General features: G+C 38.4%; 1 protein-coding gene across 1 annotated transcript; it reads left to right on the top strand.

Moving 5' to 3' along the window:
- The first annotated feature begins 57,961 nt into the window (after positions 1-57,961).
- LOC125269676 (NLR family CARD domain-containing protein 3-like) lies at positions 57,962-113,068 on the top strand. The gene is made up of 9 exons (XM_048192612.1): positions 57,962-58,112; positions 58,334-58,418; positions 58,633-58,746; positions 58,949-59,050; positions 59,153-60,958; positions 61,543-61,716; positions 66,011-66,184; positions 81,244-81,290; positions 111,933-113,068. The coding sequence occupies exons 2-9, from the start codon at positions 58,369-58,371 to the stop codon at positions 112,454-112,456; spliced, it is 2,991 nt and encodes a 996-aa protein (XP_048048569.1). The 5' UTR covers positions 57,962-58,112; positions 58,334-58,368; the 3' UTR covers positions 112,457-113,068.
- The last annotated feature ends 15,553 nt before the right edge of the window (positions 113,069-128,621 follow it).

The raw sequence follows: 128,621 nt of genomic DNA, 5'->3' as shown, positions 1-128,621 counted from the left end.
TCTGAATTGTCAAAACGTCTCTCAAAATGCGTGCCACGGATGCGGAAAACGCAGAAAATCGAACCTGATGCGAATATTTTTTTTGACGGACAAAAGTTTCGGAGGCAGTGTGCAAACGCGATTGACATAACGTGAGGTCGAATTTATTTTTTAACGTGCGAAAGTTTCGCATGCGAATTTCGGACTCAGTGTGCAATGACCATGTTTGATTGGAAGTGGATGTCTTGGATTAAACGACTTGAACGTTACAGCAGAATATTACATCTGCATAACTAATGCGCTTGAAAAAACAGAAAGGAAAAAAGCATCAAATCGAACGAATTTCATGATTAAAAGCCGGAAGAATTGTTAAAACAAACAAATAATGAAAAACCTACGTGTTTAAACTTTATTTAAACTGTTTTTCAGGGCTAACGTTAGATGGCTTTAATGACTTACCCTGCATCTCAGCTCCCTAGGTCGTGAATCAGTATATAATGAAAGTGAATGTGGCTGATACCCTGATCAGTGCCTGGCACAATCCACTTGTTAAGTCGTTACGTAAGGAACGCCGTTTCCGGGTCCAAGCCTGGACTCATTTCACTTGAGAATGCCGTGTGACGTCAGACTTAACAACCAAATAGCGCGGCATCACCGCGTTTACGTGATGGCTTGGGCATGGGGTCATGGGGGTTTGCAATTTATAAAAAAAAAAAAAAAAAAAACTATATATATGAGATGATAACAATTCATTAAATTCAATTTGAATATGTGGCTATCCACAAAATCCATACACTGCAAAGTTGAACCATCATCATTGATGGATAAGATCGATATTAAATGATTTCTAGTTTTACATTTATATATATATATATATATATATATATATATATATATATATATATATATAGATATAGATATATAGATAGATATATAGATATATATAAATTCCAAGTAAAAAGCAGCAATCAATCTGATTAGCTATTTTATTTAAAAAAAAATAATAATAATATTGTGACGAGCAGGGCGGGCGAGAGCCGTGAGGGAACGGCGCGAGGCCGGTGACGCAAGTGATAATGAGGATCACCTGCGAGGCGCGCCGGCCTCGAGTCTCTCACGGAGGAGCTCCGGGAGCATAAAAGGAGGAGCGACGATCGTGGAGGACGAGAGAGGACCAGGCCTGGACTTTATGTTATGTTTTATTATGTTTGTGTGGCCGGCAGACGTCTGCGAGGGTCTGTCGGCATTACTTTCGTTTTGTTCTTTGTTTATTTTGAATTAAACTTTTGTTGAACGTTCGCCGGTTCCCGCCTCCTTCTTCCCACATCTACTGACCACGTTACAAATATAAAGAACAGACCAAATTAAAAAGCAAAGGAATTAGTTATACATTGAATAAAACATTAATTACAAGACTGTACAATAAACAGTAGTAATGTTTGCATTGTCTTCATGCACTTACTGTACTTTCCAACACATATATCAACAAGTTTATGTTGTTATAAGCAATGTTTCCAGCCCAGAATCGACTAATCAATAATAACTGTTTTGATCATTGTCTTAACGGGTTTGGGCTAAGTGTTTGAATTGCATTATATTGTAAACAAGATTGGATATTAATTAATAATAAACATTATGGGTCAAAATAAAGTCATAACACACGATTACAAGCACATTGTAGGGTATAGTGTCAGACAAAAAAAAAAAAAAACCTTCTGTTTACTGTCAAAACTGCCAAGTGCCAATCCATTGACAACAACACAGTTGGAAATTCATGTATATATTTCATTCCTGATAGCTGTTGTCAGCTATGACCATTGAAAATGACCATTGAAAATGACAAATGAATAATGTAATATTCACTTATCACTAAAACTCTGTTTTGTTTTAGATGACATAACCTTTATGCCCAATCAGAATTCGGTCTGCAATCCTTTTTGTGAATTTCCTTTGTGCATAAATGCTGCCTCCAGAATCATTACCTGAAAGGTGAGGCTGTCCACAATTACAAATGTGATATTTATTTTATACAACAACCTCACTATAAATCTGAGCGGTCTTTATTTGATTTGATTTGATTTGATGAACAAACACTTTTTATCAACAAACAAAAACTTCCATATAATCTTATGAACAAAAGTACACTGTAAATTGACATTGGTTAGAGACATATGTTACGTCCACACAATTGTAAGTTAATGTTGGCTTGAGACATTGACTTGAAGTTGATTTTTTGTTACTTTACTTGATGACTAAATGTCAGTGTTTGACATTAATTTGATGTTGGCTTCAGATGTTGGCTTAAGTTTGAATTTCAGTTAGTTAATACTACAACCTAAAACCAACACGATGTCTAATGTCAAATGATTTTGGAATTTGAAATTGTTCGGGAATTACCATTATGATGGTAAGGAGACGTTGGGTTTTGGTTGCCATACCTGATGATTAAATATCAGTATTCGATGTCAAAATTGACGTTGACTTGAGACGTTGGATTTTGGATTTCACCATACCGACTAACTACTTGCCAGCATTTGATGTCAGTTTCACATTAATTTTAAATGTTGGCTATATGTTGGATTTTGGTTACTTTACAATCTAACCTTAAATCAACAAAATATCAGTGTCTAATGACGTAAGTATTGTACATCAAATTAACATTTTAGTATTAGACGTTGAACTGATATTGAATTTTGGTCACCTTGCGTCTCAACCAAGATGCAACCGAATATTGAAGTCTTATGACGTTGTGTGCTAGCTGGGTCTCTTTAAAAAACAGACTATGCATTATTTGATGTAAAAGTCAGCTATATTTGTGTTCTGAATACACAAGAGTTTTTTAAATGTAAAAATACACCTAAATATAAAACTAAGATGATTTACTTTAAAATTACAAAGAAGAATGCTAAACAGCTAGTATGGACATAAATATTTAATATAATGAGCTACATTTGAGCTACAACCAAATTTAAAATGACAGGAAAAAATATGTACAGTTATTTTCAGCAAAATTATTTTTTTACAGTGTACCTCATGACTAAATCTCAGATTAGTCTCATCAAGATGATATTGTTTCCATACATTTGTTAGATTTTAGTTAGTTATTACAACAACCTAGAACTAACAAAAGTATGTCTAATGATGTTAGAATTTCATGTTATGTGGATGTTACCATTGTGACGTTTAGAAGACATTGCGTTTCGGTCACCATACCTCATGACTAAATGTCAGTGTTTGACATGAATATGGCGTTTACTTGACGTTGGATTTTGGTTAGTGCAACCTAAAACCAACTAAAGACGTCTACTGATGTTAGTATTTGTTGTTGTGTGGACGTTATCATTATGATGTCTAAGAGTCGTTGGGATTTGGTAGCCATACCTCATGACTAAATGTCAGTATTTGACGTCAATATGACAGTGGCTTAAGACGCTGGATTTTAGTTAGTTAATTCCACAACTGAAAACTAACAAAAGATATGTTTAATGAAGGTAGGGTTTGACGTTGAATAGACGTTACCACTTTGACGTATAGAAGACGTTGGGTTTTGGTTGCCATACCTGACGACTAAATGTCAGTATTTGACGTCAGATTGACGTTGGTTTAAGACGTTGATTCGATGTTAGATTTTAGTTAGTAAATTCCACAACCTAAAATAACAAAAGATCAACGTCTAATGATGTTAGAGTTTGACGTTGAATAGACGTTACCACTTTGACGTATAGAAGACGTTGGGTTTTGGTTGCCATAACTGACGACTAAATGTCAGTATTTGACGTCAGATTGACGTTGGTTTAAGACGTTGATTCGATGTTAGATTTTGGTTAGTAAATGCCACAACCTAAAATAACAAAAGATCAACGTCTAATGATGTTAGAGTTTGACGTTGAATAGACATTACCACTTTGACGTATAGAAGACGTTGGGTTTTGGTTGCCATACCTGACGACTAAATGTCAGTATTTGACGTCATTTTGACGTTGGTTTAAGACGTTGATTTGATGTTGGATTTTAGTTAGTAAATGCCACAACCTAAAATAACAAAAGATCAACGTCTAATGATGTTAGAGTTTGACGTTGAATAGACGTTACCACTATGACGTATAGAAGACGTTGGGTTTTGGTTGCCATACCTGACGACTAAATGTCAGTATTTGACGTCATTTTGACGTTGGTTTAAGACGTTGATTCGATGTTGGATTTTGGTTAGTTAAAACCACAACCTAAAACCAACAAAATATCAATGTCAAATGACGTCGGTATTGGACGTCAAATTATTGTTGTTATTAGACGTTGGTTTGACATTGAATTTTGGTTACCAGACGTCGCGACCTAAATGTAACCAAATATTAACGTCTTATGACGTTCTGTGCCTGCTGGGTTCAGTTGACAATAGCAAACATTAGATCTTCATGAAGGTCCAGTGTTGTTCCACGCAGAAAGAGAAGGCAGTTTTTGAGCCATTTAACGTTAGTTACCCAACTGTCAGAACAAAATCAGGAGATATATTACATACTTGAGTGTTTTGTATGAATAAAGAGATCCCTGTGGATCACCACTGAGCCTGAACCACAGAATCAACAGGAGAAAGATTAAAGGTCAAAGATCGTGAATCTCGTTGAATTTCCACACAGAGGTAACGTTACACAATAATATAACAAGGATTTCTTTCATCTCTGATAGAACACCATCTTCTCTTTATTATATCTAGCCAAGTTTCATATTTAAGTTTCTTCCAGCACCAAATGCAAGCGTCGCTAAGACCAGAAGGGCACGAGCGGAAGTAACCATGCGCACAGTCGCATCGCCGCAGCTCACCAGCGCCATCTTGTGCACCTAGTCCATAGGTTGTTTGCAATCACATGGTTCTGGTGAAGTGCGAAATGAATGTGGAGGGCAAGCAGTGAAAATTAGAATATGTGTTACGTCCCAGGCTTAAGGTTTGTCTAGGGTAAGGGAGTAACAGTGAAAAGAAAATGTTATGTTGGGGTGAGTGAGTGTGTCCGTCCCCTGCCCTGCACAACAGACACATTATACTGAAGCTCAAAAGGTTTATTAACAAAAGATATTATAAAGTAAATCAAAAGGAAGCAAAACAGACTTCAGGAGGGGCTAAAGCCAAAATAACAAACAAAGGCTGCGTCCGAAATCGCATACTTCCCTACTATATAGTATGCGAATAACAGTATGCGAGGCGAGTAGTATGTTCGAATTCATAGTATTCGAAAAACAGTAGGCGAGAAGTACCCGGATGACCTACTGCTTCCGCCCGAATTCTGTAGTAGGCATATGATGGACGCTGTGCTATCCCGTGATGTCACAGGAGAGGATTCTTCATATTCGAAAATGGCGGAAAGCGGCGATATGCAGCTCATTCAAGTCCTTAAGTACCTCAGGGAAAAACGGTGTTTATTGTGGTTAAATTGCACTTTTTTAACATTATGTAAGTAAACGGCTGACTTATTGAAAGTTTAAACAATGTAATGAGAAGATTAAGAGTTGGCTGTAAAAGATGTTTAATCATTATTACTAACAGCACATCAAGCTAACGAACAGGTCGAGATAACGTTACATCAGCTTGTTAACAATGTTTTATTTAACGGAGACGTTCGTTGTTAAGCAGTTTAATAAGACAAGAAAACTTAACGGACAGCAACATTCAGGCAGCAGTAGTTTATAGGGCTCACAGTTTGTAGTTTTTTTTTTAGAATATGTATATTATTATCATTGTATATATTGTATATAATATTTAGGCCATGTTGTGTATTTCTCTCGCCCTCTCTGTCTATCTACACATTATTTATTTATATATAATGTATTCAAGTTTGTTTATTGATTCATGTCTTTTGTTTCTCGTGTATTTTTATATGCATTCATTTTTAACAATAAATTACTTAATTTCGTTGCTTCAAATCAGCCTCTGTCGTGATATTCACAGATGTATTTTTATTCTGAGGTAAAATTTCCTAGCTAAATAGGTGGATTATACTTTGACATATTTAAATTTTTGCGCTGTTGTGACGACGCATGACAAGTGACAACATTAACATGGCGGATGTAGTACGTCCGAATTCCATTCATACTACCCATATTCATACTATATAGAACGTACTGTTTTAACGGTCGGGAAGTACATTCAAATTCAAATGTAGTACCTACTCGTGTAGTATGCGATTTCGGACGCAGCCATCAAGTACCTAAAAAACTGCTTTAACTACCAAAGGAAAACAAATAAGCAACAGAAATGTACGCTAACTCCCTAACTAGCCAAAAACAGGAGAAAATTTAATACAAAAATTAAATAGGCACCCCCCTCTCTACAGCTTCCAGCACATTTGAGCATGAAGATAACAACAACGAGTAGATAGTAAAACACATTAGGCTACAATAAGCCTATTAACTTTGTAGAAAAGTACACCGTCTCACACAATTTACACACAATTCAGAGCAACAAACAGAGCAGGTGAGGGACACAACACTTTTTCTTCTTCTTGCTTTACGGCGGATCGCAGACATTTAAGTGCATTACCGTCACCTATCACACAAAATGACCATTGACACTCTCCCTATGATTTCTTACTCAAATTACCAATACAATCACTCTTTATTCCTATACCCACATAGATGCTTCATAGAGTTTCATCCAGCGCTGCGTTCAGCTCCTCCATCCACACTCAGCCTCATGTCAGGAAAAAATAAATAAATAAATAAAAACTACTTATATACGCTTGTGTAAACCGGTACTTCCCAAAAATTTTAACATTATTGACATTATATCTCTACCTGGATTTAATAAATCCATTATCGTAAACTGCTCACTCTTATTCATTAGTTCATTCTTTAATTCATTCCTTTCAACAATGTATCTCCTACAATGCATTATTACATGTTCAACTGTTTCATTAACATTCCTCACATAGACCTGTTGGATGTTTGCTTATTAAGTGCACAGTACTGTTCAATCTTGAGGTGCGTTCACGTGGCCTCGTAATTCCTGTAGTTACGAGATTCTAGCTTGTAAAAAGCGTTCACGTCCTCGTAGAGCTCGTAATTACAGCTTGTAACCTGGGAGTTTTCTGAAAGCTCCCAGATATACCACGTGGCCGCGCTGTACCACCTGACCGCGGTAGATTCATTTAGGCGTCGACAGTGCTGCCATGGAAACGCATAATTCCCAGTTCAAGGACCAAAAGGACGTGAACAGCTCCGAATATAACGTCACGTGTTGTCATTTCAAGATTCCGGTAAATACGAGGTGACGTGAACGCAGCATTGCCCCAATCTTAATCTAGTAATTATGGTCTCTTCAGATCTACTCCTACCTGACTCTCTTCCTTTACCCACTGTTGGCTGAATTTGAAACAAATGTCTACCTTTTATATCTGAATCCCATTGATGTTGCCATATTTTCAGAATATTATTTTTGATTATTGATTTAATTTCTGACCTACTAAAAGGAATCTGTATATCAACCACTTCTCGTTCTATTGCCTTTTTAGCTAAACATGTGCCTTTTCATTTCCTCTTAAGCCAATATGAGCCGGAACCCGCAAAAACTCTTTTATATTATTTTGCTTAAGTGAATATAATTCTTGAATAATCTCTGTTACCAAGTCCAAGACTTCTGCTCATTCAGACTTATTAGAGCTGAGCTAGAATCTGTACATATAATTGGACACAACACTCTGGAAGACATGTTTCAGTTTGAATGACTCTGGGAGCTTCTTCTGAGCGTGAATCCACAACGAGCATCAGGTGTGAGCAATCATCTCTCTCTCTCCAGCACCTGGTAGAGCAGCAGAGAGACACACAGAGAAAAGGAAAAAACCCAGTACACAGAACAGAAAACACACTACCAGATGACACAATCAAGGAACGAACATATGTTGGACGTGATCCTTATGTTATGAAGAGGAGAAATTTTTCCACTGAATTGAAAGACTTTCCTGCCATCGAGGAGGAAGATATAGAGGATGTGTTCTAGTCTGGTTTGTTTATATCGCTGGTATGTTTATATCTGCCTTCCTGCTAGTGAAGTTAGAGCAGTATTTTGATTTTCTGTCATGATTGTGAAAAATGTCGCCATTGTAGGTCATTTAGGCTGAATCGAGAATTACAACAGGAGCTCACATCATCGTTCAGGGAAAAACTTGACGGTGTAATACAATTGATGCCTTTTCTACGTGTAAATACACACTAAAGCAGGCTGAGGAGGTGACGGGGAGACGCTGTATAGTAAATCTAATAATGTCACTGATTGAACCCACTGCCTATCACTCAATGAAATAATCACAGCTGAGTGTTTTTGAAAGATTTGTATTTTGTCTTGGTGTAATAATTAAATTTGTGAGTATGACTCTCATCGGCTTGTGAATGAGTCTAACCTGCACACATCCACTTCAGACCTGTTCACGAGCTTCTATGGGTTTGATTTTGGTTGTCTTTTTTTGAAATGAATACAAAAAAATCGTCTCAGGTTACATATGTAACCATAGTTCCCTGAGAACAGGGAACGAGACTCTGCGCTGACTGCGCTAGGGGAACGTCCTCCGTGACCCGTGCTCGAAATGCCAAAAATCACCACACTCCAATCCTATTGGCCGGCGACAGCCTATCACGTCAAACGGCGCGAACCGTGACGTATAAAGGGAGCGCCTGGGGAAACAGCCGACATTTTCTTGTCTTTGAGCGACTGTAGCAGGCATCCTGCAGCATGGCATGAAAGCGCAGAGTCTCGTTCCCTGTTCTCAGGGAACTATGGTTACATACGTAACCTGAGACGTTCCCTTTCGAAAGGGAACTTCTACTCTGCGCTGACTGCGCTAGGGGAACGATATACCCACGCCGCCATGCTAGAGGAGAATGCCAGTCCAAATGTCTGGACACATATCCGGCAGTTCCAGGGAAAAACCGGGGGCAGAACTCCAAGGCTGTCAGTGACAGCATTCCCTACGGCCAACAGCCCAAGCTGAGCCTAAAAGAGGCCTTCCAAAAAAAAAAAAACCTACCAAGGCTGCTGGAGCATCTGGAACCAACACCCCGAGAGGGGGTGGTCCCTTTAAGGGAATGTGGCCAAGGAACCAAAGGAACCTCAGCCAGTCACTCGGGGGGAAAATCCATCCCGCTGCCACCAAGGAGGCCTAGCCAGATCCAGCGAAGCTAAATCTGGCCTAGCCAACCTTGTCTGATATACAGAATCTCCAAGCGCAAACTCCAACGAGGAGAGCAGGAAAGAGCGACTGCGAAAGGCAGTAAGCAACTCAAACCCACACGCAGAGATGGGCATCCTGGAGAGCGGAACTCAGCTAAACGCTATGGACCCTCGTATGACGGGAGACTTCATAGAAGTCTACAACCAAACCAGCTTAGGGAGCTAAGCACAATTACGCAGTTAACCCCGAAGGGAAGTACAAAGCTCAACCTAACAGACAGACCGTAAAGCGGGCACATAGTCATGGAGGCCGGGAGAAAGGGCCTGCAACATAACCAGAGTTCACCAGAGAACTGAATGCAGACGGCGGAAGCCCAGGATGGCCTGTAGGGCCACACCCTATTGCATATCAAGGTGGAGCAAACACCAAGACATAACAGCTGCAAGTGCCCACGAGACAGCCCGTCCAACACAAACCAACGAGCAGTGCACTCGGTGAAGTACCTTTCTACTCTTTAAGCAAGAGGAGTACAACATACGCCATCATGCGCTAAGGAAAGGCCCCGTGGGCCTATAATCCCAGCAGGCACGTGGCATCAGCTCGTGGCAGTGTTATTTGCTGTCAAAGGTCAGCACGCTCCACAGGAGGCCTTAACGGCCTACCCGTCACATGCGACATCAGCCAGCGGCCACTAGAGTTCTAGGAGCAAAAATAGAACCTGTTAAATAGACAGAGAAACTATTTTAGCTCGACCAGAGCTAAAGGGAATAAACGCACAAAATACTCAGTAAAAACATCTTTTACTCTCAGCGAGAGGAGTACCAAGCTAAACTCCGACATGCTAGCAAAGGAAGGCCTGAAACGGCCTGTAACCTTAAAAATGCGCGGCGATAGCTAGTGCGTTAATACAACACCCAAGGGGTATGAGACATACAGAAACCCATACAAGCAGTGCCAACATGCTAGATAAAACATGAAAGGAGGCCCCAACGGGGGTCAACAACTTCCATAAACACCTGGCAGCAACAGAGTGACGTATGACTCATCATGGAATGATGCCCGTACATGACCAGCGTAGCTGGGCCAACAGGAAGCTATAAAAGAGGCCTGGAGAGGCTTGCTAATTAGAGAACCATGTGGCACTAGCCCGTGGTCATGACAGGGCCCTAGCTACCAGGAAGGGCCAGTATAACCTAAAATGACAAATTTAAGGGAACTAGCTTTACACAACCTGAGTCTAGGCATACACATTCCAGCAGGCAATGTTAAACATGTTAAACCGCGTGAGCGTAATGAGCATCGTAAACCAACAGCGCTGTATCCAAACAAGCTGCATACAGAGAGGCTAAAAACAAATAGCCAACAATAAAACAGCAACGAATCCCAGATGCTGTGGTGCGAACGACCGTGAGAAGTCAGGTAAACAAAACTCCCGACACTCATACTGAGTGTGCGATCCAACAGGTGATGCACTCAGTGGAACACAAACCCGAACCGGGGAGCACAACAACAACACCGTATTCATAAATAGAGGCCAGAAAAGCCTGCTATCATAGAGAACAGGTGTAACCTGTGGCAGCACAAACACGTTCACATAACACGCCTGCATAAACATATGAAGGGGAAATATGGGCAAAAATACGGCCAGCCACTTCCTCAGAAGGAGGCCAGAACTAGGAACTATACAACGACAGGGGAATAGTCATGACAGTGGGATGTAAACAAACATACACCTAACCTAGTTCTAGCCTAGCCGCTAGCTAAGGACTGTATGTAGACTGTGCTACACTCGGGCTACAAATTCCTAAACACACGGAGAAAGCAGCGCGAGCGACAGCATTAGGCGGCCGAAAAACTGGCCAACACATAACTGACAATAGCGAAAGCTAGTTCTAGCTATACACAGTATCAGCCGAGAAACTACATAAACGCTAAAACAACAAAGCGGCCATAAAGAGCCTGCCTGTCACAGTCAGCCTAACATACAGTTATTTGCCCAAATAACCCCATAAAACATGAACAGATGACAACTATATGCACGGGAAGCTATACAGGCAAAGCAAGGTCTACATAAAGAATGAAAAATGGACCTGGCTTACCTCCTGCGGCTCGTAGAACGCAGATTCCTCCCCGATACGTCACACAGAGGGGAAAATCCAAAGTTACAAAGCCCAAAAGCACTTTCACTATCAAGCCAGACGGCGGGCCGTCAGAAAAACATTCATCATAGGCCCACAACATCAGCCCGACTGTAAAGCCTGCAGCATATAGATGTCACAAAACGCTACCGGGAGGCGAAGGAAGAGCGAGGGCGAGAGAAAGCCCTCGCGAGAGAGGGGATCGATTACCGGTGCTGCTGGCGCCGCTCCTCGATCTCCTCCCTCAGATCTTGCTACTTCCTTCTAGCGTCTCGCCGTCTCTGCGACTTACTCCGAGGAGGAGGAGGCGCACGAGCGGCAACACTTTCCCTCTGAGCCTGTCTCTGAGCCTCGGCTCGAGACGGCCCGGGAACTCCCGGCTGCCTGGGCCCAGAGCTGGATCTGAGCGGGATGCAAGATCTATACGCCGCGGAGCACGTCTTCGCCTCCCTGAACTTCTCAACCACCGCCTGCACGGAGGTGCCAAAAAGTTCAGTGGGCGAAACTGGGGCATCGAGGAGAAATTGTTTCTCTTTCTCCCCGATGTCCGCACAGTTGAGCCACAGATGCCGCTCAGTGGCCACCATGCCCGCCATAGATCGACCAATCGAAGCGGCAGTTTGTTTGGTGGCCCTCAGAGCGAGATCCGTGGTCCGACGCAACTCCACGACTGCCTCAGCGTAAAGACCCTGACCCTGATCAAAATCCATAAGCAGATCAGCCTGAAACGCCAGAAGCACTGACATAGTGTGCAACGCCGCACCAGCCTGACCTGCAGCGGCGTAAGCCCTGCCATTCAAACGTGACGTCACTTTCAACGCTTTGGATGGCAGGGCCGGAGCTTTCAGTGTCGGTGCGCTCCCTGTAGCGAGATAGTTCGCAAACGTCTCTTCCACAGGAGGCATCGCCACGTACCCATGCTGGCCCAATCCCTCAACATCAGCGAAGTCAGCTCGCTGATACTGATGCTGATGGATTCGGGTCGAGTACAGGTTCTTCCATGCCCTCTCGATCTCAGCATGAAGATCGGGAAGGAATGGAAGGCTCGCTGGAGTTGCCGGGTTATGAGTAGAGAGAAAACGATCGTCTAACCTGCCGCGAGCGGGTTCCCTCCTCACGCGCTCCCAGGGCAGCTGCAGTCTGCTCGAGGCGCGTTCCATAACCTCCAGTAACTCCGAAAACGCCGCGCAGGGAGGCCTAGCAGGAGCCGCGGGCTCGCCCACTTCTCCCACCTCGGCCATCTCCTGCTCTCCGGGGCCTTGGGCCAAGAGAGCACTCGCTTCTGGGTCTGAAGATGTTAAGGATAAAACATCGTCGTCATCCGCCAGAAGCGCATCCTCGTCAGTCGCTTCAGCTTGAGAAAGATTGACACCCCTCTCAAATTCCTCAGCGAGCTCCACCTGCGAGCCCCATGATTTCAATCGCCGCTGAGCCTCAGCACGAGCGGGGCCGGAACCACCAGGCAGCGGTGATGGCACCTCTCCCCTCGAGAAGAGGGCCTAACGAGAACGGAGCGTTCTCATAGGAAAACGCTCACAGTTAGCACAGGCAGCACCCTCGAGTACTGTCCGTGCATGCTCCTCGCCCAGACAGAAAACGCACAAGTTGTGTGTGTCCTCCGGTGTCAGAAACCTGGGACAAGGATCAGCACACTTCCTGAACGATTTAGCAGACATAATAACTTTTGAGTGAAAAAGGCACTAGCAAAAGCAGTCGCGAAAAGACAAGAGGATGTCGGCTGTTTCCCCAGGCGCTCCCTTTATACGTCACGGTTCGCGCCGTTTGACGTGATAGGCTGTCGCCGGCCAATAGGATTGGAGTGTGGTGATTTTTGGCATTTCGAGCACGGGTCATGGAAGAGAGGGTTATAGGGTACTATGTGTCAAAAATGATTGATTTATGACCCCCCATAAAAATATTTAGACGTCATCCGCCCCTAACAGGCCCACCTCAGCACCGAAAGATAGAATATGTATATTTAAAAACCCCAGTTAAATAATTAAACACAAGATTTTAACAAAAAGTATCAAACAAATGCATTAGCATTAAGTATATTAAACAATAAGTGTTAAAAGACAATTTTTTTTTTTAAAAAGCAAAATCATTTCTAACACTGCAATTTACTGTTAACGTTTTAGCAATAAATAATTATTACACTGCACCATGAAAGACATCCTATCTCTTCGTTGTCAAATACAGAATGAAATCAGAACGTCCTGTGAAATCGGTCCCAAGTCTCCGCCCCTAACACACCTCCAAACATCGACATCATCCGCCCTTAACATGCCCCCCAACACCGGAGGGATAGATGAGAGCAGAGATGCACATTTAAATGGTAATAAAATAAAATAACGCTTATAAATAATGTTTTAACATTCTTTAGTTCATTAACTGTTTATTAATTTGAGTTCATTAATTGATTTATTCACTCTTTGATAGGATTATCCACCTCTCCCACTGGGGGAATTTATATATGGGGTTAAGTATATCAAAACTGTTTAAAACTATGTGCTTTAAAATTTAAAAACATGAAACGTGACAGTTTTTTCACACACATGTAGCACTTTCACATCATGCAACTTTAAAGTGATACGGTTTGTTAAAAACAAAAAACGTAGGCTAGCATTCAGGCATAGTAAAATGTTATCAGAAAAGGTAAAATGTATTTATATATATATATATATATATATATATATATATATATATATATATATATATATATATGTAAAACATTATGTTTTAAAATTTTAAATGTGAAAGAATGTATTGGGTAAAATGACAAACATTAGGGTGTCAAGGGATGTTTTTATTAAAGAAAGTTTTGTTTCCACATACATTTGTACAGTTTTTCTTTTGAAGACATAAAAATAAAGTGTACCGTTTAAAACACAAAGGCTTAAAAGATATTTTAAAGAGGTTACCAGAAAAAGTAAAAACAAGTTAGAGAAAGCATTTCAATTACATTAAAAACCAAAAAGTCAATGTTCAAACATTTAAAACATTTTCAGAAAAAAAGTAAAACAAGTCAGAAAAAGCCTTTTCATCACATGAAAAACATTAAAGTCAATGTCCAATCATTTAAAAATGTAAAACAAGTTTTCCAAACACAGTTTTAAAAACGGTAAAAGCAAGTCAGACATTTTAAAATGTTATCAGAAAAAGTGCTTTGAACTTTTAAAACAAGTTAGAGAACGTTTTTCACATACATTTGAAGAAAGCTTCTTTCACAATAACAAACATTTCACATAGGGTCTACAACTTTAATAACTTTTAAAATGATGTATACTGTTAAAACCCAAAGGCCTATCCAGACCTTTTTAAGCATTATCAGAAAAATGTAAAACAAGTTAGAGAATGTCTTTCACACAAGATAACAGAAAAATAACGGGGTAAAATATCAAAACACGTGCATTAGCATTAAAACTATCAAGCAACAGTTGTTAAAAAGATGAATAGTTTCAAGCAAAACATTTTAATACTGCAATTTGCTGCAAAGGATTTGTTTAGTTTTTAACAAAAATAACTCTTACACTGCTCCATGCAATACATCTTCACTCACCAGCGATAAAAGTAGAGTGAGAATAGATCGGCATGTGAAGCCGCTCCCAAGTATCCGCCCCCTAACACGCCCCCCCAACACCGGAGGATAGACATGTGCAGAGGTGTATATTTAAATGGTAGTAAAATAATTCAACAAAATAATGTTTGTGAATAAAGTTAACAATTTTTTTATCCATTAACTTATTGATTTATTCTTTCTTTGATAGCATCCTCTCCCACTGGGGGGGAATTTATATGTGTTTCACCGTTTGAGAATGTATTTTTGGAGTAAAAACTATGTGCTTTAAACTTTAGAAACACTTTTTCACACACACATGTAACACGTTCACATACAACTTTAAAGTGATACAGATCGCTGAAAACTAAAACGTAGTATTCAGGCACAGTAAAATGTTATCAGAAAAGGTTTCTGAAAACCATGTAAAACATTATGCTTTAAAATGTAAAAATATGAAACATGAAGGTTTTGAGGTTAAACAATGCAATCAAGTGTTGTTTTATTAAAACTCTTTTCATATATACATTTGAAGGGTGTTTTCCCCCCACAAACAACATTACAAATGTTAAAAACAACAACAACAAAAGCCAAAACAAAAAGTTTTTTCACATGATGTTCAACAATCTCAAAAGAGGTCAAAAGTGCTTCTAAAACAACGTCTCCAACATGCTGTAACGTAAAGTTAAAATGTTGCGTAGTCCAAAGAGTAAAACAGTGTTGTACCGGATGAAAAGACGCACGAGAGAGAGAGAGCTGTCATAATTTCCCCACGCCCCAGGGTTTAATAGGCTAATATAGCTAAACTTAAACGTCCGCATACATGAAGTGAGAAAAAATATACAAATAAACATTCAAGTCGGGTCACAAATAAAAGAGGAAAATTAAACAAAGAGATGCGGGTATCTCTTCTGCTGCTCACCTGAGCTATGTCCCTCTATGCACATGCGCAGTTGTCATTCTAACTCAAATTATGAATGAAAGTGACCGTTACAATGCGTAAAGCATTAAACATAACACGCAACAGTAGTTAAAATATGTTCAACATGAAGTTTTCCCATTGTTAACATTTAACAGTGGCTTAATCTGTCCCGTTTCAGATGTCATCACTCGCAAATGCCAAACATTTGAAAGAGGATTTTGTGTAAAGCTGCACGTACATCCAAAGGAAAGACATAGCCCCCAACAAACAAAATAGCCTAATGAAATATACAAAATAACATTTAAAAATATGATTTTTGTTCGTTTTAGTTAATTTAGTTATATTTACTCTTAGATCTTTTCAAGCCTAATACTTTCAAGGCTCTCCCCCTCTACAACAACAACAACACACACACACACACACACACACACACACACACACAAACACAGTTGAACATCTAAACTTTTACGACATCACGAGTGATTGTATCATGCTGTTAGATAACGAGAAAGGATATCTGGTCGGGACGTAGAATCAGTAACGCGTGGATATTAGCTCTTCAAAGACTGTAAAACATCTAAGGATGTTTCGGGGTGTTTTACAACAGCTCTGGTGAATCTGGAAGAGTCTGGCATTGTGAACTTTGTTTGGCTTTGTAAACCTAGGATTAATACAGGTCGATTAGGACATTTTTTCCAAGTCATCTCAATGGCAAAATGTGCCCCAATCACCCCAAATTCATATTGCGTAGGTTTTCTCTACAAGAAATTGATGAAAACAGTAACATTACTGCGACTTTTAGTTTATCAAGTACTGTTATTTTACTGAAACAAGACAAAAAGGAATGTTTCATTTACCCCCAACAGTTATTTTTCCCAGTTAGCTATAGGCCTATAGTTATTCCTTTTATTTTTCAGACCTAAAATGTTGATCACTACAGGCATAGTTCAAACATGCAGTGCTCAAGAAAGCTCATTTTGGTGTAATCTTTGTGAGCTCTCACCCAGAACACAAAACTTTGTATTAGGTGTTCTAGACAAAAGCTTCATACTAACAGAAAATATTGTGTAAGTTAAACTGTGAGTGTACTTTAACGTTATACAATATTTTCAATACGAATATTATGGTTTCATGTTGCTTTAAAGATTTTTGCTTGTTATTTGCTAATACTTTTCAACTAACACTTTCAACATCCAGCCCCAAGATGTATGAGCTAAGGATCTTAAAAGGCTAAGGCTGTTAAAAGGCATTCCACACTCTGGTAAAACCATTAGTTCAAATGTAAAAAATTGTGTTTGCACAAAACTAAATTCAAGAGATGAGTTTACTACAAAAGTGTGTATAAGGCATATAGGACAGCACAAATTAAAGAGATGTATGAGCTAAGGGTCTTATTTGGCCCCAAATAAACAGGTAATGGGATGTTCAAAGTGACACAATATATAGTTAGATATTCTCCTACTTCATATGTGTGCAAATAGTTGTGCCAAAATCTTTGAAAAGAGCCATTTAGCTATAAATAATACAGAAATCCTCTCTCCTGGTCTATTGCGAAAGTTTGGTGATTTGTAAATGACATTTTCCCCCCACTAATCGCTGATGTTGTTTACATTTTGTTTCTTTTTTTTTTTTTTTGTACATTTGTACAGTTTCTAAAGACTGCTCTCTAAGCATGGTCAAACATGTTCATAGGAGTTCATGAAAACATAAATACAGCATAAAGAGAATTAAATGACAGCCTTTCTAAATGACACTGCTTAAGACTAAACAGATGATATTTCTTTTAGGTCATCTTTCTGGTATGTCTACGATGTGTTACCTAATACAACTATTACACTTCAGGTTTTTCTACTATTACACTTAAAGCTGAGCATTTCACTGTTCTTTTGTCTATGTCTCTAAACAAGCGTTAAGTAAATTAATTACAGAAGATAAGTAGCCATTTTAAGTAAAAGGGGGGGATGATTCATGACTTTTAGGTGCCTGTCTATTAGGACTGATCCACAAAACAGAGGGAGTGCTTTATGTCTTAATAATTTGTTCTTTTTATGAAAGCATGCTTTAAGCTGTTTTTCCCCTCATCAGCGGAATACCAAAATGTTTTAACATAACGTAAATTCCAATAGTTAGCTAGCAAATGCAACTGTTTTTTACTGAGATAACTTATACGTGAAACATGCTGTCACATTCAGTCAGCCTGAATTCTAGTTTACATTAATTGAACGTTGTTATTCCCCAACATGTTCAAAGCTCATCAAAGTTCACACAAGTCAAAGTTCTAGTAGTATACTGAATCTGGAACCATACCAAATATTAGCATGTAACAGTTTGGAGACATTTGTGTTTTTATGATTCTTTGATTTTTGTTTGAAACTTACTGTTTTAGAAATTGTTTACCAACTTTTAACATCAACATTCTCAACATATTGCGTGTGATTGTAAGGTTTTGTGTGTCTGTTTTCCTTACACTTTTGGCTGGAAAAACAACAACTATGTTTATTTGCTGTAACGTTAGTGAGCTCAATGTGTTCATAAATAGATTTTTGGGGCAGTACGTGTATATAAAATGTAAGGATCTTTGAAATATTTTATTTTGTAAAAAACATTGTTTTATTATTAATATCATTAAGTTCTTTGTCATGATTATTATTATTTTATTTACATTTATTTTTACCTCCTAAGGAATCAGGTTTGCAAGTTGTGTAATACCGTTTTTTATGAAATCATGACCACAAAAGAATGAGTTAAGTGATTAAACCTTTTATTTCAACAATATATTGATGGATAGATACATACATTGAAATAATAAAGAAAATGATAAAAATAGAGACAGACAGTAAAACAATAATAATGACAATACAGTTTGTTTAACCAGAAAAGAAAATCTCTGCAGGCTATCATGTTTTGTTCTAGCTGACTAGAGTTTCAACTATTTCATCAATGTCAGTTTTCTCGTTTGTTGAAAACATACGTCAGTTACACATGTACACATACAGAGTACCTCAGTAACTTTGAACAATATGTACGTCATGTTTTAATTTTACTCAATATATTTTTAATTAGCTAAAGGTCTATAACGAAACTTTACTGTGTTAATATTTGGGGAAAAAATTTCTTAAAGCCTACACAAAATAAAATATATCCTATCTTCTTTCTAAATGCATGTTATGTATCTTAATGTAAACAATTCACCCATGCATATGTTTTTTTTTTTTTTTTTTTTGTCCTTGTAATCTTTAATCAAATTATGCTACCTGAATCTTTTGGTGTAATTAATAGACATCCCTGTTTCATTGTGGCCTGCCTTAATCCTATAAAGTTGTTTATGGCTTGATGACAAACCCCTATACACCAGCCTCCATTGAAAAACAGATAAATTTCCTTCAACCTTTAATCAACGATATGTAGCAGTAGCACAGGAGTCCACTCCGTCAACCTGGTATTGCATTGAATGGTTAAGTCAACTCGGTAAAGAGAGCAACTGAGCTCTGTGTATCTTTGTGGGTTGGACACCTGATTGGGGTAAACCCTCCCTCAATGGAGGCTGGTGTATAGGGGTTTGTCATCAAGCCATAAACAACTTTATAGGATTAAGGCAGGCCACAATGAAACAGGGATGTCTATTAATTACACCAAAAGATTCAGGTAGCATAATTTGATTAAAGATTACAAGGACAAAAAAAAAAAAAAAAAAAACATATGCATGGGTGAATTGTTTACATTAAGATACATAACATGCATTTAGAAAGAAGATAGGATATATTTTATTTTGTGTAGGCTTTAAGAAATTTTTTCCCCAAATATTAACACAGTAAAGTTTCGTTATAGACCTTTAGCTAATTAAAAATATATTGAGTAAAATTAAAACATGACGTACATATTGTTCAAAGTTACTGAGGTACTCTGTATGTGTACATGTGTAACTGACGTATGTTTTCAACAAACGAGAAAACTGACATTGATGAAATAGTTGAAACTCTAGTCAGCTAGAACAAAACATGATAGCCTGCAGAGATTTTCTTTTCTGGTTAAACAAACTGTATTGTCATTATTATTGTTTTACTGTCTGTCTCTATTTTTATCATTTTCTTTATTATTTCAATGTATGTATCTATCCATCAATATATTGTTGAAATAAAAGGTTTAATCACTTAACTCATTCTTTTGTGGTCATGATTTCATAAAAAACGGTATTACACAACTTGCAAACCTGATTCCTTAGGAGGTAAAAATAAATGTAAATAAAATAATAATAATCATGACAAAGAACTTAATGATATTAATAATAAAACAATGTTTTTTACAAAATAAAATATTTCAAAGATCCTTACATTTTATATACACGTACTGCCCCAAAAATCTATTTATGAACACATTGAGCTCACTAACGTTACAGCAAATAAACATAGTTGTTGTTTTTCCAGCCAAAAGTGTAAGGAAAACAGACACACAAAACCTTACAATCACACGCAATATGTTGAGAATGTTGATGTTAAAAGTTGGTAAACAATTTCTAAAACAGTAAGTTTCAAACAAAAATCAAAGAATCATAAAAACACAAATGTCTCCAAACTGTTACATGCTAATATTTGGTATGGTTCCAGATTCAGTATACTACTAGAACTTTGACTTGTGTGAACTTTGATGAGCTTTGAACATGTTGGGGAATAACAACGTTCAATTAATGTAAACTAGAATTCAGGCTGACTGAATGTGACAGCATGTTTCACGTATAAGTTATCTCAGTAAAAAACAGTTGCATTTGCTAGCTAACTATTGGAATTTACGTTATGTTAAAACATTTTGGTATTCCGCTGATGAGGGGAAAAACAGCTTAAAGCATGCTTTCATAAAAAGAACAAATTATTAAGACATAAAGCACTCCCTCTGTTTTGTGGATCAGTCCTAATAGACAGGCACCTAAAAGTCATGAATCATCCCCCCCTTTTACTTAAAATGGCTACTTATCTTCTGTAATTAATTTACTTAACGCTTGTTTAGAGACATAGACAAAAGAACAGTGAAATGCTCAGCTTTAAGTGTAATAGTAGAAAAACCTGAAGTGTAATAGTTGTATTAGGTAACACATCGTAGACATACCAGAAAGATGACCTAAAAGAAATATCATCTGTTTAGTCTTAAGCAGTGTCATTTAGAAAGGCTGTCATTTAATTCTCTTTATGCTGTATTTATGTTTTCATGAACTCCTATGAACATGTTTGACCATGCTTAGAGAGCAGTCTTTAGAAACTGTACAAATGTACAAAAAAAAAAAAAAAGAAACAAAATGTAAACAACATCAGCGATTAGTGGGGGAAAATGTCATTTACAAATCACCAAACTTTCGCAATAGACCAGGAGAGAGGATTTCTGTATTATTTATAGCTAAATGGCTCTTTTCAAAGATTTTGGCACAACTATTTGCACACATATGAAGTAGGAGAATATCTAACTATATATTGTGTCACTTTGAACATCCCATTACCTGTTTATTTGGGGCCAAATAAGACCCTTAGCTCATACATCTCTTTAATTTGTGCTGTCCTATATGCCTTATACACACTTTTGTAGTAAACTCATCTCTTGAATTTAGTTTTGTGCAAACACAATTTTTTACATTTGAACTAATGGTTTTACCAGAGTGTGGAATGCCTTTTAACAGCCTTAGCCTTTTAAGATCCTTAGCTCATACATCTTGGGGCTGGATGTTGAAAGTGTTAGTTGAAAAGTATTAGCAAATAACAAGCAAAAATCTTTAAAGCAACATGAAACCATAATATTCGTATTGAAAATATTGTATAACGTTAAAGTACACTCACAGTTTAACTTACACAATATTTTCTGTTAGTATGAAGCTTTTGTCTAGAACACCTAATACAAAGTTTTGTGTTCTGGGTGAGAGCTCACAAAGATTACACCAAAATGAGCTTTCTTGAGCACTGCATGTTTGAACTATGCCTGTAGTGATCAACATTTTAGGTCTGAAAAATAAAAGGAATAACTATAGGCCTATAGCTAACTGGGAAAAATAACTGTTGGGGGTAAATGAAACATTCCTTTTTGTCTTGTTTCAGTAAAATAACAGTACTTGATAAACTAAAAGTCGCAGTAATGTTACTGTTTTCATCAATTTCTTGTAGAGAAAACCTACGCAATATGAATTTGGGGTGATTGGGGCACATTTTGCCATTGAGATGACTTGGAAAAAATGTCCTAATCGACCTGTATTAATCCTAGGTTTACAAAGCCAAACAAAGTTCACAATGCCAGACTCTTCCAGATTCACCAGAGCTGTTGTAAAACACCCCGAAACATCCTTAGATGTTTTACAGTCTTTGAAGAGCTAATATCCACGCGTTACTGATTCTACGTCCCGACCAGATATCCTTTCTCGTTATCTAACAGCATGATACAATCACTCGTGATGTCGTAAAAGTTTAGATGTTCAACTGTGTTTGTGTGTGTGTGTGTGTGTGTGTGTGTGTGTGTGTTGTTGTTGTTGTAGAGGGGGAGAGCCTTGAAAGTATTAGGCTTGAAAAGATCTAAGAGTAAATATAACTAAATTAACTAAAACGAACAAAAATCATATTTTTAAATGTTATTTTGTATATTTCATTAGGCTATTTTGTTTGTTGGGGGCTATGTCTTTCCTTTGGATGTACGTGCAGCTTTACACAAAATCCTCTTTCAAATGTTTGGCATTTGCGAGTGATGACATCTGAAACGGGACAGATTAAGCCACTGTTAAATGTTAACAATGGGAAAACTTCATGTTGAACATATTTTAACTACTGTTGCGTGTTATGTTTAATGCTTTACGCATTGTAACGGTCACTTTCATTCATAATTTGAGTTAGAATGACAACTGCGCATGTGCATAGAGGGACATAGCTCAGGTGAGCAGCAGAAGAGATACCCGCATCTCTTTGTTTAATTTTCCTCTTTTATTTGTGACCCGACTTGAATGTTTATTTGTATATTTTTTCTCACTTCATGTATGCGGACGTTTAAGTTTAGCTATATTAGCCTATTAAACCCTGGGGCGTGGGGAAATTATGACAGCTCTCTCTCTCTCGTGCGTCTTTTCATCCGGTACAACACTGTTTTACTCTTTGGACTACGCAACATTTTAACTTTACGTTACAGCATGTTGGAGACGTTGTTTTAGAAGCACTTTTGACCTCTTTTGAGATTGTTGAACATCATGTGAAAAAACTTTTTGTTTTGGCTTTTGTTGTTGTTGTTTTTAACATTTGTAATGTTGTTTGTGGGGGGAAAACACCCTTCAAATGTATATATGAAAAGAGTTTTAATAAAACAACACTTGATTGCATTGTTTAACCTCAAAACCTTCATGTTTCATATTTTTACATTTTAAAGCATAATGTTTTACATGGTTTTCAGAAACCTTTTCTGATAACATTTTACTGTGCCTGAATACTACGTTTTAGTTTTCAGCGATCTGTATCACTTTAAAGTTGTATGTGAACGTGTTACATGTGTGTGTGAAAAAGTGTTTCTAAAGTTTAAAGCACATAGTTTTTACTCCAAAAATACATTCTCAAACGGTGAAACACATATAAATTCCCCCCCAGTGGGAGAGGATGCTATCAAAGAAAGAATAAATCAATAAGTTAATGGATAAAAAAATTGTTAACTTTATTCACAAACATTATTTTGTTGAATTATTTTACTACCATTTAAATATACACCTCTGCACATGTCTATCCTCCGGTGTTGGGGGGCGTGTTAGGGGGCGGATACTTGGGAGCGGCTTCACATGCCGATCTATTCTCACTCTACTTTTATCGCTGGTGAGTGAAGATGTATTGCATGGAGCAGTGTAAGAGTTATTTTTGTTAAAAACTAAACAAATCCTTTGCAGCAAATTGCAGTATTAAAATGTTTTGCTTGAAACTATTCATCTTTTTAACAACTGTTGCTTGATAGTTTTAATGCTAATGCACGTGTTTTGATATTTTACCCCGTTATTTTTCTGTTATCTTGTGTGAAAGACATTCTCTAACTTGTTTTACATTTTTCTGATAATGCTTAAAAAGGTCTGGATAGGCCTTTGGGTTTTAACAGTATACATCATTTTAAAAGTTATTAAAGTTGTAGACCCTATGTGAAATGTTTGTTATTGTGAAAGAAGCTTTCTTCAAATGTATGTGAAAAACGTTCTCTAACTTGTTTTAAAAGTTCAAAGCACTTTTTCTGATAACATTTTAAAATGTCTGACTTGCTTTTACCGTTTTTAAAACTGTGTTTGGAAAACTTGTTTTACATTTTTAAATGATTGGACATTGACTTTAATGTTTTTCATGTGATGAAAAGGCTTTTTCTGACTTGTTTTACTTTTTTTCTGAAAATGTTTTAAATGTTTGAACATTGACTTTTTGGTTTTTAATGTAATTGAAATGCTTTCTCTAACTTGTTTTTACTTTTTCTGGTAACCTCTTTAAAATATCTTTTAAGCCTTTGTGTTTTAAACGGTACACTTTATTTTTATGTCTTCAAAAGAAAAACTGTACAAATGTATGTGGAAACAAAACTTTCTTTAATAAAAACATCCCTTGACACCCTAATGTTTGTCATTTTACCCAATACATTCTTTCACATTTAAAATTTTAAAACATAATGTTTTACATATATATATATATATATATATATATATATATATATATATATATATATATATATAAAATACATTTTACCTTTTCTGATAACATTTTACTATGCCTGAATGCTAGCCTACGTTTTTTGTTTTTAACAAACCGTATCACTTTAAAGTTGCATGATGTGAAAGTGCTACATGTGTGTGAAAAAACTGTCACGTTTCATGTTTTTAAATTTTAAAGCACATAGTTTTAAACAGTTTTGATATACTTAACCCCATATATAAATTCCCCCCAGTGGGAGAGGTGGATAATCCTATCAAAGAGTGAATAAATCAATTAATGAACTCAAATTAATAAACAGTTAATGAACTAAAGAATGTTAAAACATCATTATTTATAAGCGTTATTTTATTTTATTACCATTTAAATGTGCATCTCTGCTCTCATCTATCCCTCCGGTGTTGGGGGGCATGTTAAGGGCGGATGATGTCGATGTTTGGAGGTGTGTTAGGGGCGGAGACTTGGGACCGATTTCACAGGACGTTCTGATTTCATTCTGTATTTGACAACGAAGAGATAGGATGTCTTTCATGGTGCAGTGTAATAATTATTTATTGCTAAAACGTTAACAGTAAATTGCAGTGTTAGAAATGATTTTGCTTTTTAAAAAAAAAAATTGTCTTTTAACATTTATTGTTTAATATACTTAATGCTAATGCATTTGTTTGATACTTTTTGTTAAAATCTTGTGTTTAATTATTTAACTGGGGTTTTTAAATATACATATTCTATCTTTCGGTGCTGAGGTGGGCCTGTTAGGGGCGGATGACGTCTATGTTTGGAGGTGTGTTAGGGGAGGAGACTCGGGAGCGTTTTCACAACCCCTTCTGATTTCATTCCGTATTTGTCACGGACGAGATCGGACGTCTTTCATGGTAGAGTGTAAGAAATATTTATTGTTAAAAAAACTTTAACAGCAAATGATAGAAATGTTTTGCTTTTTTTTAAAAGTCATTTGTCTTTTAACAACTATTGTTTAATATACTTAATGATAATGCGTTTGTTTGATACTTTTGTTAAAATCTTGTGTTTAATTAATTAATTAACGTCCTTTTTTAAATATACATTCTATCTTTCGGCATTGAGGGGGGCCTGTTAGGGGACGGATGACGTCTATGTTTGGAGGTGTGTTAGGGGCGGAGACTCGGGAGCGTTTTCACTCACCGTTCTGATTTCATTCTGTATCTGGCGACGCAGAGAAAGGATGTGTTTCACAGAGCAGTAAGAAATATTTATTGTTAGAAATGTTTTTTGCTTTTTAAAAGTCATTTGTCTTTTAACAACACTATTTAATATACTTAATGATAATGCGTTTGTTTGATACTTTTGTTAAAATCTTGTGTTTAATTGATTAATTAACGTCCTTTTTTAAATATACATTCTATCTTTCGGCATTGAGGTGGGCCTGTTAGGGGCAGATGACGTCGATGTTTGGAGGCGTGTTAGGGGCGGAGACTCGGGAGCGTTTTCACAACCCCTTCTGATTTCATTCTGAATTTGTCACGGACGAGATCGGACGTCTTTCATGGTAGAGTGTAAGAAATATTTATTGTTAAAAACTTTAAAAGTAAATGTTAGAAATGTTTTTCACTTTTAAAATCATTTGTATTTTAACAACTATTGTTTGATATACTTAATGTGCTTAATGTTACTTAGTGCACTTGTTTTATACTTTTGTTTCAGAAAATCTAACAACATTTTAAATTGTCTTTGTGTCTGTACAATTCATTAATGTCTTTTTTTAAAAACATTTAAATATGTGAAATAACTTTCTTTAATAAAAACATCCCTTAAAAACCCATGCCTGTCACCCCGATACACTGTTTTACATTTTAAAGTTTAAGCACCGTTTTCAAACATTTTCACTTCAAAAACACACAAAGTCCAAAACACAGTCATAAATTCCTTAGTAGGGGTAATAGGGAGGGGTAGTGGGGGGAGGACAAAAACAGGTGGCCAAAACAGGTGTCCAGTCCAGAGGGATGGAGGGGGGGGGGGGAAATATTTTTATGGGGGGTCATAAATCAATCATTTTTGACACATAGTACCCTATAACCCTCTCTCATGGAGGACGTTCCCCTAGCGCAGTCAGCGCAGAGTAGAAGTTCCCTTTCGAAAGGGAACCAGTGTGTCGGTGTCTGTCACTGACTGTAAAAAAGTGTCCGCTGAATGCCGCTCCGATTCTCCTCCGTGGTCATATGAGAAAGTGAATATTTACAAAGAAAACATTAAAACTACAGTTACATTTACACCCTTCCAACAAAGAAATGGATCGACTTCTGCCAGCTTGTTGAACACATTTTTATTCATTTATTTTTCTACCACATGATGGCTGAAGCAGCAGCGCGTGACACTGTTCTCATGGTAACCAGATCAACGCTGTGAACGGATTTCTACAAAACTGAAGTGAAAACACCAAATGATCATGATAAAATATCTTTTCTTCCCTGCAAACGATACCATGAAGAATGTGAATATTTAACCAAGTCAAAAACAAAAAAGGTAAGCAGGTATCCATATTCATTTCTGTATCAGCAAACGCAAAACGCCATAAAAGGTGCCAACTTTAAAGTTAAAAAATGATATAAGTTACGTAAACGATAAAAGCTCCTTGTGGTTTCTCGTTTTGATGGATTTGAGCAACCATAAACGACACAAAACAGGAATTTTGAGTTTGTGATTGGATTCCTATATAGAAAAATCACTCCTTGCCCTTGAGCCACATTTCATGCTGCAGCAATGACTTCATGTGCAAACAACCTCTATACAGCTGAAGTCATGAGTTTACTTACACCTTGTAGAATCTGCAAAATGTTAATTATTTTAACAAGAGGGATCATATAAAATGCATGTTATTTTTATTTAGTACTGTCCTGAATAAGATATTTTACATAAATGTTTACATATAGTCCACAAGACAAAAAAAATAGCTGAATTTATTAAAATGACCCCGTTCAAAAGTTTACATACATTTACATACAATATAGATTCTTAATATTGTGTGTGGTTACTTGGATGATCAATGCCTTTTTATGTTTTGTGAGTCTCTTGTTTGTTCTGAGCAGATAAACTGAGCTCTGTTCTTCAGAAAAATCCTCCAGGTCTTGCAGAAATTTCAGTTTTCAAACATTTTTTGCATATTTGAACCCTTTCCAGCAGTGACTGAATGATTTTGAGATCTGTGTTTTCATACTGAGGACAACTGAGGGACTCAAACACAACTATTAAAAAATGTTCAAACATTCACTGATGCTCCAGAAGGAAACACGATGCATTGAGAGCCGAGGGGTAAAAACGTTTGAATTTGAAGATCAAGGAATATTGTACTTAATTTGTCTTCTGGGAAACATGCAAGTATCTTCTGTTGCTTCTGAAGGGCAGTACTAAATGTGATTTTTTTTTTTTTTTTTTAAAGTAAAAATTTCCACACATCTTCATCCTGTTCAAAAGGTTTTTACTTCATCTATCACGTTCAATAAACACTCATATTCATTCTAACCTTGTTGTGAGTCTGTGTTCCTGTAACAATTATTCAGCTTGGATGCGTCAGGATATTTATTAATAAATCTGAAGAAAGTCATGCATCCAGATGATGAAAATCTACTTGAAACTCAGATTCTGGGTCCGAACATTCTGACATGCAAAGTGAATCGTGCACGTGATTGGACAGAAAGTGAGGCTTTGTTTGTCTTTGGTCACATGATTTCTACGTTAACAACACAAGCATCGACTCCAGGCTTCTTCTGACATGCCTATTTATGCTCAACACAAGCTCTGAAGCCTGGGTTCAAATGTCACATCACTACTTTCTGGTGTGGACCTTGGATTAATCTCAGGGCTGCATTAAGACTATTAAGGCAGGAACACATCAAGCCAACGGTTGGCCGTCGGGCAATTTTTGTTCGTTGACTGACTAAGTTTTCTCATTGTGTTCCACACTGTCGGCTGAAGTTGGTCCTCGTCGCCTTTTTTTGGCCGATTTGAAATGTTGAATCAGCGTCGGAGATATCTGATCTTTCTGTTCAGATACTGCCAGCTGCTGGTTCGGAAAGGCATTTCATCTCACACAGGCGCAGAACTGACGTGCTACTTGGCCGTCGGCTGTCTAGCGTTTGTTTGGTGTGTCAGGCCAACTTTGGACACAGACGCTGCTGACGTGAGCCAACCAAACAGTCTGCTTTCGTCGCCACTAGTACGTCAGCTTGGTGTGTTCCAGCCTTTAGGGGCCTCTCGAGGGGCCCTTCATCCAACAGAACTATAACCTGCATTCACTCAATCTTCTTAATCACACAGTGCAAGTTATCAGACTTTTATTTTGCATGAATAAAGGCCAATACCAACACATCCAAACCTGTAGGTCTGTCATAAAATAAAAATATCACTGCATGAACCACATATTAATTTTGTTAATGAAAACTGATGAAAAATGTTCGTTCCTTTTTTTGCATGACTAAGACTAGACAATTAGAGATGACACCAATGTCAATGAACGAAACACAAGCAATATTGTTGACGAAAAAAGATGAGAATGAAAGGTAACTAAAAGACTAAAAACTTTACCAAAATCACTCTTTTCAAATCACTTTTTGTGTTTTTCGAATAAAGGGGACAAAACATTACAGGCTGTTTTTACAGGCGTTTAAACCTCCAATCAGAGCTTTTCTGTTAAAAGAACACGTTTTACTTAATGTTTGCAATCTGGAAACCACAGACACACACCCTCTCTAGTCTACACTGAGGAAGAAGCGCAAAAACACAGACAAGTAAGCTGGAGTTTAGCGATCTTCATTTGAGATTTTCTACTGTAATTAAAGTGTCATTCAGTTGGTCTATATTGAGCTGCTCGTTTGCTGACTAAATCTGCGACCGAAGTGTAGGCTGATATCCAGCAGTGGACAAAACGATGAACAAAACGATGAGTTTTGCCGTTTGTTTTATTCTACTCCACCTTAAAATAACATTAAAACTGAATGTATTTTTAGCAGGTAAAATGCCGTAAACAGACGACATTCAGTCAAAATACCTCATGTTTCGCGGTCAATAGACTGTATCCACACAAGCCAGCATTGCGCTACATTAGTGCTTTGTAAAAGTGGGGGTTCAGCACTTACTAGCATGAAGAGCAAAGAGATACAGACTGCATAGAGATTTCTCTTCGATACAAAAACATAGGCTACCCTTCTGTGAGTTACTGTTTTTAATAAAATCCACACAATTTCAAATGTGACATTGATTTTATACAACAGTTCAACAAACAAAAGGGAACATGTACACTTTAAACAGTATTGTCAGTATTGCTATTTGTAGGTATTTCAAGAAGGTTTTTAAGCATGACTGTTAGGATTTATATGAGATGGTAACACTTTACAATAAGAGTCCATCTGTAACATTAAGGTTAATAAAAGTATTGTTCATTGATAATTTCAGCATTTAGTAATGCATTTTTACATTTACAGTCATGTATTTTAAAAAATAATTATACCTTGATCATTCATGTTAGTTCATAGTGCATTAACTATGTTCATAGCCGATTCACTAACTAATAGATTAATATATTTGAAGTACAATACCTCATTGAACGTTTTTAGAAACTGTAATACTTATTAAACTGCGTTTGGATTCTCACTTCTACTCCACTAATGCCAAATCATTACATACAGCCTCATTTTAAGCAATGCATGCGGATTTATAAATAATCACTCGAGAAGTTATAATTAAGGCATTTAATTGAAGCACTTGATTATCTTTGGAGTTAAAGCATCCTGATATGTTTTCATGATTGTGTGAGTGGCAGCGGGACTTCAGTCGGAGGGTTTGGATCATTAGTAATCTTTAAATCACGGCAGAACAACACCGGTTCTTTACCAAGACCCATTCTGTACTGCCACAGACATAAACGCTCTTTTGGCTTCAGCTCAAATGTGAATTCTTCTTCCTCTTCAGTCATTTCATTACAGCTTTCATTTTCAGTGCTGACATGTGAACCTCCATATTCTGCAGAAAAGGAGAAATGACTCTTTGTACTCAACTTTGCCAGGGCTCCAGTTTCAATCGAGCCTGACCCGGCTATCTTCCAGTTGTGTGTGATCTGGGTCATCTTCTCCTTATTCCATCCCACCTTTTTAGTGATTTTCCTTTTCAATGTCACTGGTGTATTGCTGTCATTAGATATAGTTTTAATATTCTCCCAAATGCCAAAGGCTGGACCTTTAGTTACTGACAGACCACCAGGAAGGAAGTTAAGAACATCGTGATGAACAGAAAAGACACCAGAGAAATAATCTTTGCTGAAGTTAAAACTGCTGACGCAGAACTGAACTCCCCACTCTGAGACTGGCTTGAGGAAGAAGATGCTGTAGCGTCTTGCAAAGCGTACAACCGGCGTGTATTCTTCCACGTCTACTAACACGGCACCTGTAAAATCGATGAATCCCACACTCCAGTAATAGAGGCCGTTTCTGCAGTCGGGAGGCAGGTTTTGTTCTAGAACATCCGAGGCTGTATTCAGGTCTGTTGTTATTCGGTAAGTGCCCTTTTCTTGGAAGATAATGTTATACATTTCATAGGCTGAGAAGTAGTGGTCTCCACCCTGGCAGTTGGGATGAAGGGTGTGAACTTCGTCATCTCTGTCTGTCGTCAGGTTGGTGAATTTGCGGTACTCATTGCCCCTGATTATGTAAAAGGAGCCATCTTCATCTCCAATGTAATGGTCTCCATTTTGGCAGGTAGGGTGCAGACTGAAAATAGAGATGTCTGAACCTTTATTTAAATCACTTGTCTTCATATAGCAGCCGAGATCAGAGCGGATTATATAAATGTTTTCGCCCGCTCCACAGATGTCAGTGCCTTTTGTTTTGCTCTTGGGAATAATGCCACTCATCGTGTCTGAACCTGCAACACAGAATAAACCAAACACTCAATCTCCACACCAAATGAATGCTGTTATTTTACTCCTTCTATAGATTGAGCTCACTGATTACTAAAACAGCTTTAAATGTGAGGGAGGAAAATTAAATCTAACTGATGATTTTTATTTTGTGCATTTAATCATCTTGCAGAAGAAACACTTTTTATGTCAAAATGCCAAAAATGCACATTTTGAATGAGTATTTTAAAATAAGTACATTTTTGCCACTTTGGACTTACCGCTTTGGCATTTAAAGCAGAAAATGAAATAACCAAATGACAACCATACATTAGTGCTGTAGTCCGGACTCGAGACGTTTTTCTGTTGTCTCGGACTCGTTGGTATTTGCACTCGGACTTGTCTTGGACTTGGTCATTGGTCTTGCCAAAAGATCTAGTTGGTCTCAACCGAGTTCAGCAGGTCAGTCTCACTTCTTTCCAATTCTTCTGATATTCTTGACTGAATTCGTTTTATAACTTTAATGGTAATAATAAATCTGTATTTAATATTTACAATAAAGAATACAGAAATTAAGGTAACCAATGTAAAATAACACTGGATGTGTTATTTTACATTTGATTACTTTAATTTCTGTAGTATTTCTTACCTGAATAAAAACCTACTTAACCTGAAAAACGTAGTTTCATAGCTCTCTATTCTATTGCATTTATTTGTGCTGTTGTTTGCAATTTTTTTTATTTGTTTTTATTTTATTACTGAGTTTTCAAAATAAAACTTTGCATTGAAGAAAAGTAGATTTTTGTTTGTATATGCTGTCAATTATAGTTCTTAGAAAGAAAATTGGAATCAGTAAAAATAGGTATCGGCAGATCACACTATCAAAAAATCGGAAATCAGAATCGGCCAAGAAAATTGCAATTGGCGCATCTCTAGTTCCAACGAAAGCCACAGCAAAACTGCGAATATCGATGTTTTGTGAACGAATCTGTGGCTGTGAAAAAACCATGAGAATTACCCTTTTTAAAAATACCGCCACTTGCTTCGTTATTGAATGAATGAATGACTCGATGACTCACTCATTAAGACAATGACTTACCGCCACTGAAAATGTGAAGTTGCACATCAGAATTATGTGACTTTAGTGAAATTGCTATACCTAAAGTAAATAATGCCTTATTTGGTTCTACAGTGTTGTTACTCTGCACATGCTTTTTGATCATTACAAATAATAATGCAAAATGATTATCTTAGAATAGAAGATATGCTGTCTCTTGCATCACATAAATTATCAATAGTTATGTACGTGGTCTTGAAGAGGATTTTTTTTTTTCCTGTCTCTGTCTTGACTGTCTCATTTGGACTCGGACTTGACTTGGACTCAAACTTTTTGGACTTGGACTCGAACCTTTTGGACTTGGACTTGACTTGGACTCGACAAAGGTGGACTTGACTACAGCCCTACCATACATTAACATTAGGAGAACAGTCTGTGTTTGCTGAGTCTGTCAGCCATTTTGAGTTGACAGATTCACATGAAATTTTGCACATATCAGCCTATATACAGGACAACTTCATTCAACTAAATAATACAAATTCTCCTCAGCAGAAGTGGGAAATGAAGTACATTTACTGTAGTTTTTTTTTTTTTTTTTGACAATGTGTACTTTTAAGAGTAGATTTAAATGTGGGTACTTTTACTTTAAATTGAGTACATTTCTAATGAAAAATCTGTACTTTTACTTCACTACGCTGGGTGGCGTTCCTCGCATTACTTTATTTTAATTAAATACTGTACATGTTAAGAAATGCATAGTTTATTCCAAGCATGTAGTTTTGTAGTTTTGTCCTTTTGAGTCGATTGTGTTCAAAGTCTTGATCAAACAAGTTAGCTAAACTGTCTAAATTGGTTTGAGAATGATTTGTTCAGTTCCTGCCCGCACTGAATCGTCTGAAGCGTTTCTCAAGGCTGATTTATCCTTCTGCATCTGGCCTGCGCCGGAGCTTCTGCGCCGTAGGCTATGCATCTGTTTTCATTTATACTTCTGCGTCATTGTAGGCACTAGTAGGCAGTGTCCGCGGTCATGTTAAGGATCAAGGCAAGAAGAAGCAGCTCATCATGTACGTTGTCAGAGACGCTTACAAACAGAAACGGCAGAGAAGCGGCAAATAGGAAACGACTTTTGTTGCAGTTTGACTGTATGTGTCCCCTGAAACAGAGCATTTTTAATTCCAATGGAAGTTGAATACGATCGCTCTTCTCCGATTGCTCCACACCAGTTTTTTGACCAGAGGGAGGGGTTCTAGCAGACCAATCACAGCGCTTGCGGTCCGCATAGAATTGAGGTGCGTCTGTAGGTCCATCTTTCCTTCGCGCCAGAGATTTCTCAGGAAAATGCTGTGATAACTTTAAATGTGAACTGTTTATGTCAAGAGTTAGACTAATCAGTTTTATGTATTTAGACAGTCGGTTCTTTTGGTAACATTATTTATTATTTCCTTTCTGTAACTGCCTTGCTCAGGGTTTCCATTTAGCAATGTTGTGTCCTTGAATTGTTGTCAGAGTCATAGATCACAATGATTATGTGATCCACACTAATCTGTTAACAAGAATATTGTCTTTAAAAACAAATCTTTATTTTTTGAAATTGGTATGACGACAGTATTGTTCTTGTGAGATTTATTTACGAGTAATGCACACCTGAAAGCAGCACATCCACATATAATACTCTGAAGAATTAATGGGGTGAAGATTTTTGTCACGAACATTAAGCTCACTCACACATTCATCCTTTGCGAAGTCTTGTTTTGCCCTGTCTGACACTACTGAGTGGTTTTCCCTGTGATCTGTATTCCTGTGTATGACCTTGGACCGTTTATTAGTGATGGTGAAACGAAGCTTTGTGAAGCACCAAGGCTTTCCCCTCAAGTGTATCGTAAAAAGGTTCATTACTCGAAGCTTTTCTACACGGTGCACACTAACACCATCTTGTGGTCAAAAGGTGGAAAAATCTGCATTTGCGTCCCAGACGACCCAGCTATTTTCGGACTGTTTCATGTAATAAATCAGTTTGTGCTATGAAAAGCTTATAAAACAATGTAAATTATTATTACACATAAAGTCTTTCACGTGTCATTTTACTTACACAATTTGAATAAATGAGTCTGTGAATAAATTTTTTGGGGGGAAATAGGCAAGCTTGGGCATATATTATCAGAATAAATGAAGATTGTCATAGAATAAAGTATGAACTGGGAATAAATACAAACTGAACATGCACAAAACTGCAAATGTAAATATTTATTCGTATTACGATATATTATTTTGCTTAAAAGCAAATGACACTTCACATCTGCACAAGGGTTCACGTTATATGAATAAAAATACGAAGCAGTCACGTGGTTGTGTGTGAAAACGAAGCTTCGGACGTCACCGATCACGTGGTTAGGCAAAACGAATCAAGCTCCGATACAGTGCTTCACTGTGAGATGTTTCATTTTTTTGATACAAGCTTCGAAGCCTCGGTGTCAAACATCACATCACTACTGTTTATTACCCTCGTGTTTGTTTGCTGCCTGCTCCGTTAATTCCCTGCTTGTTTACTGGATTATTCTGCCTTGTCTGCTGCCTGCCCTGACCCTTTTCCTGTCCCCGTTTACGATTCATCTCTGCTTTGGACATTGTTATTGCTGGTGTTTGACCCCTGCCTGTACGACTACGATTGTTTATAATAAAGCTGCATTTCATCGAGAGTTGAAGAATGAAGGACTTTGGGTAAAACGCAGCGCTTTAAGCCATGGTCACACTAGACTTTGAGCATGCAATATTTCTTCAGACACGGCAATGGTCGTGATATAACGTTACACTCTTTATGAACATCAATTCAACATATAACAAAATAGAAATACACTCAAAAAGTAAAAAATGCAAAAATATTGTTTGCTTAATACATTTCAGTGACCTCCTGGCTGAATTAATTTTAAAAGTAGGCTACAGAAAGAAAGTTATTTACAAAAGTAAAGATTCTGAAAACATCCATACTCATTTTATATAGCCTAGCATTATTTACAGTAGTAAAAGTAAATATATTTTATTAGGATTGATATCAGATTTGAAAATGTCATTATAAATATGGTGATTATCTCTAAGGTGGAACCATCATCTTGTGCTCCGTTTAAGACTTTTTCAGCCTCTGAATACACAGCTCCTGTTCCTATATTGTTATATTATCATATATATATTATATATACGCAGTTGCAAGAAAAAGTATGTGAACCACTTGTAGAATCTGTGAAAATGTTAATAATTTTAACAAAATAAACATGATGCATTAATAGATGGGGTGGGAAAAATTTGGAATTCACTGTAAATTGGTAAATTGTATTTTATTTGTCTCCCGGGAAACATGCAACTATCTTCTGTTGCTTCCGGAGGGCAGTACTAAATGAAAAAAAAAAAAATGATATTCAAGCGAAATAAGAAAAATTTTGACATCAAATGTTTTCACCCCCCAACTCTTAATGCATCGTGTTTCCTTCTGGAGCATCAGTGAATGTTTGAACCTTTTTTAATAGTTGTGTTTGAGTCCCTCAGTTGTCTTAAGTGTGAAAAGACGGATCTCAAAATCATTCAGTCACTGCTGGAAAGGGTTCAAATATGCAAAAGATGCTTGAAAACTGAAATTTCTGCAAGGGTTTTTCTGAAGAACAGAGCTCAGTTTAACTGCTCAGGACAAACAAGAGACTCATGAACAAAACATAAAAACAGTCGTGGATCATCAGGTAACCACACACAGTATTGAGATTCAATGGTTCACAAACTTATGAATGGGGTCATTTTAATAAATTCAGCTATTTTTTTTTTTTTTGTCTTGTGGATTATATGTAAACATCTTTTATGTAAAATATCTTACTCAGGACAGTACTAAATAAAAAATAACATGCATTTTGTATGATCTCTCTTATTTTGTTAAAATTTTGCACATTTTCACAGATTCTGCAAGTGGTTTACATACTTTTTCTTGCAACTGTATATATATTTGTGTGTGTGTGTGTGTGTGTGGTTCAGGCAAAGCAGATCATCTTTCTTTTTATGAGGCTCTTTATCCTCATCAGCATCATCTCCACATTCATCACAGAACTGCCACAGCTTTCCACACAAACCCAACTGTGTTACTGATCAACATCAAAATAACAATACACTGCAGTTAAATTAACACTAATCATGTGGTACACAAACTCACTAAAAATAAACTCAAACATATGACAAATAAAGATAAATGTCAGCTGTATCCAAAGTACAAATTAAAAAATACCCAAATAAACATCAAACACAATATAATATACAGAAAATATATGCTCTGTCACATGGGATTTACAAAACACTCAATAATATTACAAATACGAAACCATCCATCAAAAATAATCACACATATACATAAACATTATATTTCTTTAACTAGCATGTATGGTCAATATGATTAAAGAAATTCAATAGATATCCCAGAGAACAGTGAGAACCCTCCTTACCTTCCGCAGGGACACAGAACTGTGACTAAGCAATCTTCTTAATCTTGTTAATGGCCACTGAGTATTACTGCCATCAGCTGTATATCTTAGATGGGTGATGTTGTAATGCTCCGCCCTCTGCTGGAGCTGTGTGTTCAGCTTCCTCTCCGACTCCTCATCCTCCAGGATGGGCAGAAGCACCATGATCCCCATACATCATATCCTGTGCTCTCATCCTGTGTTCTTTAAAAAGATTAAAACAGCCCTATATGTCTGAGAACCTCTTAAACCCTTTCCCTACAGGTCCGTGACATTTACTGGTCTATCATTTATTATTAAAGGTGCCATAGAATTAAAAATCTAATTTATCTTGGCATAGTTGAATAACAAGAATTCAGTACATGGAAATGACATACAGTGTGTCTCAAACACCATTGTTTCCTCCTTCTTATGTAAATCTCATTTGTTTAAAAGACCTCCAAAGAACAGGGGCCGTATTCACAAAATATTTTATCTTACCACTGAGTTCTCCTAAATAGCAGTAAAAGTTCTTAGCTAAGAGTTTTCTCTTAAAACCTATTCACAAATCTGCTGAGACAAACTTTTACTAAGGAATAGACTGAAGTCTTAAGCTAAGAGTAAGGGCGGGGTTGACCTCGTTGCTATGGAGTAAAAACACACTCTTGGATGTTTTTATCTCAAGGGAATCAGAATTCAAGTGACAAATTATGTTTTATAAACAAAGTTTGGGAGGAACACATTCAAACAGTCTTTCTGATCACTTCTAGAGGAGGAATATATACACAGACGAGAGCCGACTCGCCTATAGTTACTTCGACAGTTTTCTGCATCCCTCCACCAACCTGCTCCTCACTCTCGGCTGGGGATACGGGGAGAACTCTGGGTTTGGGCTAAATTCCTTGGACAGCACGCCAAATACGCTTATTATATATATTTTTTTTACTCTATTCAATCATTTGTAAGTGTGAACTCATGAAAACCACTGCCACAGGTAATCAGACAATATTTATTTATTTGTTAAAGTTTTTTTTTTTTTTTTTTGCGTCTCATCATAGATTCAAATCTATAAATCAAAATGTATTGCATTTATGAAGAAAAGGTTCAGTACAAGGCTCTATCGCTATTGCCTCAATGGTGTTCAGTGTCTTTGGGTGGATTAGGACTGTTTGTGATTTGCTCTTAGTGATTTAGGAGTCCTCTTGATTACTCCTAGCGTTTCGCAGATTTAGGAGCTAGTTTTAGCGCTAAAATGCTTTGTGAAATACTCTTAAAACAAAAATTTAGGACTCCTAAAATTAGGACTGACACGCCCATTATTTTTAAGAGTTTCTCCTAAATCGGCAAGTTAGGAGCTACTTTTAGCCTTAAGATGTTTTGTGAATACGGCCCCAGGTGAATCTCAACATAACACCGACTGTTACGTAACAGTCGGGATCATTAATATGTACACCCCAACTTTAAGTATTAAAGGGGTGGTTCATTGCGATTTCACTTTTTTAACTTTAGTTAGTGTGTAATGTTGCTGTTTGAGCATAAACAGTATCTGAAAACTAAAAGTTCAATGCAAACAGAGATATTGTCTTTTAAAGTTATGGCAGTTTAATGCCTACAAAAACGGTCTTCATTATCAGTCAAGAGTTGATTAAACTCACTGTTGAAACGATCAAGAACTTCTAAGTACAGCGTTAGTTCATGATCCTCTGAACTGTCTGTTGTTGGCCACTGCTTGACCCCACTAATGCTCTGGACACATTCTGTACTCAAGCAGGCCGTGGAGGAGAAGGTGTGTCTAAAGCAGTCCCGCTTCTGTGGCGAATGCCTTTGCCTCGCTGAATGTGTTCTGCAACTCAGAATCTGACCTCAGCATTTCCAGCTGATGTTTTGTGCCATTATTAAGGCTTACAGCTGTTGTGATAGAAGAGCCTACTTCTTGGAGATGTTCAGACAATCCATAAGTCAATTTTAAGGCTTGTTTGCATCTTTATTCTGAGCCAATCTGCTTGCACAGATCCCTCTGCGTGGGTCTTGGAGGTGGCCCGTCATCTCCGCCTCGTGACTATTGAAGTGCCCTATACCAATACAACCAGCAAGTTGCACAAGTGTGCTCCAAATTCAACACTTTCAGTCCTTCTGCATCTAAATGAAAAGTATGCACCTGGTATTGCTGTTTGCAATGAAATTTTAAAGTGTTTGTACAACGCTGACAAACTCAGATAACTCAGGCATTTCTGTTACAGAATTCATGATGTAAGGAACCCTGCATCGGCCCAAAAACGGAATCCGACACGCCTGGGCGAAGGTTAACGCGTGTATGCCTTTTCAGCGTCTCTGAATGTTCACTTAATTTCACTCGTTTAATCTGACTCCAATTTCAAATGATTCTTATTCTAAGGGTTGTGTCTCCAATTAGAAATTAATCATTTGTTATGTATTAATTTAGATATTTGATTATTCTGGGTATCTCTTATTTTCAATTATTCGTTCATTATAGACCCATTATCGCTTAGAGAATTTCGCATCGGCCGACTGCGTTCTCACGGACATAAATTCGCCAGTTTATGATTCTTAGTCAGAGGGTGCAGAGTTTACTAATGCATTTGAGTCGAACCGCCACATGCTTTTCCATACAAAAATACAGTTTTCTTAGTCACGATACTGCAACTTGCTAAGTCAATAACAGGCAAACTCAAAAAGTCCCATGATGTGCAACATGCTCCTTTCATGAGGCTCTCTAGTTTGACCTGCCCTGACGCAGATTTACGGAAATAACGGACTCCAATAATCTACTAGTCATAATGATTTCAGAAGAATCCAGAGTAAATCAAATATAATATTTTATTTGTCAAGTAAAAATGGATCATGCCAATTACATTACAATTAGACAATTAGAAGCTAATTCAGAAAAAATAAATGCATAACATCGATTACTCAAAGAAATGCATATATACACAGGGATGCCCTTGTGAAAAAAAAGTGCACTTTAGTATACTTTTATAAAGTGTACTTATTGCACAAATAATATACTTAAAAAGAACACAATTAAGTGTGAATTAAATGTAATGTTTTCATCGCTTAAGTGCATTCTATTTGTAATTAATTTCAAATGTATCACAGATTAAGTTCATATTAAATGCAATAAGTTGAACTTTTGAGTGATTTTTTTGAACAACTTAAGTGGTACTTTAATACAACTTTATGATAACCTTCATAATTACGTCTAGTATGTTTAAAATATAGTTGAAGTGCACTGTTCAATGTACTGACAAGCAATTAATGTGAACTAAAATATATTTTAATATCAGTTATAAATACACTTAAGTGTGAATTAAATGTAATGTTTTCAGCACTTAAGTGCATTCCATTTGTAATTAATTTTAAATATATCACAGATTAAGTTCATATTAAATGCAATTAGTTGAATTTCTGAGTGATTTTTTAAAACTACTTAAGTGCAACTTTAATACAATTTTTTATGTACTTTGAAATATGGTAAAAGCGTACTTCCGAATGTACTGACAAGCAATTAATGTGAACTAAAATATACTTCAATGTAATTTACATGTACACTGTTATATCATTTAATACATTTGTAATTACATTATTTACATACTTTATTTAATTTAATACATTTGTTATTACATTATTTGTAGTTACATACAATAATGAAGTTACAATTTAGTATATTTCAAAATATTACAATCAACACAAATGCAAATTGAAACCCTCTACATTTATTGACAAAACAATCTATAAAAAAAAACACAAAAACCTTTTTGTTGATGCACAAGAAAAACCCAAGAAACACTATACAAACACAAACAATTACAACACTTTAACTCTCATATAGAAAGAGTCTGGAGGACAGAGAGGCTTATATGCACTATCATTTTCTCCCTCACATACAAAGGTACCTAAAGCTTAACCTACCCATCACTTTCTGCATTTTTACATTTTCAGAAAAAATCATTCGGCATGATCTATAAGATGATAAATAAGATACAAACAAAAATGTATACAAACAAAATGTAAAGAAAAGAAAAGATTCAAAACTTTGGGTAACACTTTATAATAACTTTTTATTAGTTAACTATTTTAGTTAACATGAACTATGAATGAAAAATACTTTAAAGCATTTATTAATCCTGGTTAATATTAATTTTAACATTTACTTATGCATGATTAAAATCAAAAGTTACATATGTTAATAGATAATGCACTGTAAACTAACATGAACAATGACTATACATTTTATTAACTAACTTGAAAAAACTATATTTTTTATTACCTAATGTTAACAAAAGATGAATAAATACTGTAAAAAAGTTAATGCACATAGTTAGATCATGCTGTCTAATATATTAATTGATGTTAACAAATGAGACCTTATTGTAAAGTGTTATCGAACCTAGTTACTTATAAGCTCTGAAACCTCTACTAGCACGAACATTAAACAGGACCAAAAGGTTTCTTCTAAAATCTTTCTCCAGCATTACAGTGAATGTAATTTTGAAAAGAAAAACAAAACAAAACAAAACAAAAAACTTGACGAATTCCAAAGGCACAAAAACAAGAAACCAAAATTGTCTATCACCAACTTTTTTGAAGTTGTAGGAAAAAGTGCTGTTTATGTCAATGTCCCAGAAGCTCTCCATCGGCAGAAAACCTCAAATGTCCATGAAGCTGCGCACCATCTCTACACAGTATGCGTAAATGGACATGTTCCAAAGAGGCAGGAAAGTAAAAAAAATAAAATAAAAAATACCTTGAGGAAAAAGATAAACAGAAGGAAAACAATTGTTTGTAAACAGAGTCAGTCCATTATTATAATTGGCTCAATTGAATGAAAGCAATAGATATAGATATATAGTTGCACTCCAAAGTTTATATACACCTTTGTAGGTTTGAAAATAATCAAAAATGAACAAAGACATTTGATGTCCTTTTCCACCACCCTCCTAGACCCATTTGGTATTCCTAAAGGCAAAGAGTTGCTGATAGTGATTGAAGCCAAGATGTGTACTGTGTAACGATCATCTCCTCCACTTTAATACCAGTTACAGTGTGAAATAAATATGTAAAACCGCCTTCTTCCATCTAAAAATTACATCTAAATTACGACATATGCTCTCAATGACAAATGCGGAACAGTTGGTTCATGCATTCATGACCTCAAGACTAGATTATTGTAACGCTCTACTGGGTGGTTGTTCTGCTCGGCTTTTAAACAGACTACAGTTGGTCCAAAATGCGGCAGCTAGAGTTCTTACTAGAACCAGAAAGTATGACCATATTAGCCCAGTTCTGTCAACATTACATTGGCTCCCTAATAAACATCGTATAGATTTTAAAATCTTGCTACTTACTTATAAAGCTCTAAATGGTTTAGCTCCCCAGTACCTAAGTGAGCTCTTAATGCATTATAGTCCTTCACGTCTATTGCGATCTCAGAATTCATGCCAGTTGATAATACCCAGAATATCAAAATCAACTGAAGGCGGCAGATCCTTTTCCTATTTAGCACCTAAACTCTGGAACAATCTTCCTAGCATTGTTCGGGAAGCAGACACACTCTGTCAGTTTAAATCTAGACTAAAAACACATCTCTTTGCTCTTGCATACACATAACACATTATCAATACATTTACATTTTTCAAATCCGTTAAAGGATTGTTACGCTGCAATAATTAGGTCGGCCGGAACCGAGAACATTTCCTATAACACTAGATATACCTGTACATCAGAATAAGAATGGCATCTACGCTAATATCTGTCTCTCTGCTTATCCTGAGGTTTTCCGGGTGCTGGATCCAGGCCGTATCCAGATCAGATGGAGAACCTGTGTCTGGACCTGACTACAACGTAGCCCAGGAGACAATGGGCCTACAGATCCAGTTCTGGCTGCATCTATAATTCAGATTTTTAATCCCCGTATCCGCTTACATATATTTATATATAATCTATTTTTAATCTCTATAATAAAAATGTATAATTCAGATTTTGATCTCCATATCCATTTACATATATTATATATATCTTCCAAGGGGTTTTTTCCCTCCTAGGACTTTTTTCCCAGTGCTAGCACGCTGGGTTTTTCTCCTAGGGGGTTTTTTCCACCCCTGGGAGTCAGCCGACATTGGCTTAATGTAGCACCATCTTGTATATGTTACATATTACCACGCTTGTTTGTACAGCTCATTTTTAACCACTTCCCTTTTTTCTGTGCTTCTAATATGTAAAGCTGCTTTGAAACAATTACCAATTGTAAAAGCGCTATATAAATAAATTTGACTTGACTTGACTTGAATGAACATCTGAAGGTATGTTACAAGATACAGTACAACTGATCCATAACATGTCACATTTAATCGCTCAGATCAGTGTTTCAACCGTGGAAAGACGTCAATAAAACAGCTTGTAAACAATGTCATGTAACGTCACATTTTCAGAAAAATCATATTCAGCATAAACTCAGTCAGCTATAGAGAGGAGCATTCTGCTAATTATATGCACCACGTTACATATTCATTATAATTTTATTTTAAATATTTATTTTATTTATAATTAATTTATGTATTTAATGCATGTTTGAATAAATCATTTATAACAGCCATGATGTTTATAAATGTTGTAAATGTTTATATTTCAAAAAACGAATTGGAGTAGAAATATTATTATATAATTCTAAAGTTAGTATTATAACTTTATTATAAAAAACCTATTTATTGTAATTTAAGTGTTTGTATGTAAATAAGTTAATTTTAACCTTCAATATTATAGTAATATAGTACCAAGTGACTCCCTCGTCTAGTTTATAGCATTATTTGAGAGATTTTTTTTCCCTCAAAAAAATTTGTCATTAACTGTATCTGATATACATCCAAAATAATCGATATTGAATCAAAATCGAATCGCAAGCTTGTGAATAGAAATCTAATCGAATCGTGAAAATTGTCAATACCCAGCCCTACTGAATACTGTTAGACTTAACTGAAAAATATAAAGCACTATTTATTTCATTTGTATCTTTGTTCTATATTTATCTATGCTTATAATTTGTTCATTATTTTCTATGTGCATTCACTCAGCTACAAAATCAACCCAATCCTCCTAGAATGATTACTTCTTTCCAAATAGAGCTATTTAAGTCATCTGGTGAATTTTTTTCATATCGCAATATATATTGCAGAAATTTTTTTTTTACCAATATTGTGCAGCCCTAAACCAAATATTATTAAACTATTTCAATTATAAATTATGTGCTAACCAGTTTTGATTCGGTATTAACTTTGATGTGCGATGATCATAATGCTCTCCCACATATTTTGCTATTATAACTGCACTTATTTCCGTTGTTGGTATAAGTGGCAGTGGGTGGTAATAGCAAGATGGTAGAAAACTATAAGTTTCTTGTCTGATAACGTTTCTTTAGTCATTCGGCCATCCTGCAGCCTAAACCACTGTAGGCAAATCACCCTAACACCTTGCAGTATCTGCAAAATAATTTTAACAATAAAAGGGATCATAAAAATTTGCATGTTGTCTTTTTATTTAGTACTTCCCTGATGAAGCAGTTCATTCTGCAAGGTGTAAGTAAACTTTTGACCGCAACTGCATCACCTAAGATGAATTACCTCAGTCATCAGGACAACACTGTAGTAGAATCCTGGGAGAAGCTCCTTCACATTTCCCACAAACACCAGGATTCCAGTGACCACCCCATCTTCACTGACACTGGCCTTTAAACATAGAGAACATTTTTATAAATGTTATTATTCCTACTTTACAGGGAATTAAACATAACTTTATCAATTACACAAATATAGATAAATAACCCAAGACCCAAACAAATTGAGCGGGCGTTCACACAGAATGCGTTTTGCTTTGAAAATAATGATATAATATCATTATAAATCTATAATGATGAGATGGGGATTTGTAAGTGCACAGGGAGAATTTATTACTTGCAAACAGAAAAGATTCAAAGCATTTAAAAGCTATAAGGATAGTTGATGGCAGTGTTTAGCTTGTAATGTGTGATCAGGGTGTGCTGGCTGAATTAATGGCAGAATTAATGGCAAAACTTGTAACATCACCTCATCAATACGGGTCTTTGATTCCACACAGCTTGCACTGTATCTCCATTGACAGATCTGTACTGATCCTACAAAATGAATATATAACTAGATAAGCACAAAAATATTACATATTACAAACACAAACAGTATTTTGAACAACTCACTTTTCAAAAGCAAAAAGAAAAATAGATTATAAGCAGTATTTCTAGAGGGGGTAATATATTGAACATTACTGGTGGTTATAATAGCGATTAGGTGGATTAAATGTAAATGTCTTTGAATGTTACAAGATCAGATATTTGAATTTAGTTCTGCAAATTTAACCTTAAGTCATTTAAAATGATTTAAAAAGTCAGAGTTCAATTAAAATATTTTCAGCAACCAAATTCTTTGAACACGCCCACACACGCGATCACATTCATATATAAGAAATTATTATAATGCAATCATAAATAAATTACAGGAAACATGATTAATTCACTTCCATATTGCGATTAACAGTTAAACTAAACAAGTTACACTCTTAATGGCAATAAGAACTGTTATGTTACGGTGAAAAAATAAAAATGAAGAGAGCATATATCAAAATACTTACTTGCTTCTTTATTTGTAGTACATAACGTCTCATCTGTAGTCATCCAAACATCCTTTGTTTTCTTCTTCTTTGATCGGCAAAGTTGCCTCGCGCATCACGATCACAGAAAGATGGCTGAAAGTGCATTTTTCAAACTCTGGTGAAGTAGTGCGCCGTCATGACGTAGTATTTTGGCGCATGCGCATTAAACAAAAAGTTTATAGGCTATAATACGTGCATGATTTAATTTCTGTTCAAATTGTAGTTTTTCTAGTTCATTGTTGTAGTTCGACTGTACGTTTAGAGAACTTGACTCATTCACCTAACTAAAAGTCAATCATTTTTACAGTTTAGTCTGATTAAAATTATTAATGTATTTTAACTGAATATGAATTCAAATTAATTTTGTTTAGATTTGTTAAATCTTTGCTTGCAACTAATGCAATTAAATATGTTTAATCGACTTAGAACAACATAATGATATTAAAATTATTAGACACATATGTAAAGTACAGCACTATTGCATTAAGTATCACAAATTCAGCACTCCACAAATGACATTTTATGTCAAATATTATGTAGAAAACTGACACTAATTGAGTTTAGAGCAGGAGCTGGTTATAAAAATTTCAACAATAAATTGTACTGGATTATACTGTATAAGCAAGTGTATTGAAATTCAAAAGAAAAATACATTTCTGGTGTATTAATGCACACAGTATATATTAAAGACTAAGCACATCTAAAATACATTTACAAATGTCATTTTGAACAACACACTTAAATTGAAATTAAAATAAATTATTTTTTCATGTGCTTTAGCATATTAGTCAATACATCAAAATAAGTGTACTTATTTAAAACACTATAAAGTCATACTTAAGTAAAAATTAAGTGCATTTTTTAAAAAGTGCACTTAAGTGTGTTTGGAAATATTGTCATGAAATTGTACTTTCTTTAAGTAAAACTTAATTAGACATTGTTCTAAAATGCATTTTTAAAATGTGCACTTAAGCATGTTAATAAATATTGTCATTAAAGTGTACTTTCTTTAAGTAAAACTTAATTTGACATTATTACACAGTTCATTTTTAAAAAGTGCACTTAAGCATGTTAATAAATATTGTCATTAAAGTGTACTTTCTTTAAGTACAAATTGATTAGACATTATTACAAAGTGCATTTTTAAAAAGTGCACTTAAGCATGTTAATAAATATTGTCATTAAAGTGTACTTTCTTTAAGTACAACTTAATTAGACATTATTACAAAGTTCATTTTTAAAAAGTGCACTTAAGTGTGTTAATAAATATTGTCATTAAAGTATATTCTTTTTAAGTACAATTAAGTGGCCTTTAATTTTAATTATATTATATTATCTGCAAGTGCACTTTTTAAAAAGTATACTTTTAAGATTTGAAGTACACAAAAAGTACACTTTCAATACAATTAAGTGCACTTCTTTTTCACAAGGGTCAACAGGAGACTCTGATATCTTTTTACGAGTTTCAAACCAATCAGAGACAACCCTCTCTTTACTAACATTTTTATTCTCATGTGTTAGTTGTTCATCAACTACCAATTATATCCTCGTAATTAGACAAAGGCTTCAGAGCCATTTGTGGATCTGGTCTCCTTCCTCCTCCTTTCCTTTTCCTCACGTCTTTCCTGTTCTCTCCTGCTTTCTTCCATCCTATTCTTCACATTTATAGGGATCAAGCTTGGACGAACCATCAATCACTTCTAAAGAAAGAGAAACACAATCTTTCCAAAGAAACAATTCATTAGGTATTTGATTTTAATCAAACCCTTTTGGGTTCTCCATACTCCCTGCATTTGTAAACGCAATTTAAATTTTGACATTTACTCCAAGAACATTTAACAGAGACAAGTGTTGAGCAACCGTTGCCTTAACAGCATCTCTGGTAAGCTGTTCAACTGAAGGTGTGTGGTGTCAATCCTGTCAAACTAAGAAAAGAGGTATCAGCATTATTATTGTATTATTGTCCTTGCGAACATAAACAATAATATATATATTTTCTTTTCTTTATTTTAGAAACAGCTTTTCATTAATAGAAAATATTTATTGGAAATATTTAATCTATTGAAATTTGTTTTAACTTTTTCTCTTTCTCTCTCTTATTCAGCTGAGCGACAAAGCCTTCTCCTCACTAGCCTACCTGTCTACACACTGAGACCAACACGTAGCCACACTTCACTATTGGTGTACATTCACTGAAACGACACTTAGCTGTTCCACCACATATAGGCTTGCACCCCACACAGATCTGTGTCAGTCTCTTCTCCCCAGCGTGCCAACATGTCGCAGACGGAAAACCCCACTGCCCAAGATGTGGACGCCTGGCTCAGCGGCATTACAAACTGCCTCATGCCAAAGACAATTGAACTGTTATTATTTTTAATAATAATCAGAATTCTGAGAAGATTCCCAACACATGATTCAAGCCAGAACCAAGACCACACTGAACTAGGCAAGATAACCAATTCTCTAAGCATTGCCTTCACAGCCCAGCTGAAACTAAGCGACAAGCACATCACCCACCTACAGGAGGAGCTGACATGTGCCCAGAGCCGCATAGACAAGCTGGAAGTGAAAGTCCAGGACGACTTCAAGTGTCAGACCACTGAGTTCCTGAGAGAGCTAATGCACATTAAACGCTGCACAGACCAGCACAAGGTGAAAGCTCAAGACAAACTTGCGGAGCAAGAAACAAAGGAACAAGTTGACAAGCTCCAAGAAGCCCTGGCAGTTGCTGAATGCGACAAACAAGAGTTAAAGACTGTCCAAAGGCACCTAGTAAACCAACTACAAAATGCTAATTCTGACATTAAAGATAAGAACTTTAAAATTAATGCTCTGGAAGACCATTTGAAAAGAATCAGCATTGAAATTGACCATCTGAACCAACAACTAGACGATGCCAGCGGCAAGCTCTACAGAAATGAACTTAAGCATGTTCACAAACAGGAATCAGAGTCAAGAAGGGAGGGGCCTCCCTCAGCATCACCACTGCTGAGCAGAACAGAGCCCCCCATCCAAGAACTGCCATACAACGGAAGAAGTGAATGGCCACAAACCACAACATCACTGGCCTTCACTACAGAATTCTTCCCTGTCAACCAAAGAGAGCTTATCCATGCAGACCCCAAAGTTGCACACGAAATGACCCTTAAAGACCTTGACAAGCTGGCTAAGAACATCACACAGTTCAACCCGAACTCCATGGAGAACCACAACATCCAGACTTACCTCCGAGATATTGACTTCCACCTAGAGGTGAGACCTAATGTGACTGACAGAGACAGGTTGTATCTCCTCAGGTCCACATCCAGCCCAGAGGTACGAAGCTTCTTAGATCGACAACCTGTTCACGTTAAGCACAACTACCAGCTATTACATGAGTCGCTGATCAAAGAATTTACAGACCCAGAGTCTGAACATGGACTGTTAGTCGCCTTGGAAACCAAACAAGGTCGACAAGAGACTCCCCAAGCTTACTACAACCGTTTCCAACAAGCCTACTTAGGTGCACATCACGAACCTGAACTTGAAGAGGATGTGAACTTCAAAACCCTCTTCCTGAGAAACCTGCACCCGGGGCTAAGTCACCATCTTGGCATCATGGCCTGCCCAAGCACCATGACAATCCAACAGCTACGTGACTTGACACACAAGGCCTACATCAAACAGAAGATGACCTCAAAGAAAGGTTTGAAAATGGCCACAATCAAGTCAAGTCAAGTCAAATTTATTTATATAGCGCTTTTACAATTGGTAATTGTTTCAAAGCAGCTTTACATATTAGAAGCACAGAAAAAAGGGAAGTGGTTAAAAATAAGCTGTACAAACAAGCGTGGTAATATGTAACATATACAAGATGGTGCTACATTAAGCCAATGTCGGCTGACTCCCAGGGGTGGAAAAAACCCCCTAGGAGAAAAACCCAGCGTGCTAACACTGGGAAAAAAGTCCTAGGAGGGAAAAAACCCCTTGGAAGATATATATAATATATGTAAATGGATATGGAGATCAAAATCTGAATTATACATTTTTATTATAGAGATTAAAAATAGATTATATATAAATATATGTAAGCGGATACGGGGATTAAAAATCTGAATTATAGATGCAGCCAGAACTGGATCTGTAGGCCCATTGTCTCCTGGGCTACGTTGTAGTCAGGTCCAGACACAGGTTCTCCATCTGATCTGGATACGGCCTGGATCCAGCACCCGGCAAACCTCAGGATAAGCAGAGAGACAGATATTAGCGTAGATGCCATTCTTATTCTGATGTACAGGTATATCTAGTGTTATAGGAAATGTTCTCGGTTCCGGCCGACCTAATTATTGCAGCGTAACAATCCTTTAACGGATTTGAAAAATGTTAATGTATTGATAATGTGTTATGTGTATGCAAGAGCAAAGAGATGTGTTTTTAGTCTAGATTTAAACTGACAGAGTGTGTCTGCTTCCCGAACAATGCTAGGAAGATTGTTCCAGAGTTTAGGTGCTAAATAGGAAAAGGATCTGCCGCCTTCAGTTGATTTTGATATTCTGGGTATTATCAACTGGCCTGAATTCTGAGATCGCAATAAACGTGAAGGACTATAATGCATTAAGAGCTCACTTAGGTACTGGGGAGCTAAACCATTTAGAGCTTTATAAGTAAGTAGCAAGATTTTAAAATCTATACGATGTTTAATAGGGAGCCAATGTAATGTTGACAGAACTGGGCTAATATGGTCATACTTTCTGGTTCTAGTAAGAACTCTAGCTGCCGCATTTTGGACCAACTGTAGTCTGTTTAAAAGCCGAGCAGAACAACCACCCAGTAGAGCGTTACAATAATCTAGTCTTGAGGTCATGAATGCATGAACCAACTATTCCGCATTTGTCATTGAGAGCATATGTCGTAATTTAGATATATTTTTTAGATGGAAGAAGGTGGTTTTACAGATACTAGAAACATGACTTTCAAATGAAAGATTGGTATCGAAGAGCACACCCAGGTTCCTAACTGAGGACGAAGGTTTAATGGAGCACCCGTCAAGTGTTAGAGAGTATTCAAGGTTTTTTCGTGAGGAAGTTTTTGGTCCAAAGATTAGGATATCAGTTTTTTCTGAATTTAATAATAAGAAATTTCTTGTCATCCAGTTTTTAATGTCAGCTATGCATTCTGTTAGTTTTGTGAATTTGTAGGTTTCGTCAGGGCGCGAGGAAATATAGAGCTGAGTATCATCAGCGTAGCAGTGAAAACTAACACCATGCTTCCTAATTATCTCTCCTAAGGGCAGCATGTACAGAGTGAAAAGCAACGGTCCTAGTACTGAGCCTTGTGGTACTCCATATTGAACTTGTGATCGATACGACATCTCTTCATTAACTACTACAGACTGATAACGGTCAGATAAGTACGATTTGAACCATGCCAAAGCAATTCCACTAATGCCAATATAGTTTTCAAGTCTTTTTAAAAGAATGTTGTGATCGATAGTGTCAAAAGCAGCACTGAGATCTAATAACACTAATAGAGAAATACAGCCACGATCGGATGATAAGAGTAGATCGTTTGTAACTCTAACGAGAGCAGTCTCAGTACTATGGTATGGTCTAAATCCTGACTGGAAATCCTCACAGATTCCATTTCTTTCTAAAAAGGAGCACAGTTGTGTTGAAACTGCCTTTTCTAGTATCTTTGACAGAAAAGGTAGATTCGAGATTGGCCTGTAATTTACTAAATCTCTCGGATCTAGTTGAGGTTTTTTAATAAGAGGTTTAATAATAGCCTGCTTAAAGGTTTTTGGCACGTATCCTAGTGTTAAGGATGAATTAATTATATCAAGAAGTGGACCTACGACCTCTGGAAGCATTTCTTTCAGTAGTTTAGTCGGCATTGGGTCTAACATACATGAAGAAGACAAGAAGTTCATAAAGTCATTACTGCTGTGCTCTATGGAAACGTCAGCAGTTGAATATCTGTTTCTAGTTAATTTAGCCACTGTGTCAAATAAATACCTAGGATTATGTTTGTTTTCTATTAAGAGATTTGAAAAATAAGTAGATCTAGCATTTCTTATAGCCGTTCTGTACTCAATCATTTTTTCTTTCCACGAAAGGCGAAAAACTTCTAGTTTTGTTTTCTTCCAACTACGTTCAGTTTTTCTAACAGCTCGTTTTAGAGCCCGAGTGTGCTTATCATACCACGGCGTTGGATTAGTTTCCTTAATCTTCTTTAGACGTAAAGGAGCGACTGCATCTAATGTGCTGGAAAAGAGAGAGCCAATAGTTTCTGTTGCAGCATCGAGTTCTTCTAAGTTGTCAGGTATACTAAGGCGATGAAACTGCTCGGGGAGATTATTTATAAAGCAATCTTTAGTGGTAGACGTGATGGTTCTACAATATTTATGGCTGGGTGGTGGTTTTGTAGCCTTGGCTAATTGTATTATACACGAGACTAAATAATGATCTGATATATCATCGCTCTGCTGTAGAATTTCAACAGCATCAATATCAATTCCATGCGACAGTATTAGATCTAAGGTATGATTACGACAATGAGTGGGTCCTGACACGTGTTGTCTAACTCCAATAGAGTTTAAAATGTCTGCAAATGCCAATCCAAATGCGTCTTTATTATTATCTACATGGATATTAAAATCACCAACAACAAGGACTTTATCCGCAGCCAGTACTAACTCTGATATAAAATCAGCAAATTCTTTGATAAAGTCATTATGGTGCCCTGGTGGCCTGTATACAGTAGCCAGCACAAATGTCAACTTACATAATGTTACATAAAGCACCATCACTTCAAAGGAATTATATTTGAAATTCTTTTGAATGATTCTGAATATATTACTATAAATTACAGCAACACCTCCCCCTTTGCCTTTCTGTCGAGGATTGTGTCGATAATCATAACCTTGAGGACTAGATTCATTTAAAGTAATGTAATCGTCTGGTTTTAGCCAGGTTTCTGTCAAACACAGCAAGTCTAGTTTATTGTCTGTGATAATTTCATTTACAATAAGTGCTTTTGAAGAAATAGATCTAATATTCAGTAACCCAAGCTTTATCATTTGTTTATCTGATTTATCTGTGATTTTCATTTTTTGAACATCAATTAAATTTTTACCCTTAAAAGGTTTCGGAAGTTTTTTGTATTTACTAGTTCGAGGTACAGACACAGTCTCTATGTGATAATATCTAGGTGAAAGAGTTTCTATGTGCTGTGAATTATTTGAGTTCTGTGACGTGAGGCGGCTAGCAGACGGTTGGTTTAGCCAGTTTGTCTGCGTCCTGATCTGGGCCCTGGTTTGTCATGTTTCAGCTCTAAGACTATTTGCCAAATTTCTAGATAGAAGAGCAGCACCATCCCGGGAGGGATGAATACCATCTCTTTTCAACAGATCAGGTCTGCCCCAAAAGCTTTTCCAATTGTCTATGAAACCTATATTATTCTGCGGACACCACTTAGACAGCCAGCCATTGAGTGATGATAACCTGCTAACTATCTCATCACTCCGACGAACAGGAAGAGGGCCAGAACAAATTACTTCTGCTGACATTGAATTTGCGAGTTCACACACCTCTTTAATGTTAATTTTAGTGATCTCCGACTGGCGAAGTCGAACATCATTTGTGCCGACGTGGATAATGATTTTAGAATATTTACGTTTAGCATTAGCCAGCACTTTTAAATTTGCTTTGATGTCAGGTGCTCTGGCCCCCGGCAAACATGTGACTATGGTGGCTGGTGTCTCTATTTTCACGTTCCGTGTAATAGAATCGCCAATAACTAGGGCACTTTCAACAGGATTCTCAGTGGGTGCGTCACTGAGTGGGGAGAACCTGTTTGATGTTCTAATCGGAACGGAAGAGTGGTGTTTGTTCTTGCCATTATGCCGCCTCACAGTCACCCAGTTAGCCTGCTGCGTGGCTTCTACAACCGGAACCGAATGTGCAGTGTTTACTAGGCTAGTCGCATCCAAAGCAGTATCTAAGGCCCTTTCATTCTCACTATCCTCAATTAAAGTTTGGATGCGTGTCTCTACTTCTGAGATTCTCTCTGTCAGCCTGACAATATCCCAGCATTTATCACATGTGTAAGGCTCACTGCTGACAGAAAGAGCTAAGCTGTACATGTTGCATTTAATACACATGATAATCGTCGGACATGACTGACCGTGTGTTTGATGAACGCCGTCCGAAAAACTGCAACGCACACGGGACTCGCTGGCTGGATGTCTCTGTCGCTTGCCGGTGCCTGGGGCAAGGGTGATGTGCGGGACGCTGTACCTCGCGGTGGATCGATGAATGCCGGGCAGCAACGTCTCCACAGCTTCCCGATCTGGCGAGGACAGATCAGAATAACATACATCTGATAAATCCGCCATTAAATCGACAAGGAAGGTTGGTTTAGAGGAAAAAAGAAAGTAGACGGTAGCTAGCAGGCTATGGCTAACACTAGGTGATTACGCTGGTGGATTGCTAGTAATAAATCGTTCCGTTTAGTAATACTATGCAATAGGTTAAGTAATCTAGTGAAAAATAAGAAAGTTATATTATGTGAATAGGAATAAAGAGAAGGATTTAGGATAAACTCCACGAAGCTCCGAGCGTAGGTCAGACAGCAGGCAGGCAGCAGCGTTGAGCAATGTCAAACTCCGTCAGCCAAGATCCAAGCCGTGCACTGCGAGACTCCCAGTGGCATGACAACGCCACAGTCTGTCATAAAGAACACGGAGAACTTGACCCCCATGCCACTTCTACACTGACAACTGGGAAAAGTCATGCTACCAGCCACACTTCTCCAGAAGCCCACCAACAAGAAACATCTGGGAACCTAACTGGACAGCCAAAGTCCATCAACCTACAACTTTAAATGCATCCACTGTGGGTAAGCGACGACGGAACCCACCTCGGCATCATTCAGTTAAACACAGCACTGAGTATGCCCAAGAACAAGACAGTTCTACCTCAGAAGACATGGAACAACTGATGAGGCAAATGACAGCGTTCTTTGCAAACAACATAAATAGGGATGATCACAAGGGGGATTCACCCTCGTTATGACTAGAGACGGAATGGAAGGTCAGTGAGCACCTGATACACCTTCCAAATGGAAATGACTGCCACCTTTTCTACAACAACACAGAACAAAGCAGCCAAACACAGCTGAAAACTCAGTGGTACCAGAAAACACAGTTCTGGTTACTCATCACCCACCAATAAATCCAACAAGTTCCCATCTCAAGAACCATGCTTGTGCAACAGTAACAACAGTAAGCACAGAAGGTCAGACAGTTTGTCACAACCAGAAGGCGTTAAAAAAGGAATGCAACGTAGGAGACAAAGTTTTGCACCACAGCTCAACGCAGCCATGTCAAACTTCCTCCCACTTTCTGCCAAAGAACTTCCTGCCTCACTGGACTGACTCCCATCAGATCAGGCACGATCCCTCGTCCCAAGTCCAAGATGCAAAGAGCCAATCTTCATCTAAGCCCTTCAAGAAAAGGGGGGAGCAAGACAGACTGAACCAGATCTGACCATACATGCACTACACTACATTACATTACACTACACTACATCAACATACTCACCAACATGCTCTTCCTACAGACAGAAATTAGTTTCAGAAACTAGCTCAACATCGACTTAGCTACATTCACCATAAGAAACATGCAACTATCTGCACAACAAGTAGAAAACCTCTCATTAAGCTATGATACATGACACCTTAGATGCACGCAGTAGTGTTAGCCATACCAGGAAACACTCAACTGTTTTGTTTTCCTCTTCCTCTCCTTCCCTTCTTCTTTATAAGGTAAAATACCTGTCTACCCCATAAGGGTCAAGGTCATGACATTAGGATTGATGCACCATGCCTAAGGTCTGAAAGCCACCTTAAAATTTGAATGTGAGCCAGAGAGCTCCATGCATAATGGGTCACATCATTTTCACCACAAATGATGTCACCAGAAAATGAAGGGTAAAAACGGTAAAACGGTCTCAACCTAAAACAATTTAGAAGAGAAGAAAACAAACAATTTAATCACACAATTTGATCCAAGCATTAACATACTGAGACAATGTAGAATAACACCCCTAAAATTTAACTTAATCCATCAGTACTCAGATAATCTAATGCCTTGCACCAGTACAGTGGTCAATCATGGAGGTGTTGTGTTGTTGTTGCTTTGTGTGTGTCTGCTTCTTCTGTCCATTTTTCTACAGTGTCCACCGATGTCTTCATCTCAACACATCGCCGAACAAAGGGGGGATATGTAGGAACCGTGGACGAACCAGACAAATTAATCATTCAGATGATTCTTTCAAAACATAATTCTAATTCAGAATCAAGGTTCCGGCTCCAGCTCGTCTACAGAGAGAACCAATGCTGATTATTTTTACGACACCCTATGCTTCCTGATAGCAGGAGAAATTACATACCAAAGGGTCACCCAAGAAGATAAAGATTCTTTGATCACCAGAGCAAAGAAACAGAGAGACAATGCAGACCCTTTTTATTTCCTTACTTCACAGAAAAGCCAAAGAGACTGTTCTACAAATAAAACTGCATCAAAATTGTTCCAACAATTTTAATGGACTTATCAAACATCTTTTAACTACCTTAAATTATGGCTTGAATGAAATCTGTTTAAAATGTATCATATTCCAGTTAATAGAAATTATGTTAAAATGGCACTATGCTAAAGCAGAGACAGACCGGGATGTGACATCTATGTTTTATTGGGGGCAGAGAAAAGCCCTCATGAAGCAGGACAATGTCTGATTGGCCTGAACTCCTCTGAGGTGTGACAAACAACTAAGTTTAAATGGTCATATTGCAAGATAGTGAACCAGTTGGTTAGTTCTGGTAAGAGAAGTCAAGATAAGTACCAAGAACAATGGAGTAACAAGAAGAACAGACAAGCCGCTCATTCAAGCCATCCAACCTTCACTCACTTTTCTTTTACTTAATTTTCTTTTCCGCTGAAAGTCTTGTGTTCTAAGTTTTGCCGCAAAAGTTCAACCAACTACTTCTGCCGCTTCAACTTTAACTCCAGCGACAAAGAGACTTACCTTCAATTTTTCAGCAAGCTCAAACGTGATTGGATTCTACCGAACACAACACGGACCTTGAAGACCCTGCGACAAATCATCGACTTGGAAAACCCTTCTCTACACGCCAACGAGGGATATTCACATTTAAAGTCAACGCAAGCAAGTACCTCCAGATTAAAACTGAACTGGTGCATTTAAATTGATTCAGGGTTCGTTCAGGTCAGATCTTTGAAATGCATTGATAGGAATTCTGTTAATCATATCTCTCTCTCTCTCTTTCAAAACTCTTTCTCATTTCCTTCTTACTGCAACGCGTATGAATGTATGTGTGTGTATGTGCGTGTGTTTGTGTTAGAATAAATAAAATCTCTTGTAGATTTTAAAAGAAAGTGTCTTGTATTATGTGATTCTAAAATTTAATGTTTTAAACTGTCGATCTTAAGTTACCTGGCTTTAATCAGTGTTTTCAAGATTGTTGGATATTTATATCCGTTACAAGAGCTTATTACGGCTCGAGCAAATGAACGCTGGACGAATCAGTTGCTCGGTCGTAATCCAAACAACTCTTTATAATTCCCTAATAAATTATTTCATTTGAGCTAATTTTACTTCCTAGGGTGTTTTCCCTACACTGTTTTGTCTGGTATTGTTCGTGATATGTGTGGTTCTGCTTCCTGTTTACCAGTTTGTGGATTTCCTTGCCTGTGGATTTATTAAAAGACTCTTGAATCTTTTTCGTTGTGCGTTTGTAAACAACCACTATTGTAACATCTCTATAGTTTCATGTTCAAAAGTCAAATAATTTTTCCCCCAAACATTTCTTATTTGTATATTCAAAAAATATTTAAAACAATATCATAAACTTTCTGTGTAATTTAATTTGATTGGTTATAGTGTCTTATTATTCTAATTGAATTTGAAATAAAAGATGAAGCATACATTTAATTACTGATTAAAAAATGCCCTTTAAAAGGTAAAAAAATAATCTTTTAACATTTATCAACTTTTTAAATAATTTTAAAGACAAGTTTTATGTTTTCATATGCAAGGCTCTGTCTGTTTTTTTTAAAAAAAATTTTTATTAATTATACTGGATAATAACTGGACATTTATAGTTGCCAGGTCTGTGCCACAATACTAACACAATGGCCAATCAAAAATAACCCAAAAATAGAGGGAACTTTAACCTTCAGGGGGTAAAACATCAAGACCTCAGCAACAGTTTAACAATATCCCCATTCCACGGTAAAACCACAGTCTTTCAACACTGAAATTGATCTAGTCTTCATTCCTTTTGGCAGGTTTTGAATCTGTTTTGTGCTGGACATTTTTACAGGATCTGGCAACCCATGACACGTCATGTCATAAATACACCTCATGTCATAAATGAAAGTGAAAGTAATCTTCAGAGCTGATGTTTCGCCATTTTAAACAGACAGAATCGATCATTTACCAGACAAAATATCTTTAAAACTGTAATAGATTAGTTTATAAAAGTTTAGGCAGGAATTTATCTACTCGATGGAAAAGCTGTAGGATTTTTGTGAATCAGTATGTATGATATTCTTCAACCTAAAGAAAATGAACAATGTTTCTTGTGTGTTTAATGCTGACTGTGATTGTGTAAAAGACTAAAGATCATTTGTGTTTAGATGTGAACTTCATGTATTTGAGTGATGGTGATCTATTTCTCCAGCTCAAGATCATTCAGATGTGTTATAAAAGCTGTTTGATTACTTTAGTTTCTGTGATTGTTTGTCACTTCCGTCTAGAGTCAGAGGTGGAGATCAAACTGTTCAAATCCATCATGGACGACACACAAACATCCAGAAATGAAGATTATTTTCCAGAACACAGGTACTTTGAGGAACTCATTAAATATCCTTTCATGTTATAGAGGAAATGACTGTCTGCAGATTTTTTTTTCTGTTTTTTTGGTGTAACATTTATTGAAAAGAATAAACCTTCTTGAGTGCTTTTCATAATTTTTTTAAAAATTTGTATTATTATTTTTTTTTTTTATGCATATTATCTAAGGATGATTGTAATCATAAATGATGTTCTGTTTTAGCTCAGTTAATCAGAAGAGATCACAACCAGAGCCCAGCTGTGTGTCTATGAAGAGTGATGTGTCTATGGTTCTTCCAATGAATTTTAAGAGTGAAGATACATGGACTGGCCTCTGGTATAACATTTCTATAAAAACATGATTATAGTATGACATTCTATATTATCATGTATTTTCTACAAGAGATAGGACATTCTTCTTATATTTTTAACTTTACTTCATAATGTAAAACACATTAAAGTTATTTCTTTAATGACAAAGAATTGAGTTGTTGAATACAGTAATTTGAAGTATTAACATTAATCTCTCTCTGTTTCAGCTCAGTTCATCAGAAGAGATCAGAACCAGAGTCTATGAAGAGTGATGCATCTATAGATCAGCCAATACATTTAAAGAGTGGAGATACACAGCCTGATCTCAGGTAAAACATTTCTATATCAGATATATGAATTTGAATATATGATACAGAACTAGGCATTGTGCTTATTAAACCATGTAATAATGTGGCATTTTTATTTTACAGCCATAAAGCCTACAGCCTCAACTCATTTAGATCAAACCTGAGGAGGAAGTTTCAGTGTCTGAATGAAGGAACAGCAGCGCAGGGAAACACAACACTCCTGAATGAGATCTACACTGAGCTCTACATCACAGAGAGTGAAAGTGGAGAGATCAATAATGAGCATGAGGTGAGACAGATTGAGACACAGTCCAGGAGAACAGCAACAGAGGACACACCAATCAAATGCAATGACATCTTTAGACCTTTACCTGAACAAGACAAACCCATCAGAACTGTGCTGACAAAGGGAGTCGCTGGCATTGGAAAAACAGTCTCTGTGCAGAAGTTCATCCTGGACTGGGCTGAAGGGAAAGAGAATCAGAACGTCCAGCTCATATTTCCACTTCCTTTCAGAGAGCTCAACCTGATGAAGGACAAAACACTCAGTCTTTCGGATCTTCTTCATGTCTTTTTCCCTGAAACCAAAGAAATAGAAATATCCAGTGATGAATATAAAGTGCTGTTCATCTTTGATGGTCTGGATGAGTGTCGTCTGTCTCTGAACTTTAAGAGCAAAGTGAAAATGAGTAATATATCTGAATCAGCCTCAGTGGACGTGATGCTGATGAACCTCATTGTGGGGAATCTGCTTCCCTCTGCTCTCATCTGGATCACCTCCAGACCAGCAGCAGCTGATCTCGTCCCCTCTGAGTGTGTCCATCGAGTGACAGAGGTACGAGGCTTCAATGAGCCACAGAAGGATGAATACTTCAGGAAGAGAATCAGTGATCAGAGTCTGGCCAATACAATCATCACACACCTGAAGTCATCAAGGAGCCTCCACATCATGTGCCACATCCCAGTGTTCTGCTGGATCTCAGCCACTGTTCTAGAGAAGATGTTGAGTGAAGCAGAGAGAGGAGAGATTCCCAAGACTCTCACTCAAATGTACACACACTTCCTGATCATTCAGACCAACATCAAACATGAGAAGGACTATCAGAAGAAAGTGAAAGATGAAGACATGATTCTCAAACTGGGGAAACTGTCTTTTCAGCAGCTTGTGAAAGGAAACCTGATCTTCTATGAGGAAGACCTGAGAGAGTGTGGCATTGATGTGACAGAAGCATCAGTGTACTCAGGATTGTGCACTCAGATCTTCAGAGAGGAGTTGGGCTTGTATCAGGGGAAAGTCTTCTGCTTTGTTCATCTGAGCCTTCAGGAACAACTAGCAGCTCTATATGCACACATTTACTGTACAAAATATAACAGAAATGTGTTTGATCAAAGCAAACAAACTCGATTGTCTAAGATTTTGTTCTTGTTTCAAGTTAATTCATCAAAACATGTGTCATTATCTGAGCTGCATCAGACAGCTGTGGACAAGGCTTTACAGAGTAAGAATGGACATCTGGACCTTTTCCTGCGTTTCCTTCTGGGTCTCTCATTGGAGTCCAATCAGACTCTCTTACGAGAACTACTGACACAGACAGGAAGCTGCTCCTACAACAAAAAGGAAACAGTTCAGTATATCAAGCAGATGATCAGGGAGAATCACTCTCCAGAGAGATCCATCAATCTGTTCCACTGTCTGAATGAACTGGGTGATGATTCACTGATGCAGGAGATCCAGCGTTATCTGAGATCTGGACAAATAGGAAAAACCGAACTCTCCTCTTCACAGTGGTCAGCTCTGGTTTATGTGTTGCTAACATCAGAACAGAAGATGGATGTTTTTGATCTAAAACATTTTATTGGAGCACAAAATACAGCAGATGAAGTTCTCCAGAAGCTGCTGCCTGTGGTTAAAGAATCCATATCAGCTCAGTAAGAATCACTGACAACAATCACTCCACTTTCAAAACATGATCACATTTATGAATTTAGCATGTGCTGTTTTGTAGTTTGATGATAAAGCAAACAGAACAGTGGTAGTGCTATTAAATGTGAAAATCATTTGTTGTGATAAAAAATATTAGTGTGATGCATTAAAAATGAGACAAGGTGACTACAGTTTCCCTTTCAAAGACACAACATCATTTGTAAACATTTTTAAACATTACACATCAAAATATATGAACACTCGTCATACAAACTTCAACAGTGGTGACAATCAACAAAATATTCAAATAAACTACACATAAAATATTTGGTAATATACCCTGGTTTGATGCTTTATGAAGAGTTGAATTATTGAAACATTTTACACTTATATAATCTAAAGGAAGACTTTAATTTTCTTTTATAGTCTTACATTCTTTCTTAAATTGAATCACCGAATACATTTGATGGTTTTAGCTTTTCCTCAACTAAACTACACCATTCAAGGATTCTGCAAGTCATCTGTGCTTTAGATTATAAATCCTACCTAATACACATTAATTTTGCTGTTTGTTTTGTTCTCTACACAGGCTACAGTTCTGTAATCTCACCGCTCATTCCTGTGAGAGATTGTCTTCAGCTCTACAGTCCTCAAACTCTGTCCTGAGAGAGCTGGACCTGAGTAACAATGACCTGCAGGATTCTGGAGTGAAGCTTCTTTCTGATGGACTGAAGAGTCCAAACTGTCAACTCCAGATACTGAGGTAAATAGTTTTCCATAAAATTAACACAGTGCTATCACACTAAATGACCATTAAATTTGACATGTGCTCTCAAAGAACTGGGATTCTATCTAGTCTTCAGTGGCTTGCTGAGCTCGGGGCGGCTTTTGAACACTGAACTCAGCATCCACAACAATCCCATAACCAGGACTGCTGCAGAATACTGAAGTGTACCCCCACTCAGAATTACCACCCAAAACAAAAACAAACCTCAAAAGAACCCCCCCCCCCCCCCCAAACTAAACTGGAATGTACACCCACGAAAAAAAACACAAATAAAGCATAACTACACACAAATCTCCACTACATATGCTCCCAATTAACAACGATGTCACAGCATCTTCCAGAATCCACTCATCTCCTCCTCTCATAATACTCATCAACCTCAGCGCCTAGGAGAAGAGATAGGATGGAGAGAGAACTGGGTGATGAAAAAAAACTGAAAATACAACATCGCAGCAACACACATTATACTTGTGATAGAGCATCCGCAATCACGCTGTCTGTACCCTTAATGTGAATATTAGCATATTCAGCAAGTACAAAGTTTCAAATGGTTCACATGGCAAACCTAAGTGTTCTTCCTCCTAACAGAAGTCTCAAGCTAAATATTGAGCTTTGGCTTTAAGCCTTTAGCCTGGCAATAATTGCATGCATCTAATTCAGTTTTTCTAGGCAAGCGCAATGTTCTTCCTCTAGAAAAATCAAGAACTTCCCCTCTCTTATATGCAAAACAATCAGGTTCTCATCTAATTTCAGTGAGCAACTCTTGTTCAAACTGATTTTTATGCATTAAAGCAAATTCATCAGCAAGAACTGCAGTGTCATAAGATGAACTAGCTTTAATCTCAGTTACATAAGTAACTATACAAGGTGGCACTGAATTTTTAAATTTCTCCAACACTATCAACTCCCTTAAATCATTCAAAGTCTTGACACCAGATCCAGTACACCAGCAAATAAAATGAGTTTGAATTTCTCCCACAAATTCCATGTGTTTGTTTTTCAGATTTTTGCCAATCTCGAAATCGCTGTCTATATGCTTCCGGTACCAATTCATAAGCTTTCAAAACAGCTGATTTCACACAGTCATAGTTCCCTGAATCCTGAGTACTTAAAAAAGAAAAATTTCCTGAGCTCTTGCCATGAAGACGCACTGCAATAATAAAATACGCGCTGAATCTGGCCACCCTCTAGTATAGGCTATCTGCTCAAACAAAGATAAAAAGGTATCAATATCCTTTTCATCAAATTTGGGCACAAGTCGTACATTTTTGACCACATCAAAGTCATGCCAATCATCCTAATTACCCTCAGCAGACAATCTTCTGGCTTCCTTAGAAAATTTCCTTGCATTAATCAAATCCAATTTATAGCGCTCAAGCTCTAATTTTCTCTTTTCAATTTCATACTTTGCTTCTATTTTTTTCTGTTTGATTTTTGCCTTAGATTGTGTGTCTATCAAAAGTAAATATTTCTGTTGCTCATAAGACATGCTAGCCTGAACGGTCGACACTGTTTGCTCAGCTTGGAGTACATTTTGTTCAACCAAAGCAGATATCAAAATCGATTTTAAACTCTCTTTTAACTGTTTATCAGCAACAGAGAGACTCACATTATAATGATTAGCAAGCGCTAACAATTGATCTTTCGAATAATAATTTAAAAGATCTTCCAACGGACTACAAATAAACTCTTCAAAATTGGAAGTCATGGTTTACATTTCTGCTACCTCAAGCAAATGACCAAACAAACAAAATTCCAAATTCACAAATAAACACTGATAAATGTATACCTTATATGTTATACACATTCAATCAGTATTCAATTCGTGTAACTTACCCCATTCAACGTTTCAAACAACATGCACTCAAGCACTTCCAAAACTCAGTTTCCAAACAAAACATACGCTTTATTTCCCAAATAATTGCTACTCGAAGCCTCCCAAACAAACTAAACCGCACATACTAAACACTCCCTCACAGAGTCAGAGATAATGACAAAAGACAAACCAGTGTTCTCAATTACAGCGGACGGACGAGCCCCCATATTTGTTATGGCCGGCTCAGTGCCACGACAAATGAGGGAGGCAACGAGAACAAAAGTGGATCAAAACATTTTATTAACAAAAATTAAATTTACAAATCATAATAATCAACATTGAAAGCATTGCTAAGGAAAAGTAAATAACTACTAAGTAAGTAATGAAAAATAACAAACCTTCCAACATACCAAACAGGCCTGCAAAACCTAAAGCCTCAAACTAAACTAATTCATAAAGCAAATGAATAATCACAACAAAGCAACCAAAAACTAACAAAAAACCAATGAATCACGTAAACTATATTTTCAATTCAAAACAATGAAATTTGAAAAAAAAGTAGTCAATGGAAATTAATGGAGGTTACGTTTTTTAAATGGTTAAAAGTACAAACCCGATTCCAAAAAAGTTGGGACACTGTACAAATAGTGAATAAATACAGAATGCAATGATGTGGAAGTTTCAAATTTCAATATTTTATTCAGAATACAACATAGATGACATATCTAATGTTTTAACTGAGAAAATGTATCATTTTAAGGGAAAAATAAGTTGATTTTAAATTTCATGGCATCAACACATCTCAAAAAAGTTGGGACAAGGCCATGTTTACCACTGTGTGGCATCCCCTCTTCTTTTTATAACAGTCTGCAAACGTCTGGGGACTGAGGAGACAAGCTGCTCAAGTTTAGGAATAGGAATGTTGTCCCATTCTTGTCTAATACAGGCTTCTAGTTGCTCAACTGTCTTAGGTCTTCTTTGTCACATTTCCTCTTTATGATGCGCCAAATGTTTTCTATGGGTGAAAGATCTGGACTGCAGGTTGGCCATTTCAGTACCCGGATCCTTCTTCTACGCAGCCATGATGTTGTAATTGATGCAGTATGTGGTCTGGCATTGTCATGTTGGAAAATGCAAGGTCTTCCCTGAAAGAGACGACGTCTGGATGGGAGCATATGTTGTTCTAGAACTTGGATATACCTTTCAGCATTGATGGTGCCTTTCCAGTTGTGTAAGCTGCCCATGCCACACGCACTCATGCAACCCCATACCATCAGAGATGCAGGCTTCCGAACTGAGCGCTGATAACAACTTGGGTTGTTCTTGTCCTCTTTAGTCCGGATGACATGGTGTCCCAGTTTTCCAAAAAGAACTTCAAATTTTGATTCGTCTGACCACAGAACAGTTTTCCACTTTGCCACAGTCCATTTTAGATGAGCCTTGGCCCAGAGAAAACGCCTGCGCTTCTGGATCATATTTAGATATGGCTTCTTTTTTGACCTATAGAGTTTTAGCTGGCAACGGCGAATGGCACGGTGGATTGTGTTCACCGACAATGTTTTCTGGAAGTATTCCTGAGCCCATGTTGTGATTTCCATTACAGTAGCATTCCTGTATGTGATGCAGTGCCGTCTAAGGGCCCGAAGATCACGGGCATCCAGTATGGTTTTCCGGCCTTGACCCTTACGCACAGAGATTGTTCCAGATTCTCTGAATCTTTGGATGATATTATGCACTGTAGATGATAATAACTCTTTGCAGTTTTTCTCTGAGAAACTCCTTTCTGATATTGCTACACTATTTTTCGACGCAGCATTGGGGGAATTGGTGATCCTCTGCCCATCTTGACTTCTGAGAGACACTGCCACTCTGAGAGGCTCTTTTTATACCCAATCATGTTGCCAATTGACCTAATAAGTTGCAAATTGGTCCTCCAGCTGTTCCTTATATGTACATTTAACTTTTCCGGCCTCTTATTGCTACCTGTCCCAACTTTTTTGGAATGTGTAGCTCTCATGAAATCCAAAATGAGCCAATATTTGGCATGACATTTCAAAATGTCTCACTTTCAACATTTGATATGTTATCTATATTCTATTGTGAATAAAATATAAGTTTATGAGATTTGTAAATGATTGCATTCCTTTTTTATTTACAATTTGTACAGTGTCCCAACTTTTTTGAAATCGGGTTTGTAAATAGTACCTACTAAATGGCAGAAATTAATGTAAATGTTTAAAAAACATTTTCTAAATAAGTGTAAATGTGTTTGTTGACTTCACTACAGTAATAAAAGTAAATAAATACTTTTACTTTTGTACATTTCCACAGACACTTTTGTTAATTTTGTACAGAAAATACCTGCAAATGCAAACTGCACAGGTCAGTGTGTGATAGTGACTGATCAGATTGTCAAACTAATGTCATGTTTGCTGTTGCTGTGTGTGTTTGTAGGCTGTCTGGCTGTATGGTGACAGAAGAAGGCTGTCGTTATCTGTCTTCATCACTGAGTTCAAACCCCTCACACCTGAGAGAGCTGGATCTGAGCTACAATCACCCAGGAGATTCAGGAATCAAGCAGCTCTCTGATAAACTCAACCATCCAAACTACAGACTGGACAAACTCAAGTATGTCAAGCTGGAGGAGTTTTTTTAACAAGCTTAGGTTTAGTTATACTGCAGAGGCATTCAATGCTTGAATGTGATTAGATGACTAATGTTAAGGTGTGCAATTTTTTTTCATACATCTTAGAGTCTCATTCTTTAAGCATGCTTACTCTCAAATTTCAGGGCTCAAATTAACTTTTTTACTTTGTAGCACTGGTGCTCCCAACTTCAAAAAGTTAGGAGCACCAGCAAAAATTTAGGAGCACCACAACCAAAAAGCCTTGTCATTCGCTTGTCCGAATAAAAAAGTTGTTTGTCTGGAAAAAATAGGATTCTTGTGTTGTAAATATAATTTATTCTGAAGCAATAAGTGTTCACTCAGCTTTGACATTTAAATCGGCATATTTGTGATATTTACTCTGTGGGCATTTTTTTTACCTTTACAGTATAAAGAGCTTTTTTCTCCAATCTTATTAAATGCTTCGTCTTTCATTTTAAATTCTTAAATTCGATCAGTAAATTTAATTAGAATCATAAGACACTATAGGGCTGTTACCAGTCAAATTAAATAATTTACACTGAAAAATTACAACAGAATTAAATAATATGAGATTGTTTTAATTTTTTTGAATATACAAATAAGAAATGTTGGAAAGACTGATACTGGTACCAGTAGGTGGTGTCAGGTGACCATCTTTAGGAGTGAGTCATTGAGTCATTCATTCAAACGATTTGTTCAAATGGATCATTCATTCAAGAATGACGCAGTTGTTGATGAATGGGTCATTGAATTTGACTCAACCGATTCTTTCAAAATGCTGAATCATTCAGTAATGAAAACATGATTATGTTGTCATGAAATGTGCGATGGTTCTGCTTGTGATCTTTGTTTGGAACTATTTTTGCTGCTGAAACAGAAAACAAACAGATAATATTGCGTCTAAAATGTGATTTAATTTTAACTACTTTTCACAGTTTATTGAACTATTGTATGAAACCAGTGTTACATTTTCAATCGTGATGGTTTTATTCAGTCTATTCAGGAAAACTGTAGGCCTACTCTTGGTTTTGTAATGTTGCTTAAATGTATCATATGTTTTAAACATAAAAACTCAAGTGTTAATGTCGAGCCCTGTGTAACAGTGCTATTTTCATCATCTCTGTTCAGCTCTTTATATTTTGCATGATAGTTAACTCCCTGTCACGTGACAATAGAGTACGTGAAAGGGAGTGAATGACTGCTAATATTAACCAAACTAAAATCTGCTTTAAACTTAAGAACATAAAAATGAAGTTTAATTGGTTATGTGACAGAATGGTGGACCGGTTACTGCATCAGCTCACAGCAGGCACATACTGTGCAGTAATTAGCTAACGTTTTGTTGATAAATGAAAACAGGTCGCACCTCAACAATTATTTGCACTCGCATAAATGCTCTCAAATATATTTTGAAGTCGCAAACATTACATTTAGGGAGCATATGCAACTAAAATGGTCACAATTTCGAGCCTTGAATTTGTGTATGAAATATGAATACGAACGTTTTCACAAACAAATCATGATTCATCATTTTCAATGTTCGCTAAATTCTAAATTCACGAAAAAATGTGAAATGCAAAAATCCAATCTTGGTCCCATACGAACATAATATAATATATCATAATATATATAATATATCAGAAAAGTGAAAGAAAAGCTGTGAGGTAGCTCTGCATAAAGACGCAGATACACGTATGTACAGCTGGTTAATTAGAGGTCTGTAATGTCTGTAGAAAAGGTGACTATTGCATTTGAACTTGCGGTTTTGCAGATGGCACTCTTGGCTTGAGGATCTTGCTGCGTGAATGCATCTTTAGAAAGCGTCATATTTGCTGAGAGTGACAACATGGTTTGGGTGTGTTTTATGTGAATTACTAACACTGGTCACACAGTCGCTCATTTAGAATACTCTGAATTCATCAACATTAGAATGAAGTAAAGAATAAATTCCTGTGCGTACGCACATGTTGTGAATTAGGAGGAAAGTTTTCATAAGAAGTTCAAATGTGAAATAGTGTAATAGTGTAATAAAGTGTGCCACTTTATACAAAGCTCAACCGATGAGCAATGTGTCACCGGGGTAACGCTTAAGATGAAGCTTCACTTCATAGAGACAAAAGACATTGATTCAATGTGTTGACCTGCACTGAATACCCTTAAACATTTAAAGGATACTACTATGACTGGGCAGTATATTGACTATGATATATTGATATATTTTTATATACAATATGGAATGAGGCAATACCATTTATATCAATTTGATGCGAGCACATCTTAAAAATAGTGGAGGACACAGAGTGAGCTGCTGCCTGGAAAGTGCCAAATCTAGTTTGTCCTAAACATGATACATGCTTTATATTAAGGGCTTTAAAATATAGTTAACGTGTAGTGTTGCCCCATCAGATGCTCTGACAGATACTGTAAATGTGCTGACAGATACACTGAACAAAATTATAAACGCAACACTTTTGTTTTGGGTTATGGTATGGGCAGGCGAATGTTATGGACAATGAACACAGGTGCATTTTATTGATGTCATTTTGAATGCACAGAGATAACGTGACAAGATCCTGAGGCCCATTGCTGTGCCATTCATCCACGACCATCACCTCATGTTGCAGCATGATAATGCACGGCCCCATGCTGCAAGGATCTGTACACAATTCCTGGAAGCTGAAAACATCTCAGTTCTTGCATGGCCAGCATACTCACCAGTAGGGGTGGGAATTGCAGGGTACCTCACGATACGATCACGATACATGGCTCACGATAACAATGATATCGCGATTAAGCGATTCTGTGATAGTCGATAAATTGCTAGATAATCCTCTAATGATACATCGTGATATCTGTCTAACTATGAAAACAAAATGCCAGTGAAAAGGTTAAGTGCAAGTTTTCCTCTTTATCCGCAAATCTTCAGTTCCCAATCTATATGCAGATTTAAGAGTTCACGTCACCAAAAGCAACAAATATGAGGTGCATTTTATTGACCATCAGCTAATTTCAAAATCAAAGCCCGCAATAGGAGAAAATGGCAAAAGCACTGGTATGGACTCATTACTTTTAATGCGTTGAATCTTCAGGTTTTCGCTAAGGAGCCGAACCAAGCAGGCGGCAGCATCAGCAGGACAACGACTGTGGCGACGGGACACACATCTCCGTTCCCTCCTTCAGGGAACGAGGGTTACCTATGTAACCGAGACGTTCCCATTCAGTCGGTCACGTTCGACGTACGTCGCACAGACCGAAGAATAGGAATCCCTACCAAAGCACCACAGGAGCTGCCCTCTTCCAGCGCTCTGCTTTAAGCCACCTGAACCCCCTTGGGAAAGACACGGGCTTCGTTTAGGAGCAACCGTGAAACCAACCATATGGGATCCCCGTAGGGTCACACATATGGAACTCAGCCTAAATCCGGTTCTCAAGGATGCAACGGAGTATAGGCCTGGCGCCAGACGCTCCGCCATGTCGGCTGCCGAAGGGTAACCAGAGGACTCAACAGGGTCTGCCCGTAGGGACTCTCTGGAGCAAAAGAGCGCATGTAGCGCAGCAAGCTGACACTAAGCCGGGGCTTCTCCATGCCTCTGACCTGAGGCAAGAACACGGGAGGAGTCCGGCTCGACACGAAGGCTATAGTATCCAGCTCTACAAATATCTGTTAGCGAGGAGCCACGAGCCAGTGCCCAGGAGGATGCTACACCTCTCGTGGAGTGACCATGCAACCTGAGTGGGCAGGGCACGCCCTGAGCTTGGTAAGCCAGGGCGATGGCATCCACTATCCAGTGGGCCATCCTCTGCTTGGAGACAGCCTTTCCCTTCTGCTGGCCTCCGTAACAGACAAAGAGCTGGTCTGAGGTCCTGAAGCTTTGCGTTCTGTCTATGTACAGTCGCAAGGCACGAACTGGACAGAACAAGGCCAGGGCTGGGTCTGCCTCCTCCGAGGGCAGCGCTTGCAGGATCACTACCTGGTCCCTGAAGGGAGTGGTAGGAACCTTGGGCACATAGCCAGGCCAGGGTCTCAGTACCACGTGGCTGTCACCCGGCCCGAACTCTAGGCACGATTTGTCAACCAAAAATGACTGCAGGTCCCCTACCCTCTTGATGGAAGCCAATGCAACCAGCAGCAAAGTCTTCAGAGACAGATCCTCTAAGTCTGCTGATTGCAAGGGCTCAAAGGGAGCAATCTGAAGTGCTCGAAGCACCAGAGCAAGGTCCCAAGAGGGTATGGAGGGGGGACGAGGAGGATTTAATCGTCTCGCCCCCCTAAGGAACCTGACGACCAGGTCGTGCTGACCAACAGTTTTGCCATCTATGTGGTCATGGTAAGCGGAGATAGCAGCAGTGTGGACTTTGAGGGTGGAGGGGGACAGCCTACGCTCCAACTTTTGCTGCAAGAAGGACAGCACGACTCTGATTGAGCATCTTCGGGGGTCTTCTTGGCTAGAAGAGCACCACTCGACGAACAGGTTCCATTTCGAGGCGTAAGCACGTCTTGTAGACAGTGCACGTGCCGAAGTGATGGTGTTAAGTACCTCGGGGGGTAAGTCACCTAGAACCTCCAGGGACCAGACATGGAGCTTCCAGAGGTCTGGACGCGGGTGCCAAAGAGTGCCCCGTCTCTGAGAAAGAAGGTCCTTCCTCAGAGGAATGGGCCAGGGAGGGGGTGTCGCGAGGAGAGAGAGTTCTGGTAAACAGGTCCGGTTGGGCCAGTAGGGCGCAACTAGCAAGACCTGCTCCTCGTCCTCCCTGACTTTGCACAGTGTCTGTGCAAGTAGGCTCACTGGGGGAAACGCATATTTGCGAAGGCCCCGGGGCTAGCTGTGTGCCAGTGCATCTGTCCCGAGTGTTCCCTCGGTCAGAGAGTAAAACAACTGAGGTTTCTGGTGAGGCAAACAGGTCTACCTGAGCCTCTCCGAACTCTCTCCAAATCAGCTGGACCACCTGGGGGTGGAGTCGCCACTCTCCCGGCAGCGCAGCTCGTGAGAGCTCGTCGGCCGCACAGTTAAGCACACCAAGAACATGAATGGCGCGAAGCGACCTCAGATGCTTCCGACTCCACAGGAGGAGATGGCAGGCGAGTTGCGACATGCGACGGGAGCGTAGACCACCTTGACGGTTGATGTACGCAACGGTCGCAGTGTTGTCCATACGGACCAGTACATGCTTGCCTCATAGCGGCCCTTTGAGGCGGCTCAGAGCAAGGCGTACTGTAAGCAACTCGAGGCAGTTGATGTGCCACTGCAGATGGGGTCCCGTCCAAACCCCTGACACTGCAAACCTGTTGTATGTGGCACCCCAGCCAGTGGTCGAGGCATCCGTGAAAACCACAGCATGCCGGGACACCTGTTCTAGGGGCACTCCTGCCCGAAGAAACAAGGGGTCCGACCACGGGCTGAAGGCTTGGCGACACTCCTGAGTGATTGCCACCCGAAACATGCCATGTTGCCACGCCCATCTCGGGACTCGGCCGTGGAGCCAGTGCTGAAGCGGTCTCATATGAAGCAGACCGAGCGGTGTTACAGCCACTGCAGCCGCCATATGCCCCAGGAGCCTCTGAAAGAATTTCAGTGGGACTGCTGTCCTGCCGTTGAACGTATTCAGGTAGTTCAACACCGACTGAGCACGTTCCTCTGTGAGGCGTGCTATCTGTTCGACCGAATCCAACTCCCTACCGAGAAAAGTGATCCTCTGCACAGGGGAGAGTTTGCTCTTTTCCCAGTTGACCTGAAGACCCAACTGGCTGAGGTGTCTGAGCACCAAAACCCTGTGATCGCACAATTGATCCCGAGACTGTGCTAGAATGAGCCAGTCGTCGAGATAGTTGAGAATGCGAACACCCTGTTCTCTCATGGGAACAAGGGCTCCCTCCACGGCTTTTGTGAAGACGCGGGGAGACAGGGCCAGGCCGAAGGGTAGGACTTTGTACTGATATGCTCATCCTTCGAACGCGAACTGCAGGAATGGCCTGTGTCGCGGAAGAATCGAGACATGAAAGTATGCGTCCTTCAGGTCGATCGCTGCAAACCAATCCTGGGGACGGATGCATTCGAAAATACATTTCTGTGTGAGCATTTTGAACGGTAGCTTGTGAAGGCTCTGATTCAACATTTGCAGATCCAGGATAGGCCTATTTAATGTTTGTAAACATTCGGGATGAGTGCGCATCATGGTTGCAGAAAACTCGGGAGTGATAACCAGTACGACTAGAGAGTTACGACGAAGCGGTTCAAAGTAGTTAAGATTTAGAAACATTATAGAATATTTTGATTTGTTATTTTTTTTAAATGCTGTCCGCATATCACAGCAGCTTGTCACCCAGCAATAAGCACTGTTATTTAAAAAAATTAACATTACTGAGTGGGATACAGCTTACGGATCTGTTTGCCATAACACCTTGTCAGTGGTTAACGTAAATGACGAAACGAAATGACCAAGCATCCAGTGGCCGAGAAACATATAATTACCTGATTGACACCCCAAGTGTATATACTCAGGAGAAGCTAAAAGCGTATAAGTCTCTTGACGTGTACAACTTTGTTTTTTGTTTTGTTTTTGTTTAAGCCTCAAATTTATAGAATGAAAAAAGTTAATTTCGAGTTTATATCTCACAATTCTGACTTTTATTTCTCGCAAATCTGAGTTTATATCTCACATTTCTTACAAAGAAAAACAGAATTGTGAGATATACTCGTTATTCTGTCTTTTCTGAATTGCAATTTATCCCGCAATTTTTTCCCCTCAGAATTGTGAAATAAACTCACAATTGCGAGTAATAAAGTCCGAACTGGGAGTAATAAACACGCAAATGCAAGAAAAAAGTCAGAATTGTGAAATAAAAATTGTATAGTTTAAAAGTTATCTATGTGAAATGTTATATGTTTAAATATTATTTCAATACTGTAACTGCTATGTATGTATGTCCTCTGAACTGCATATGTGAATATTATGTAGACTTGTAAATTATGTAAATTCCTGCTTTAATAGTAGACTAATCCTTGCAGGTGTCATCAGTCAAGTCTGTGAAATGTCTCCGTTTAGCTTCAAAGGACGTTTTCGAAATGAAAGACTATATTTTTTGCATTCCGATTCCAACATCCAGAGGCACAACAAAACATTTTTCTGTGGATTTTGCAAATTTTCCTCCATTTGCAACCACTATGCGTGCACAGCTGCAAGTGACGTAATTGTTATGTCTGCTTTTAAGGGGTCTATAGGTCGTAACCCACCGCTCTTCTTGGGTACAATGAAGTAGGGACTGTAGAACCCTGACCTCATATCGGCTGAAGGGACCGGCTCTATCGCGTCCTTCGCCAGTAGGACTGCGATCTCTGCACGCAAGACAGGGGCATCGACATCTTTCACAGTAGTGAAGTGGACGCCCCTGAACTTTTGGGGACGCCGGGTGAACTGAATCGCATAGCCGAGCCTGATGGTCCGAATGAGCCAACGAGACGGGCTGGGGAGCGCTAACCTGGCTCGCAGAGACTGTACAAGCGGGACCAAAGGGACCACCGGCATACCCGCAGTGGGGCAGCGAGGTGGAACACAGGGATTGTGGCTCGGGGGGCTCTCTTTGCGAAGCGGCATCACAGTGTGCTGGGCAACACTTATCTGGTTCCACGGGTGGACAGAGGGAGCAGTCAAGGCTTTGGCTACCCGCTGCTCGCTGCTGTCTGCTGGCGAAAGAAGAGGGTGATGAGAGTGGTGAGGATCTTGCCCTCCCACTGCTCTCCGAGCCCTCTTCGGACCCGGAGATGAAGTAAACTGCTCTTTTATTGAAAATTTGGTTGTTGGGCCATAACAACATAAACAGACATGAACAAAGGATTCTCCACCCTGCCCTCCTCCGGGGTAGGGAGTGGTGCGGTCACCATCTCCGGAAGAGCAGTCCCCTCCATCTCCGGGTCGCCCGTCCTAGGGCCTCTTGCTCTTGGCTTTGCCGCCCATCTTCGCAGGGGCCTGGACGGGCTGGGCACCCCGACCACGACCGGCTCCACGGCGCCGCATGGGTGGAGGCTGCTGCTGGGGCGCGGGAGCTGGGGCGCGGACGGTGGAAGTGCAGCAGCTGACCGCCTGGGCAGGATGTGAGAGATAGCCTCAGACTTCTTCTGTACAGCCGAGAGCTGCTGGGCAAAGTTCTTGACCGCATCACAGATGAGGAGGTATCCCCCATGTCCGCAAGACACAGCCAGAGATAGCGTTCCTGGACCACCAAAGTGGGCATCGCACGACCCACTGACCGCACCGTGACCTTCGGCGCACAAAGCGCGAGGTCCTTAGCAGCACAAAGTTCCTGTAGAACTTGTGGATTGTGACCACCCTCGTGCAGGTCCTTCAGTGCTTTGGCCTGATGGACCTGCAGCAACGCCATAGTGTGCAGGGCAGAAACGGCTTCCCCACAGGCCTGGTAAGCCTTGCCGGTAAGATCCGACTAGTACTTACAGGCCCGGGAAGGGAGAGACAGCTTCCCCCGCCAGGTGGAGTTCGGGCACAGTTGCATAGCAACGGCCCGTTCCACAGGGGGTATGCGTGTATAACCCTTAGCCGCTCCGCCGTCAAGGGTGGTGAGGGAGGAGGACCCACCGACACGGTTTCGGGCAGTAAAAGGTGCCGTCCATGTGCCAGTGAGCTCTTCATGCACCTCTGGGAAGAAGGGCACTGGGGTGGGGGGCTGAGAACCAGCCCTTGCCACCCCGAGATACCAATCATCCAACCTTGAGGGTTCGGGACACGGGGGAGGATTCCATACGAGCCCGACCCTGTTGGCGGCCCGAGAAAAAATAGCCATCATTTCTGGGTCCAAATCGGGCACAGTTGTCACTCCAGAAGGAGGCAGCTGTGCCGAATCATCATCCTCGAAGTTTCAGGCTCACCCTCCGATGCAGCGATTGACATTCTGTCATCCTGGGGAGCCCCGAAGGATACGGATGGTACACACCTCTGGGGTGGTCCACCGCATTCCCCCGGCAGCTCTACTGGCTGCGGAGTGCAGGAGGGATGAGGGTTCCTAGGGGGTTGGTTCCCCGAAGGAAGCGCGCTCACCATAATCCTCAGATCACCAGGACCGCTGCCCGAAGCAACCCTCTGAGGAGGATTGAATCCAGGCAACAGAACTGGGACTCTGCCCCTTTGCAGGAACTAGAGTCTAGATCACAACTCCGAGATGGTCATCTTCCCACAATGGGTACATGACTCATCCACAAACGCTGCCTCAGCATGCTTTAAGCCCAGGCACGTGATACAGCGTTCATGACCATCCCACGGTGACATATAACGACCGCATCCAGAAACACACAAGTAGAATGATATCTTTAAAAAGACACGAATCTACTTGTGTAAGCTCTTTTAGGGACTACTCTTTTTAGGTGCCGAAGCACGCAGGGAAATGCATATGATTGCATGCCAATGTGCATTGGCTCATTGTAGTTACACTCGAAGTAGATTGGCCTCTCTAGTGAGATTCCTATTCGTCGGTCTGTCCGACGTACGTCGAATGTGACCGACTGAATGGGAACACTGTCATATCTGACTCTCACACATTTCAGTTTTAGTGTTTTTGGGAGATGTAACATTTACATATGTGGTTTCAACAACCAGATGCATTTAGACTGATGCATAGAAAGTTTTGACTGGAATGCGTCCCAGACCACCTCCTGAAGCAGAGGGCATTTAGACCTGGTCTTTTCACAATCGGATAGCTATCTGATCAGAGAAAATGCATGAAGTGACCAGATGAAAACAGACCCTTTGACGTTCTTCACAGAGCACTTAAATATACACGGGAGTGTTCGAAAGCAGGCCTCTATCAGCAGATCACTAATATATGCTTTCAAACACTACTGTGTATATTTAAGCGTTCAGTGAAGAACGCCAAAGATGTCTACATTTGTCTTATCAATGGTATAAAATTGCGTCAAAACTTTGAACTTAAACATGACTGGGGCATCTATTTTACTCTCACTGCTGTATGCCATCCTGTTAAAAACCTTCTTTTTTTTTCTTGCTTAACACCTGTGCCATAATCATGCTGTCTAATCAGCATCTTGATATGCCACACCTGTGAGGTGGATGGATTATCTCGGCAAAGGAGAAGTGCTCACTAACACAGTTTTAGACAGATTTGTGTACATTATTTGAGAGAAATAGGCCTTTTGTGTACATAGAAAAAGTCTTAGATCTTTTAGTTCAGCTTGTAAAAAATGGGGTCAAAAACAAAAGTGTTGAGTTTATAATTTTGTTCAGTGCTGTTTAACCCTCTGGAGTCTGAGGCTGATTTGGGGCCTGGAGAAGTTTTGACATGCCCTGACATTTGTGCTTTTTTCAGTTGTTCATAAACATATTAATGACACAAGTGCCATTACACTGTATTCAGCACAAACTAGGCTACCATAATATGTGAGGAACATGTGTGTACATGTTTGTGTTTTTGAAGGAATAACGTTTATGCGTGGTTACTGAAAAAACAAAAAACTTAAGTCACTGATATAAGGCCAATAAAAGTATATTAAATCTGTGTTCACAAGACTTTTGGGTATTGAAGGTTGTAGACTAGAGTTTTTGCTTCAAAATTATGTACAAATTATGCTGACTACTCTTTCATTTATAACAATATACTGATTTAGTTTTTGTAAGACACTTTTTGCCAAGAAACACGGTATGCGAGGAGGCGTGAATCTCCATGAATAATGGCTCATTCTCACCTGTGAAGACAAAAGAATTGAATAGTAATGACCTGAAAAGACTTGCATATTAATGAGGCATTTCAGTCAGGTAGGCTGTGAAAAAAAAACTTCTGTGATGTCTCAAGCTCATCATGGTATATGAAACATACAGAAAAATTTTATTACAATATAAAATAATGGTTTTATATTATACTTTAAAATATAATGTATTTCTGTGATGCAAAGAGTCTGAATATAGGCTTTTAGTTTAAAAGCATGCACATTTGGAGAAATATAGGATTCTCATATGTTTATGTCAATTTTCTATACAGAGGAGTTATTTTTTATTTAATATTCATTGTTATCTCTATGAGCGCTGGTGTTTGCAATTCATACTGCAGCCGGAGGGCGCTCTGTGCATTTTAGTCCACAAATTCACCTAAGAAGAAGACGATATTCCATGAATGGTGTTTACCAATTCATACTACAGCCGGAGGGCGCTAAAGAAACAAAAACTCACTTAAAACTTATCAATAGAAGAAAACAAACAGGAATTTACTGAATGTCTTCCAGAGATCGCTAACCATGGCTTTTTCATCCAGATAAACAATTTTCAAGGCAATAAATACACGATTGAGATGATGAATGCATGTGTTGTCTCTGAATTTGCCTGTGAATAGCGCTGGCTCCGTGGGTGTGGCCGCATTAGTGGGTAATGAGCTGAATCACGGACTTCTGACATGGCTCTCTTTTCATACAGATTACATAAACACAGAATGTTTGTTTTCGATTTGACTTGCACGATTTAAAACCTGACATTTCAACGTTTTGTTAGACATAAGTATGAATTTTTTGTGATTAGTATTCACTAAGTTACAGTTCATTTTCTGAGAACTATCAGATTGGACTTCGTTCAGAGGGAGATGAGAGATCACGCATCATGTTAGTTTTCTTTATTTTACAAAAAGCACAACATTTTGTTTTTACTCTGAGTGTATACAAATAAAAGGAGATATTCTATAGTTCCAATTGATGTATTACTTATGTCTCTATGACAAAAAATGAAAGAGTATTTTAAGTCTGTTTTGCTGCAATGTGAAAAAAAACCTGCAAAACGCGCCGGCGCGTTTTTAGACCTCAGAGTGTTAATGCGTTTGTGATGTGGTGTTTTCCTCAGTGCATACTGCATACCTTACATTTCAATGGTCTGTTCTCCATCCGTAAATGTTAGAAAGTTAAGCAGTATTTCCATTTTTTTGTCAGGAGTGGTTGCACAGGTTGTCACATGATCCTTCAGAAATCATTCTAATATGATGATTCGCTGCTCAAGAAACATTTATGGTGTAAGTCCCGCCCAGTCGGCCCAGTGGCGGTTTGCCCACAGGACGGGGAAAGTTTCTTCCACGTTCGGTCTTTTCAGCGTGGCAAATTAGTTTAATTCCAAGTAATCTTTTATCTGACTCCATGTTATTATGACATCAAATTTAGTTTAGAATGTCGATTGATTATTGGTCATTTGTATAATAATTTAGCTCTACATTTGAATATTCTATTTAACTCTTTACTCTTATTGTACTCGTTCATTCGGTTCTCAGAGTCGCACAGGGTCCTCGCACTGGCCGTTCATTAATTATGTGAGCCCACGATCACAAACTCGCCAGTCTTGGTCACTAGACAGAGGTAATTGACTATACTGTTTAGAAGGCCACTTTCATGCTTGCTCTGTCTAAAAGTATTTGTTTAGTCCCCATAGATCTGTATACACTTGAATTAAAGTAACACTAACTCTAGTCAGAGGTCATAACCACTACTACAGATAAGCCGACCAATATTACTTCTCTTATAGCAGCTTTGGTTTGGTTATGCCATGGTTTCCCATGTACACTTAGCTAGAGTAACATTCCATTTAACAGAGGTAAGGCTCACCCTATTTAGGTTGGTCGATCAATATTCTGTTGTCCTAAACGGAAATTCCCTTTTAGCCTTTACAGTCTAAGTACACTTGAACTAATGCCAATCGTTAGTCGGAGCTCTAAAATCACAGTTGGTGTGCCCTATGCTCCACTCAACTGGACTTTAGTCCATTACTAACCTGACGCAGATTTGCGTTAACAATGGATACAGTACATTGTAATCTACTGAAGTCAATAATTTCAGAGTAAGTCAGAATAAAATCCTGGACACTCAGCAATGTGGGCTTCATCTGAATACAGAGTCGCACTTTTGCAAGACTTTTTGCGAGACTTTTGCAACATTTCTTTAAATACTCAGACCAAGACAAAACATCCCCCAATGTGGGGCGTGAACTTACAATCAGAATTTGCATTGACTAGGGTCACAGACCTCGGGGGTTCGCACCTTGCTGTGGAACAGGAGGTAGTTTGGATGAAGGACCCTGGGAAAGGGGCACACCTACGGTTGCAACCAAAGTATTTCTTAAACTCTTAAAACCTTTAATACCTTTGGTTTACTTACATGTAGATGAGACCATTGTACCAGTTGCACTGAGACATTTCAAATGATACCAAACATTGTATAGCATTCTTTGATGATTGTTCACATTAAACCATATAGATTTTGGGTGAATTTCAGGTCATCTCTGCATGTAGAGAGAAGAGATGAAGGGAAGGGAAGGGAAGGGAAGAGGGAATACGGGGTGAAAAAAAGGGAAATGTGGATTAAGGCAATGCTGAGGTGTGATTGACTCGGTGTGATTGCGTCTTGGATGGGGATGTTAATTTTGCAAGAGAGAGTTCAAATGTTAATTTCTTTTGTTTTCTCAAAGAGTAGCTCTTTCTTAGTCCAGGCACTCCGGCATCAGTCTTACAATGATTATTATCAATGATGGAAACAGGTGTGCTGCTTTAGATTTTTGAAACTTGTGATACTTTTTTCAGGATTCATTGATGAATAAAAAGTTAAAAAGAACAGGATTTATTCAAAATTCTTTTATAAGTCTTTACTTCACTTTTTTATCAGTTTAGTACATCCTTGTTGAATAAAAGTATTATTATTATTATTTTTTTAATTATTTGCCTCCCTACTTATAAGTATATTAAAAATAGAAAACCATTATTTTAAATTGTAGTAATATTTTACAATATTACTGTGTTTTCTGTATTTTGATCAAATAAATGTAGGCTTGATGAGCATAAGAGACTTAAAGCATTAAAAATAGTAATGTAGTAAATGTAATTTTGACCTGTACTTGTGGGCGGGGCCTGTTCCAGTGTGACATCACATTACAGCACATTCCTCTACAGCTCATTCTGATCCACTGTTTCTAATCTATGGGGAAAATAATGAACTGAGTGGATGGATTTTTACCACAATATGATGGTTGTTATTTACACACTGCAGACACATGATTATGATCTAAAACAACATAAAAGTGAATTTTCCTAACAGTTAGTGGAAATTACTCTCTTAATTCTTGTTATCATGAACTTATTTATCATTAAATACACAAACATTAAGTGTAAAGCAAGAGTGGTATAGCATCATAAAACAAAAAATGAACGTCTTATTTGCGGCGCCTGCTTGTCATTCTCTGCGGTTGTTCTGTCAGTATTACAGTATTACAGCTATCGTGACAGCCCTTCTTACTCCAGCTCTCTCCCAAACAAACACACACATACAGTACAGACACAAACACTGTAACAGAAACTTCTATCCAATCAGCTCCATCTGAAGGAGGTTTATTTGTTCTTAACACAATGATCATTTTTATCCAGGCTGTACACAACACATTGTGCATATATAGATATGCAGGAATATATTTATAGGTTTGTGTATGTCAGTGTTTGGTCTACAGTAGAAAGAGAATAAAGATATAATTAACTCACATGTCTCAAGTATTATCCAAACACATCATTTACTTGAACATAATCTTTGATCAATTTAATGCATCCGTGTTAAATGTTTTTTGAACGGTACAATATATGAAATGTTTTATAGAACAATGTTCAATTCTAACTGCATCAGAACGCATTAAATAGAGCATAAATCAATCCTCTCGGACACATCAGTAGATCTCCTCATGATCTCTGATCTTCTGGATCTTCTCCTCTTTCATCATCACAGTCTCCAGCATTACAGAGCCTCGACTTGATCAAAGTTTCCACTTCTGATGCTGTGACCTGGATGTTTTTTGTTCCAGCATCTAAAGTTAGAAGAAAACTACAATTAACGTGTAAATGTAAAAAAACAAAACAAGGCTTGTCCCAAGTGCAAAATACAAGACATTTCCACCTAATTCCACATTATTCACTACCATTTTAATGAATTTTAATAGAAAATTCAGAAATGACCTCAGAAATCTAAAAAGTTTACTTGTGTCTGTGTGTGAATGTGACACTGTGTGTGTCTTCTAGTGTGGATCATGGAGGAGAGATCTGGATTACAGCAGGAGTACGCAAATGTAAGTACACACACTCTCTCTCTCTCTCTCTCACACACACACACACACACACACATATGTTAATTTTTGTAAATTGTGGGGACATTCCATACACTGAAAAAAATGATTTTACTCCATTTTTTTTTTCGTAAGTGGTTGCAATCAATTGATTTTATCTAAATTTAAACAAACACATTAAGTTGAACTTAATCAATTTTATTTAGTTACCTTAATATAAAAAAATTAGTAATTCCACCCTTATTTAATCATGTTACTTATACTTAACACATTTAGTTGAACTTAATCAATTTATTTAGTTACCTTAGTATAAAAAATTAGTAATTTCACCCCCATTTATTCATGTTATTTATACCTAACACATTTAGTTGAACTTAATCGATTTAGTTACCCTAGTATAGTTATTCCACCCCTATTTAATCGTTACTTTTACTTACATTTTTTATTTTATTTATTTTTGTTTATTCTACCAGTTAAACATCTACAGTGAGATTTAAATAACAGTATAAGAGGTCCATAAATGGCTTTCAAATGCACACAAAAAAAGACTTTAATTTTGTAAACTTATCTTTAATGATTGCCATCAAATGTGAACTTGTTTAAGTTAGTTTCTACAACACCCTTTCTTCTTAAAACTGTAGAATAGGCCACACAAGTAACCAGCCACAATTAGATTGCAACTGCTAACAAAGAGCTGATGTTTATAACATTGCTCATAATAACAGTCCGTTTCTATAAACACACTTTCTGTAGAAATGTTAAAACTTGTGTAGAATTGGCCACAGAAATAACTAGCCACAATTAGAATGCAACTGCTAACAAAGAGCTGATGTTTATAACATTGCCCATTTGTGAATCATTTGTTTGTGAATCAATCAAACTGCACAATTCCTAAAAACAAAGTGCTTAAATTTCATGCAACAAATTGCAATTTGTATGGTAGACTAAAACTATAAACTATAAATGTTTGAACTATAAATACAGAGGTCTTGAGAGGAAAATAAAGAGCAAGGTACAGGCCATGACATCTGAGCTAATTTCATGATGAGCCTGAACATCCATTCCTGCTGCAAAATTACAGCATTACACTGTTTTTCAGTCTCAGAATTCTAGGGGAGAGCCTTTCAGAGTCCATCTGCATTATGACTTTCTGAATAAATTCATAGTAGTATTTTAGTTCTTTTGGGTATGCCAAATTGAGAATGTAAATTGCACCCAGCATTAATGCACAGGCTTGTGCAACAGATTTGATCTGGTCAAGAATCAATACTCCATCAACAACAATGCCAATATCCTCATAGTCTCCAAGAGCTCCTCCTTCGTTTTTCATCACACATATGCACATGGAGATGTTTGCCAGGTCTTTCAAGAAGTCATCTCTTTGACTGTCCTATATTCAAATAAAAATAAATAGTTATTAGACATTGATTGTTATTCATAACAGTTTGAGAAGTTTATACAATCAAGGGTGATTGATGAGATTTTTTTTATGTTTTTAAAATACGTTTTGTCTGCTCACCAAGGCTGCATTTATTGAATTAAAAATACAGTAAAAACAATAATATTGTGAAATATTACAATTTAAAATAACGGTTCCATTAAAAAAATAAATAATTTAAAATGTATTTTATTCCTGTAATGCAAATCTAAATTTTCAGCATCATTACTCCAGTCTTCAGTGTCACATGATCCTTCAGAAATCATTCTAATATGATGCTTGCTGCTCAAGAAATACTTTAATTCATGCATCCTTGCTGAAAAGTATTAATTTCTTTTCAAAAAAATGTATTATTACTGACCCCAAACATTTGAATGGTAGTGTATTGTTACAAAAGCTTTGTATTTCAGATAAATGCTGTTCTTATGAACTTTCTATTCATCAAGAATTCCTGACCAAAAAAAAAAAAAGTTAACTGATAATTTTGAAAAAAATCAAATAATTCTTTAGGATCATGTGACACTGAAGACTGGAGTAAGGATGCGGAAAATTCAGCTTTGCCATCAGGAATAAGATACTTGTAAAATATTCAAATAGAAAAGTTATTTTTAAATTGTAATAATATTTTACAATATTACAGTTTTTACTTAATTTGTAATTAAATAAATGCAGCCTTGATGAGCAGACAAAACTTTTTAACAGGGGCTGGGGTTACCGTGACTGAAAAGAAACTTGTGACCGCCATTTTTGAAATAGCATTGCTTCCGATATAAGACTACCCGATATGATGACCCCCTTTTTTTAGGACCAAATTGAAAATACTGGACATCATTCTGCACAAGGGATGCGCATAAGCGCTTTGTGCCACTCTGTATGGGAGCCGTTAATATTATAATACTTTTGCGCAATTAAAGATTAATAGCATTTTTTTTGTTCTGTCCTATCTATCATATGTTGCTGCCTCATTTATAAAAAAAAAAAAAAAAAACGCTATAAATTTAAAATAAATGTCTTTTAATTTTTATAGTATAGCCTATATTTATATATAAATATATTTAGTTTGTTATATGACTCAAACATTCATGAAAAACAAGCCATGAGTCATGGATGAAGGAATCAGCTGGACTCAAGCTAGTGAAGCTATTGGGTTACAGTTGTTGCACTAGACTTTCGATATGAGGTTGCGTTAGACGGACATGATCGTAAAAATACCGTCATAATTATTACCATGCATCATTTTAATTTTTAGATTTTAATTATAAGACATTTAATAGCTTCTGATTTCGTCCACATTTTCATATTTATTCACAAACTTATAAACAAATATTATGAAAAAGTTAAAGACTGCATCACTTTCTAGTTTTCATCTTGAACACTTTTTGAGGATCGTGAGTGAATCGTGAGTGATCATCTCTTCCTCTTTACTACTTTACAGAGGGAAATAAACATGAAAATAAAAAAATATGTTGAAAGTTGCAGTATTTTACCGAAATCTGTATCGCGTCAGTTCAATCAGTGTTGTAAACAATGTCACGTACATACCTCAGAAAAGCCATTCGTTGACCATAAACTTATAGTCAGCAGCAAGAAAAATAAAACAAACTATTTAAAACAAAACGAAATGGATTGCTGAATCCCAGGTATCGGAAGCAAAAAAGGCGGATTGGTTTTTTAGCAGTGACGGAAAAAATCTGCAGCCCGTCCGTCATTTTGACAGATTATCTAGTTTGTATGTAAACTTGTTGTAATTCCCACCCCTGTCCAGTAGGTGGTGAGCGCGCTCCAGTGTGGCAGCAGAGCACGAGTTCAGTCTCTCCAGAATAAAATGAAAACGATGCGCTTGTTTACACAGACGAGCACCCTAGTTTAAGTAAATTGTATAATAATAAAGTTACTTATGCTTACTTGCATATTTAAGTTTGTTATTTTTCTTGCTGACTATAAGTTTATGGTCAACGAATGGCTTTTCTGAGGTATAATGTCACGTGACATTGTTTGCAACACGGATGACTGACGTGATACAGATTTCGGTAAGATACTGTATCTTTCAACATATTCTTTTTTCATTCATGTTTATTTCGTTCTGTACAGTAGTAAAGAGGAAAGGATGATCACATTCACTCACAATCCGTGACAAGTGTTCAAGATGAAAACTGAAAGTGACGCAGCTAGTCTTTGATCAACTTTCTTTTATAGTATAAATAAATGCATAGCTAGGCCTATTTGCTTATCCTGTAAGTTCGTGAATAAAAATGAAAATGTGGACGAAATCAGAAGCTATTAAATGTCTTATTAAAATATAAAAATTAAAATGATGGGTATATTGATTATGATGGATTTTATCCTGTAATTATCCTCGGTAATTATGAAACCCTGCGTATGGCCCAGCTTATATTCTATCTACTGAAATCTGAGGTAAACGTATATTTCTACAAATGTGTATGCACTGTGATCAAAAATAAATGGGACCAAACACGTAGTATATAGCTTCACTGTGGTTAACAAATTTTCAAAAAAAACAAAAAAAAAACTTCATCCCCCCTCTGTTTTTTTCACAAATTGCACCCTGTATATATATATATATATATATATATACACACACACACACACACACACACACACACACAGAACCTCGGACCCCACCACCGCAACACCGGTGGTTGTTGGTGATTTGTAGTAAAAATTATTTTTTTTTATTTGACATGGAATAACTCAGGAACACAATAAGATCGCTTAAAAATTCTTTTTTGGTGATGCTCTCCTATATGTGAGCTAGCCTGACTACGTCAGACTTCCTACTTCCGCTCAATTTCATTTCGCTTCTGTACTCAGTCTGATACAGCGTCAGAGCTTTCTGTTTGCCACCGGTCTGGAAACAGCCGGGCCAATCAAAGAACAGAGGGCGGGCTGAGAGCCGTGACGTAGATGCTAAGCGCCGAGTTTTACATTGTAGGTTAGAGAAATCGAAAACCGAAACGACCGCGGAAATGGGAAACGAGACACGGGATGCAATTCGCTCTGTTATGGAGAACATTCAACTCTTTTTCAAACTGAAGCCAGAACAAGAAGAGTGTTTGATAAACATTCACTCCGGTATTTCGCTCGCATCATCATGTGTTTACAACAGGTTTACAGTGGAAGTTCAATCATAGATTTGAGTTCGATGCATGATGTCTGTGCTTCGATGCGGCTGTACAGGCGCATAACTAAACGTATCTGATTGGCTTACGGGTAACCAATGATTTTAAACTTCAGACAAGGGCCCCCTAGCGAGAGAGAAAACACTTCTCTATTATGCCATTCCAGACTCTGTCTACGAAGCAAAGTGAAGTAGCAGAGTCTGGTATTACCAGGCTATATGTGAGCTGCATCTGGTTCAAATTTCATGGTGATAGCATAAAGAATAGTTTAAAAAATTGTTATTCATTTTTCTGCAGCCAGGTGGCGCCAACGGGCGGTAAACTCCGGTTTAGAGGTGCTTCTCAGCACTCGTTAGGAGTTTTTCAAAATGGTTAGATGCATTAAAAAGATGAGATTCTAAGCTTTAAAATGATATCTATTTTGTGTTGTTCCACGTTGGAAAACGAACATGGATGGTTCCAGGATCATTGGATACACACTGCATCCCGGAAAGATAAGAGACATGTTTTTAGCCAAGTATGTTAAATCATTCCGTGAGTAATATCTTGTGATCAACGCAATATATTATGTTGATTTTGGATTCATTTTAATCTTGAGAATCTGTTTTAAATATTAATGTGCCATTTTTTATGATCTGTGCATATTTCATGAAGTTATGAGCACGTGAAATAGACATACTTGTATTCAGTTAGCGACTGTGCTGTTTTTGTTGTAAACGCATATTACTCAGACTCATTAGAGGGTGAAAACAACACAACAGAAGCATGTTGGAGGCTTGATATGAAAGCTTAAAGTCTCTGGTTTTGTATGCAAAAAGAATTTTTGTGCTACCTATATGGATTCAATTTTTATTGGCTTTTAAAGAGAGACACGCAAACGGGAGCGCCGACGCTCCATCCGGTCTTAAGGGGTTAAAGGGTTAGTTCACCCAAAAATGAAAATAATGTCATTAATTACTCACCCTCATGTCGTTCCACACACGTAAGACCGTCATTAATCTTCGGAACACAAATTAAGATATTTTAGTTGAAATCCAATGGCTCAGTGAGGCCTGCATAGGGAGCAATGTCATTTCCTCTCTCAAGATCCATTAATGTACTAAAAACATATTTAAATCAGTTCATGTGAGTACAGTGGTTCAATATTAATATTATAAAGTGACGAGAATATTTTTGGTGCGCCAAAAAATAAAAAAATAACGACTTACATAGTGATGGCCGATTTCAATACGCTGCTTCAGGAAGCATCGGAGCAAAAATGAATCAGTGTGTCGAATCATGATTCAGATCGCGTGTCAAACTGCCAACGGCTGAAATCACGTGACTTTGGCGCTCCGAACCGCTGATTCAAAACACTGATTCATTTGTGCTCCGATGCTTCCTGAAGCATTGTTTTAAAATCGGCCATCACTATGCAAGTCGTTTTTTTTTTTTTTTTTGGCGCACCAAAAATATTCTTGTTGCTTTATAATATTAATATTGAACCACTGTACTCACATGAACTGATTTTTCCACGGGTGTGGAACAGCATGAGGGTGAGTAATTAATGACAATTAATGAGTAATTAATGACAATTAATGAGTAATTAATGAGTAATTAATTAATTTTCATTTTGGGGTGAACTAACCCTTTAACATGTAGGCCTATCGTTTAAAGCGGCTTGCCCTGTCAGATGCTCTGACAGATTCATGTGCTGACAGATATTTGCGCTGTTTAACGCTTTTGTGATGTGGCGTTTTCCTCAGTGCATAACTTACATTTCACAGGTATATTTCTTCATCTGTAAATGTTAGAAAGTCATACAAATATTTCCATTTTGCTGTCAAGAGTGGAACCTTTTGCTAGCGAATCTCATTCTCCTCTAAACTTCATAGACTTCCGTGAACAAGCGCCGCCACACGCATTCGCACCAAACAGACTGAGCTCAATAGAATGGGATCGCCATAATTCGGACTAAAATATACATTTTGATAAAATGTTTGTTGAATAATAAATGTGCCGTATGTAGAATTTTAAACCTACAAGTAGGCTGTGTATTTTTATGATAGCAGCAACTAATAATATGTATATATGTATATATAGCTAATTAGTCTGTGCTTTTGTTTTTATTTAAATTTTTAGTCTAGTGAATTTAACTTCTGCTTTAAAAAGCATTATTTTTATTTTTAGATTGTAATGTTACAATGTTAGAATGTAAAGTAACTTTCTCTTTTTTGCACATACCGTAGGGCCTATTAGTGTGCCAGACTACATGGTTACATTCCCTATTGTATTAATAGCTTTCAATATAAACAATATTTGTAGGACAACATTAGGCAGGATGTTAAATTAAGATTTTAAGGAAATACAGATTTTTTTTTTTTTTTTTTTTTTTTTTTAAATACCAAGATATGACTTTTTGGCCATATCGCCCAGCCCTACGTGTGGCACACTCCAAAAAGGTTTTGTTCCGCTTTTGGCGCATAAACATTGAAAATTTATCGAACTCTTGATATTGGTTTTTAACTCTTTTGTGCGCTTGTGCAGTTTTTCTCTTTGCTCTTCTTTCTACGTTCTGCTCTTGCTTTTCCAAATGTTGCAGTTCGAGTTTCATGTAAATTAGGCCAGGCTTAAGCGCCACCATTGGTCCACTAGTTCTAGATTGACAGCTCCTCCTCTAGCCAATCAATCGAAGAGAGGGAGATGACATCACTTCAATGCGACTCATGGCTACTGATGCTCACACTCATACAGGAGAAGAAAACAGTTTAATCTGAAACTTTACAAGGACTTTCAATCTGTAAAGTTATCTGACCTATGGACAAATAATTCCTCTTTTTGAGATACTCTTTTTATTGTGCAGTCTACTTATGATTGTTAATCTTTATGTTCATAATATATGGTATTTGGTGTTAAAATATTACTTGGCTCATGGTGCTAATATGCTAAGGCTACTGTAGCTAATATACTTCTTAATTGTTGTTAAACGATCATAGGTAAATTAATTCTAAGACTGAATGTATCATCTCTGCATTGACTACGATAGTGTTACAGAGAAGATAGTTACAGAAACCAGGTGGATTTGATATGCAGTGATTTATTCACACATTTATTGTGTTTAATTACATAACTACATAATTGCACAATACTATAAGATTAATGTTTTAAATAAAAACAAAATTATAGATCAGGGATAGGCAACATCAGTTCTGGAGTGCTGCTGTCCTGCAGAGTTTAGCTCCAACCCCGATAAAATCAAATAAAATAAGAAACTCACCTGTCTATAGTATTAATAATCCTGAAGACACACTGATTAGCTGGTTACGGTGTGTTTGATTAGGGTTGAAGCTAATCTGCACTCCAGGACTGACATTGCCCATCCATGTTATAGAAATATGAATTTAAATGGCCAGTAGGTGGCGAAAAGTTCATTCAAACTTCTCGTTCAAATCAGGAATTCATTAATGAAACACTGCTGTGTTGCTCAGAGACAAGAAAAGCTGTTCTGCTGTGACTTTGTTTGATACTCCTTTCATTAAAATAGTGCAAAAACACATTCAAAATTAACTTATAGCTATATTGATTTATACAACAGCTCAATAAACATTTGCAATCGCTCTAATATTGGGGAAAACACTGATGTGAAGGCTATTGCTTAACTTTATAATTTTATAATCTCAGTGTTAAAATGTGATCAAATTCATAAACCAACACCCGTGTCAATGACATACTGTACATGGAAGAAAAAATCTATAAATCTGTTTACAGGAAAACAATACATGACAAAATATGCACAGTTTACTATTACGAGCAACATACAATGATCTAAACCAGTGGTTTCCAAACTTTTCAGAGTGGAGTACCCCCTGAGACACTTACCATCCTTCTGCGTACCCCCTCTCTTCCATTTAGATTGTAAATTTTCCATTAAGGGACAATATTTGCCCCCTAAATGGACTTTCTAGTGCAGTTTTTGATCTTTATGAATACCTTTACAACAATAATAATGTTTTAAATTAAAAAATGTTCAATAGAGAAATATGCAATGCTAAAAACGTGAAAAGTGATTATTTTAAATACTAAAACTGCCAGTAGATGGCGGTAAGTCACTGTCTTAATGCCTGAGTCATCGAGTCATTCATTCAAAGAAGCAAGTGGCTGTATTTATGAATGAATCATGACTTTCACGAACAATTCGTTCAAAGTTGCAGATTCGTTCTCGAAAAACTGCTGTGTTGTAATCCTGCTGTTGTTTTCGTTGCAAAATAGAGCAAATACTGACAATACTGTGAAGAATAACACTTAATATTACCCCTTTGTTTGTTGAACTGTTGTGTGGATATTTGGATTTGCATTCTTGCTCATATAATATTATCAACATTAAAAACAAGAACTCATAAAAGGTAGGCTATGTTTTGTATCAAGAGTTTGAATCTTAAATTGATATTTAAGCCCGTTTTGTGCCAGGCTATTGTTCTTCGTGCTAGTAAGTGCTAAATCTGCAGGTACAGAATGGCAGTATGTTGCACGTTTTGCTCAGGCTGCAGACTCCGCACGCAACCTATACTGTATATGCACCCATATGTGCGCTGCATGTGGAAATGGACTCTGTCAGATTTGACCGCAAAAGATGTGATATTTTGATTGGATGTCATATGGCATATTGTACCTGTTAGAAAATACATGATCGGTTTTAATGTTATTTTAATGTAGAGAAGAATTAAATGAACGGCAAAATTCTGCATTTTGTTCGCGTACCCCCGTCACCTCACGTAGCTACCCCAGTTTGGGAACTACTGAACAATTGCCATGGCATATCTTACTTTAAATGTAATTCACGAGCAAATATATTAGCCCAGTAAGGTAGGTTTCATATGTTATATTCTCTTGTGCAAAAGACAGGAATAAAAGAGACAACAAGCAAGCATATTATTATTATTAATATTATTGTATGAATACTAAAAATATCAAACAGTAACATAACAGGTATAGACGAGCCAGGCACACATAAGAGTGATGTTGTGAGGCTGCTGCATGGTGGACGCTGCGTTTCACGGTGCCAAGTCCATTGGTAGGTATATTAAAGATTAATATAACAATGATAGATCGTCAGACAGGCACAACTGTGACAGGTTGTCGTTAGGATGGTAAATTTAACAATAAAAGATTGTCCAGGTAGAAGTATATACTGGTGACAGGTCGAGTTGCAGGTACATATACATTATAACGGTGTCCTGCAACAGAAAGAGTTTACCCCAGCTCGGAAATTGCCAGCTGTGATGGTTATCTTCTCCTGTATGAGTGTGAGCATCAGTAGCCATGAGTCGCATTGAAGTGATGTCATCTTCCTCTCTTCGATTGATTGGCTAGAGGAGGAGCTGTCAATCTAGAACTAGTGGACCAATGGTGGCACTTAAGCCTGGCCTAATTTACATGAAACTCGAACTGCAACATTTGGAAAAGCAAGAGCAGAACGTAGAAAGAAGAGCAAAGAGAAAAACTGCACAAGCGCACAAAAGAGTAAAATATGAGCAGAAAATGTAAAGAGAGCAGAAAGAAAAGAGTAATAAAAGCAAGGAGAACTTTTAAGAACGCATAAACACAAGTTTAAGATTTGTGCAATATCATTTTTAATGTGTTTAAAATTTTGATTCATGCTTGTTATTTTTTTAAATGTGCTTTTGATTTTTCGATTTACGCGTATTATATTTTGATCCGTGACCATGTTCTTTGCCATTCCGATCATTTTGCATTATTTTTTTTAAGTTTGTGCTATATATTTTTACATGTGTTTTTAAATTTGTGATTCACGCTTATTATTTTTTGATCCATGACCGCAATACTATTGGCGGGAATCTGACCCCATAAGTGTGGTCCATACAAGGCAGGTTAGGTAGGTGAGCATCCTGCATTGCTTTACGCATGTTTGCAGCATTATCATGCACAATTACATGCACTTTGCTTTTGGAAATGTTCCAGGTTTTAAGCATTTCGTCAAAAGCCATGACAAGCGCAGATGCTGTATGTGAACCAGAGAATTCTTGTGCATGTAAGAGAACTTTCTGTAGTTCGAAATCAGCATCAATATATTGGGCCGTCAGACTCAGCATAGATATTGGGCTCACATCAGCGCTCCATATATCGGTGGTAAAACTAATGTATCTGACCTCAGAATTAAGTAGACTGTGAACATGAGCTGACAAAGCATTGTAGATTTCGGGTAGAGCCACATCCGAAAAGTATCGTCTGCTGGGCAGTGTGTATCGCGGATCCATGTGTGCCATTAGACGGCGGAAACCTTGGTCTTCTACAACAGAAAACGGCTGGTCATCCAGTACAATAAATTCCTTTCTTTGTAATGGCTTGCGCTTTTGGACTATCTTGGCTGTAACTGATTTTGTAGAATAACGGATTTCACTGATGGTTGAATGAGGGATGAAGGTGTTGCCTGTTTTGCATTATCAACAGACTTTTGATACTCATCGTGTTCTTTCGGGTAATGAACTTTTAAATGTCTGATCAAGTTTGTTGTGCCGAATGACTTCGCTGTTGTTCCTCCGCGATTAACTTTGCAGACATTGCAGATTGCAATCTTCACGTTCTGCGCACAGATTTCAAAATACTTCCACACAAAAGACATGCTCGCGAATGATTACAAATGAAGTCTGTGCACGCGGGCGCACTTCCGGAAAGATTGGACGAAAAAAATACAAAAAAAATTAGGGTGCATCCCTAATAATTAAGCATTACATACTGTGAAAATCGTTGAACCAAAACTCAGACTGGACTAAAAACGTGAACCTGGAAACTCCGTCACACACATGCACAAGGAACACCTCAAATGAAAACAAGCACACAGTGATTATTATTGTTTGTTCTGGATACATTTACATCAGTGGCGTAGCCATGGGGGGCCTGAGGGGGCCTAGGCCCCCTCATTAACATGCAGGCCCCCCCAGATTTCTGAGCGATTCTTATTTTTTATGTTGATTTACACTGATGCATATGCTGCGCGATAAAATGCAACAGCTGTTTTTAGACTTATTGGTTTGATTATTTCACGTGTTGCGCATAGTCTCTGCTGTTATTATCTTTGTGCGTGAGACTTCGTTATTATGCGGTGAGTGGCAATATGAAGCCGCACACGAGGCTTCCCGTTTCCAGGACGCGCATCTCAATGCAGTGAAATCTGGTGGATGCTCGAGCTCAGATACTCTCCATTCATTTTAACCAATAAAAAGTCGTTAGAGAATCAAGAACCTCTGACTGCAGCGCACACAGCTTTCTTCTCGTCATTATAGTTAATTTGAGACAGTTTCCGTGGCGTTATTTGCTCTCGCTCAGATATTGCGAGTGCGGCTGTGCATGCTCAAACTTTGCTCCATGTAAATCAAACATGCATTTTCTCTAGAATTGTCTTCTCTCCTGGATTTAATGTTGCTAGAAGAGGTCAGATGAGATCATGTAAGCCTATGTCGGTAAAACTCAGAAAAAATAACATGACTGTCCAATCAGCCGTTATAGGCTACTGTGCTTGTGGCGCGCACTCAAGAATTGCATGCGCAAATGCGCCGGCGCGCGCTGCATAATTACTTTATTATAGCTTTAAAAAAGCGAAATAGAAACTACGAGCAATGACCGTCGTTTGAAAATGAAATTGCCAAACATGCTATTAAAGCTGCCTCAAAACTGTGCATGCATGTATTTGTTGACATAGTTTTAAAGCTATTGTTATTATGTTTCATTAACGTAGTTCAGGAGGAACAAGTCAAATAAGCTACCCAATCATTACATCATCTTAATGATTACGTAATCTCAACCAGCTGTCAACAATCTGTAATCAACGTATCTACCCAATCGGCATGAGTTCAGGCCTGCATATAATCACAGTCAAAACTCACCCAAGGATCCTCAACAGTTTCCAGAATAGGTTCGCCTAAAATGTCCGAAATCGAACTCTTCCCGTCCGATGATGAGTCTCTATATTCTCAGACTCTTTCGCCGAACCCCGCCATCCCAAGGAGCAGCCATACGCCGCCAGGTGCTGTCGCTGAGTCTCCGACTCCATTGCGCAGCCGTCAGCCTATCCGCTCCACTATCCATAGTCCAAGGCGGCTAGACCAGCCCTCTCCTCCACCGGTGAGACACATACCTTCTTCCTCATCGTCATCATCATCATCCTCCTACTCTATGGCTCAACCAACCATTCCTGCAATCGAGAAATGGACAGTGCTGGGATTAAGGCAAGCTCTGATCAGCGCGAATGTCCATTTCTCGAGACGGATGAATAAATCTGAGTTATATAAATTATATTCAAGCCTGCAGTCAACTTGCGCTCCCTTTAAACCCATTTCTCCCTCTAAGAAAACGACTTCAAGCAGCAAAGGTAAAAAACCACGTACCTCTCAAACTCAGTCTTCCTCTACAGCAAGACCAGTTCAACGCCGATCGTCTGGTAAGGGCAGCGGGCCTTCAGCGAGCCTGGGGCGAGCCCCAGATTCCGCCGCTGCTACGCCGCACCCTCCTCCTTCTACTCAGCCTCTTTCCGCGGGTTTCTCCAGCACCGCCCTTCGTACGGAATTACCCGCCTCTACCAGTGGTTGTCTTCCCCCTAGAGTGAGGCTGCCTCCGCTAGCGGGGCAGGCTCAACCTGTACTGCTCACTGTCTCGAATTCTCCTCAACGTTCGTGGCCTGCGGCTCCTGACGTGAGGTTGCCTCCGCAAGAATCGCAGGCCCGAACAACTTTTCCTTCTCCTTCCCCTCTCGCTAACCCTTTTCCCCAGCTGTGGCCTACAGCAGCCCCTAGCGTGAGGATGCCTCCGTTAGTGGCACAGGCCCAGCCGCTTTATTCTCTACCTCAGTCTTCTCTCTCCTTCCCTGTCGCTTCCCAAGCTCCAGGTGCCATCTCAAGCGCGAGGCTGCCTCCGTTTTCAGTGTCGGCCCCGGATTTTCTCCCTCAAAACATTCTCCCTCAGGCAAAATCACAATTTTCTTTGTTTACAGCTACACCGATGCCCATTCCTCCAAACGCCATCGCTTTGGAACCGCCCCCTGTCACCGGCAATATCAGAGCGCAGAGTCTATCAGGTGCAGACATCGATCTATCATCACTCCTTTCCCTGCTTCCCCCATCTGATTCTAATCGCCAGATTAATTGTGGTGACTTTTCAGGTCACTTTAAAAAATCCAAATAATTCCTCATCCCGAATCCTTTCATTTTCTGAATTTTGCATCGCATTCAGTAGATTCACCGAAATCATCTGTGCTGTTTTCCCCCATAGGAGACGCGAGCTGGGGGATCTCATTTTTACACTTACCACAAGCTATTTTCAGCAAAATGCGCCATTTGTATCGCTCAGTGGAATCAGTGCCCCTACTGGGGCGCGCTGGACACGGATCTCCACAATAAAATCTTCCTGGGCGTTCAAAATATTTCCTGTGCAGTCTGTAGGTCGCTCGCCCATTCCACCATGACTTGTCCACCAAACTCCGACTCATTCGGAAGAGGCGCAGCTTTTTCCTCCAGACGTCAGGTCTGCAACCACTTCAATACAGGCGGCTGCCTAAGAAATCGCTGTTGTTTTTTGCATATTTGCAATTACTGCGGCGGCGTCCACGCCCGCACTGTATGCCCTGTACAAAAATCTACCAATAAAAATTCCAAAAATTACTTGTCGACTCCTGTGAATATTTTACGTTTGTCATCTGAATTGTCTCAGCACCCCGATCCCGAATTTACCAAATATTTGCTGTCTGGTCTCGAACATGGTTTTGAACCAGGTCTAGAAAGCATTCCCTCACAAAATATGATTTGTGATAATCTTCAATCTGCTCTTACAGAACCCGACACAGTGGACGAATTGATCAATAAGGAAGTTAATTCTGGCTTCATGATCGGACCTTTTGATATTCCTCTCGAACACTTTCGCATCAGCCCTATTGGAGTGGCTACAAGGAAGGTCTCCGGTAAAAAACGTTTAATAATCGACCTCTCAGCCCCGCACAATTCTCCGTTTCCAAGCATAAACAGCCTCATTCCACTCGAAGAATTTTCTCTTCAGTACCATGATATTGACCAAGCAATATTGTTAATCAAAAACGCCGGTCGTGGTTCTTGGCTCGCCAAAGTCGACATTACTTCAGCTTTTAAAGTGATGCCCATCCACCCAGACTCCTGGCATTTATTTGGCGTCCGTTGGCATGAAAAATATTACTTCGCTGTCCGCCTAACCTTCGGCTGCAAAAGCAGCCCCAAGATTTTTGACATGCTGTCAGAAGCAATTTGCTGGATTCTTTCCAACAACTACGCAATTCCCTACCTTATTCACCTGCTGGACGACTTCTTAATAATTTCGCCTCCTGATGCCATCCCAGCAACGCATCTCACTACAGTCCAAAAGGTTTTTTCCGAGCTGGGAGTTCCGATTGCCCAGGACAAAACCAGTGGCCCAGCCACGTCCATTGAATTCCTGGGCATCAATCTGGACACCGTCAAATTCCAGGCCTCTCTACCGAAAGAGAAAATCGACAGAATAATTCTGGTCTCTTCCACGTTGCTAGACAGCCCAAGTTGCTCAAAGCGCGAACTTCTGTCTCTGCTCGGCCACCTAAACTTCGCTATGCGTATAATCCCGCAAGGCCGCCCTTTCATCTCGCATCTTCTCTCTCTCGCATCCTCTGTCGTTACGTTAGAAGACCAAATCTCCCTAACTAATCCATGCCGTGACAAACTAAAATTATGGATAACCTTCCTTAAAGGGTTACTTCAGGATTTAGCATTAAGCTTTGTATTAGTAGAATACCACTAGTATTTTCGAATTACCGTGCTTTCCCCCTTCATATCAGCCCGAGATGAGAGATTTATGCATTTTTATTCTGTAAAAAAGCCTCCGATGATGCAAAAATCGTCATTTTGCGTCATCGGAGGCTTTTTTGGCCAGAGGCATAAAACTACAGCCAGTAATAGCAGGTAGTTCCGCATTTTTTCACCACGCCCATACATATGCACTTTTGAGGTTACTCACGGACATAGATCAAAGATTTTTATCAAAAGTGGGTGTCAATTATATTTTTAAGCTTAACATATTTTGTTATAGTCTGCACTACATCAGTGGTTCATCTCGCAAATTTATCGGTCTCTGCAGTCATCTCAACCAATACAGCAACAGGCTTTTGTGGTAACGTTAGCATAAATAGATAAATAGACTAACTCAGTTTTACAGAACAGTGGCTTTACTTTGATAACAGTCAACTTATATGCAACTTATATGTAATTGTCTATCTAACGTTACTTTGCTAAGTTTGCAGTTTTACTGCTACCTATGTGCTACCCACAACACTACATATAGGCTAACGTTACTGTGTTATCAGTCTAGTATCAGCGAGTCTTACCTCTAACGTTAGGCGAATACGCTTAGTACCATATGCCCAGGCTGTTCGTCCTCTGGGAAAGTGAATATCGATCGCGGTGTCCTTCAGAATGGTTCTCTTCATTGCAAGGATATTTGGTTCGTAGTCCTCGTGCTTGAAATGGAGACTACATATTCTGCGGTTTTTTAGGTTTTCTATAACGGTGTCATCTCCAAACTTCGGGTGTTTGATGGCCCGCAGCCACTGTTTACATCGCTCCAAATCTTTAACTTAATCGGAAAATGATGGAAACTTACTTGTCCTTTCCTGGTTTTGGGTGTACATCCATGTACAAAGCAATTTAGCACCATTTCGCTGTAAATGTATGAACTAACTCACGATTTATAGAATTAATATGTAACAAAGCAAGCCTAGTTGTTTGAATTTTCCTGGTAATTCCGCCTGTAACCGATAGGCGCGGTTTGGGCGTGGCCTCGCAGGGGCAGCAAAACAAGTGCATTCTGGGAGTTGTTGTCTTTCATCCACATTAGTCAAAAATACATTTTCTGCCTTTTCTCAGTCTAGAAAGCTCCAAATTCAAAAATAATTTCACATTTCTACTACATAAGTGACCAATTTTAAATACACATTCATCTTTCCAGGGGTGAAGTACCCCTTTAAACAGTGGAACGGATTATCTTTTTTCTATAATACGTTGGTGTCCCTTCCAATCGATATTCAGCTCTACACCGACGCAGCTCCCTCCATTGGCTTTGGCGGATTTTATCAAGGCCGTTGGTTCGCATCTACTTGGCCACCTCAGCTCTTAGATGCGACGCATTTCCCAGCCTCTTCAGCGTTGTTTGAACTTTATCCTCTCGTCGTCGCAGCTTTTCTATGGGGGAAAGAATGGTCCACAAACAACATAATCGTCTACTGCGACAATGAAGCAACTGTGCATTGCATTAATAAAACCCGCTCGCATGCACCAGCTATGATGCCACTCCTAAGACGCCTTATTTGGATAGCAGCTTGCGATCAATTTATCATAACAGCTAAGCACGTACCCGGGTCAAAAAATGAAATTGCTGACTCTCTCTCACGCTTTGCTTTCCAGAAATTCAGACAGCTGGCTCCAGAAGCGGACCCCAACCCGACGCCAGTACCTCACTATTCAGAATTAATCTTCCCATAAACCACTCTATGAGACCACTGCTTGACGCTTCTCTCAATTCGATCTTTGAAGCTTTTTCCCCACGAACCCTCCAATCATATTTAACAGCTTGGAGATGTTTTAAAACTTTTCATCTAATTTTTAACTTGCCGTTCCCAGATTTCTCTCTGCTCACCATTACGTCCTTCATCTCCTACCTCAACACAGCCAAGAGCCTCCAGGTTGGTTCCATTAAAGGCTATTTAAATTTTTTTTAATTTTTCACAAATTAATTTTCGGCTCACCCTCCTGTGAAATAACAAACACAGACATCACTGCTTATTAAAGGCATCCAAAAAACCCATCCTACCCGCCCAGATGTTAGACAACCTCTAACATTAGAATTACTCACCAGATGCATCCGTACTCTCCGTCTAGGATATCATTCTATTAACACCGCTCGCACTTTGGACGCCATGTTCATTTTGGCTTTTTTCGGTTTCCTCAGATGCTCTGAACTCACCATTACCTCCAATTTTAATCCTAAAATTCACCCCACCATTTCAGATCTATGCTTGTTAGATAATGAAACCATCTCCTACTTTATCAAACAGAGTAAAACTGACCAGACCAAAAAAGGCCATTTCATTTACATCTTCAACCTCCAATCACCCAATCACCCATACAACCATACCAAACCCTCCAGTCCTACCTCCATTTCAGGAATTCACAAACCAAATCCCCTTCAGATCCACTCTTTACAGATGATTCAAACCACCCAGTCACACGTTTTTGGTTTCAAAAACATCTCAAATTGATCTTGATCCAATCTGGCATCCCAGCGGAACACTTTTCAAGCCACTCTTTTCGCATAGGAGCGGCGACCACAGCTGCCCAAAAAGGTCTCTCCCAGCAACAGATTCAAGCTCTCGGTCGTTGGTCATCCGAAGCCTTCAAAAGCTACATCAGATCTAACCGCTTCCACATCAAAAAAGCACACCAAACCCTCATCAGTTAAACCAACTCGCTAAAACCTTCTCGTGGGGCTTACCCGTCCGATCGCAGCGAGTATTGAACTCCCGTCGGACACCGCAAAAACCCCCAATCTAAAATTACTAAACGTCCTCCCCACCGTCAGCAGGGGCTTACCCGTCTGATCGCAGTGAGTATTGAACTCCCGTCGGATGCCGCAAGAGCCCCAATCTAAAATTTCTAAACATCCACCCACCATCAGCAGGGGTTAACCGTCCGATCGCAGTGAGTATTGAACTCCCGTCGGATGCCGCAAGAGCCCCAATCTAAAATTTCTAAACATCCACCCACCATCAGCAGGGGTTAACCGTCCGATCGCAGTGAGTATTGAACTCCCGTCAGGTGCCGCAAGAGCCCCAATCTAAAATTTTCTAAACGTCCACCCACCATCAGCAGGGGTTAACCGTCCGATCGCAGTGAGTATTGAACTCCCGTCGGATACCATTTCTTTTTCGATGTTCTGGCCAGTGGGATTTTTTCCATCCGATTGCTGTGAGCATTGAACTCCCGTCGGATGCTGCAGGCGCCACCAGCCAAAACATTTAAACCTTATCTTAGTTTACTGGTCGAAGAGGTTATTTTCATCGGTTCGCTGTGAGTATTGAATTCAATAACTCCCGTCAGATAGAACCCTCCCGATCACGCAGACAGCTTTCTCCTTGCAAACATCAGCCTTATTTCTATATTTTTTGGGGGTTACAGTTTCAGTTCCCGGCTGCTGTCCGTAGTTAACTTTTGCTTTTTTGGGGGGTACTCTGTGTTCGGGCTGATTACCGAGCTCGGAGCCCTCTCCCCGGACAGCACGCCAAATACGTTTACCAATTTATTTACCTGACTTATTTGTAAGTGTGAACTCGTGAAATCTGATTTGTTGGCCTTAACGTCTTAAAAATGCACATATGTACACCAAGGAAATCTAAATTTTCTCGGGGGAGCATGCCCCCGTACCCCCCTAGCAAACTACATTTTATGACCTCTGTAATTATGAAACTCTGCGTACATGTTCTATAAATTCTATCTAATGAAATATGAGGTAAACGTGTATTTCTACAAATGTGCGCACTTTGAGAGTAAAAGTTTGTATATGTAGTATGCACTGATCAAATATAAATGGGACCAAACGCGATTGAATGTAAAGGTTTATGTCTCGTTATTCTATTAATAACTACCGATTGATTTTGCATTTCTTTTAGAAGTCAAGAATTATTAGTGTCATTGTAGTCATTATTAGTGTCATATATATATATATATATATATATATATATATATATATATATATATATATATATATATATAGTAGCGGCCCCCTCATTTTTAGATGGGCCCCCCCAAAAATAAAATTCTGGCTACGCCACTGATTTACATACCAGTAGTAAAGATTAAAAAAAAACAAAACATCCATAACCAAATGTAATAGGGCTGGGCGATATGACGATATTATCGTATATCGATGATGTCTTGGAAGTATCACGATGTCGATATTAAAAGTCAGTTACAGACGATAATCGCCAATATCGAGAAAAAAAAAAATATTTAACTTAGTCCCGTAGTAACCATTCACATATTTATTCACATGCAATAGCATAAATAAAATATTTTGTAGCCTATAGTAGCTAATTAATAGGGTTAGGAATAAAAAATCGATTCTGGAATCACATTCACTTAAGGCCAGGCATTGAATAGGCCTAGGCTACTCTCGAAAGGAAAAAAAAACTGAAGCCATATGCTGTTTTAATTGATGTATTTTTGAGACGCTCTCCACATAAACATGTTCAAAAGGAAACTAAGACGAAAGAAAGTGTATTCCATTCCATTGTTTTTCTATGTAAACAAACAATAATTTTACTTGTTTCACCGTTGTAGGCCGTGTGTCTCCAAAGTGTTAAGTGATTTTCAGCCCCTGAAAACGCCAGGCGCTCAGCTAAAAACCGCCCATCTGTAGGCGCTTGAGTGCTTCAGCTGTTTTTTTTGGGGTTTTTTTGGCTAAAACTGCCCTCTGCCAAAACAAATTACTGTAGAATAAATAATAGATTATTAGGATCAAATATTACCCGTCCAAAACGATTTATATTTCATGTGTAACCACCAAAGACACATCAGAAGACGTTACAGCTTTTCTCGGCGGGAACAGCCGATGATGACTGGAGCTCAAAAACGTTTAAGCAACTTTAAAATAGTAGCTATCTTTATGAACAAACATAATTTGACGTTTATAAAGCAACATTCTTGCCTAAAAATATCTTAAAAGTACATTCCGTGACATAAATCAGTAATATTTGAATAATTAGGCCTTCATGCGGGCGCGCGAGGTATGTGATCGTTGGTCGCTGTGGAATTCGTCCAAAAGATGCGCTCTAAACCCGAGCATTTTATATTCTTTACACAGTCAACAAACTAGTTATTGTGATAAATAGTAATGCAAAATATGAAATATTACTTACCATGCAAATCCATCGAATGACGAAACTCTTCAACTCGAGTCTTGCAGTGCGTGAAACTGACTGGAATTCGGCGCCAAAGAAAATGTATTCATGCGCATGTGCAGAGAAGTTTTTTTTTTTTTACTGACTTTAATTAATTTACATAGCTTGGTTCAATACACATGTAATTCCCATAAAACTAATAAAAATTTTTTTTATTAAAATCAAAAACTAAATTTAAATGATTTAAACAAGCAAAATTGAAATATGCTTAATTTAATCAGGGCAATAATCATTTTTTTCAGTGTAGGCGTAATGGTTTTTATACTGTACAAACTGTATTTTCTGTCCCCCTACACTACCCATCACAAAAACGTGCGTTCACACTCTCACACATATGCTCACACGCACACACCAAGAGGCAACCTCCCCCTTTCTCTCGTGAAGCCAATACGGAAGTGACTTAAACTGCAATTCATCGACTGGCCGCTAGGGACAGGCTCCAAAAAAGAGCAGAATCTCATTGACCATCATGTTAAAACAGCCAGGTTTACAGCAGAAAAAAAACATGTTTACAGTTTGGTTCATATTGGGGTTTTGGTCTATACAGCGAATTTTGCCCTTCATGACAACTCTGAGGGGGGTGAATATTTTTATAACTCATCTGTTTAAATTATACTAAGCCTTAAAGTTCTGCATAATTAAGGGCGTGGTCACTTGAGTGACAGGTGGATTGCCGCTGCTGTCTGTGAGCCGTCATGTTACCTCAGCAGCTAATTCCAGCCGCTGAATTTGGCATCCCAGCCGTATTTGTGCTTTTTTTCTGGATTATTTTATACAATATATGGCTTGCTGCATACTTGAGACAGATGTCAGTCTGTGTACATGTGCTCGCATGCAGAAAACACGCTGTTGGATCGTCGTGGCATTGGCTAAAAGTTTTGTTCCTGAGATTTACTACAATGACAATAGCAGGAGGATATACAACTCTAACAGCACTGCTTGGATATTATAACTAAAACTGCCGCACTATTTTGAAAAATTATACTTTGAACACGTGCTCATTAGTTTTAGAGAACATTTGAGAGATATAAACATCTGGTACCTATATGTATGTATAGAGTTTTACATTATAAACGATGCTCAGATTGCATCCTTTCTTGAAGAACAATGATGGAGAGCAAATAATTCTGAAGATATGTAATACAAACAATGGTTAATATATAAATATTTCATGGATTTAATGCATTCATGGACAAAAAGTACTGTTTTTTTGTTTTGTGTAAGATGGTAAAGAATATAGTGCATAATATGAGTCCCCCCCCCCACCTGTGTAAGTCTGTGTACAACACCCAGAATAATCTTTCTTTTTTTTAATCGTTAATTATTTCATTTCATGTTTTCCCACGTCTATTATTGTATATAATGTTATTGTCATAGGTGTAAAGGAATAATTAATTGCATATATAATAATGCATAGACAAGTTCTGATAGGTGCACATTAACAGCTCAGGGTCATGGGTGATCGGCGCATGCGCATTTGTTATAATATGTTTGCCATATGCGTGCGTGAGCATCGAAATCTCATGTGCTGTTCATGTTTTGTAATTTCAGTGTTAAGCACAGTAAGGAACCTTTATTTCAACACGCTCGGGAGTTGGTGTTTTCACTCAGGTGGGTTACATTTGCAATGGACATTTTACCCAAGTGCCACGGATTGGATTCATCTTGCGATCTCTATTTCATTAAAGGTCCCGTTTTTCGTGTTTTTTTGAAGCTTTGATTGTGTTTATAGTGTGCAATATAACGTGTTGATGTTTCGCGTGTAAAAAAACACAGTATTTTTCACATAATTTACTTATCTGTATACCGCTGTTTCCACTGTCATAAAAACGGGCTGATGACTTCCTTGTTCTATGAAGTCCCTCCTTCAGAAATACGTAACGAGTTCTGATTGTGCCAGCGGTTCCTGTGTTGTGATTCGACAGCGGCTTAGCGAACCTTGCCCGGAAAGGTCACGCCTCTTACCATAACGTGGAGATGTTTTACATGTGGATTATAATTTTCGGGAACCGAGTTAAACATAAATTGTAACCATTGATCTCTAAGTACAGCGTCCCTGGGAAGGCCAAACAAAGGTGATTGGACTGCGGGATGAAAATAACAGCGTTTCGACGACATCGCGACAAACACACTCTACAAACGCAACTCTTGTGTATTCCTGTGGGCGGAGGTTAGTCAAAAAACTGTTTTAGTGACGTCATTAAAGAAGGAAGTAGAGGGATGTAGTCCAAACTGGCCGTTCGATGTAGGCAACTTCTGTTAAATAAAATATCTCGCTTGGCATTGAACTTTGAGCTTTAAAATTTTACAGATTTTATTTATACTCTAACAACAACATTACACACTAACTAAAGTTTGAAACATGGGATCACGAAGAACGGGACCTTTAAAGGTATGAAGTCCCAGTTGATTTTTTGTGTTATTTGCACACCCCACACAAATTAATTAGCCTACTCGTGTTAGAGCATCTATAACGTTATCTTAAAAAACACCGTAGATTGACAGTAAACCTTTAATACTTTCTAATGATATTGTTATTTTTATTAATATTTTAGATAGTATCTAAGATAGATAGCTAGGTGGACGTGGTTTCAGCAACAAGTTGCCTCTGCCCATTTTCAGTTATCCGGGAGTGACGTGCGGTGACGCTGCTAAGATGGCAGCGGCCTCATTTTCACTTCAAAACTGCTGTTCAGAACTCTATGGGTGACGTCACAGACACTACGTCCATATTTTTTTTACAGTCTATGGCACACACACACACACACACACACAAATCACAAAGAAATGGATTAATGTTTTACATTATCCCACAAACCCTGAGAGTCCTCAGTAATGATCGCTGCTATCGTAGGCTTGACACAATGCCACCATCCCATAAAATACAGGATTTAAAGGTGAAATGATGCGTATCAAATCAGTGCAGAATGTGATTTGTCCCATATTTTACATAGACCCACATATATTTAAATAAACAAGCATTGTGCAGTGTGAATAACACTAATAACAATAATAATGAAACAAATTTCACAAGAAATAGCAGTGAAGCTCACAATTGTGCAGGACTGCATTTTGTTCACACTTCAAGCTGTCACAGAGACGAACTCCATGGTTCCCTCCTCTGGCCATCGGAATACTACATTTCCCACAAGCCCGTGCCTTGGACTGATTACCGCTGCAGCTGATACCCATTACATGGACTATAAAAGACTCACTGTTACGAGCCCCTCTAATCTAGGGGTAAGAAGAGGCATGTAACAAAAAAAAAAAAAAAAAAACGTGGAGAGAATGAGAGAACTGCCGTCTCCAGGTCCCAGGGCAGATACAATAATGCTCAGTAACACAAGATTCAAAGATAACAAAATTTATTAAACCAATGGTGGGAATTAACAAACTTCAGGAGGGGAGAGGCCAAAAATAACAAACAAAAGAATTCTTAAAGTTAAGGAATAACTTATCTACCAAAAGAAAATAAAAATACAAACACAATCCCCTAACTCCCTTTTCTGCATAAACAGGAGAAGATATTAAATAAAAGGCATCCACCTCCATACAAAACTAAAAAGAAAAGACTTAGAATATCAAAAGAATTAAGACAACAGAATAAGATAACTGATGTTTACAGATAACTCTTAAATTAACTGAAAAACTCAATGCTGCTCAGCTTACACTCAAGTCTCAGGTTTGGAAAAATTAGCTGAAACACTAGACAGCTCAGGTAAACCAGTCAACTGAAGCCCACTTAATTGTAGTAAAGTTAAGTATACACCCATTAGCTGAAACACTTCACAGCTCTTTACCTGAACACTACAGGCAAAACAATATACACAAAAGAAAACCAACAACACTGGGACCAGAAGATGGTAGTATCTCTCAGAGGAACGCCTCAGTCTCTCTCCTGGACTGGAAGTCTTCAGCTTCATTTATACTCCACTTAACGAGCTACAACAGGATTCAGGTGGCACTCATGAGCCTGTCAAGCAAACAGTAGGAGGAGCAAGAGCAGCATAGAGAAAAACAAAAAACAGCACACATGGAGAAAAACAAAAAGATACACAAGTCATAATTCATAAAATGAATCCCTACGTCCATAGGGACGTAACACCCCCACCGTTAAGGATTTTTCTTGGCATTTCACAAAATGCAAAGAAAAACAAGCCACCCCACATATACACAACATATCACAATTTCCTTAGTGCAGGAGCAACAGCGTTTTCAAATCGCCAAGCGAGTGAAGTCAAGGGGGCTTTGTGAACGTAGGTATAACCACATTAGCTCCACAATTCGAATAACACACCACAGAAGGCCTATAAGGACAAGAAAATCCCTCAACTATGCCAAGGAGAATTTTTAAATTGGCCAAGAGAAGGACTACATTACATGCAGAAATGACTTGACTTGTAAAAGGACCAATAGGTATTTTTTTGCAGGTACACATTTCTGCACTTAAACGAGGCACAGTAGGCAAGACCATGAGATGAATGTAACAATTAGACAAATCACGAGTGGGCTTACATTTCTCTGTTGTCACACCATTATTGCTCAAGTTAACATTTTCTCCATCAAGTACTTGCTCATAGCTTTCCACCGCATTAGAACATGGAGGAGTTGAGGAGTCTGTTCTCTGCAGTCCACTTAAAGTAGCTTTACCAATGTAAAGTTTGAGTGAGTTATTCACATCAGTTTCTTCACAAATTGCAGGCTTAAACATCTGCTCACCTCTAGGAGGTTCATAGGGAGTTTGCCAAGGTGAGTCAGCAAGGTCAACTTTTCTGAACTGTTTCACTGGCAGTTGCACCACTTCACACTCCAGAGATGCAAAGGAAGCATCACCAAAATTACCATTGTTCACTACAATAGGTCTAGGGAGAATCTGGTCACTTGCTATATCATTCCCCAATATAAGACCTACTCCTTCAAATGGTAACTGGGAACATACCGCAAGGTGGACTATACCAGTCACAAGGTCTGACTTCAAATGTACATGATGGAGGGGAACACGCTCACACCCCATCTCGATGCCACGTAGTAGTACGTCAGAGCCAGTGTAGGAACTCTGTGAGAAGGGAAGCAACTCTTTTAAGATTAATGACTGTTCTGAACCAGTATCTCGCAAGATCACAACAGGTTGTGGCTCTGTGTCAACCAAAAAAAACAGTACCAGCATAGATGAAAGGTTGCATGGTCTTACTCTTAGTCTCAGACACTCTTCGTACAAGAGCAACATTCTTAGTGTTACCATCAACACTTTTCTTTTCCCAAGCTGGACACTCTGCAATCAGGTGATCTGGGTCGAGACAGTAAAAACAGGCACGTCTGTCTCTCCCACCTGGAGAGGTAGCTTTGCCTTCTCCATTGCCATTACTTTTAGATGTATGTGGAGGTTCACGTGACAAATTACGCACCACAACATTTTTATTGGCAAACAAAGTTTTTGACGGTCGGACGGATGAAAAAATGTTTCGATGTGTCAAGACAAACTCATCTGCCAACACAGTAGCATCAGAGAGTTGTTACCTTTTGTTCATTCAAATGAACGACAACACTTTCGGGAAGGCAACTTTTAAAATCTTCCAGCAAGAGCAACTCCTGCAACTGCTCAAAGGTAGTGATCTTACTGGAGAAACACCATTTCTCGAACAATACTCTTTTCTCTCTTGCAAACTCTACATGCGTCTGCCTTGCTGTTTTCGCATGCGCATGAAACTTTTGGCGGTATGCCTCGGGGACCAATTCATATGCCCTGAGAACAGCGGTTTTAACGACCTCATAGTCAAGAGATTGTTCAATCGGTAACGATGCGCAAATCTCTTGGGCCTTACCGGTCAAACTACACTGTAGGAGCAAGGCCCACATATCGTTTGGCCACCTAAGCTTACCTGCAATACGCTCAAATGCAACAAAGTACGCGTCCACCTCTGACTCACGAAAAGGAGGCACAAGCTTGATGTATTTACAAACGTCAAATTCCTGAATGTTTTGCTCTACATTCGAGGTTACGGGTGTAACAGGAATGGATGCAGAGGAAGAAATTGAAGCTCTGGAGCGCGGAACAGGAATAGGCTTTATTTCTTTAGCTTGCAACTCTAAACGACGCAGTTTAATATCACGGTCCGCTTCTACCTCCACAACTTTAAGTTTTAAGCGTAAATTCTCATTTTCCTGTTGTCTAACTTTGAGTTCTAACTCTTTTAAACGAATGGCCTGTACAGGATCAAAATTAACATGCTCACTAGTATTTATATAGGAACAACCTCCTCAGCCACGGCTTTCACCACAACTACAGGTTGTTCTTCACCTTCAACATCTGGTAAAATACCATTGTGCACAAGCGGTTCAAACAGAACCTCCTTAACCACATGCTTTCTGTCTTTTGGTACCTCTATATTATAGAACTCTGCAATCAAAATTAGATCCTTCTTCCTACATTTATGAAAGACCTCTGTGGTGGGAGAAAGGGTAAATGCCAACAAATCAAACTCCATTTCTTATCACCACAGAGACTCTCCTCCCCACACAAGAAGCGAAGACAGCAAAAAAAACAGACGTCTAGAGAGAAAAGAGAAATTGTACTCACCGCACAAAATAGTCGCCTATATAAAAAAAACGGATGGATGAGCCCCCACTTGTTACGAGCCCCTCTAATCTAGGGGTAAGAAGAGGCATGTAACAAAAAAAAAAAAAAAAACGTGGAGAGAATGAGAGAACTGCCGTCTCCAGGTCCCAGGGCAGATACAATAATGCTCAGTAACACAAGATTCAAAGATAACAAAATTTATTAAACCAATGGTGGGAATTAACAAACTTCAGGAGGGGAGAGGCCAAAAATAACAAACAAAAGAATTCTTAAAGTTAAGGAATAACTTACCTACCAAAAGAAAATAAAATAAAAATACAAACACAATCCCCTAACTCCCTTTTCTGCATAAACAGGAGAAGATATTAAATAAAAGGCATCCACCTCCCTACAAAACTAAAAAGAAAAGACTTAGAATATCAAAAGAATTAAGACAACAGAATAAGATAACTGATGTTTACAGATAACTCTTAAATTAACTGAAAAACTCAATGCTGCTCAGCTTACACTCAAGTCTCAGGTTTGGAAAAATTAGCTGAAACACTAGACAGCTCAGGTAAACCAGTCAACTGAAGCCCACTTAATTGTAGTAAAGTTAAGTATACACCCATTAGCTGAAACACTTCACAGCTCTTTACCTGAACACTACAGGCAAAACAATATACACAAAAGAAAACCAACAACACTGGGACCAGAAGATGGTAGTATCTCTCAGAGGAACACCTCAGTCTCTCTCCTGGACTGGAAGTCTTCAGCTTCATTTATACTCCACTTAACGAGCTACAACAGGATTCAGGTGGCACTCATGAGCCTGTCAAGCAAACAGTAGGAGGAGCAAGAGCAGCATAGAGAAAAACAAAAAAACAGCACACATGGAGAAAAACAAAAAGATACACAAGTCATAATTCATAAAATGAATCCCTACGTCCATAGGGACGTAACACTCACACACACACACCAGTAAATCGTGAAGTCTTGTTTTGCCTAGGTGAACATTTCTGAGCATTTATTACCCTGTCTGACTGCCTGTTGCTGAACCTGTTGCTGAACCTGTTGTTGAACCTGTTGCTGAACCTGTTGTTGAACCTGTTGTTACCCGTTACTGATCCTCTGCTGCCTGCCTTTAACCCTTGGCTGGTATACCGTTCTGTGAGTGATATCCGCCTGTCCTGACCTATTGCCTGTTATCTGACCATGATCCTGCCTGTCCCTGTTATACCGGTTTGCTCCTGTCTGACCCTGCCTGTACAACTACTCTCTCTCAATAAAAGCATGCAAATGGATCCCAGCCTGAGTGATGAATTGTTACACAAGCTCAGAACCGTCTTTTGAACACAAGACACTCTCTGGATATTGGGCTGAATGGGGGAATGTTATCACTGGGTCTTTCAGAAACTTCTGATGAACACAAGTTAAAGCAGCATGTGGTGACAGACACATCCATAATTATAAATTCTGGATAATTTATTATCCTAATATAATATTCCATACACTATCAGAATAATAAATAATTAATAAAGGCCTTCTGAAACAAAGTTATGGGTTTTGTAAGGAAAATATCCATATTTGAAATTTTATAAAGTAGAATAACTAGCTTCTGACAGACGGCCGTCGAATAATTTGCAGTGGAAGAGTGACCTCTGACCTGACACATGACGTAAAGATGAACGTGGACACACAGAGAAGAGAGCAAAACAAAACACCGGTCACGAATTAGAAGTTTAAAATTAAATATTCTAAAGAGAAATGTTGGAGGATTTTGATATAAGAGAAGAGGAGCTTGAGTTTGTTGCACAGCTCTATTTGTTTAAATTGCGAGAGGCGTCTAATCTTACGATACTCCTACATCAGACATCACATTACGCAAGTGACATCACGTGCAGTTGTGCAGTATGTGTACAGCCGTCTGACGGAAGCTAGTTATTTTACATTATGAAGTTTTAAATATGGATATTTTTCTTACAAAAACCCACCGCCTCACTTCAGAAGGCCTTTATTAACCCTCTGGAGCCGTATGGATTATATTTATGATGGATGGATGCATTTATTTTTGGCTTCAAAACATGTTAATATCATTAACCCATCCTGAGATGAAGGTAGTCTTAAAATGTTCCTCTGGGAACAAGTAACGACACATACCCTCAAGAATAGAAAAATTAGTGTTTATGTATTTTATACAAATTTATCAGCAGATTTGAATCTCAATAGCATTGTTTCTGCATCACTTATGATAGTAAAACCAACTGAAAGAAGTTCTTTTAGGACCTAGTAATATTATTGAATGTTATTATGGTTTTTACTCAAAATGCAAACTTTATTTTTATTAATAACATCATTATTTCTTTATTATTCATTACTTTTATTCTTTCCAATATGTAACATTTATGGTGTATTCACCAGTTGAGAATTGTGTGTGTGAGACTGTGTGTCTGTGTGCGTTTCTTTGTGTTCACAGTTTGATTATTTTTTTTCAAGAGTAAATCATATGGATGGAACAAGTGTTTTTCCTCTTCGTTTTGCACTTTGTAGACGGTCCCTATCTGCTATTTTATATTACAGAATGTATATGTTACAATAGAGCAGATTAAACACATAAACTACATTGTGTTCTCTGCTACATTTAAAACAATCCAAACACAACCTGTTTTTTGTTCATATGTTTAATCATTATTGATCTTTTTAAGTGTGTTGAAACTGACAAATGTCAAACATCAAACCAACTTTATATCGGTGTATTGTGAGTCAATGAACGGAAAAGAATTAAAAAAGAAAGACATTAACAGACAAATGTCTTTTATTCAAGCGGCTGCTATAAATATCCCTGTCTGAGAATGACGTCACATTTATTAATGATAAACGATGAAGATCAGCGATGTTTGATGCTGGAAAGACTTTCTGAACACACAAATGATGTTCAACAAAACACTATTTCATGGAGTCTGTAATTATTGATCAGTGATAGACTTTAAACGTCTTTTCTATCGCGCTGATCAAACTTCTCTTTCTGCAGCTCTTCATTAAAATCACACTGTTTTGATCCTCCATTTTAATCTGGAGCGTTTCTTCACAGCAGCTGCTCTTGGTAACAGACCTGAGAGTCGATCACCGAACTGATGGAGGCTTTAAGATTCACAACTATAGATGAGATTCTGTGAGAGAGCAGAAGATCCTAAATCAAGTTCAGATCTGAGACAAATCCTACATGAACTCGTCAGATCTGAACTCAAGATTCTGGAATAGATCCAGACCAGAGCAAAGCATGCTGGGAACTGCCCAGTTTCAGTTCGTTCAACACAAATGATGAAGTGAACTTCAGTTTGACGTGTTTAAGTGGATTTACTCCATTAAATCAGGACAGAATGTGCAGTAATTGTGTGGTTTAACTCATTTTAATGAAGTTCATTTAACAAGCAGCATAAATCATGTTTACAGTGTAGATTAAAAGATGGACAGATTGATGATTCCTGATTGTGATGTGTTTTATCTCCATCAGATTCCCATCGGATCACTGCGGATCCGAACACAGTGAATAAACGCCTCCATCTGTCTGAGAGGAACACAGTGATTACTGGCACTGACACACTCCAGTCGTATCCTGATCATCCAGACAGATTTGATCATCATCCTCAGGTGTTGTGTAGAGAGAGTGTGTGTGATCGACGCTGTTACTGGGAGATTGAGTGGACTGGAGATGTGTGGATATCAGTGTCATATAAGAGCATCAGCAGGGAGGGATGGGGTGATGAGTGTGAGTTTGGATCTAATGATCAGTCCTGGAGTTTGATCTGCTCTCCCTCCAGATATTCATTCAGACACAATAAGATAGAGACTGTTCTCTCTGTAAAGCCCATCATCAGCAGGAGAACAGGAGCGTATGTGGATCACAGTGCAGGAACTCTGTCCTTCTACAGCGTCTCTGGAGACACAATGATCCTCATCCACACAGTCCAGACCACATTCACTCAACCGCTCTATCCTGGATTTAGTGTTTATTATGGATCAGTGAAACTGTGTTGATGAATCAGAACAGACTGACGAGAGACTCTACCCATAATGCTTTGAGCTCATGATGAATCAGGCACAGTGAGGCTGCGTCCGACATCGCATACTACATGAGTAGGTACTACATTTGAATTTGAACGTACTTCCTGACCGTTAAAAAAGTACGTTCTATATAGTATGAATATGGTCCACAGGTCCCGCGAGGCCTACGCGTCACGTGACAATAACATGGAACTTTAAAGGTAGCCGGTGTTCTGAAATATTCGGTGTCTGAGATTTTCGGTGACACTGGGCGGAGCTTACATGAATATTTACGAGTTTCCTGTTTTGAGTTAAAGCGCCACTGAAAATGTTAGTGGACTGTCCTTGGATCACAGAACTGTTTTCTGTAACGTGATTGTGTTTCCGCGTCAAATTAATTTATGATTCTTTTTTATTAATAACTGTTTATGTATGCTCAATAGTTTGTAGGTTACATTGTGTCGTGAGATATACTTTAGTAGTGATTACAGTCTGTCATTAGGAAATGAGACAGAGTTTGTTTGTTTTAGTAGGCTACAACTGTTTTGATTTTATTTTAGTTTGTTTGAGAAGATAACTTATATAAATGTATCTGTGGTTGCATAATACAAGTTTCAGTTGTGATTGTGTCATTCCCTATTGCTTTCTCAGATAGCCTGCATAACTTTAACCAGACATTATTACTTTCAAAACACATTGAGAGTTAGATTTAACTTCCTTTTATGTTTTTGACTTGCATGAATTAATGTAAACCTTCTTTATCCTTTTCTGCAAAACACACAATGCTCGCTATGAATAGAAACATGAGACAGTGATATTAGCTTCCCTGCAGCACTTTCACAAGGTTTTAGTTTAATGCACTTTCCACAACAATTAAAATGTTAAATTGAACTACAAGTGGTTAAATTGATCAGCTACAAAACTAAAAGTTACTAATGCATGTTTTATTTAAAAATATTTAGGCTATATGAAGAAGACAATTGGCAAAAGTATGAGGAATATTATTGTTATGTGGATAATCAGACATATATACATACTACTGTGATTGTTCTGTCATTTCTTAATTGCTTGCTCAGTTGGTAAATATTTTTAACCCTTTAACTGCCCGCTCGACCAAATGGTAGAGCACATTTTGAGTCACTATATTTCACTGAGAGGAGTACCTAACTTAACTCAAGCTGATTGAGCCATCTCTACCATCTGGTTGAGGTATGTTATGCCAAAAAAATCCACTAGATGTCAGAGTGTCAATCAACAGCACTTGTCACAACACTTCCTCAAACATGGATGTCAGAAACAAAGAAATCACTCCTGCCATGTGAACTGTTCTTGGTGAAAATTTGCAAGGTAAGCAAATTTTTTTGACATATTACACTGTAAGAGCCCTAACTTTACAATATTATGTTACTTGGTGTCATTAAAACACTTTAGTATGTTTCAAATAATTTTTCAAAAACATGCTCAACCAAACGGTTGATTTGACACTTAAAGGTAAATGCAGAAAAGCTAAGGTAATGTTTTCAGATCATCCATTTCTGCAGTCAGAATGGACTATTTGTATTATCTATAAACTTCTGATCATTATTAGCTATGAATATGACAGCTATTGTTATTTCTTCATGAATATGCTTACATAATTTCTTAAATATGTATTTTTTTGCCACTTTTGCATATTTTTTGATGTAAATATAATGAATTCATTGAATTAATGTGTGGAAATCATAATTATCAGAGGCAATTATTTCTTAAATGACATGCTGGTGAACTAACATTACTAAAATTGTAAGAGATTGTTATTTATTTGTTTGTTGTTGCTTTTTTTACAGTTACTAGATGGATGTCAACAGTTTCTATGGTACAAGAAGGTGCACTCTTCAGGCCCTTGCCCCAGAAAACCCCCCAGATTCTGATGCTGAGCTCAGTGATGATGATGACCCAATAGAGGATCCAAATTATCACCCTGTCTGAGAAGAGAAATGTTCATATGTCTAAAAAAAAAAGAAAAATCCTGTTGCACTACCACACTTGATGGCGTTTCTTGAATCATAAAAGCCTAAAATGCCATTATATTACTATCTTTTGCTATTTTGTTTTTAGTTTTTGAATGCAGAAAGAATGTAATGTCTTTAGTTTTGTTAATTTTAGTTATTAGGGGCCAAGCCCCGAAGGGGCTGTAGCCCCTATTGTATCTGTTAGTTTTCCCTTTTATTAGGGGCCAAGCCCCGAAGGGGCTGTAGCCCCTATTGTAATTGTACGTTTTCCCTTTTATTATTATTCTTCCTCCCCAATGGGAGTCTATGGCAGCCCTATCAACGGAACATGAGAAAATGATGAAATTTGGCACACTTGTAGTGATGGTCATGTCTAGAAATCTGACCAATTTTGGAGTCTCTAGGACCAACTCTATAGCGCCACCACCAGTTCAAAAATTCAACATTCTAAAGGTTATAACTTTTGAACCATTTGCTCTAGAAAAATACAATTTAGTACATCTGATTCGTCTCTTTATTCTGATGCTATTCAACTTCTTACATTAAGTCTCCGCCCATTACAGTAGTGGCCATTTTGAAAAGTACAGTATTCCATTTTTTCGCTACTCCTCCTTCAAAATTTGTCCAATTTTGTCCAAACTTTGATCAGATGTTCTTTGGACTGAGCCGCACAGAAATGACTGAACAGATTTTTTTTATTCATCTTTGTTCAAAAGTTATGATGTCACGAAGTTAACAAGGTCGACCCAAAATTAGTATAGAGGCTGTATCTTGGCCAAACTTTGAGCAATCGAAACAAAAATTGGTACGCTTCATCAGGACCATGGTCTGAGGGTCTATTCCAAACTTGGGAACAGCGCCACCTACAGGTCATGAGATATGAAAAATGGCTATTTTGGCCAATAACTTTTGAACAGTTTGTCAGAAAATCAAGATCTTGGTGTCTATGGATTCCTTGGCTCATGCCGAATCCGTCGATATTGATTCTGTCAATATTGGATGAATCACGTGTCCGCCGTTTTGAATTTTGTCATAAATTGCAATATCTTTTAAACAATTTGACATATCTTCACAAAAATTGGTACGTATGACCTTTAGAAGGTCCTGAAGGTACCTGAGAAGTTTCAGCACAGCGCCACCTACTGTTCCACAGATGTAATGATTATTGCAAAAACGCTTATAACTTTTGAAAACACTTTCCAAAATGTGTATGCTTTATGTCATTTCATTCCCTGGCTTATGCCAATTCCGACAATGTATCATTTTTCATTTTCCTTAAATGTACCTGTCTGCCATATTGAAGTAAATGAAAAACAGTTTTTTCGCTACTCCTCCTGCAAATTTTGGTCAATTTTGTCCAAAATCCGCTCAGATGATCTTTGGACCGAGCCGCACAGAAATGACTGAACGGATTATTGATATTCGCTACCATTCCCGAGATATTCGTCTCTGAATATGACCTTGCTTGTGTTTGTTGTCTTATGCTAATTAGCTTAGCATGCTAAATGCTTATTTTGTACAAATTGCTTCTGTTCCTGATATGGAATGTTTCTGTGAATGATCTAAACTAAAATTTATAAATATAACATATGGTGCATTTTTATAAAAATTCTTGATTGTGAGTTCATTCTTGAGAACTACTAAACTTCAACAGCTATGTGACACTGCCTGCCCAGTGGTGCAAAGAGTTGAGTGACAGACACATGATCCAGAGACTGTGGGTTCGAGTCCCGTGTGGGTCAACTTTATAAAATTGTTTGTAATGTTGTCATTTCAATTCCTTTATTATCCAAACAAGTATTGTACTAGTCTTTCTTCTTTTAATTAGAAATAAATCTATTTTTATTAATTCTATGTTCATTTTCATCTCAGCTTCTGGTCATTTTGCTCTTCTTGCTCTGCATTGCACTACATCTCAGACATTTGAGTGCATGAAATGTATGCTGTGTTGCTCTTCATTGTGAGTTCATTCTCATGAACTACTGAACTCTGACAGCTGTGTGACACTGTCTGCTCAGTGGCGCAAAGAGTTGAATGACAGACACATGATCTAGAGATTGTGGGTTCGAATCCCACATGGGGTGACTTTATAAAATTATTTGTAATGTTGTCATTTCAATTCCTCTATCATCCCAAAAAGCTTCTGGTCATTTTGAGCTCATTCTGACCTCTACTTCTGAACCAGCTGTTTTTCATGTACATTCAATTTTTGCTGTTTTTGCTCTTCTTGCTCCGCACTGCACTACAGCTCAGACATTTGAGTGCTTGAAATGCTTGCCATGTTGCTCTGCTTTAAAAGCTGCTCTTTTTGCTGTGCTGTTCTGCCTGCAGTGTTGCTCAGCATGCTGTGCTGTTCTGTTTGATGTTCTGCTCTGCTTGGTGTGCTGCTCTGTTTGATGTGCTATTCTGTTTGCAGTGCTGCTCTGTTTGATGGTCTGCTCTGCTTGGTGTGCTGCTCTGCTTGCTGTGTTGCTCTGTTTGCGGTGCCTTCGGTGCTTGGCCCCGCATTGCTGCTTGCAGCTATATTTAGGGGCTAAGCACCGAAGGTGCTATAGCCCTTATTGTATCTGTTAGTTTTATTATTATTAGGGGCCAAGCACCGAAGGTGCTTAGGCACCTATTGTTATTGTTGGCGTTCCGTACGCTTATTATTAGGGGCCAAGCACCGAAGGTGCTTAGGCACCTATTGTTATTGTTGGCGTTCCGTACGCTTCTTCTTCTTCTTCTTCTTCTTCTTCTTCTTCTTCCGCTCTTGAAGTCTATGGCAGCCCATAGAACCGCTTGCGGGAAAGTTGTGAAATTTGGCACACAGTTAGAGGACAGAATGACTTTTGTCCATAGCAAATTTGGAGTCTCTAACTCAATCCCTCTAGCGCCACCAGCTGTCCAAAGTTGCACTTATGTTTATGCTAATAACTTTTGAACCATAAGGGCTAGAAACAAACTGATTCATTGGGTCAAGACGAATCGATTGTACCATATGACGTCATTTTCCGTCATGAAAAATCTTCCGCCATTTTGAATTTTCTGAAAAACCTACTTTTTCGAACTCCTCCTAGGCCGTTAGTCCGATTTTCATGAAAATTGAACCAGATCATCTTCAGACAATGGTGACAAAAAGTTATGGAATTCAAGTCGATTGCCCAAACTGTTTTCGAAAAACACACGAACGAATTGTACATAGCGCTTGCGAAAATAGAAGTAAGGCTGTATCTCTGCAACACTTTATCATATTCAGACCAAACTTGGTACATGTCATGACAAGCATGACCTGAGGCAACATACAGTGTTTCGGCGCAGCGCCACCTACTGGAGTGGAGATATGAAAAATTGATGTTTTTGCTTATAACTTCTGATGGGTTTGTCCAAAAATCATAAATTTGGTCTCGTTGGATTCAGAGCATCATGCCGAGTCGAATGTTACCCAATTTTCCCATATCAGACATTTTGGCCGTCGGCCATTTTGAATTTTGTTCTAAAATGCTGTATTTTACGAACGCATTAGCGTATCTTTACAAAACTCGGTATAGGTCATCAGCACAATGCCCTGAAGGAGCCTGAGAATTTTCAGACCAGCGCCACCTTGTGGTCAAAAGTTATAACAAAATTTACGAAAATGCTAATAACTTTTGATTATATCAACCGATTGTAATGAAACTGGTCTCAGTAGATTCCTTGGGTCATGCTGAGAACATAGATATCAAATTTGCCATAGTCAGCTGAACTTCCTGTCCGCCATATTGTTTTTCTTTAAAAACCTACTTTTTCGAACTCCTCCTAGACCGTTGCTCCGATTTTCACCAAAATTGAACCGTATCATCTTCAGACCATGCCGACAAAAAGTTATGGATTTCAAGTCGATAAGTCAAACCGTTTTCGTATGCCGGAGCAAAGAATTTGAGATATGATGCAAAAATTACTCTTGAAGCTGTATCTCTACAATGCTTTGACATATTCAGACCAAACTTGGTATGTGTCTTCACAAGCATGACCTGAGGCATCATACATTGTTTCGGCACAGCGCCACCTACTGGAGTGGAGATATGAAATTTTTTTATTTTTGCTTATAACTTCTGATGGGTTTGACCAAAATTCATCAATTTGGCATGGGTCATCAGGACAATGCCCTGAAGGAGCCTGAGAAGTTTTGGCACTGCGCCACCTTGTGGTCAAAAGTTATAACAAAATTTACAAAAATGCTAATAAGTTTTGACTATATTAACTGATTGTAATGAAACTGGTCTCTGTAGATTTCTTGGGTCATGCTGAGAACATAGATATCAAATTTGCCATAGTCAGCTGAACTTCCTGTCCGCCATATTGTTTTACTTTAAAAACCTACTTTTTCGAACTCCTCCTAGACCGTTGCTCCAATTTTCACCAAAATTGAACCGTATCATCTTCAGACCATGCCGACAAAAAGTTATGGATTTCAAGTCGATAAGTCAAACCGTTTTCGTATACCAGAGCAAACAATTTGAGATATGATGCAAAAATGACTCTTGCAGCTGTATCTCTGCAATGCTTTATCATATTCAGACCAAACTTGGTACGTGTCATCACAAGCATGACCTGAGGCATCATACAGTGTTTCGGCACAGCGCCACCTACTGGAGTGGAGATATGAAAAATGGCTATTTTTGCTTATAACTTCTGATGGGTTTGACCAAAATTCATAAATTTGGTATGGGTCATCAGGACAATGCCCTGAAAGAGCCCGAGAAGTTTTGGACCAGCACCACCTTGTGGTCAAAAGTTATAACAAACTTGACAAAAATTCTAATAACTTTTTTTTTCTAATTGCTCACTGCTGCTGTTGGTCTGATGCTCCCAGCCATGTTGGCTGGCTTCTTGTGCCGTTTTTGTGCTTGGCCCCGTAATTGCTGCTTGCAGCTATATTTCTTCTTCTTCTTCTTCTTCTTCTTCCGCTCTTGAAGTCTATGGCAGCCCATAGAACCGCTTGCGGGAAAGTTGTGAAATTTGGCACACAGTTAGAGGACAGAATGACCTTTGTCCATAGCAAATTTGGAGTCTCTTACTCAATCCCTCTAGCGCCACCAGCTGTCCAAAGTTGCACTTATGTTTATGCTAATAACTTTTGAACCATAAGGGCTAGAAACAAAATTCTTTTTTCCTCTGATTCATTGGGTCAAGACGAATCGATTGTACCATATGACGTCATTTTCCGTCATGAAAATTTTTCCGCCATTTTGAATTTTCTGAAAAACCTACTTTTTCGAACTCCTCCTAGGCCGTTAGTCCGATTTTCATGAAAATTGAACCAGATCATCTTCAGACCATGGTGACAAAAAGTTATGGAATTCAAGTCGATTGCCCAAACTATTTTCGAAAAACACACGAACGAATTGTACATAGCGCTTGCGAAAATAGAAGTAAGGCTGTATCTCTGCAACACTTTATCATATTCAGACCAAACTTGGTACATGTCATGACAAGCATGACCTGAGGCAACATGCAGCGTTTCGGCGCAGCGCCACCTAGTGGTGCGGAGATATGAAAAATTGATGTTTTTGCTTATAACTTCTGATGGGTTTGTCCAAAAATCATAAATTTGGTCTCGTTGGATTCAGAGCATCATGCCGAGTCGAATGTTACCCAATTTTCCCATATCAGACATTTTGGCCGTCGGCCATTTTGAATTTTGTTCTAAAATGCTGTATTTTACGAACGCATTAGCGTATCTTTACAAAACTCGGTATAGGTCATCAGCACAATGCCCTGAAGGAGCCTGAGAAGTTTCAGACCAGCGCCACCTTGTGGTCAAAAGTTATAACAAAATTTACGAAAATGCTAATAACTTTTGATTATATCAACCGATTGTAATGAAACTGGTCTCAGTAGATTCCTTGGGTCATGCTGAGAACATAGATATCAAATTTGCCATAGTCAGCTGAACTTCCTGTCCGCCATATTGTTTTTCTTTAAAAACCTACTTTTTCGAACTCCTCCTAGACCGTTACTCCGATTTTCACCAAAATTGAACCGTATCATCTTCAGACCATGCCGACAAAAAGTTATGGATTTCAAGTCGATTCGTCAAACCGTTTTCGTATGCCGGAGCAAAGAATTTGAGATATGATGCAAAAATTACTCTTACTCTACGATCCCACCCTATGACGTCATTTTCAGTCATGAAAATTTTTCCGCCATTTTGAATTTTCTGAAAAACGTACTTTTTCGAACTCCTCCTAGGCCGTTACTCCAATTTTCACGAAAATTGAACCAGATCATCTTCAGACCATGCCGACAAAAAGTTATGGAATTCAAGTTGATTCCTCAAACCGTTTTCGAAAAACACGTGAACGAATTGTACGTAGTGCTTGCGAAAATAGACATAAGGCTGTATCTCCGCAATGCTTTATCGTATTCAGACCAAACTTGGTACATGTAATCACAAGCATGCCCTGAGGCAACATGCAGCGTTTCGGCGCAGTGCCATCTAGTGGTGCGGAGATATGAAAAATTGATGTTTTTTCTTATAACTTCTGATGGGTTTGTCCAAAAATCATAAATTTGGACTCATTTGGTATGGGTCATCAGGACAATGCCCTGAAGGAGCCTGAGAAGTTTCAGACCAGCGCCACCTTGTGGTCAAAAGTTATAACAAAATTTACGAAAATGCTAATAACTTTTGATTATATCAACCGATTGTAATGAAACTGGTCTCAGTAGATTCCTTGGGTCATGCTGAGAACATAGATATCAAATTTGCCATAGTCAGCTGAACTTCCTGTCCGCCATATTGTTTTTCTTTAAAAACCTACTTTTTCGAACTCCTCCTAGACCGTTGCTCCGATTTTCACCAAAATTGAACCGTATCATCTTCAGACCACGCTGACAAAAAGTTATGGATTTCAAGTCGATAAGTCAAACCGTTTTCGTATGCCGGAGCAAAGAATTTGAGATATGATGCAAAAATTACTCTTGAAGCTGTATCTCTACAATGCTTTGACATATTCAGACCAAACTTGGTATGTGTCTTCACAAGCATGACCTGAGGCATCATACAGTGTTTCGGCGCAGCGCCACCTACTGGAGTGGAGATATGAAAAATTGTTATTTTTGCTTATAACTTCTGATGGGTTTGACCAAAATTCATAAATTTGGCATGGGTCATCAGGACAATGCCCTGAAGGAGCCTGAGAAGTTTCGGACCAGCGCCACCTTGTGGTCAAAAGTTATAACAAAATTGACAAAAATGCTAATAACTTTTTTTCTAATTGCTCACTGCTGCTGTTGGTCTGATGCTCCCAGCCATGTTGGCTGGCTTCTTGTGCCATTTTTGTGCTTGGCCCCGTAATTGCTGCTTGCAGCTATATTTATTATTATTATTATTATTCCTCCCCAATGGGAGTCTATGGCAGCCCTATCAACGGAACATGAGAAAATGATGAAATTTGGCACACTTGTAGTGATGGTCATGTCTAGAAATCTGACCAATTTTGGAGTCTCTAGGACCAACTCTATAGCGCCACCACCAGTTCAAAAATTCAACATTCTAAAGGTTATAACATTTGAACCATTTGTTCTAGAAAAATGTAATTTAGTACATCTGATTTGGCTCTTCATGCTGATGCTATTCAACATATTACATTAAGTCTCCGCCCATTACAGTAGCAGCCATTTTGAAAAGTACAGTAATCCGTTTTTTCGCTACTCCTCCTCCAAATTTTGTCCAATTTTGTCCAAACTTTGATCAGATGATCCTTGATCTGAGCTGCACAGAAATGACTGAACAGATTTTTTGTATTCATATTTGTTCAAAAGTTATGTTGTCATGAAGTTCACAAGGTCGACCTGAAATTGCTATAGAGGCTGTATCTCGGCCAAAATTTGAGCAATCGAAACAAAAATTGGTACACTTTATCAATACCATGATCTGAGGTTCCATGCCAAATTTGGAAACAGCGCCACCTACAGTTCAAGATCTTGGTGTCTATGGATTCCTTGGGCCATGCCGAATCCGAGGATACCGATTCTATCAATATTGGATGAATCACGTGTCCGCCATTTTGAATTTTGTCATAAATTGCAATATCTTTTAAACAATTTGACATATCTTCACAAAAATTGGTATGTATGACCTTTAGAAGGTCCTGAAGGTACCTGAGAAGATTCAACACAGCGCCACCTACTGTTCCACAGATATAATGTTTTTTGCAAAAACACTTATAACTTTTGAAAACATTTTCCAAAATGTGTATGCTTTATGTCATTTTATTCCCTGGCTAACGCCAATTCCAACGATGTGTCATTTGTCATTTTCCTTAAATGTCCCTGTCCGCCATATTGAAATAAATGAAAAACAGTTTTTTTGCTACTCCTCCCACAAATTTTGTCCAATTTTGTCCAAAATCAGCTCAGATGATCTTTGGACCGAGCTGCATAGAAATGACTGAACGGATTTTTGATATTCGCTACCATTCCCGAGATATTCGTCTCTGAATATGACCTTGCTTGTGTTTGTTGTCTTATGCTAATTAGCTTAGCATGCTAAATGCTTATTTTGTACAAATTGCTTCTGTTCCTGATATGGAATGTTTCTGTGAATGATCTAAACTAAAATTTATAAATATAACATATGGTGCATTTTTATAAAAATTCTTGATTGTGAGTTCATTCTCATGAACTACTAAACTTCGACAGCTGTGTGACACTGCCTGCCCAGTGGTGCAAAGAGTTGAGTGACAGACACATAATGTAGAGACTGTGGGTTCGAGTCCCGTGTGGGGCAACTTTATGAAATGCTCTGTTTGATGTGCTGCTCTGCTTGAAATGTTGCTCTGTTTGCGGTGCCTTCGGTGCTTAGCCCCGCATTGCTGCTTGCAGCTATATTTATTAGGGGCCAAGCCCCAAAGGGGCTGTAGCCCCTATTGTAATTGTACGTTTTCCCTTTTATTATTATTATTCTTCCTCCCGAATGGGAGTCTATGGCAGCCCTATCAACGGAACATGAGAAAATGATGAAATTTGGCACACTTGTAGTGATGGTCATGTCTAGAAATCTGACCAATTTTGGAGTCTCTAGGACCAACTCTATAGCGCCACCACCAGTTCAAAAATTCAACATTCTAAAGGTTATAACTTTTGAACCATTTGCTCTAGAAAAATACAATTTAGTACATCTGATTTGTCTCTTCATGCTGATTCTATTCAAATTCTTACATTAAGTCTCCACCCATTACAGTAGCGGCCATTTTGAAAAGTACAGTAGTCCGTTTTTTCGCTACTCCTCCTTCAAAATTTGTCCAATTTTGTCCAGACTTTGATCAGGTGATCTTTGGTCTGAGCCGCACAGAAATGACTGAGCAGATTTTTTTATTCATCTTTGTTTAAAAGTTATGATGTCACGAAGTTAATGAGGTTTACCCAAAATTGCTATAGAGGCTGTATCTCAGCCAAACTTTGAGCGATCAAAACAAAAATTCGTACACTTGATCAAGACCATGATCTGAGGTTCCTTGCCGAATTTGGGAACAGCGCCACCTACAGGTCATGAGATCTGTAAAATGGATATTTTGGCCAATAACTTTTGAACACTTTATTAGAAAATCAAGATCTTGGTGTCTATGGATTCCTTGGGCCATGCCGAATCCGGGGATATTGAATTTGTCAACATCGGATGAAAAGCATGTCCGCCATTTTGAATTTTGTCATAAATTTCAATATCTTTTAAACTATTTGACATATCTTCACAAATATTAGTATGTATGACCTTTAGTAGGTCCCGAAGGTACCTGAGAAGTTTCAACACAGCGCCACCTACTGTTCCACAGATATAATGTTTTTTGCAAAAATGCTTATAACTTTTGAAAACACTTTCCAAAACGTGTATACTTTATGTCATTTTATTCCCTGGCTAATGCCAATTCCAACGATGTGTCATTTGTCATTTTCCTTAAATGTACCTGTCTGCCATATTGAAATAAATGAAAAACAGTTTTTTCGCTACTCCTCCCACAAATTTTGTCCTATTTTGTCCACAATCAGCTCAGAAGATCTTTGGACCGAGCCGCATAGAAATGACTGAACGGATTTTTGATATTCGCTACCGTTCCCGAGATATTTGTCTCTGAATGTGACCTTCCTTGTGATTGTTATCTTATGCTAGTTAGCTTAGCATGCTAATTGCTTAGCATGCTAACCAGTTGTCATTCTTTTTAATGTGGCTCTTCAGCTATCAAGTTAACCATGAGCTTCATTAGCATTAAGTTAGCTTGGCATGCTAATATGGTTAGCATGCTAAGAAATGCTTTTTTTGTAAATTCTTTGTTACACTAAAAGTTCTCTTCCACAACATGTTGAACATGTGTCATAATGTAGCTCAATGTGTAAAGCCAGGTACCTGACGAGCCCTGTACCTAAAGATAGTGGGTTCGAATCTCGGGTGGAGTGGTTTTATGAAATTGTGTGTTTTGATTCCTTTATTGCCTCTAGATTAGAAATAAATGCTTTTTGTTTCATGCTGTGTTCATTTTCATCTAAGCTTCTGTACTTTCTGAGTTCATTCTCGCCCATAATTCTGAACCAGGTGTTTCATGTTTGTTCATTTTCTGCTGTTTTTCTTCTTCCTGCTCTGTATTGCGCTACAGCATGATGAGCTGCAGAATGATCTAAAGTAAAGTTATTAAATATAACATTCAGTGCAGTTTCATAAAAATTCTTCTTTTTGAGTCCATTTTCACATAAACTAGTGAACTTCGGCAGTTGTGTCAACAGTCACCTGCACAGTGGTGCAATGACATGCGCAATGGACACTGGACCTGGAGGTTGTGGGTTCGAATCCCGTGTTGGGTGGTCATTATGCAATTGTGTGTAATGAGTCATTTTGATTCCTTTTTTATCCAAATAAGCATTGTACTAATCTTTATTCCTCTTGAATTAGATACAAGTGTTTTTAGTTCATTCTGTGTTCATTCTCATCTGAACTTCTATTGATTTTCATTTCATTTCCACCTGTCTTTCTGAACCAGCTGTTTTGCATGTACATTCAATTTCTGCTGTTTTTGCTCTACCTGCTCCGTATCGCGCTACTGCCCCTTCTGGGGCTTGGCCCCGAATTGCTGCTTGCAGCTATATTTAGGGGCCAAGCCCCGAAGGGGCTGTAGCCCCTATTGTAATTGTACGTTTTCCCTTTTATTATTATTATTCTTCCTCCCGAATGGGAGTCTATGGCAGCCCTATCAACGGAACATGAGAAAATGTTGAAATTTGGCACAATTGTAGAGATCCTCATGAATAGTGATTGGACCTAATTTGGAGTCTCTAGATCCAACTCTATAGCGCCACCACCAGTTCAAAAATTCAACATTCTAAAGGTTATAACATTTTAACCATTTGTCCTAGAAAAATAAAATTTAGTACATCTGATGTGTCTCTTCATATTGATGCTATTCAACTTCTTACATTAAGTCTCCGCCCTTTACAGTAGTGGCCATTTTGAAAAGTACAGTATTCAGTGTTTTCGCTACTCCTCCTTCAAATTTTGTCCAATTTTGTCCAATCTTTGATCAGATGATCTTTGGACCGAACCGCATAGAACTGACTGAACAGAATTTTTTTCCCTATGGGTAAAATAAAAGTTATGATGTCATGAAGTTAATGAGGTCGACCCAAAATTGCTATAGAGGCTGTATCTCGGCCAAACTTTGAGCAATCAAAACAAAAATTGGTACACTTGATCAAGACCATGATCTGAGGTTACATGCCGAATTTGGGAACAGCGCCACCTACAGGTCATGAGATCTGAAAAATGGCTATTTTGGCCAATAACTTTTGAACACTTTATTAGAAAATCAAGATCTTGGTGTCTATGGATTCCTTGGGCCATACCGAATCTGAGGATATAGAATTTGTCAACATCGGATGAAAAGCATGTCCGCCATTTTGAATTTTGTCATAAATTGCAATATCTTTTAAACTATTTGACATATCTTCACAAAAATTGGTATGTATGACCTTTAGTAGGTCCTGAAGGTACCAGAGAAGTTTCAATACAGCGCCACCTACTGTTCCACAGATATAAGTTTTTTTGCAAAAATGCTTATAACTTTTGAAAACTCTTTCCAAAACATGTATACTTTATGTCATTTTATTCCCTGGCTAATGCCAATTCCAACGATGTGTCATTTGTCATTTTCCTTAAATGTACCTGTCTGCCATATTGAAATAAATGAAAAACAGTTTTTTCGCTACTCCTCCTACAAATTTTGTCCAATTTTGTCCAAAATCAGCTCAGATGATCTTTGGGCCGAGCCGCATAGAAATGACTGAACGGAATTTTGATATTCACTACCGTTCCCAAGATATTTGTCTCTGAATGTGACCTTGCTTGTGTTTGTTGTCTTATGCTAGTTAGCTTAGCATGCTAATTGCTTAGAATGCTAACCAGTTGTCATTCTTTTTAATGTGGCTCTTCAGCTATCAAGTTAACCATGAGCTTCATTAGCATTAAGTTAGCTTGGCATGCTAATATGGTTAGCATGCTAAGTAATGCTTTTTTTGTAAATTCTTTGTTACACTAAAAGTTCTCTTCCACAGCATGTTGAACATGTGTCATGAAGTAGCTCAATTTGTAAAGCCAGGTACCTGAAGAGGCCTGTACCCGAAGATAGTGGGTTCGAATCCCGGGAGGAGCGGTTTTATGAAATAGTGTGTTTTGATTCCTTTAATGCCTCTTGGATTAGAAATAAATGTTTTTTGTTTCATGCTGTGTTCATTTTCATCTAAGCTTCTGTACATTCTGAGATCATTCTCGCCCATAATTCTGAACCAGCTGTTTCATGTTTGTTCATTTTCTGCTGTTTTTCCTCTTCCTGCTCTGAATTGCGCTACAGCATGATGAGCTGCAGAATGATCTAAAGTAAAGTTATTAAATATAACATTCAGTGCAGTTTTAATAAAATTCTTCATTTTGAGTTAATTTTCACGTGAACTAATGAACTTCGGCAGTTGTGCCAACATTCACCTGCACAGTGGTGCAATGTGATGAGAAATGGACACTGGTCCTGGAGGTTGTGGGTTTGAATCCCATGAGGGTGGGTTTTATACAATAGTGTGTAATGAGTCATTTTGATTCCTTTTTTTATCCAAATAAGCATTGTACTAATCTTTATTCCTCTTGAATTAGAAACAAGTATTTTTAGTTCATTCCGTGTTCCGTGATTTTCATTTCATTTCCACCTGTCCTTCTGAACCAGCTGTTTTGCATGTACATTCAATTTCTGCTGTTTTTGCTCTACCTGCTCCGTATTGCGCTACTGCCCCTTCTGGGGCTTGGCCCCGAATTGCTGCTTGCAGCTATATTTATTATTATTATTATTCCTCCCCAATGGGAGTCTATAGCAGCCCTATCAACGGAACATGAGAAAATGATGAAATTTGGCACACTTGTAGTGATGGTCATGTCTAGAAATCTGACCAATTTTGGAGTCTCTAGGACCAACTCTATAGCGCCACCACCAGTTCAAAAATTCAACATTCTAAAGGTTATAACATTTGAACCATTTGCTCTAGAAAAATTTTATTTAGTACATCTGATTTGGCTCTTCATGCTGATGCTATTCAACATATTACATTAAGTCTCCGCCCATTACAGTAGCAGCCATTTTGAAAAGTACAGTAATCCGTTTTTTCGCTACTCCTCCTCCAAATTTTGTCCAATTTTGTCCAAACTTTGATCACATGATCCTTGATCTGAGCTGCACAGAAATGACTGAACAGATTTTTTGTATTCATATTTGTTCAAAAGTTATGTTGTCATGAAGTTCACAAGGTCGACCTGAAATTGCTATAGAGGCTGTATCTCGGCCAAAATTTGAGCAATCGAAACAAAAATTGGTACACTTTATCAATACCATGATCTGAGGTTCCATGCCAAATTTGGGAACAGCGCCACCTACAGTTCATGAGATCTGAAAAATGGCTATTTTGGCCAATAACTTTTGAACAGTTTGTCAGAAAATCAAGATCTTGGTGTCTATGGATTCCTGGGGCCATGCCGAATCCGAGGATATAGATTTTGTCAACATTAGATGATACGCATGTCCGCCATTTTGAATTTTGTCATAAATTGCAATATCTTTTAAACAATTTGACATATCTTCACAAATATTGGTATGTATGACCTTTAGAAGGTCCTGAAGGTA

The sequence above is a fragment of the Megalobrama amblycephala genome, linkage group LG6 (genome assembly GCF_018812025.1).
Source record: "Megalobrama amblycephala isolate DHTTF-2021 linkage group LG6, ASM1881202v1, whole genome shotgun sequence".
In the NCBI taxonomy this organism is placed as follows: domain Eukaryota; kingdom Metazoa; phylum Chordata; class Actinopteri; order Cypriniformes; family Xenocyprididae; genus Megalobrama; species Megalobrama amblycephala.
Note: the sequence above shows the minus strand (reverse complement) of the source record. Positions and strands in the feature narration are given on the sequence as shown.

Coding starts and splice junctions, on each gene's coding strand:
- LOC125269676 (XM_048192612.1), top strand. CDS start 58,369: ATGGACGACACACAAACATCCAGAAATGAAGATTATTTTCCAGAACAC. Junction 59,051..59,152: donor GATACACAGCCTGATCTCAG/GTAAAACATTTC, acceptor TTTATTTTACAG/CCATAAAGCCTACAGCCTCA. Junction 81,291..111,932: donor TACAGCAGGAGTACGCAAAT/GTAAGTACACAC, acceptor TATCTCCATCAG/ATTCCCATCGGATCACTGCG.